At 38.1% G+C, this 133,674-nt stretch overlaps 17 protein-coding genes across 18 annotated transcripts; 9 read left to right on the plus strand and 8 right to left on the minus strand.

Moving 5' to 3' along the window:
* Positions 1 to 5,183: 5,183 nt before the first annotated feature.
* On the plus strand, positions 5,184 to 8,029 carry LOC121755888 (septum-promoting GTP-binding protein 1-like). Of its 2 annotated transcripts, none has more exons than XM_042151313.1 (6): positions 5,184 to 5,599; positions 5,676 to 5,796; positions 5,877 to 5,973; positions 6,068 to 6,107; positions 6,431 to 6,517; positions 7,651 to 8,029. In XM_042151313.1, the coding sequence occupies exons 1-6, from the start codon at positions 5,249 to 5,251 to the stop codon at positions 7,813 to 7,815; spliced, it is 861 nt and encodes a 286-aa protein (XP_042007247.1). In that variant the 5' UTR covers positions 5,184 to 5,248; the 3' UTR covers positions 7,816 to 8,029. The 2 variants fall into 2 exon arrangements, with proteins under 2 accessions (XP_042007247.1, XP_042007249.1); XM_042151315.1 differs by having other exon boundaries at positions 6,434 to 6,517.
* Positions 8,030 to 15,325: 7,296 nt separating this feature from the next.
* On the minus strand, positions 15,326 to 17,251 carry LOC121753757 (zinc transporter 1-like). The gene is made up of 2 exons (XM_042149008.1): positions 16,160 to 17,251; positions 15,326 to 15,902 (listed from the first exon to the last, which is right to left on the minus strand). The coding sequence occupies exons 1-2, from the start codon at positions 17,090 to 17,092 to the stop codon at positions 15,597 to 15,599; spliced, it is 1,239 nt and encodes a 412-aa protein (XP_042004942.1). The 5' UTR covers positions 17,093 to 17,251; the 3' UTR covers positions 15,326 to 15,596.
* Positions 17,252 to 20,588: 3,337 nt separating this feature from the next.
* LOC121756516 (2-dehydro-3-deoxyphosphooctonate aldolase 1-like) lies at positions 20,589 to 24,506 on the plus strand. Its single transcript, XM_042152079.1, has 13 exons — positions 20,589 to 20,894; positions 20,999 to 21,096; positions 21,191 to 21,287; positions 21,535 to 21,600; positions 22,130 to 22,189; positions 22,330 to 22,404; positions 22,495 to 22,579; positions 22,779 to 22,837; positions 23,008 to 23,052; positions 23,375 to 23,473; positions 23,697 to 23,744; positions 23,984 to 24,031; positions 24,202 to 24,506. Exons 1-13 carry the CDS (start codon positions 20,859 to 20,861, stop codon positions 24,256 to 24,258), a joined length of 873 nt encoding a protein of 290 aa, XP_042008013.1. The 5' UTR covers positions 20,589 to 20,858; the 3' UTR covers positions 24,259 to 24,506.
* A 5-nt stretch (positions 24,507 to 24,511) lies between these two features.
* LOC121756517 lies at positions 24,512 to 25,643 on the minus strand. Its single transcript, XM_042152080.1, has 2 exons — positions 25,222 to 25,643; positions 24,512 to 25,145 (listed from the first exon to the last, which is right to left on the minus strand). The coding sequence occupies exons 1-2, from the start codon at positions 25,512 to 25,514 to the stop codon at positions 24,665 to 24,667; spliced, it is 774 nt and encodes a 257-aa protein (XP_042008014.1). The 5' UTR covers positions 25,515 to 25,643; the 3' UTR covers positions 24,512 to 24,664.
* Positions 25,644 to 34,929: 9,286 nt separating this feature from the next.
* Positions 34,930 to 38,312, minus strand: LOC121755858 (metal tolerance protein 10-like). The gene is made up of 6 exons (XM_042151274.1): positions 38,022 to 38,312; positions 36,779 to 36,891; positions 36,214 to 36,459; positions 36,021 to 36,101; positions 35,658 to 35,888; positions 34,930 to 35,483 (listed from the first exon to the last, which is right to left on the minus strand). The coding sequence occupies exons 1-6, from the start codon at positions 38,203 to 38,205 to the stop codon at positions 35,139 to 35,141; spliced, it is 1,200 nt and encodes a 399-aa protein (XP_042007208.1). The 5' UTR covers positions 38,206 to 38,312; the 3' UTR covers positions 34,930 to 35,138.
* A 9,754-nt stretch (positions 38,313 to 48,066) lies between these two features.
* LOC121753668 (glyceraldehyde-3-phosphate dehydrogenase GAPCP2, chloroplastic-like) lies at positions 48,067 to 51,735 on the minus strand. The gene is made up of 14 exons (XM_042148907.1): positions 51,437 to 51,735; positions 50,785 to 50,870; positions 50,631 to 50,698; positions 50,494 to 50,532; positions 50,187 to 50,287; positions 49,928 to 50,040; positions 49,748 to 49,847; positions 49,521 to 49,667; positions 49,321 to 49,381; positions 49,111 to 49,208; positions 48,890 to 49,032; positions 48,711 to 48,794; positions 48,531 to 48,620; positions 48,067 to 48,423 (listed from the first exon to the last, which is right to left on the minus strand). Exons 1-14 carry the CDS (start codon positions 51,482 to 51,484, stop codon positions 48,369 to 48,371), a joined length of 1,233 nt encoding a protein of 410 aa, XP_042004841.1. The 5' UTR covers positions 51,485 to 51,735; the 3' UTR covers positions 48,067 to 48,368.
* Positions 51,736 to 55,402: 3,667 nt separating this feature from the next.
* Positions 55,403 to 61,276, plus strand: LOC121756100. Its single transcript, XM_042151558.1, has 13 exons — positions 55,403 to 55,552; positions 56,528 to 56,732; positions 57,038 to 57,088; positions 57,988 to 58,118; positions 58,186 to 58,302; positions 58,470 to 58,589; positions 58,917 to 58,987; positions 59,256 to 59,425; positions 59,941 to 60,001; positions 60,236 to 60,368; positions 60,605 to 60,718; positions 60,886 to 61,011; positions 61,094 to 61,276. The coding sequence occupies exons 2-13, from the start codon at positions 56,541 to 56,543 to the stop codon at positions 61,122 to 61,124; spliced, it is 1,317 nt and encodes a 438-aa protein (XP_042007492.1). The 5' UTR covers positions 55,403 to 55,552; positions 56,528 to 56,540; the 3' UTR covers positions 61,125 to 61,276.
* A 1,571-nt stretch (positions 61,277 to 62,847) lies between these two features.
* Positions 62,848 to 69,430, plus strand: LOC121755745. Its single transcript, XM_042151114.1, has 9 exons — positions 62,848 to 62,990; positions 63,427 to 66,337; positions 66,420 to 66,491; positions 66,652 to 66,804; positions 67,321 to 67,484; positions 67,712 to 67,859; positions 67,988 to 68,110; positions 68,397 to 68,484; positions 68,998 to 69,430. Exons 2-9 carry the CDS (start codon positions 63,515 to 63,517, stop codon positions 69,183 to 69,185), a joined length of 3,759 nt encoding a protein of 1,252 aa, XP_042007048.1. The 5' UTR covers positions 62,848 to 62,990; positions 63,427 to 63,514; the 3' UTR covers positions 69,186 to 69,430.
* A 6,636-nt stretch (positions 69,431 to 76,066) lies between these two features.
* LOC121756194 (nuclear transcription factor Y subunit C-2-like) lies at positions 76,067 to 78,321 on the plus strand. The gene is made up of 2 exons (XM_042151679.1): positions 76,067 to 76,217; positions 77,270 to 78,321. Exon 2 carries the CDS (start codon positions 77,324 to 77,326, stop codon positions 78,107 to 78,109), a length of 786 nt encoding a protein of 261 aa, XP_042007613.1. The 5' UTR covers positions 76,067 to 76,217; positions 77,270 to 77,323; the 3' UTR covers positions 78,110 to 78,321.
* A 3,058-nt stretch (positions 78,322 to 81,379) lies between these two features.
* On the plus strand, positions 81,380 to 83,716 carry LOC121756101. The gene is made up of 3 exons (XM_042151559.1): positions 81,380 to 81,897; positions 82,641 to 83,635; positions 83,700 to 83,716. The coding sequence occupies exons 1-3, from the start codon at positions 81,380 to 81,382 to the stop codon at positions 83,714 to 83,716; spliced, it is 1,530 nt and encodes a 509-aa protein (XP_042007493.1).
* Positions 83,717 to 83,718: 2 nt separating this feature from the next.
* Positions 83,719 to 85,124, plus strand: LOC121754247. The gene is made up of 3 exons (XM_042149622.1): positions 83,719 to 84,367; positions 84,446 to 84,564; positions 84,631 to 85,124. Exons 1-3 carry the CDS (start codon positions 83,719 to 83,721, stop codon positions 85,048 to 85,050), a joined length of 1,188 nt encoding a protein of 395 aa, XP_042005556.1. The 3' UTR covers positions 85,051 to 85,124.
* A 2,193-nt stretch (positions 85,125 to 87,317) lies between these two features.
* On the minus strand, positions 87,318 to 91,188 carry LOC121756258 (DEAD-box ATP-dependent RNA helicase 36-like). The gene is made up of 6 exons (XM_042151756.1): positions 90,540 to 91,188; positions 89,514 to 89,836; positions 89,055 to 89,258; positions 88,893 to 88,974; positions 87,867 to 87,965; positions 87,318 to 87,684 (listed from the first exon to the last, which is right to left on the minus strand). Exons 1-6 carry the CDS (start codon positions 91,134 to 91,136, stop codon positions 87,523 to 87,525), a joined length of 1,467 nt encoding a protein of 488 aa, XP_042007690.1. The 5' UTR covers positions 91,137 to 91,188; the 3' UTR covers positions 87,318 to 87,522.
* Positions 91,189 to 93,448: 2,260 nt separating this feature from the next.
* On the plus strand, positions 93,449 to 95,433 carry LOC121755463 (peroxisomal 2,4-dienoyl-CoA reductase [(3E)-enoyl-CoA-producing]-like). Its single transcript, XM_042150751.1, has 5 exons — positions 93,449 to 93,833; positions 93,928 to 94,087; positions 94,318 to 94,487; positions 94,570 to 94,792; positions 95,160 to 95,433. Exons 1-5 carry the CDS (start codon positions 93,648 to 93,650, stop codon positions 95,312 to 95,314), a joined length of 894 nt encoding a protein of 297 aa, XP_042006685.1. The 5' UTR covers positions 93,449 to 93,647; the 3' UTR covers positions 95,315 to 95,433.
* LOC121755462 (ATP-dependent zinc metalloprotease FTSH 12, chloroplastic-like) lies at positions 95,404 to 103,685 on the minus strand. The gene is made up of 19 exons (XM_042150750.1): positions 103,168 to 103,685; positions 102,867 to 103,051; positions 101,943 to 102,169; positions 101,357 to 101,634; positions 100,843 to 100,920; positions 100,516 to 100,758; positions 100,286 to 100,426; positions 100,031 to 100,198; positions 99,297 to 99,409; positions 98,156 to 98,372; positions 97,943 to 98,014; positions 97,398 to 97,517; positions 97,199 to 97,315; positions 96,942 to 97,118; positions 96,671 to 96,790; positions 96,491 to 96,565; positions 96,200 to 96,307; positions 95,999 to 96,079; positions 95,404 to 95,837 (listed from the first exon to the last, which is right to left on the minus strand). Exons 1-19 carry the CDS (start codon positions 103,540 to 103,542, stop codon positions 95,760 to 95,762), a joined length of 2,973 nt encoding a protein of 990 aa, XP_042006684.1. The 5' UTR covers positions 103,543 to 103,685; the 3' UTR covers positions 95,404 to 95,759.
* Positions 103,686 to 104,238: 553 nt separating this feature from the next.
* LOC121755245 (nuclear cap-binding protein subunit 1-like) lies at positions 104,239 to 115,000 on the minus strand. Its single transcript, XM_042150524.1, has 19 exons — positions 114,777 to 115,000; positions 114,520 to 114,579; positions 114,216 to 114,272; positions 113,449 to 113,520; positions 113,278 to 113,340; positions 112,937 to 113,113; positions 112,638 to 112,769; positions 112,426 to 112,492; positions 111,403 to 111,602; positions 110,668 to 110,738; positions 110,127 to 110,211; positions 108,245 to 108,313; positions 107,995 to 108,113; positions 107,044 to 107,182; positions 106,088 to 106,582; positions 105,634 to 105,939; positions 105,324 to 105,493; positions 105,097 to 105,208; positions 104,239 to 104,668 (listed from the first exon to the last, which is right to left on the minus strand). Exons 1-19 carry the CDS (start codon positions 114,858 to 114,860, stop codon positions 104,561 to 104,563), a joined length of 2,586 nt encoding a protein of 861 aa, XP_042006458.1. The 5' UTR covers positions 114,861 to 115,000; the 3' UTR covers positions 104,239 to 104,560.
* A 580-nt stretch (positions 115,001 to 115,580) lies between these two features.
* On the minus strand, positions 115,581 to 119,240 carry LOC121755171. The gene is made up of 7 exons (XM_042150459.1): positions 118,746 to 119,240; positions 118,439 to 118,498; positions 118,013 to 118,261; positions 117,742 to 117,818; positions 117,088 to 117,164; positions 116,777 to 116,909; positions 115,581 to 116,171 (listed from the first exon to the last, which is right to left on the minus strand). Exons 1-7 carry the CDS (start codon positions 119,146 to 119,148, stop codon positions 116,019 to 116,021), a joined length of 1,152 nt encoding a protein of 383 aa, XP_042006393.1. The 5' UTR covers positions 119,149 to 119,240; the 3' UTR covers positions 115,581 to 116,018.
* Positions 119,241 to 119,891: 651 nt separating this feature from the next.
* On the plus strand, positions 119,892 to 123,304 carry LOC121755170 (phosphoglycerate kinase, chloroplastic). The gene is made up of 6 exons (XM_042150458.1): positions 119,892 to 120,460; positions 121,680 to 121,757; positions 121,888 to 122,148; positions 122,242 to 122,559; positions 122,637 to 122,795; positions 122,930 to 123,304. The coding sequence occupies exons 1-6, from the start codon at positions 120,068 to 120,070 to the stop codon at positions 123,137 to 123,139; spliced, it is 1,419 nt and encodes a 472-aa protein (XP_042006392.1). The 5' UTR covers positions 119,892 to 120,067; the 3' UTR covers positions 123,140 to 123,304.
* Positions 123,305 to 133,674: the final 10,370 nt, after the last annotated feature.

Here is a 133,674-nt window from a genome sequence, read left to right on the forward strand (position 1 = left end):
TGAGATATACAATAATACTATCAATGTGTGTCAAAATGCATATAGAACTAAATATACTCCTACACTACCTGTAGAATCTATACAAATTCTTAATACGATTGTTTTTCCATAAATCAATACATATTGAGTCATATAGGTTGCAGATTCAGTGTTAAATTTCATTTTTATGCATTTATCTAATGTACATTTTTCTTGAGCTTATATTTTGTAAGAAGTCCAAAATGTCTTAGCCACACATAGTTAAATAAATAATTAGTACCCATAAATAATTAGTACCCTCGGATTCCTTTCATGATATAAAAATCACGCTATCTTATTCCCTATCTCTTTTACTATAATTTCTAGGAAAAAACAAAACGCCTCAGAGAATTTTTATGTAGATCAAGATTTATAAAACATTTGTAACGAACTAGTTCTTCGTCTTAATCTACCATTTCTTTTGGACTGGTTTGGTGCTGGCCGGAAAGAGAAAGTTGACAAAATGTCATTTTAAAATTAGATAAAAAGTGGTTTCGGTGCTTCAAATTTTGCTTTTATCTTCATTCTCCATAAAAATATTAGTAAAATTAATTTGGTGGATCTAGATCCCCCAATAGAGTTTAATAATTAGTTGTTCTCTGTTGGGATGCAGGTCGCCTATAGCGCCATCTTCAGCATCATCTTATTCATTTTTCAGAGGTCACTCGGCATGATCTTAGGTCTAATTAGTGTTGGCGTAATTAAACTTGTGACAAAGTGTGACACATGTGTGATAAAAAAAGGAAAAAACTTTATGAACTGACGACAGCGGACAATGTGGCTTCGATCGAAAGTGTTTGTCCCCACTAATTCTATTTTTTCCCTCTATTACTATACATGTGTATATTTGACGTGGCAATTGTGCTAATTGCAGGACTATCATATATAAGTACAAGTTTGTAATTAAGTTGGATGAGTTTACGGTGGCTGTTATCCAGAATGATAACTAAGGAGGAAATGGTTTTTAGTAGTATTAATTATCAACTTAAATATAGCTTAAGTAATTACTTTTAATAAAATATTACCTAATCATCCTATTAATTTCATTATCACCCAATTATAAATTCTCACGAGATTAGAGCATCCCCAACAGTGCTCTTGGGGAAGGACGTCGTCCGTGCCGACAGCGCGGCACCCTGTTGTCCGCCGATGTGCTCTTGCCGACGGCACGGCGCTGCTCGATGTATCGAGCACGTCCGTGCAGCTGAGCAGGGCGACATGGCGCGTTTCTATTCGCCAACGGCTTAGCTGTGGGTAATTTCTTTTCTTTTTTTAAATAAAAAATAATATTAAAAAATTAAAAAAAAAAAATCAGATTCGCAAAAATATAGTCGTTTTATTACAGTTTTTTTTTATTTTTTTTTGAATTTTTTAAATCCCAAAATCATCTATAAATACACACATCCATCATCTATTTTTCACATCAAATCATCTTTCATTCATAATTTTTCATACAACTCACCTACATCTTCTTCTTTCACTCAAACACTCTAAATTCAAATATGGATATGTGTGATATCATTGAGGAAGCGGAGCGCGAAGAACAAGAATACTATGAACAATATCGTGCCGCCTATGAAATCTATGTCGCCGCCGCTACTCCCGCCCCACCTCCTCAACCAACTATACGACGGTGCGCGAGAGGATCCAAACAAGACACACAATACCCAATACCAAAACCCACACTAAGCTACAAGAAGACCTAATCAAACATATTTGGACGAAATTCGGCAACGAGTAGTGGGTTTTTTATAAATTTAATTATGTAATTTTTAATTTTTAGGATTTAAATTATGTAATTTTTAGACTTTAATTATGAAATTTTTAATTTTTAAGCTTTTAATTATGTAATTTTTAATTTTTTAGTAATTAGTAATAGTATTTTGGATATTTTTAATTCATTTTAATATTGTGGAAATATTTTTATTTAAATTGAATAATATAATGGTGGGACCCTTGAGCATATCCTTGCGGAAGAGCATGGATGTGTGTGTTGTGCTCTTGGGGAAGAGCAGGGAGTAAAAAATTAATAAATGTGTGTCCGGGAGCATGGATGGGGATGCTTAAGAGCATCCCCAACCATGCTCTTGCTAAAGAGCATGGATGTGGCCCGACCCCACATTTATTAATTTTTTACCCCATGCTCTTTCCCAAGAGCACAACACCCCAATCCATGCTTTTCCGCAAGGACATGCTCAAGGATCTCACCATTCTATTATTCAATTTAAATAAAAACATTTCACAATATTAAAATGCATTAAAAATATCCAAAATTCTATTACTAATTACTAAAAAATTTAAAATTACATAATTAAAAGCTTAAAACTAAAAATTTCATAATAAAGTCTAAAAAATAAAAATTACATAATTTAAATCCTAAAAATTAAAAATTACATAATTAAATTGATAAAAATTAAAAAAACCACTACTCGTTGCCGAATTTCACCCAAATGTGTTTGATTAAGTCATCTTGTAGCTTAGTGCGGATTTGGGTATCGCGTATTGTGTGTCTTGTTTAGATCCCCTCGCGCACCGTCGTATGCGTACCTCGGCGTGGGGGAGACCTTGCGGTTGAGCTTCCGGCTTCATCCTCGTCATTAAAGTTAGCCGTCATCGGTCCTTCGTCAGCTATAATCATGTTGTGCAAGATAATACACGTGTACATGATGTCGGCAATATTCTTAACGTATCACAGCCGAGACGGGGCCCTCACAATGTTGAATCGGCCTTGAAGGACCCCAAAAGCTCTTTCGACGTCTTTCCAAGCAGACTCTTGACGATGCGCATAAAGAACCCGTCTCGGGTCTTGTGGATTGTTGAGCGTCTTTATGAAAGTCGACCACCTTGGGTAGATACCATCGGTGAGATAGTAACCCACGTGGTATGGATTTCCGTTGACGGTGAAGTCGATCACCGGTGCTACACCATTCAAAACATCATTGAAAAGTGGTGAAGAATAGAGCATGTTCAAGTCGTTGTTGGATCCGGCAACACCAAAATATGCATGCCAAATCCATAGGCGGTAGTCGGCGACCGCTTCAAGGATAAGCGTTGGGCCGCCGCCTTTGTGGCCGCTTAAGTGTTGCCTCCTCCAAGCATTCAGGCAATTCTTCCACTTCCAGTGCATGCAGTCAATGCTGCCAAGCATACCGTGAAATCCATGAACTGTTTCGTGAAGATGAAGCAACCGTTGACAATCTTCGGCGGTAGGTGCCCGAAGGAATTCCTCACCGAAAGCAGAACGAACGTCGTCGCAAAAAATTTTGAGGCATTCGATTCCAGTTGACTCACCCACATGCAAATACTCATCGAAGATGTCAGCCGTTTGCCCAATAGCAAGTTGTCGGATGGCACAAGTACACTTATGTAACGCCGAGAGGCTTTGCCGACCGGTTGCGTCTCTACGTGATTGAAAGTATTCAACACGGGCGGAAAATTATTGACAATACGCATAAACAACCGTTTTGACATGCGAAAACGGCGCCGGAAGTAATCTTTCGGAAACCGCGGCTCGTCGGAAAAATAGTCGGCAACAAGCCTTTCGTGGGCTCCCTCCCCGGTCACGAGAAATGTAGAAGCGAATTGATCTAGTTGGTCGAGGATGAGGAGCGAGGGTAGCGGCGGCGACATAGGCTTCATAGGCAACACGATATTGGTCATAATATTCTTGTTCTTCGCGCTCCGCTTCCACAATGATATCGCTGAAATCCAGTTTTGAATTTAGAGAGGGTATGAGTGAGAGAGAAAGATGTAGGTGAGTTGTATGAAAAAATATGAATGAGAGATAATTTGATGTGAAAAATGGATGATGAATGTGTGTATTTATAGATGATTTTGGGATTAAAAAAATAAAAAAAAAACAAAAAAACGGTAATATAACTGCTATATTTTTGGGAATCGGATTTTTTTTTTAAATTTTTTAATATTATTTTCAATTTTTTTTAAAAAAAAAAGAAATAGAAATTGCAACGGCTAAGCCGTTGGCCAATTCTGTGCTGCCACGTCGCCCTGCTCAACGGCACGGACGTGCTCGATGTATCGAGCACGTCCGTGCCGTCGGCAAGAGTGCAGCGGCGGATAGCAAGGTGCCGCGCTTTCTGTACGAACTCGGTCCTTCAGCAAGAGCACCGTTGAGGATGCCCTAAACACTAACGAGGATGTCTGCATGATCCCACCAGCATTAATTAACGATCATATTTTTCGATTGCAAATCATATTATTGTAAAAAGCAAAAATTATAGCAATTATATGTTAAAAAACAACATTATAAATGACGACACATATTCAACTATATACAAGAGAACAAAATTAGGTGGACTAATTTGAGCAATAAACTAAGTAAAGACCAAAAAAGCCGGCAGTTTGGACTGTTGTATATGGTCAAATAAACCGTCCCCCAACCCAATACCATAAACAAATCCACCCCATTATCGCTACTTATCCAAATACATTTTCGTTGTTGTATAATAAATTGATATGGTAGATAAAATTTTATATTATGGATTTTTTTCCATCACTCTAATCTACTAGAATATACCACATAGACTATGGTAGGTGATTCGAATTAGTCTACTTATAATTACTCCGTCTAGTCTTCCTATGAAGTTCACTATTTTTTGTGAAATATTATTGAAGTTGTTGGGTAATTTAATGTACTTTAAAAATGGATGAATTTTAACTTAATCCTGCAGGTAACATTTTTTATTTCGGGAAGACTTGCTTAACCGAAATGAATTTCTAGACTTGTGGATTTATCATAACAAAGTTTGTAAAAAGAAGAGTTTTTTAGATAAAAATTATGATATTTAATTAAGATATTAGAGTTAGTTCGTATTTCCTTTATCAAGTGTTGCCTTAGTACTTAAAATTTTAATTTAATTACACTAATTACTCATGTTCAAATTTATATTGTCAAAGTGAGAAATGCGAATAGCATGAGATGGAGGGAGGGAGTGCTAGTTGTGAAATAAAATACTATTACTTAGATGAATAAGATGACTTGTGCACCCTTTATGGAGTAGTTTTTTCTTCCTCCAAAGATCCAAAAAGTACAAACCTCATTTTCCATATATCGATAATTACATAATTAAATTATAAAAATTTAAAATAAATAAAAAAGAGCCCATTTCCACATCTTTTATTATCTCGACGCACCACGTCAACTAACAAAACCCCCAAAAATTCCTCACGCTTAGATTTATATATCCACACACACACACACACATTACCCATGGCTATACAGAAATTCCACGACGCCACCGGAAAAATGACTCAGCTCTACCGGAAAATCATCCACGTCAACCTCCGGTGGAGCATCGCCGAGAAAGTCACCATCCTCCGCCGCTTCTTCCGCTTCGTCTGGGAGAGAGTCCTCGTCTGCTCCGTCAGGATGCCTAATTCTCGATACCGCCGCCTCTCCACCAGAAGAGTCCCCTCCTCTTCTTCTCCTACTCCGGCGAATCCTCTCGATTCCGCCGCTACGACGTCGTCTAGCGGCGGATACGACAGCGACGATTCCGATTTAGTCTCGTTGAAGATCAGTATATTGGGGGATTGCGAGATTGGGAAAACTAGTTTTGTGGTGAATACTCAATTAGTTAAGCTCTCGTTTCTATCGATTTGTTAGCTGTTTATCGTTAAAATTGATTTGGAATTAGGTGAAATATGTTGGAGATGAGGAGGAGAGGAAGAGTTTGCAGATGAAGGGGCTGAATTTGATGGATAAAACACTGCAAATTAGAGGTGCAAGGATTGCTTTCAGAATTTGGGATGTTGGAGGTACGGATTCAGTTAATTTCAAATAAATTAATTAATTAAGAGATTAACATTTTTAATCTGATTAATCTCCACAATTTCAGGTGACAACAAGTCATTACACCAAGTTCCAATTGCTTGCAAAGATGCTGTAGCTATTCTTCTCATGTTTGATCTCACCAGTAGATGCACTCTAAACAGGTACTGTAATTATGTAAAATCTCAATTTCATCATTAAATCAATGAGATCAATTTCATTTTAATCATTCATTTGTTCATTTTTATGTAATTGCAGTATAATTGGATGGTACAGTGAAGCAAGAAAGTGGAATCAGGTACCAAAATTTCGCACTTTTAGAAAAGAATTTAAATTCTGCTTTCTCAAAAGTAACGAACACGCTTTGACGACACGGAAATTAGAACCCTTTTTGTTAACAATGATTCTTGCTTCATCAAAAGTTATTACTACTAAATGGTAACAATTCTAAAAACTTAAAACTTCGTTGATATTCTATTTCCAAACACCAATATTTTACATTTTAAAACCTTTTGGGATTTATTGGGCTAGTTTGTGCAATAATGTCATGAAGAAAATTTCAAAGATAATCCAAATTTTGCATTGTAATTGATGATGGTATGTTTGTTTTTTTGTTATAAGCAGACTGCAATTCCAATATTGATTGGGACTAAGTTTGATGATTTTGTGCAACTTCCGCCTGATATTCAATGGGCTGTCATAACTCAGGTAATTTTTCTACTCTTTCCCAAGAATTATAATATCATGGCGACACATATTAATGCACGTAAATTGATTAAACTATGCACCATATAAATTAATTAAGTACCTAATCATTCACCACGTAATATGTAACTGCCATTTGTAACCGTATAATATATATTTTTTTTGTATATATGTATTTTATAGTCATGAGTCATTTTCTACAAACATGTGATGAATAAGCTAAGTTAAAAATGACGTCTAGTCATGCATTCGATGGCTTTATCGTACCAAATTTATTGTGTGCTTTATTAAACCTATCTTGATTTTTAGCAATTTTTAGAAATTTTATCATATATAATATTACTTATTTGTTATTATAATTATATATCTCATTCACAATTTTATAAATTCTTTTTTGGTAATTATTTTTACAAACTAAAAAAACGTACCACTTACTTTTAAAATGATATATAGTTGATCTTTAACCTTTTATTTTTTTTCGAAAATTGATCAATCTTTGTCTAAATAGATAAAAATAAGGAAATTATTGACGCGTAGCATTTTCTTGTCACAATAAAACAATTTTCTATTAAAGGAAGAAAACAACGACTTGGAGTCGTCGTTGGCTCGTCAAAAATAGCGACACACGAAGGAAACGTGTTGGAAATATTGGCCTAATCTATCTTTGCCTTTGCGTGCTACACTGCAATTCTTGCCACCATACTGAATAAAATAGGCTTGTTTTTTTTTATAGAGATTTAGTGGAATTTCTAAAACTATTTAAGTCACGAAATTTAGTGGAATCTTATTAGGTTTGTAAGATTTGATAACTGAATATTAAATCTTGCTGCAATGAGCGTAGCGCAGTTGGCAACGTAGGGGCAGATTTTGCTACAATGAGTCTGGGTTCGAATCCACTGCTGTCGTGTAGTTGCTTCTATCTCTCAGTCACAAGTGTGAGGCCTTGGGAGATGGGCTTCTGGCAGCCAGTGGGTTAAGGTCTCCCCCTTAACGGGCTACTGCGTACCCTGATTGAACCATCTCACATGATGTTGGGCCGGAGTGTGGGGAAGCCAAGGCGACGGAATCGCCTTTTTTACTGCAATGAATATTAAATTATGAAGTTTTAATTTTTTTTTCTTGCTTACCGATGGCAGGCACGGGCATATGCGAAGGTGATGAAAGCAACGTTGTTCTTTTCGAGCTCAACACATAACATCAATGTAAACAAGATCTTCAAGTTCATAATGGCGAAGCTCTTCAATTTGCCATGGGATATTCAGAGAAACTTGACTGTTGGTGAACCCATTATTGACTTTTAATTCTTTTTTTTTATTGGAAGAGAAGTATGACTTTGTATACGGAACAATTTTTGTTAGCAAAATAGAGTAGCTGCTAACAGCCCAATTAACCATAGCTGTTTTTGATGGGCCAGATCTGTCCTGGATTAGCGAAGCCCATTTGTAAAACTATTACTCAACTATTGTATTTTCTGTACCTAAATGAAAATCGGATTCTAATAGTATCTTCTTTCAATTGATGTACAATGGCCCATGGTCATCTTCTATTAATTATAGCATCATAATCTAAAATCAAGACCAAATCTCTACTAATAGATTTCAAAACGAATGGATGAGATTAAATCTTACGAATTTCAATAAATAGTCGACAAAATATCAACAAATGGGTAAGATCGTCATTCTATTATCATATCATAATTTTTGTGTTTTTTATATCAACATAGTGTATTACAAATATCAACATAATGACATGAGTATTTCAACACAAGTACACAAAAATATCAACACAGTTTTATTGAGATTTTACATGCATTATGTTGAGAGTTTACATGCATTATATTGAGATTTTGATGCATTATATTGAGATTTTACATACATTATATTGAGATTTTTTTATATATTTGTTGATAAAAATATGCTTATCAACATATACGAAAATTGAAATAAAAATCATCAAATTCCATCATCCGAATGTTGTCGGAACATATGCAATTGAGATCTCGTTAGAATCCTTACAAAATTACCTTGAAATTGATATATTTTTTGCGGAAAAATAATTTAAATCGAGTGAATTACGTAAATTTAAAATTCTGGGTTAATTTTAATAAGAGAGAATTGAAATTAATACCCTTTAATTTTATTTAATAATTATTTAAATTTAAAATATAATCTATTTGGCATTATATCAACCACGAGATCTCCTAATCTAATGGTTAAGAATTGGTCTTAATTTTGGATTGCTAATTAGTTATCAATTGATCACATCCCCAATGGCTCAATATTCAAAACTGAGTACAAAACAAAATTAATTACAAGATAAATATAAACTTACTTTAGAATTCCAGAACTCATGCATGGAACCGGACACTTTAAAAGCTTGTTAATGCCATAAAATCTATAGAATATATACAATTTATACTCCCTTCGAAGATTGTCCCAGTTTACCATTTTGGCCTGTCCCACAAAGTTTGTCCCACTTCAAATTTACCAAAAATAGACATTGCATAGACCCCTCCATTTTACAAAAATTACACCACCTGCCATCCCACATTCATTTCGGTCATCACACATTTGACCAACAATCCAATTTTTCTCTCCATTTATCTTCCTCCACCACCGCCCACCTTCACCCACCGAAACCCTATTTTCCCATGCAACTCCTTGAATTCGGCCATTACTCATCTCCACCTACCATCCACTCTTCAAATTCGGCCATTACTCTTCTTCACCCCCTCTCTCTTCATAAATCTCCCCCCACCGCCACCCACTCTCACCCACCAAAACCCTAATTCCCGATGCCATTACTCATCTTCACCTACCATCCAACCCACTCTCCATAAATCTCACCCCTGTGCCCACAATTTCCCCACCGAAACCCTAATTTCCTACAGCGGCGCTTGCGATGGGTTCAAATCCCGACTCATCCCCTTCGTTTTCATCGGTGGATCTGGACGACCTCTTCGTCCCAGACATGCCTAAACATCTACGGCCGTCTTACTCCTCCATTGACGGCTCATACGTCGGCGGAACCCTGACCGACACCGTTGTCCCTGAAATAGAGCTTTAGTCTTTCGTCCCCGATAAGATTTTCGAGTACTTTGGATTTGAAACCCACTATTACGGTCCACTACCACCGGCCACCCCTACTACGGTCCACCACCACCAGCCACCCCTATCGATCCACCCAAATCCACCCCTATCGTGTATTCTGAAAGTGAGAGGCAGATGCTTGCGATTTTGCTACCTTTTGGATCTAATCTAAGTATGTTTCCCTCAAATTCTTTTCTTTCGGTGGTTGACGATTGGTTTGGAGGCTGTGGTTGTAGGTTGGGTTGGAGGCTGTGTTTGATGGTTGGGTTGGTTGGGTTTGGAGGCTGTGGGCTTTGATGGGATTGGATGGCGCGGTTGTTGGTTGGGTTTGGAGGGTGTGGTTGTTGGTTGGGTTTGGAGGCTGTGAGCTTTGATGTTTAGTTCTTCCCTATTCTGATTGTGTATATGTTGAGCTAATTTTTTATGTGTTACCCATGTTGTAATGATTTATGTCCTACTGAAATTGAGGTGATGACAATTGTGTTGCATCAACTGATATGTTCCCTGTGATGATTTTGGATGTGTTGTTGATATTGATCTCTTCCCTATGATGATTTTGTATGTGTTGCTTGTATTGATCTGGTGTGATTACTAAGCCACCCCTACTGTTAGGTTAGGAGGCTTATTTGTGAGTGATATAATCATGTTATCTGAGGGATTGGGATTAAAACAACAATTCACATTACAAGTCACCCCTTTACACAGGTTTGGAGACTGTTTTGTGACTTACGAAGCCTTAGAAGCCACCCCTTACACAGGTTTGGAGGCTGCCCTATGATGAAATTGTTATGAGGGATTAGGATTTTACAAAAGATGCCAAAAAAAAACAGTTGATAGTATAAGCCACGCCTAATTCTGAAGCTTACACACCCAACTGCCAAAAAATGATTTCTAGTTACTGAACTAGAAGCCTACAACTTCAGTGATACCTGAGATGTCATATGCTTTACTGACATCATTTTCGGGCTGTTGGAGATATGCCACAGCAGCCTTCACAATCTCTTCTTCAATCTCCAAAGTGATTGGCAATGTCCCCAGCCTTGATAGCCTTTCTTTGTTCATGTGTGAAGTTTTATAGCCATTTCCCCCCTCTACCTTCATCATCTCAGTGAGACAACCTTGAAGAGTAAGGAAAACATTGTTAAGTGTCTGTGCACTAAGTTCTTCAAAAGAGGTATACACATTCCTCAATAAGTCATCCACTCCCTTAGCTACTTTGTCATCATGTAGAGATTGGATTGCTCTGAAAAATCCCAAATCCAACACATTACAATCTGCGGAATTAGGTGGTTGGAAAATGATATGGAATGTGAATCCATCTGAGTTTGCACCTGACTGGAAATGTGCATCATTGTGTTTTATATGAGGCTTGGCATTGTCTTGTTGAATGAAGATCTTCTTGCTTATATTCTCTGGCCATTTGGCTTTGATTGCTGGTATGATCTACACATGTGTTAATGTGTGATAGATAAAATAAGGACATAAAAACAATGTACCTTTTTAATTAGGCATGCTCTCATCACTGACTTGGTCACTGATTGAATGGGCTTTGTCTTTATGGTGCCTTTTGGTCTATTCTTGGACTTTCTCTTTGCTGATTCCATAGTTGTGAATGGAAAAATGCCTATTTTTCCATCTAAAATGACCTCTCAATCTTCTGAAAATATTGGTCTACACACAACACACATAAACATCACCTTTGTGATAAACCGCTTTGACTTAGATGATCTATATGGCTCTTCCTCATCTGGCAGCAGGTAGTATCTATTCGCACTCTTAGTCATGTAAAACCATTTTTCATCTATGTGCACTACATTGTGCATTGTGGCATATTTTAGCTTACCATTGATTATGAGTGGTTGAACATGGCTAAGACCCCATCTCATCCTTGCAATCTTGTTTGAGGCAGTAAGAACATGCTTCACTGCACTTGTGTGTGGCATGAGATGTTTTTCTTTCACCATCCTGCCTAGTGTAGTCTTGCTTAAATCAAGCTTGGAAGCCATCTTACGGGTGGTAGATCTTTCAAGGACTGAAAGATCTCTTACCTTGGTAACATCAAGCTGAATTTTATCTTTGTGCTTAATGTCTCTAACATGATCTCTTACATTGATAGGCAATTCCTTCTCAATTTGGAGTTTCGCTTCTGCCCAGATTCTGTGCACAGTCTTCCTGCTCACTCCATAATCCTTGGCTGCCTTTTCAATACCTCCATATGGTACCTTACCTGAAGTGCTCGATTTTAGAAGACTTTGAGCTATCAGATTTTTGGTGGTGCCTCCTAACATGCGTGAATCTCTGACAGCAAGCTCCATAGTCTAGTGATGAAATTTTTCTGAGGGAAAATTTTCTAAAAATCTGATTTTGTTGGTGTAGTTGCTGCTTTTATAGGTTGTGGTACTTTAAATTTCCCTCCTAAATTATGTGTAAGGATGTTGTACTGAAAACCAAGTTCCCTCCAATAGTTTGCACTAATTTCCCTCCTAAGTTTGTGGGTTTAGGGATTTCCCTCCCAAAAAATTCCCAAATGTAAAGGATATATTGGCAGCTGCCTTATTTGAAAATGAATGGGTCGAAATTTGTGGAGTGTAAATCATGTGCTTTGCCTTATTTTTCTTCAGATTATTAGTGCCTAAAAAAATGGGTTTAATTCAATTGTGAAAACACTAATCACACAAACAAAGTAGAAGAAAAAACATTAAGTATACACATCTTCACCACATTGAATAACCAACAATAAAACATAAAAAATCAAGTGGGACCCTTATTCCACTACACACCTTCATTTAATACAAAGTCAAACGATTTCTTAAAACCCGTGCCGGGTCAAACTAGGACTATCTTTGTGGGACGGAGGGAGTAGTATACTACACAGGGTCCTGTTAGGTTGAGATTTTTGGGCCTAATTGAGAACTAAGATGCATTTTCAGCCACTCATTTACAATTTTCACGCGATGTCAATTACGGAGACATTATGTCAACTAGGGGGCATAATTGTCATTTTCGAGCGATGTCAACTACAGAGACATTATGTCAACTATGATGTCAACAACAAACGTTATTTATGTCAACTATTATGTCAACAACAATATTTTACAAATAATTAATGTCAACAACAAATATCTTCATGTCAACGACCTATATTATTTATGTCAACAACAACGTTTTACGTATAATATATGTAGGTATATGTAGCTGACATTATATGTATGTAGTTGACATGGATTATATATGTAATTGACATGGATTGTACACATAGTTGACATTATATGTGTATAGTTGATATGAATTGTATATGTAGTTGACATTATATGTGTGTAGTTGACATGGATAGTACACATAGTTGACATTATATGTGTGTAGTTTACATGAATTGTATATGTAGTTGACATTATATGTGTGTAGTTGACATAGATTATATACGTAGTTGACATTATATGTGCGTAGTTGACATTAAAAAAAGGAGATAGCTAAATCTTGAATCTAACTCTTAGCAACTAATTCCCAACTGAGGAATATCTACAAACACCTAGAGTGCATTATGATTAAGCTTGATTCCCCAATCCAACTCACATCCAACACTATTCATAATCCAAACCCTAAAACTTCCAATTCCATAAACGAATCAATAATTAAGCTTGCAAAAAGTTCAAATGCCACTGCCGCCACCGACAAATACCCCAATGTTTCCTTCAGCATCTGGCCATCGACCGACCGCACGGGCGAGGCAGTGAAGAACCGCCTAATTGATAACTCGCCTCCGCTCCTCGCCCTCGGCACTGTGGTGACGCCCGAGCCCCCCGACGATCCATCCTGATCGTCCATCAAATACTCATCTTCTTCTTCCTCCTCCTCCGCCTGATTCATCTCACAAGCCGCATTAACCAACCCGAACTCATCATGCCCCGCCGCCGCCTCAAAATCGAACATCCCCACATTCAGCATCGGCGGCGCCGACGGCGTTAATGCTCTGATGATAATCGTAATCTTGATTGAACATAGGTTAGATGAAAATTGTCGTGAGTTTTAGCATTTTTGCCGCGAATTAGATCGAAGAATTGGTGGAGATTGGATTCATCCATGAAATCGATCAAGCCAAGATCGTTTGTGTAGTATTGGGGAAATGGGATCATTCAATTTTCATCACCGGGTAGTGATTTTTATAGGGGATGAGTAACTGAAATTACCATTCTACTCTTTCATAATTAATTAATCTTAAAATATTTTCCATGTGGCAAATTCTGGACCACTCATTTAATAAAAATGAGTGGCTGATAATGATCTCAATTCTTAATTAGGCTAAAAAATCTCAATTGATCACAATCCATACTACATATTTGTATATAATATATTAATTTGTTATACAATGTGTGAGAGTCAAATCAATAACTCAATATACTCCTGTATAAAGATCTCGCTTTATATATCTGTATGTCACTTTGATATTTGATGGAGTATATAATAGGTGAGCGTCAAATCAATAACTTAATATACACCTTATTTTGGATGGCAAGAAAGATTTGGTAATATGATCAGGTTTGTTAAGGATGATAACAACCCCTTGAACCTATACCTCAAAAAAGTTTATTGTACTGAACCAATTAGAGTAGTTAATTAAGTCCAAGTAAAATGATAAGGTTGAGTGGTACACTACTCTACTTTAATATTAATAAGCAATTAATTAATCTAAAACTTTCAAAACATTTGAAGGGTATATACACCAGTTATAACTTTTTCATTAGCTCGTTGTAGATAAGTCTCGGATAACTAAGACAAGATGTGCATGATATTCAACTATTTGTCAGGAAGGGGCTATCTTCATACTCTGCATTCATCACATTGAGTGGCCCTGGACAAGATATCATCGTGAAGTTCTTGCATAATTGCATCAGGACACGTCTCGAGCAATCGGCACAACCACTATACTTACCGAGCCTATTCAAGTCCCTTTAGAATAATGACTTAGATGGCCTATTACATAAACTGAAAAAACAATACTATTACATCTTCATCCCAAGTTTGTAAATGTTACCATACTACTTTAGTTATAATATGGGTAAATTGCTAGAAAAATAATGAATTTGGTCAAATTTTTATTCATCCCACTATGCTGAAAATCATTCATGAGACACATGAATTTTAATGTTTTCTCAAATTTTCAGTGATGAAATATTATGATTTTCTATTTGTACGGGGTAATATTTTACTATATTAATTTGGCACACACATGTCATATTGATAACTACCAATTTGTTTCTAAGTGGGTTGAGAAATACTCCATCCGTTTCATCATAGTTGAGGCAAAACTTTTCGTCACGGAGTTTAAAAAAAAGGTGTTGAGTGTGTTGAATAAATAGATAAAATAAGTAAGAGAGAGAAAAAGATGGAGAGAATAAAGTAGAAAGTGAATAAAGTAGAGAGAAAAAAGTAAGAAAGAGAAAATAATTACTATATATGGAAATGACTCAACGATGAAGAAACTTCTCAAAATGGAAAAATGACTCAACTATGAAGAAACGGGGGAGTAGTAAAATTCATGGACTGTCTTCTCCTCACATAAATTTTCAAATGCCACAATAGATATATAACTCATCCAAAATAGACTACGGGAGAAAATTTGAGAAAAATGTTTAAATTTATAGTTTTAGAACTGATTTTTAAAAAATCATAGGACACATGACGAATATAGATTCTACCAATATTCATGTTTTTTTAATAATTTCACCTAACAACTAGTACATGCAATCCTTTTAGTTTCAGTGAGTCAGTATTCATGTTTTCTAGATTTATTACAGGAAATGAAAGCACTAGGATATGGTGATGATCAAAATTTCATATTTTTTGGAAGTGTTTTTTCTTAGTTTCACACACACACACACTCATATATGTACGTATAGTTCATCGTCAAAACTAGCCAAATTTTAGAATTTTGAGAGAGAGAGAGTAGAGGGAAGTAGTAGAATCATGGTGTTATGAAATCAAATCAAATCAAATCAAACCCATCTAGCCAAAAAAGACATACAACCAGCACCAAGCAGAAGCGAAATGTGTGATCCCAATTGCAGCCTAACATTACTATGCATCCTAGGGTTCATAAAATCCGCCGCTAACAAATCCACCAGCGCCATGTACACCAGTATCCCCGCCGACGCCGAATTCAATATCCCCTCCACAATCACAGCGCTTTGGCTGTTCTCTTCATAAACACTCGCTATCCCAATCCCCGCTCCGATCCCTATCGGCGTCGTCACCGAGAAGAACATCATCATAATCGCCGTCGTCGCCCACTTGAATTTCGCCTAATCAATCGCGACAAAACTCAATTACCAGGAGCACCAAATTTTTTTTTTCTTGTTGAATGTTGAGAAATTGTTAAAATCGAGGTGAGAGAAAAGGTAATTGCGGTGGGGCCAGGGAATAGTATTCAGTTAGAAGTAACTGTGACTGGCAATGGCGACATTATGGCAACATAATGGCAACATCTCCATTCTGAAAAGCGAATAATGACAGCATTTTTGCGATTCCGTGAGGATTTGCTATATAAAAAATTACTCACCTGAGAAATGCAACCGCCGAGGCCTATCCCTTCGAAGAACTGGTGGAACGACAGCGCCGCCAGCAGCGGCTTTATCGTCGCCGCGCTCTCCGACGCCCCCAGCGACACTCCGATTATCACCGAGTGCACCACCACCCCTACCTCCAAAACCTGTGATATTATGCGCTGCCGGACTAGATCTGACGCGTTCGATCCGTGCGCGTGGCAGTGCGTCGAATGCGTGTGCACGTGGACATCGCCGGAATTCGCCGCCTCCTCGTCGTCGTCGACGACGACAACGCTCGCGAGCTTCGATTTCTGCGAGCGATTGTAGAAGCTGGTTGCGAGGGTGTCGATGGCGAGCGTGCCGATCGCGGCCATCATCGCGACGAATCCGGCGAAGGGGAACTCTCCCCACGGGTTGAGGGCGAGGCAGGGGGAGGAGAGCTTGCGGAATGCGTCAGGGAGGATGTGGACGAAGCCGGTGGCGAGGATCACGCCGGCCGCGAAGGCCTTGATCATGAAGAAGACGTCGTTTTCCGGGCGGAGGACGGCGAATCGGCGGCCGAGGATCGGGAGGCTGACGCCGATCGCGCCGGCGCAGAGGATTGAAGCGATTGCGGCGAGCTTGTAGCTGAGCGCGGCGACCTGGTCGTGGCGGGCTGATTGGTCGTCGTCCTGGCGGCTGCAGTCGCCGGAAACTTGTTGAAGGAGGAGAGCGAGGAGAAGGAAGGATGATAGGGTTATGGATTGGTGGGAGCTCATGGCGGAGGAGGAGATATTTTTGTGAAGTTGAGAGAAGCGAAGCAGTTGCTTTATTTTAGTAGTAGTATAGTTGTGGAAAAAGGTTGGCTCTTTTGATAATGCCCGGCTGTGCAGAATATATATATGGTTGGTAATGACAAAATACTGAAATTGAGCACGTAATATCAATAAGGAAACATTTTGAAACATACAATAAAAATTAGTTATATTTATAGAATATAAAATATTTAATTATGAGAATTTTGCTATACATGCTTAAAATCGAATATGAATAAATACTACAGTGATAATGTAAAAATATAGTACTCCATGTAGGATAAGAATGTCGTTTAATAAACCTTGAGTTGTTGCATGATTTAGTAACACATTTCATGAAATTTAAATGTATATGTTTCGATTCTAAAATGTTTATTAAACTGAATTTGAATTTTCTAATCCATTTATATATGTTTATTAAATACTTAGTACTCTAAAATTAAATGTTAATTTTTTTATAATGACTTATATTAAAAAATCATAAAGTGTCAAATCAGTTGTCAAATAGTAGTATTTAAAATGGAAGAATAAACCATAATGCACTTAAATCCAACCCATTGATTATCGAATAAGTCTACTCGAATTGCGGACTAATTGAATTAGATAATTTTATGCGTCAAATTTTTTTTGTATCCTAACCATCTTAATTTAACGAACTCGGACAAGTTCACTGGTTTCAGGCTACAGTGACATGTCTATATATTATCATAATACATACTTCATCCGCCCCTCAAGAATATGCACTATATACTTTATAGTCCGTCTCATAAGAATATACATTTTTTAATTTTGGAAAGATTTTTTTTCTAATGAGGTGAGACTCATTCTCCACTAATAATACTTTATTTACTTTTTTTTCTCTACTTCTTTCTTACTTTTTCATATTTTACATTAAAACTTGTGGCGATCCAAAGTGCATATTCTTTGGGGATGAAGGGAGTATTATTTCACTTATTTAATGATCTACTCTTATAATTCTTTGCTAATTAGTGCCTCGTACTCATAAATTTCATTCTATTTTGAACAAATGCTTTTTAAATTTTGTTTAACTCTTTGTGCCAGCATACGGACTCCATATTTGATATAGCAATAGGCTAGTCAAAAACTCCTCCTGCCACATTATCAAAGACTTCCAACAGGCTGCTACATCATCAAGGACTTCCTACAGACCAACAATAGGTTAGCCAGCGCCCTAGCCAAGCTAAAAAATTCACAAATACGATCAATTCTTTTTAATTGTTGGTGTTTATCAAATATTTAAAAACATTTGCAATAGCGGACGTTAGCACGGACTAGCCATAGGCTAGTGGGAAGGGCGTGGGGGACGCCCGCTATTGCGTTAGGTTAACGCGACGGACGTTCCGAAGACGGACGAGCTCTCATCCGCGGACAATAGTCGTTAGCCTATCGCTGTCTGCCTATTGCGCGGCGAGCGATATGCTAACCGATTATTTTTTTAATTTTTTTTATTTATACTCTATATTTCATTGCACTTTATTTTTTAAATTTTGATAAACACCAACATAAAAATGAATTAATCATATTTGTGAATTTATTTGCTTGGTTAGGGCGCTGGCTAGCCTATTGTTGGTATGTGGGAAGTCCTTGATGATGTGACAACATGTGGGAAGTCCTTGATGATATGGCAGGAGGAGTTTTTGACTAGCCTATTGCTCTCCTATGGGAAGTTCGTGCTTATTGTGGATGTTCTAAAAATGAAGTGCAATGAAATATAGTGTATAAAAAAATATATCGGTTAGCCTATCGCTCGTCGCGCAATAGGCGGACAACGATAGGCTAGCAATCGGCTAACGCCTATTGTCCGGGGATGAGAGCTCGTCCGTCTTCGGGATGTCAATCGCGTTAGCCTAACTCGGACGTCCCCCATGCCCACTAGCCTATAGATAGTCCGTGCTAACGTCCACTATCGTGGATGCTAAAAAAAGAGGGAAAAATTGGAAAGAGGGAAATTTCACTAGCTTAGTTGCCTGAATTCTATTAACATTAACTTCAATGCCCTCAGCAGCAGTGGTGCTCTCGCAGCAAGCACAGTGGGACACTTGTTGCGCCACGTCGTTTACTTTCCTAACTCATATTTTCATCCCAACAATACTTTCTAAAAATTCATTATTATGAAATGACCTTCGCTCTTAAATGATTAAATCACGCTACCACTTACATAATTAAATCATGTTTCGCGATTAAATAATTGATTAAATCAAATGTTATAATAATATAAATTGTTTTAATTTGTGAGATTAATCTCATTGGTTCGATGCACTTTAGAGTGTCCACTATAGTATAGGCCGCCCCGACGAGGGCGAAGGCGAGGCAGTATATAGTGGGCGGGACGTCTGCCCCGAAGCGGACAAAAAAAAGGTGGCAGAAGGCCTTCCGCCGAGAAATGTGTGAGGACGCGCCGGTCGCCGGACGGCGGGGTGGCCGAAGCGCTGGCCTATAGTGGGGCGGTTTGCGGCGGGGTGGACGATTTTTAATTTTTTATTTTTTTTTTAAATTCAATTTAATTTACCTATAAATACACCCCATTTCACTCATTAATTTCACACAATTCCAATTCTTCACTCATACTTTCTCTCACTAAAATTTGTATATTCCATTGGTATTTAAAATGGACGATTTGTGGAACGAGGCGTGGAATTCTCTGATTCAAGAGGTGCATATCGACGCCAACGCGGAGGATGCAGAGCGCGGGGCGGAGATCGCGGAGGCCGCGATCCCTCGTGCGATTACTCATCGTCGGACCATCCAACGAGACCATAGCAGAGCGCACCAGCGTCTAATGGCGGACTACTTTGTGGATAACCCCCGTTATCCACCCGTGATTTTCCGTCGGCGATTCAGAATGTCGCAACGACTCTTCAACCATATAGCGACGAATTTGGCGGAGCGGTACCGGTGCTTCACCCTCCGAAGTGATTGCACTGGCCGGATCAAGCTGTCTACTCTTCAGAAGTGCACCGCTGCAATCCGGCAGCTTGCCTACGCCGGACCGGCTGATATGTTCAACGAATACCTACAGGTGGGTGAGACGACTAGCCTAACGGTGCTCAGGCAGTTTTGTAAGGGGATCCGAGAAATATTTGGTGGGGAGTTCCTACGAAAGCCCACCCCTGGTGAGTGCCAGAGACTGCTAGATATGTACGGTGCGGTTCACGGTTTCCCAGGAATGTTAGGAAGCATCGATTGCATTCATTGGGAGTGGAGAAACTGCCCGGTGGCGTGGAAAGGCCAATTCACTACTGGTTTCAAAGGCAGACATCCCTCGATGATCCTGGAAGTCGTTGCTGACTACCGTTTGCGGATCTGGCATGCGTATTTCGGTGTTGCAGGTTCGAACAACGACATCAATGTTCTTCAGTCATCGCCTCTATTCAATGATGAGTGCCGGGGGAAGGGTCCCGAAATCAGCTTCGTAGCCAACGGCACTCAGTACAGTAGGGGATACTATTTGGCAGATGAGATATATCATCGGTGGCCCGTATTCGTCAAGACAGTTCGCCGATCGGTTGGACCGAAGAAACAATATTTTGCGCGAAAACAAGAGGCTGCTATGAAGGACGTTGAGCGAGCCCGACCCGTTTTAAGCCCACTCGAACCCGACCCGCTTTTATCATACTCACTCCCACCCTCCTCTCTCACTAACAAGAACAACTGAACCGAGATTATCAGCAGGAAAATATAGCGTCTCTTTCACTGACAGACTCTGTTGATTCATTGCATTGAATTTCAGATCCAAATAATTCCGAGATGATCGTTACGTATGTCTCACTGACAGACTGTGGCGGAGCATTGAATTAGTATATCATCAGATCCGGTGGATTTCGACTCCGCTTTCTGAGCTGCGCGTCTCATTTCCATTTGAATTTCATCTACTGGCTGCAAATTTTCGACCGGAGATATGGATTCCTCAACTCTGCTTTACAATCAGCTCAAGGTTTCTGAATTAGCTCTATCAATTCTTCCGGCATTTTAATATTTTTTGAACCCTAATTGTAAGAAGATTTCGACTGATTTACATTGTTCAATTGCGATGTATAGGCTGCGGATCCATTTTTCCTGCTGGCGGGCCCCAATGTGATTGAATCGGAGGAGCACATTATCTACATGGCCAAAAACCTTAAATCCATCGCTTCTAAGTAATGATATATCTCGGAGTTTTCGTGTTTTATTAGTTTCGTTCTGCTCTGTTTAATTAATTAGCTGAATTCCTTGGCATTTTCTCCCTTCTAGGCTTGGTTTGCCGCTGGTTTTTAAGTCGAGCTTCGACAAAGCTAATCGGACGTCGTCTAAGTCGTTTCGTGGCCCGGGTTTGGCTGAAGGATTGAAGGTAGTTCTTAGATGGGATTGTTTCTATAGTTCAGTTGGAAAAAATGTTGAGACTAATATGTGTAGCAATTCCATATTACTGATTGGTTTTGTGAGGCCGAAGCTTTGATTTTTTTTCTTCTTTTTTTAGTTTCGTCTTTCCACTTGTAACAGTACTTTAACTTTGGAGCTTGTATTGGAATCCGTTGATGTTAGAGTTCAACTTGATGCATTGTTAAATTGTCTGTCATTGCTTTTTTTCTTTGCAGATCCTTGAGAAGGTGAAAACAACTTATGACATTCCAATAGTTACTGATGTGCACGAAACAATACAGGTTGGCTATGACACATGTTTTAATTTTTGGCCAGTGAAAATTTGTTTCCAAGATAGTTGTTTATTTGATCAATGTAATGCGATTTAGTGTAGGGGACTTTTAGCAATTTTATGATAATAAAAAAAATTCTACAAGAGAAGGGAGACAAGGTTGTCTCATAAGATGTTGAATTAATGTGTTCAAGTTTGGAGATGGAATTGTGCTTCTTTTTTATCACAAGCTAATTATTTTTGAATAGTGATGTAACCCACTTACCACTACAATTTTCTGTGGACATTCAGCTCCTATATATCCCTGTGCTATGTACCATTTATTGGATTGTGTTAGTTTCTTATTCCTGTGAAATGAATGCATTGAACATGTTTCTTCAGTTTTCAGTTACATATTTGAAGTTGTCATTAATAAGTATAATTTTTTATTGTTTTTTTAACCTGCTTACTGGTGAAATTGCCATATTGTAATAGTAATAGGTAACTGTTTTTTACAGTGTAAGTGCGTGCTGATGCAAAACTCTTTGTCACCTTTGTAGTGTGAAGCTGTTGGCAAGGTTGCAGACATAATTCAGATTCCTGCTTTTTTGTGCCGACAGGTTAGATTGCATTCCTAGTATATTGGGGGTTGGGGACGGGGGTTGCTTCCCCGACCATATGATTTTGGTTTCGAGAATGTATTTGAGTCCACCCTTTTCTGTAACTGGAAAGCTAATATAATTTCTTCTTGTCATGACAGACAGATCTGCTTGTAGCAGCTGCAAAGACTGGGAAAATTATCAATATTAAGAAAGGCCAATTCTGTGCGCCTTCAGTAATGCTCGCTCCCCTTCTTTTCATATGATTCAGCATCCACCAATTACCCAAGCAACTCCAGGATTCCATACTTGTTTACATTGTGTAGGTCATGGAAAATTCTGCTGAAAAGATAAGATTGGCTGGAAATGAAAATGTTATGGTTTGTGAGAGAGGCACTATGTTTGGTTACAGTAAGTGCTCCCAGCTATCTTATGATCTGTACTAATTTGACAATTTTATATCTAGAAGAGAAAAACAAAAGTATAGCTGTGTCCACAAAAGTTCCAAATGTGGTGCACTTTATATTACCATGACTGCCAATGATATTCTGAAAGCTGGCCGGTTAATTTTTATCATACCTTTTTTTAACTCTATTGCCGTGTTATGCAGATGACCTGATTGTTGATCCACGCAATTTTGAGTGGTTGAGGGAGGCCAATTGTCCTGTTGTAAGTTTCTTTTTTGGCTGCATGTGTTGTGTTGATGCTGGTATTTTCCATTTGGCACATCCAGAACATAAAACCTGTCTAAATATGTTTCATGTTGTACATTTGCATTTTGATTTTAACATACTGTGGAGTGGTTTCCTATATTTCTAAATTGGAGAATTATCCTTCAGGTTGCTGATATAACACACTCTCTTCAACAACCGGCTGGTAGAAAGGTACACGTTTACTGTATGATTCATTTAAATGCACATACTCTTTAAATATTGATAAAATCATCTGTGTTCTTCAAAACTGGTCACCTTTGACACCAAGTTTTTGCAACTTTTCCAATTGTTACTAAAAAACTTGTAATCCAGAGAAGATTTAACAACCCCAGATTTCCAGTAAGATGACTGACAATTGTAGGTACATCGTAGATACTTTAACTGCAATAATGTAATCTCTTTATGCCACGTCCTAAACTAAGTATTCTTTACTTTTCCATTTCTATGATTGTATCTTAATGTGGAGAAGTGAAATTTACCATTACTTGGACAGCTTGAAGGTGGTGGTGTTGCCAGTGGTGGTCTACGTGAACTGATACCCTGCATAGCCCGGACTGCAGTTGCTGTTGGGGTTGACGGAATCTTTATGGAGGTGTGCCACTGAATCTTGTCTAGTTAATAGTAGTATAAATCAATTTCTTTTCTCGTTTCAATTACTTCTGCATTGCTGTGTAATACATAAAAAATGCCTGCAGCTATACGTCTATACATAATAAACGTGTTAATAAATGATAACTCAAATATGAATTTGTTGGATGGCATTTGTTGCAGTCTTGCATTCCGAACTTTTTACTAAATTTGCTTCCCATTGTTAGGTGCATGATGACCCTCTAAAGGCACCAGTTGATGGTCCAACACAGTGGGTAAGTTAATTTGAACTTGAATTGTAGTAGAGAAGCTCCTTCTTTACCCTTCATGAGGAAGGCTCTCTCACTTTTCACATGTGCAACAAACTCAACCTAGAAAGTGTTGCTGGACTTTGACCTGTGGCTTTTCAGGCACGAGCTCACCAATTAGGCCGCCCCAAGGGGGTAGAAGGATCTATTATCATTGATATAACATGTCATTCATTGATTTACCGCCTTTCATTTTTGTTGTACAGCCTCTACGTCATCTGGAGGAACTCTTGGAAGAGCTCATTGCAATTGCTGTAAGTAATTTCTACACTTCCTGCCTAAATAGTAACATGCTTATAAAACTGAATTCATGATATCTAAAGGAAGAAAATCTAGCAAAATGTTCGCATCATTTCATAAACCTACCAATTTTTCTGATGAAGTAGGAAGCCATTTCCTCTGATAAACATGCTTTTATCTGTAGCGGGTTAGCAAGGGGAAGAAACAGTATGAAATCGACCTCACTCCATTTCGGCCGTGAGAACCAGAGCAGATTCCACTGCGTGCTCTACCTCCATGGGCAGGACAGGCGTTGGGGAAAGACTTCTTTGGCTTTGTGATGTATTCAATTCGATCGTATTATTTTTTCGTTAATGATTTGTATCAGCAGCCCTGCTTGTATCTGTAGTCAAACTAAAATTTCTATATTTTCTGTCATCTGTATTTGGTACAAGCGCTGTTTCGTATATTTTGAACGTGCAATAAGAATTCATAATAGAATTAAGAATGTGCAATTTTGTTTTGAAATCAATAATTCACATTGATTAGGTAATTGAATGGCTGCCTTATACTACATCAAATTGAGTATGAATTGAACATTATGTTTATATATATAATATGATTGTGATTTTTGGGCTATGGCTAGTACACATATAGGCTCTATCTATCTACGTATACCATCCGTAAATCAAGCAATCTTGAGGGATCACCACCTCCTCTTGATCAAGTGTATCCCTCACAGCCTTGTAAAACTCGAGCCACGAGCACGACTCGTACGAGAAGGTCGGGTTAGGGGTGGCAGGGCACGAGGCCGCAACGAGGTCCAAAACAGAGGCAGCAGGCCTCAACGTCTGCGGCAGATTGAACGCCAGATTGTCAACCTTGTGCTCGTATATCTTCCCGTTTCGATCCAATTTATACCGCGAAGTCCCCTGAAACTCGCCCTTCGCCTCCCACGGCACGCGGGGGATTCCACGGAGATTCCATCTGATCAGAATCATATTCTCCGACGGCTGCCAGATTCTCAACACGTCGAGTGAAATCTCCCTGAACAGAATCCTGCCGTGAAACCTCAGCGCCAAAAATATCAACCGGTATTTCTCGATTCCGCTGAAGGTGTTGAGCGGATCGATGAACGTCACATCATCTCTGCAAAATTAATCGAACAATCAATCAATTGATCAGTTCATCAATCAATTGGAGGAATCGGTGATTCGAATTGCACCTGTAAATGTCGTAATTGAGGTCTTTGGTGAAGATCGAGGGCATGTCTTCGCGGAGAGTACGGACGGCGAGACCTAAATTGACATAGAAATCGTTGCGGTGGTCGTGCTGCTGCTTGTTATCGTTTGCGCCGGTGGTGCGGTTGACCTGCGCGAGGGCGTGCGGCGGAGGAGGCTCGAGCTTTGTGTGAGGCGGCGGCGCGTGGGAGGAGAGGGGGGCGGCAATGGTGGAAAGGGGTCTATCTTTGGGCGGCTGGAGAAGAGTTGGGGAAAGATTTGGCAGAATATACGCCATTTTTTTTCTCCTTTCTTCTGCTGCTGCTTTTTATGTTGATAATAATGACTTTTTTTTAGTTTGAATTTGTTTTGTGGAAGAGAAAGTGAGGAAGTGGGGTTGTACGCTGCTTCATATTTGAGTGGTTTTGAATATGGCCAAGCTTTCTTCTAACTCAATTATTCTAATTTTATTGTTTTTGTTGTTTTTCCAAATCCAAACAACTGTTTTGAACATAACTTTTTCAAGGAATATGCCACATGACATGACTTGCGAGTATAAAAAGACACATTTCATTACATAAATTCATCAATTGTCTAGTCTTACATAGAGAGTATTTTCTCTTACAAAGTATGGTTCCTAAAACCATCATATAAACATTTCCTTCTTATTTGATTTGAAATAAAATACTACTCCTACTAATAAATTCATTTCGCAAGAGTTAGTTTTGGATAAGATCAAAGTTCAGAAAATTTACCAAATGATATTTGAACGTGATTACTCATTCATACCAGTTCAAAACTTAAGCATATCACCAATCCTTCATTTTATATACTACTACTATATATATGGACTATTGTGATTCCATGACTTTGTAAATATATTACAATTAATACATGTAGTAGTTTTTTTAAGGATATTGACATCTGATATCATGAAACTTTCAAAAAATTGAGTTTTTCCTACGAACTTTGAAATTGGCAAATAAAATCACGAACTTTACCTCGGGTTTGTTATTTCCCATCAATGAAAAAAAGAAGGCTATATTAATAGATTGAAGAACAATTTTGGAGGGTGTGCTTCAAGAAATTTATCTTCAAAGATTGAAAAACTTGAAGCTCTTGAAGATGTTGTCGAGAAATGACGAAAAAAAATATGTATCATAATATTATTTGCCGGAATTTTTCCATTGGTGAGAAATAACAAACTCGGTGTAAAGTTTGTGATATTATTTGCCAATTTCAAAGTTCGTGGAAAAAACCCAACTTTTTAAAAGTTCCATGATATTGGATGCCAATATCCCTTTCTTATCAATAACTACAATAAATAATCCTTATTTTATCACTTTTCTAAATATCAATAAGCAAGCGAGAAATAATCCACAAACAGTTATCGACATTTAACAAATTGATTTCAAACATTTATAAAAGAAAATGATGCATTTAACAAATTGATTTCAATCTAATTGATGTTTTAGTAATAGGAATCACACTACTTCACCTTAACATAGTTATTATACAAAATCTATAGTCTTTTACGTAGGCTTTGCAAGTTGCAAATTGTTTATAATCTGATTAAGTTATTTTAGTACGATAAAGCCAATACTAGAAAGTGTAACATTTTTTATTAGGACACACATGGTGCTGATACACTATAACTAAAGTCAACTCGATCAGGATATTCTTTCGGCAAAAGTAGTCGAAAGTAGAGTATTAATTATAACATCAACATACAAAAGTTATTCTAAAATACTACTATAATTTTTTCAAAGGAAAATTGATAGAAAAATCACGTTTTTCTTGTATTTTACACAATCTTAAAAATAGTCTTAAAATTTGGTATTTTGAATTGTAAAATTTCCTACACTAAAGTTTTCAGCATAGATTTAGCCCAAATGGAATGCCAATACAAAATTTAATACTAATGGAATGTAGCTCTAAGAGCATTCACGATGGAGGCCTATCTACGGAGCCCATTTCAAAACCTATCTCCATTTTTTTCTGTCACATCAGCAGACCCATCTCAGAGTCTATCTCCCTGCAATGAGAGTCCATCCCAGAGCCCATCTCATTTCCACATCATCATTTTTATTTTTATATATTTCATTTTTTAAGACAAGATAATAAAAAAAGAGCAAAATTTTATTAAAAAAACATACTACATTAAAAAAAATTAAGATAGATAAAAACAACAAGCACACATCAATCGAACTCGGGTTCCGGCTCGTCATCCTCGTCAAGACCCATCTTCTTCTTCAACCCTTGGATGGTGTTCCAGATGGACTTCTTCACAGATCGGGAATTGGATTCACCATCGATTGTGCGAAGGCGACGTGACCCAATGCAGTGTCAGCCTGGACCGGTGCGGATTGGCCATCCGTCCCACTGGACTATGCCTTCCCCTTCCCCTTCTTCGCTTTTGCCTTCACTGCTTTCACGTCCATTGGGCAATGAGAAGTAGGCTCAATGGGCGATTGGTCCTATGTTTTCCACAGAAAGTTGGCCGCCTCCGAGAAATTGGTTTCCCGCTAGCAGGTTCGTAAACTGACCTCCGTGGCCAGTGAACTGATTATCGCCGTAATTATTGGCATCATTGGGATTCATTTTGCTAGAGAGATGAATGTGTGAAATGATGAGGGATGAATTATTGGATATAATGATGAGAATTGAATGTTTGAAATGGAGGAAGGAAGTATATATAGAAGTAATAAAATTTTAAAAAAAATTAATTGAAAATCGGCTCTGCCATCAGCCCTAGCCTCCGCAATGGAGGCCCATGCATGGCCGATGGGGCCATCGGCTGAGGCCATTGATCAGCGATGGGGCAGAGGCGATGGGGAAGGGGAATCGGCCCTCCCTCCTCAATGGTGACCGATGGGAGGCGATGGGTCGCGATCGGCCTCCATTGTGAATGCGCTAATCAATTTAATCATCTATCATAATCTAAAGTGCCAGTTTGGTGAAAAGACAATGATACCCTTTTTGGAGGGAAAATGGAGAGATGAAGTGGCTTTTATTTCTTTATTTTATTTTGAGTATTGTTCAATAAAATTTTAGTTTCTTGAGAAAGTTTTGAAACACTTTTAAATAGAGTCTGCCATTAGTTGAATCTACATTTATGTATCATGGACTAATTTTCTAATTTTCTGATTGCAAAATATGGGGTGGTTCTGCTTGGAATCCGGTGATGGCTCCGGCGAGAACTCCGGCAATGGCTTTGGCAAAGGAACAAACATATCAAATTAGCAAAAATCTATGTAGAATCTTTCAATTTATACATTTCTGAAACTTTGAATAACTTAATATTGGTTTCAAATTCTATATTCTGAAACATGAAAAAGATACTTCATCGGGGATGAGGCCAGCGCCGGAGATGCATGACCGGAAAGTAAAGGCAGCGGCGGCAGAAGGGACGGAGGCAGCGGCGACGACGGAAGGGAGGTAGGTAGCAGTGGCGGGTAGAAGAGAACCATCCGGCGGAAGAGACGGAGGTAGCGGCGGCGGTGCAGAAACTCCAACTCTGTAAGAGCCATCTGGCGACACCATGGCCGACCAAACAGACAGTTCAGCTGGATTGAAGGAACCCGGCGAGCACGGCGGTGGGCGTAGCGGCGTCGATTGGCAGAGAGGGGGAGGTGGCGAGGCCGATTGAGAGAGAGTGTGGAGGCGCAGGAGAGGAAGAGAGAGGCGTGATTGGGAAAGAGATGGAGAATAGGGAGGCGCAACTTTTATCGTCGGGTTGGTAGGGTTTATTTAGGTTTTTATTGAGTTGGATTTTTGGAAAATTTTATACTCCATTGATTGATTTTCTTTTTAATTGAATATAGTCCTAAATTAGGTATTATTTGTCTTAAAAGTTAAATTTAATTTGGACTATTAATTTATTGAATTTAGTATATACTTCATATATATTTTTCATTTTTTTTACAATTTAGTTATAAAAGTTGTAGTATGTGTTAATTAGCCTTATATTTGGATTAAAATTGGAATTGTGCTATAGAGTTTAGTTTGCCCTCCATTTATTTAGGTTAAAATTGCAATTTAATCTTCTATTGTAATTTTTTTTTCTGAAGTAATTCACAAGCTAAACGCAACACAAATATGTAATGTTTACAATTTTCATCCTATAATTACTCAATTAAAGTTTTCAATTCATATATTTTAATTAGTCTCTAATTAATTAAATAATTCTACTAAAGAGTTGTATAAATTATGGAATAAGATCAAATTATATATATGTAAAATTAAATCTAACTTATAAAGTTTGTATAACTTCTAAATATAAGAGTAGTGTAAATTTCATATTATTCAAAACAAATAAGATGCATAAAATATTATCGTTATTTTAAATGGCAATTTACTTTTTATACGTGTATGTGGTGGGAAGTAAGAAATTTATTCTTTCCAATATTAACAACTCATTTAGTCTTTGGCCATATATATCAAGTTATGCTACGGTCTGAAATTAAATGGAAGAAATAAATAGTCAACTAAAATGTGATTATCGGATAATACAAAATTTAGTATACATAATTCTACAGTTAATTCTACAGTTAAATTTAGTATACATAATTCTAATTGAGTTGATTTTGTTTTATCTATTATAAATAATTACTATGTATTTAGTCTTTGGTCATACATCATAAGTTATGCTAAGTCATTAAAACCTATAGTGTTAAAGATCCATTTGGTACTTACTATTATAATATTTGTTGCGATTTAAGTATTTTTTATTGAGACATTTAGTTTTTATAAGTTATTATTAAGATAGTATAACTATATAAAATTTTATTATAATTTTATTTTAGATGAAAGAAAAATAAATTCTCTAAACTTGCATAGTACATATATTCAACAAATGTTAAAATATTAATTAAGTAAAATGATAGTGTTTGGTGATGATATTCATAGGATGAGATTGTGACAAAATAACTTGCGTCATGAGATAAGAGTGTGGACACTAAAGGTAGTATGCAAAGGTACAATTTATTTGATTTTGATTTCTTTTATGAGATAAGATTTTGTTCTTTATAACTTTGATTCCTATTTCTCTTTTATGCTTCTTAAAATATTATATTTATGTACATTACTCTCTTCGTTCAATAAAAATATATGCATATAATATGCTGTGGAAATTAAGATAAAATTTGTAAAGTATGAGAGGGGGAAGGGAAGAGTAGTTGAAGTAATGTTTTAATGGTGGTATAAGTTATAAATAACTTGGTGTATATGGGTAATAAATTGAGATAATTTTCCATAAATGTAAATGACCATATTTTTGTGCGTACTGATGTAATATTTGGTTGAAAGATATAGTCATACATGGTTTATGGTTGAAAGATATATATTCATTTATTTTGTATTTATAATTTGAAACTTTTATGTCCCGTGCATAGCACGGGTGTTAATACTAGTTATTCCGATAAAATGCAATGTAGCTGACTAAGTATTACATATAATTTTTTTTGGAATTTCACTTGGGGCAAAATTCATGCCAGAAATTTCAGGGTGGTAAATATGCACAATTCAAAAAATTGTTGAAATTTAATTTCACTTTTAAAGGTGATCACTTGCAGTGTAAGAAATAACAAATTTTTGAAAAGGTTGGTTTTTCTGATCAATATCTCCTTTTTTTCAAATTATGAACATTCAAAAATTGATCGATTGCAGCATTAAATTTAGTTTTATATTTCTTAAACATTGTTGAGACGATATGTTTACCACAATTTACAATTTTGATTCGTTTATCATTAAAAGTCACATTTAATTTATGTAATATAAATATATACCACTAAATAGATCACATATTACATTAATTCATTTTATCATAAATTAATACTAATGCTAGATTTTATCATAAATTAATAAGTGAGATTTAAAGTACTAAATCTAAGTCACAATTTTTTATATATTTAACAAAATTCAAGCCAGAAAAAATTAATACTAACGGATGAAAAACAGTATAACATCATAAAAAATAAAGTATGATGTTATTTTACCATTTTGGTGGAGATAATAATCAAATTTCTAATTTTCAAATTATTGCAAAGCCATAACCGTATTGGCTAAATCCTCTTTATGATGCATTATTAGTTCAGTTAAGAAAATTTAAGAAATTAATATTTATTCTTAATATTTTCAGAAGGGACCAAATTTGGCGACAGCCTACAAATTTAGTAAGGGCCCAGTAACAATATATTGGGCTTCGAAGCCCAAAAACATCAAGGCCGTTGCTTAGGAGAAGTAATTTGAATGTAGATGCATCTGAATGCATAAGCTTCATCACAAAGAAGCCGATGCCAGAATCTCAGCATCACCGTTAAGTTTGTATCGGCAACGTAAAGCGCTGTAAACACCATTAATTCTTTAGTGCATCAGTGACTCTAATGAGTTGCCTTTCTACAAACAACAAATTCTAAACACAAAGAAAGAAAACTACCATAGAAGATCTCAGATCCAGATATCAGAGTTGCGTATAAAAAACATCTGAACAAATTTCAATCGATTTAGTATAGATCTTATAATCCTTAGATCGATTCACCTACACGCCTATTTTACTTCGATTTATTGAGCATCAAAATGTGAAGAAACGTCGAAATTGAGGGGAATTAGTTTAAAATGTAGGCACATCTGAATGCAGCAGCTCCATCGGAAAGAAGCCGTTGCCAGAATCTCAGCACCACCGCTAGCTTTCTATCGGCAACGTAAAGCGCTGTAAACACCATAGATTCTTTGGTGCTTCAGTGACTCTAATGAGTTGCCTCTCAAAAACAATAGATTCGTTGAAAAATTATATGGATAGAAGGGGGAAAATGTATTGAATGAGAAACAGATTCAGAAAGCGAAAACGCCTGAAATGAAAACAATTTTCAGATTGAAGAAAAACCTCTCAAAACAGAGCCAGCTCCGATTTAAGACCGTTTATTATCCTCGAAATGAAAACTCGGCTAAATTTAAGCGGGGACACTAATTTAGTTGCTAATGAAAAGAACGAGTAAAGATGTTGAAATCCAAGCTTGTGTTTCTCACTATATAAAGTAGTGAGAAAAACCCTAGAGAGGGTCGAATGCGCCGCAATCTACCACTTTGATTAATTCAGCGAATGTATAGGAAAATCTCGAATTCGTATTTGTTATTTTTAATACTCCTGCGATTTAGTATAATTATTTAAATTTTCATCTTGTTTTTCATTTATTTTATTTTTTATTATAGTTTTTAAAAGTACTTTTAAATTATTGTTTATTATTAAATTGCGATTTTATCAATTATATTTCTTATTAAATATTTAAAAATGAAATTGGGATAAAGTTATACTTAAGGTAGTATTGTGGCTAAATGGCGCCCGTCCCGGCGGAATTCCGCGGCGGGCGTCCGCCATTGTGCATGGTATGCACGGATACGGAATTCCGCCGAGGACACCGCAGTTCCGCGGCGTTACGCGGAATTCCGTCGCGACGGGCGTACAGACGTCCGCCATTGCGTTGACTCCCACGGACGTCCGCGCGGAATTTTCGTTTATTGCATTAATTTTTTTTAATTTCTATATATACGGCTCGTTGAACTGCATTTCATTCGCACCACTTGTTTTAACAAGTTTCTCTCTCTACATTTCTTTTATATATCCGGAATGGCTAGTAGTGGTAGTGGTAGTGGTAGTGGTAGTGGTAGTAGTAGTGGGCATTATGAACACATGATGCGTCTGATTCATGCACGTGTGCGGGAATCAACGGAGAGGGAGGAACAAGCGGTCTTGGCGCCAGCGGTACCTCGACCCATCCATCGTCGAACTATAATACCCCGGGACCACCTCGCTGCCCACGCTCGGTTGTATCAGGATTACTTTGCGCTGGAGCCACGGTTTGGAGAGAACCTGTTCCGGCGACGATTTAGGATGCATCGTCCGCTCTTTCTGCGTATCGTGGGCGCTTTGGAGCGTCGATACGGGTATTTCAGGGTGCGGGAGGATGCGGCCGGTAAACCCGGTCACACGCCGATTCAGAAGTGCACTGTCGCAATCAGGCAACTGGCATACGGAGGCGCGACCAACATGTTCGATGAGTACCTCCACATCGGCGAGACGACTGCCCGCGATTGCCTGAAGTATTTTTGTCAGGGCGTTAGGGAGATATTCGGGGATAGGTATCTTCGGAGGCCTACCCCCGAAGATTGTCAGGCTCTGCTGGATATGCACGGGAATCAACACGGGTTTCCGGGGATGTTAGGCAGCATAGATTGTATGCACTGGGAATGGAAGAACTGCCCCGCTGCTTGGAAAGGGATGTACACTACTGGTTTCAAGGTCAAGAATCCCACGATGATCCTTGAAGCGGTAGCTGACTACCGGCTGTGGATTTGGCATGCCTATTTTGGAGTAGCCGGGTCTAACAACAACATCAACGTCCTCCAGTCGTCGCCCCTTTTCAACGAGCAGAGCATGGGCGTTGGTCCGCCCGTCGACTTCGTCGCCAACGACAACCGGCACAATATGGGCTATTATTTGGCGGATGGGATATACCTTATGTGGCCTGTCTTTGTGAAGACGATCAGGTGCCCAACAGATGAAAAGAAGAAATATTTTGCGGGTCGCCAGAAGGCAGCGCGCAAAGATGTGGAGTGGGCATTTGGTGTGCTCCAGGCTCGATGGGCGGCAGTGAAGGGTCCAACACGGCTGTGGTATGTTGACAGCATCGCCGACATCATGTACGCATGTATTATCATGCACAACATGATTGTCGAAGATGAAGGTTCAGCACTGGCTGATTGGACCAATGATGATGCTGGTGCTGCGGGTCCAAGCCACGGCGTGGCCACTAGCAATGTACGCATGGGGATACCCCATGACGATGTCGATCGAGTCCGTGCATTTGTCGACATGCGCCAAAGACAAGCCCATGTTCGGCTCCATAATGATATTATTGAAGAAGTATGGCATCGGAGGGGTCATCGTTGATGTAGTTTTTAATTATTGAAATATTTTTTTTTTAATTTGGTGAAATGTACTTTTCTTTTTTTATTATTTAATGGAATTTGTTTCCCTATTTGTGTCAAAATTTTAATTCCGTAAATTGTTTTATTCCGGAAATTGTTTAATTTGTGAATTTGTATTTTTTTTAATTGTGCGAAGTCCTTTGGGAAGTCCTTGGGGATGTCCGCCACTGTGAAGTGGGAAGTCCTTATGACGTGGCAGTGAAGTGGAAAGTCCGTATGACGTGGCAGGAGGTGTTTTTGGAAATTCCGTCAGGAATTCCGCGCCACTGCTGATGCTCTAAAATAAAATTTGCTGACATGGCAGAGAGGAAAAATAGTGTTGTAGTGTAGGTGTCCTTAATAAGAAACTTTGTTATTTTAAACAAATATTGTGCTTAGTGCTCTTGGATGATTCCAAACTTAGGATGATTCTAAACTTAAACATTTCTTGCTGTGGATTGAAAGTTGGTTGGTTAATTTGTTGTTGTAATTGGCTGACAGCAGATTTTTGTTTCCAAATACTAAAAATTTAGTGAAAAAGTATGAAACAAATTACTAGCACTATGTAAGCAACAAATTTCTTAACTTTAAGCCATATCCCTCCATCCAGTGGGACAGCATTAGCAATTTAGCATCATCAATAAAGAAATTACTATTCTGTTCATTATTTACATCAAATTCTAAAGCCAAGAAGAGATCATCTAAAACACAACATGTAGATTATGAATATCACGAGAAGGGGAAGAAAATGTAAAAGGCATTTCAAAAAGCCACCCATGAAATAATGCACAAGTCTGCAAATACAGATCAGTTTATAGGAAAAACAACTCCTTAAACTAGAGCCTAAAAGAATAATTGCAAAAACTAAAGTTACTATACACCTCACAAGTCTATCCTAATGGATAAGAATAAGCCAGAGGATTTAAGATTATTAGCTGGTGTTGGTAAAGAATGCTGCTCAGACTTTGCTCTTGTGCTCCGGTCTATGAGTGTACTCGAAGTCAATGTGCACAAATGCTCGCTCCACCTCAGACAGTTGCTCCAGCTTTTCTTGCAGCGTTTCGCCGATGTTATGCGCTTCGCCCAACATCATGGTTTGTGGCAACACAATGTCAACCTCCACGAAGTAATGAGTACCAAATGTGTATGCCCTAACTGTGTCAATGTGCTGAATTTCCTCGTGATGATTCCATATCAGATAAGTCAGTTTTGTGAGGAAATCTGGAGGTGCTGTTCTTCCAATTAGCGACCTCACGTTTTCGAAAACAGTCCTACTCCATGTGTTGATTGTGTAAATTGCAATCTGCAACATGGGAGATATATTAAGCCTGATAACGATCAATCTGACAGCAAATGAATGCTAATCCAACTACAATTTTTTTTGTGACTACTACTTAAGATATGGTGTCATGTGAAGATGTGACTTCATAACTGAAATATAAATGCAAGAAGAAACACTAAGTGAGAGTGTACTCACGATCATGGCTCCAGTAGGATCTATCCACCAGTAGAAACGGACAGCCAAAACAGCAGTGGCTAATCCGACAGAGTTGGTGATGACATCAAAAAAATGATCTTGGGCATAGGCTCTGACAATTTCATTCTTGAATCGGCGGCAATAAACCATTAGCACGAACTTCACTACGGTTACAGATACCATGATCCCTATCATCCACATCTCTTGGTTATGGTTCATCTCAGGTCCAGTCTGTTCCACAAGGATAAAAATTATTTGTGTAAACCAATGTAGAAAACAAGAGCTGAACATTTTGCAATGAGATAACTGAATCCATCAGCCAGCACACTTCTCAGGGTATACAGTTATTTAAAGATGGAATACCTTAGCTATCAGTTGCCGAACAGACTCCAGTATAATTTGTAATCCCAGTGTTGCCATAACAGAAGCAAAAACAATGATGCCCTGTCAAAGACTTATTCAGTTAAAAGGAGCCATATGGTTATAAAACAGCACATCTTGTTAACTAATATGCCCTATAACAAGTGTATTGTTTTGAAGAAGATGTCAAACTTACCACTGGCTGCATCCTTTTCTTTCCAATTGGATAATGATACTGGTTAGGATTTTTCATAGCATAGGCCGTAAACCACAAGATCAGCCCAGATAATAGGTCAAGGAAAGAGTCCATAGTTGATGCAATGACAGCTAAAGATCTGCTCTCAAGTGAAGCATACACTTTTGCAATAAAAAGGACCAGATTGGCAGCATTAGATATGTGAACAGCTAGCCTCTCACTCTTTGCAAGTTGTTTCAGTTGATCCTGGAAAGATATAAGAGAAAAACAAGCATGATTTTACACAACCTTTCTGAACTTCAAGTAGAGTATAGAGATGAAACACTCGCCAATCAAAGAAGACATGTTATAAAAAGAAAAAGATTAAAAGGGAAAAGTTTTAATTGTAAATATGATTGATACAAGGATGAGATCACTTAGAAAAGACTCACTGAAGCAAATTAAGGTGAATGATCCGGAAACAAGTGAATTTTAATTTTCAGGTACCATCTTTGGTTTTCTTGTGAGTATAACAGAGCATAACAGCTATTTTGTTTTTGTTAAAGGGAATGAAACCAAAGTCTACCTCAGTCAGAGCATCTGCTAAAGCACCGGATTCATGGATTGTCTCCATTTCATTGAATCCTTCCAGGAGTCTCTCCTGGTTTTTGTAATACTCAGCAATTTTTCGTTGTTTCTCTGGAAGAAAAAAAATTACATATTGATATTAAAACTCACAGTAAAAACCTTATGAGGAAATGAATTAAACACAGAGAAGCTCGTACCATTTCAATGCAAAATTAGGTACTCATAAAACATGTTACTTTGTATGCAAATCATTTTTCACAATAAAAAAATAGGTTACAGAATTTGGATAGAACATATGGTTCAATGGCTGTTCCAAGTTGAATTTAATAAAATATTGCCATTGAATGTACCATTTCAAGGACAAACTGCTTAAAGGAACAAAGATAGCTCGTTCCTTTATAACTGATGATTTAACAGCCAACTTTCAATAGTTTAACTATGATAGTTAATCACAAGTTACTTGTAATTAGTCAGGCAAGAGGCTCATTTTTTAATAGTATAATTAGACATAAATATATATTAGTCCATAGACTTATAATTTCTTGGGATTGCCACCACTACCATCTAACGATTCTAAGCTCACAAATCATCATCACCACCACCCCTCCTCCAAACCTTCTAAACCGCCGCCACCATGACATGAAAATAACAGAAACATCAAGCATGTACAATTGAGTTTTATGGAGAATTTTGATATCCTAGGCTGTCAATTAAGTAATTCAGAATGACAGGTGTCATTCAACAACAGGGTGGTATTACTAGTGGGAAGGATTATGGCTGCCAAATTATAACCAGAGAATTATTTCTGCAAAAGACAAACTAGGACTGGTCAGCATGCATTGGAAACTTCCGCAGGGAAATCATATCAAGTAGTATCTCAAATTTTCATCTGAATCAAACATCAAAAATTTGTCGTCTAAACAAACCGGAAAACAATAAAATAAATAGGAACACATCATGTTTAAATCTCCATTAAAAAAATTGAAAGGAGATAGGACTGGAAAGCAAAAAACCAAAAAAAGAAGAATTAGATCCAGAATTATTCCTATTCTTTAACATATTTGTATCAGCCGCGCGCATCAAGGAAAAAGGAGTGTTTCTATACATGATTCACACGACTTATTTACTAATACTAGCTTTTTGACACAGTTCCCCTAATATTCTCCACAGAAAATTCGGTGAATCGGGGATAAATTATAAATATACACCAAAACAGAGCGTGAGAAGGATGTACTACATACTTTTATTCCGGAGGAGGCGCGGGATGTTGAAAGTGGAGCGGCGGTTGTCGGACTCGCGCTCCGGCAATCGGAACTCGTCCAAGTTGAGCCTCCACGAAGGCTGGCGGACGCTGTCGATCATATCGGCGCCCAGCAACTCTCTGCGGCTTTCGCCGACGACGGCGGCGCCGCTGCCACTCTCCATTGAGTGAGGTTTTTTCTAGGTTTTTGAATTTGGACGGATTTTGTGAAGGTGTGATGTAATGTAGTTGAAGAAATGGAAAAATCTCCTTTACCCTGGAAATAAGCATGGGAAATTGGGGAATGAACTTCATTCATATATACGTACTACATCATACGTGTTCGCCGATAATTGGCCTTTTCTATTACTTTGGCACTTACTTATTTTATAATTATATTAACGGATAATAGTCGATTAAATCAAAAAATCTATTTCGTATAAATTCAGATAAAATTGATGATGATGTAATAATAGTCGAAATTGCCAATAACCAGACGTCCAGACAAGCATAAGAGGGGGGGGGGGGGGGGGGGGGGGGGGGGGGGGGTCATGAGTCATGATGATGATAAGGAAAAAACTCAGCACATATAGCTGGACAATTTAAATTACTATATCATCATCAATTTTATCTTAATTTGTAATGTAGATAGTTGATAAAAAAAAATTAAAAAAATCATAATTTAATTTATATCAAAAAAATTATTTTGTACTCAAATAAAATCAATGATGATATAATAGCCAAAATTGCCTAGACCTAGACCATCATAAAAAGGAAAGGTTGGCACATATGGTTGGATGTTCTAAGTTACTAGTACTCCTACATCGTAATTGATTTTATCTTAATTTGTACTATGTACTATAGATAGTTCACAAGAAAATTATAATTTCATAATATAACGGAACTAGGCAAAATTTGATCAAAATTCATGATATAAATTTAATTATCTCCTATACTTATCAAAAATGCATTCGTCAACTAAACGAAGCAACAAAAATGAATTTTTAGGGTTATTTTCAAGAGACATTGCAAGTCGGGAAAATCACTGATCAAATTTATTTGGTTTGTGATTGTGGTTGTTTAATTTAACTAGAGTAATTAATAGTATAGTTTGAATTGGTTTTGGGAAATGGATAAAATAATAGAATAAAAAGGCCTCTACCTAATCCCCTTTACTCTTTGTGCAGAATCATGAGGTTTTATGCACTACTTTAGTACTATTTCATAAAAGTGACCATTTCAAGGTTATAAAGTAGCGCCACTTGTTAGAGCATTCGATGGAATAGATTCTTTTCACTAATTTACAGTGATTTATATTGTAGTCTCCTAATTTTGTTTCAAAATTAAATTCAAGGATTATCTAATTTAATTAATTATTTGTTCAAATCAAGGAAAAAAACATTGATTTGTTGCCCTTTTTGACTAGTTTGAAAACTAGCGATTCAGTTTAACACGATACCGACCAATATTATGTGTACACACTAAAATTGCAAAGCTAACTGCGCTAAATAAAAAGGTGCAAACTTAAGTATCTACGCTAAATTAAGTAACGAATATTGACTGAATAAATAAAATAAGTACATAAAAAAGTGAAGAAGAAATTTATTACCTTCAAACAGTCGAATGGAATTAAATTAAATTAAATATGATACAGAATATAACTATAGACTAAAAAGCCTTTCTTAGTCCAAAAAGGAAACAAAGAAATCTGGTTATACTATGACCATTAAAATATGATACATTATTTTAAGTGATTGTTTTTGGGGTCAGGATTGGATATTTCTTGCTAATTCTTGAAAACTTTCACAAACCAATGTTTGAAAATTTGAGATAGTATTATATTATGCTGGAAATATATTCTATATTCCAAACAAATACTATATGCTTGCTGTGTGTGAATATTGTTGGATGACAACCACAAGTTTTTTATGATAATATTGTACAGGACAATTTGTGGTACAAGCAAGATATATAGGACTATTTGATTGTTAATAACATAAATAATTCTCACACCACCTAAAAACCTCCATTTTGCTCACGTTCCCAAAAAATAGTTTCTTTCTATTTATAGACACTAGTAATAAACAATAATTAATCTTAATATGTCAACTTATTTATCCATTCAATGAAATGATCGATCACTTTCTTCAACTACATACAATTATTAATAATTGGAAAGTATTTTATAGCATAAGTATTAATTTTGATAATATAACACCATATAAACGTATTTCGTTTTCAAATATCAATTGAGCCGTATTTTTTTGGGACCTTAAGCTACTTATTTATAAAGTTTAGACGAATATCATTTGACATTACATTTGATAAAATACAACAATTAATGGGGATTGAAGGAAGTATATGAAATATAATTAAATATGTGAGTAATAATTAATGATATTCTAAAAAAACAGGCCAAGATAGTTGAGATGATAAAAAAAGATAACAAATCATGAATATTCACACTGAGAACTTTTTTAGTGTTAATTAAGTATTTGACACTACACTAGTAATTAGTACTACTATAAGTCTATAAGGCCCAACCTTCAAAAGCTTTAGATGCATTTTCTATCCAAAAGTTGATTGTTTAATAAAATCCCCACTCTATCTAACAAATTGTCAGGATAAATCACATTCCAATAATTATTTATATATACAAAATTTATGGTCATATCAAATAATTTAAGCGTGACATATTCTCATATATATTCTCCCGGCATACGTAACTCCCTTCACAACTTTGTTACTTTTTGTAACAGAGAAATGCTTCCACTTACTAAAAGTTCCAAAAATTACAAAATACTATGTCACTTTTCTGAATGGATGAACCATATCATAAAATATACTCCATTAATTATGATTTTATTATTAAAAGTAAAGATTATTGTGGAGTAGGTGCAATTTTTGGCGTGTGCGACAGATTGAATATATATATTAGCCCACGATGGAAGATAAGGACATTATCTCTAAAATATCAATGGAAATATGTCACCAAATTGAGTTCCAATTGTTGCATGAAGCATGGGATATTTGGACAGTGAAATCAATTTCCAAGTGTGTAATTAGATTCCAAAACCTAACATATTAGAGATGTTAGGTTTGAATAGTTAATTAGATATGTGGAGTATAATTTTATAGTTCTGTAAATAGTTATTTTTCGAAAGATAATTTACTTTATAGCCATATTTAATAATTTAAATTTGCATGAAAAGAAGACATATTTGACGACCATGAATCAATCTCCTTTAAGAGTAAACACCAATATATAGCTCATCATTATATTAAAGTTGATTAATTACCATGGAGTAACCGTGTCTTACCACGAGTCCAACTCGATTCGTGGCTCATTCTTTAAGAAAGGCTTAATAGAGAACTTGAGGAAATACATCTATTTATGTTTTGTTTAATATTCTCATTTTATTTGTACCTTTTGGTTTAATATTTTATTTTATTTCCTATTATTTTAAACTTTAAAATTCTAATTATGATATTACAAATCATTTCTAGGAATCAAATAATTAGCCTTGGACTCTAAAAATAATAATACTGTAACTATTTAGGTAAATAAAAATGAAAAAGTGTAATATACTAATAAAATTATGATTTCATGCGTTTCAATCTTTGTGAGCCGTGTTGTGTTCTAAACACAACATCATTTGCGTTTTTCATGAAATTAAGAATCCCCTCCATTCACAATTCTTTTATTTTCTGAATTTATAGAAAGCAATAATTTATTACTTTTTTCGTTAACGATTTAAAGCTCCATTTTTATTTAGTGAAATTTTTAAGTAATAAACTGGATGGACTTGAAATGAAAAATATAGAAATTATGTCGTGATGAATAAGTACCAGTGAAGCGGTCGAGACAGATTTTTGGGCCCCTTTTGCCGGGAGATATTTCAATTTTCAATCATATACATTATACTGTAGATAAAGTAATGTCAAATCTCAACTTTATACTATTGAGAAAATCAGAATGTCTGAATTTGTTGTTCAGAAGGAGTAATTGATTTTATATTCTCACATTAAAGAACAACGAATCAAAAACATAAGGAAATGGGAGAGTACAAAGTGCAAGTTGCTGGGTTTGGTGCCCCTTCACCGCGAAAGATTTATACATAATAAATAAATCAGATAATGATCTATTTGATCGATTATGCGATTAATCAGTTCAGATGTTAAACAGATAATTGCGTGCTAGAACGCAAATAATTCATGCTTAAAGAAAGTAAATCCTAAACATGAATATTACGGTTTATAGTTACCGATTTGATTCTCTAAAGAATCGACGATTGCTTGCGTCTTCTCCATGAGATGATCTTCAATACTAGACCACGGATCTTCTGACTGGTTCACGAACTATATTCCGATATCAGGGTGGGCTGATCTTATCAAAATATTATGACTCGACTAAAGAAGACAGAAAATTCCTCACGGAGGTGAGAGCTGAAAAATTTCGTATCCTACTATCTTAGGGAGAGGGACGAAAATTTCATAAAAATAAAAGTGTCTTATCTGTCTCATTTATACAAGCTTATATTGGAATATTACGAGGACCCACTACAGAAGTAATATTGCACGGCCCATCCAAATCCGAAATTATAAGTAATCCGAGCTTCCGTTTGTTTGTCGTTTATTTCCCGCGCTTAAAATAGAAATGTTCATTAATTAATTAATGTTTGCTATGGACTTAATTAATTGACATCTTATTAATTCTAAGAGTGGACTTAGCAAGAAACACTTATTTATTATTCATAGAATAATTAAATTCCAACTGGTCAGTTTCCGAATAATAAAACCTTGTTCAAGCTCCTCTTGAGAACATTATCAAACGAGACTCACCTCGCGCACGATTCAACATAATAGCAATCCTAGCACCACTAGATATTAATCACCACTACCCAATATATAATGATTATTGGGTTGCGAAAAACCCGCACCATTTGATAAGTCAAAGTAGTGCATAACCAATACCGTATGCTCAATCCTAACGTATGTAGATTAAGAAATAGTTATTCATCAAGAACTAGTCTTTTAGTAGATAGCATAAAGACATGTCTTGCTGTTAGATCCGTTTAGTGCTATACCACACCAATGTCATCTTATTTCAGTAAGGCTTAGAAATAATCGGACTGACATTGCAACCTTTCGCGATAGGTAGCCAAAGTTTATCTAGGTTGTGAAATTCTTCTTTCTCTTTTGCAAAGCATTGCATAGAACCGACAGTGTTACCTTAACGTGGACGACGCCCACAACCGGTCTACTAAGCAAAAGACTTAGACTTTGTTTACTTCTTATGCATTTAAATGTTCATAAAACATCTTATAAATGCACAAGCAAACACAATGCAATAATGATGGTGATTCTATTCGTGCGTAACTGCTCGAATAATACCGAATCGGGTTAAAAGTAGATTGTAGAATTTTTCGGGTATACAAGCAAGATTCTATTCGTGCTCATTCGTGCTCGAAACATGCTTTTCAGTATACCAAACATAACACAAGTTACATTCAAATCTATTTTTTAATACACACCAATTTAAGTTTAGATATAAAAACTTCAAAATTAGTAAATTTCAACAAATAATATTATAAAATCTAGAAAATATTTTATAAATAACAGTAACAACGTAATCACAAAAATACCATCAATAAATATGAGTAGTGATTTTTTATTGTTTAAATGATTATATCTATAGATGTGTATAAGTTTATAACAACAATTTAAATATACCACAATAAATTTGATTTATAAAGTACCAACAAAATGATAAACTAGACCTTTAAAGTATAAATCATAAATATTTATTATAATTAATACTCCCTCCGTCCCGTGCTACTCGCACGTTTACTTTTCGGCTCGTCACAAAGTCCTTACACTATTTATAATTTAAGTTAGAATTAATGCATTTAATTAATATGTTAGTTTAAGTTAAGAACTCTTTTATTAAGTGATGTCTCATTACACCTAAAATTCTTTTTTAATTACACAAAAAAATCAATCCCAAATTTACGGCCTAAAATGAAAAGTGCGAGTAGCATGGGACGGAGGGAGTATTTTTCACATTTCTTTTAATAAAGGATTACCAAATACTTTAATCTCTCTACTTTAACTATTTATTATTTTTTTGCAAAACGAGTGTAAAAAAAGGAAATGGGACTATCGTTCTGGGACGGAGGGCGTATTTTATTTCCATTAGTTATCTTTTGCTTTTCACTCCATATAATAGTTCTTTTTACATATAACAGATTCCCAGCTACTTCACTGATAAATATCTTAACTACTTGTAAATTAGAGCACAACCAGAATAAAAATGTTTGTATATACTTAGTATTTTATATTATCATTCATTATCTAATTTGCTAAATTGCCAATATTTATATATTTTCTATAGATTTGATAGGAATGTAGAGTTTGATGTGTGTGCACAACCTTAATAAAAAGTTATATTAGTCTTAGTTTTCATTATCTTAGGTATTTTACAAGTAGTTAAATCTCTCTCTGTTGCAGCTGCTGGTATCCTTCTCCACACCTCTCTCCATTTGAGTCCGAAAGACATTCAATCTCGTTGTTCGCGTGCGCTCTCTTTCGGGTGAAGGGACGTCGCGCCATTGTTGTTCTTTGCCTTCTATTTCACAGGTCCGCATCCCATCGTTCTCTTGTCTTGAATCATAAAAAAGATTACCTATCCTACTAATTAATTTAGGCTTTTGTAGTTTTTTCTATTGCACAAAGTTTCCTTGCTAGTTAATGTTCTATGTATATTTGAATCTAGAACTTCAATCTGAAATCAACCATAATCCTTTTGCGTTATAGTCTGAATTTTCCTCTCTATAATTTTTTTTAGAGCCACTAGAATTTTTGTTCAAGCAAAATAGAGAAATTTGAGTACACAAAATTATTAGAACTATACATGAAACACGTCCTAACATACATTGCTTTTGTGGTCCTCATATGTTGAAAAATAAATAGGCACACCAAACAATGTCTATTGTACTTAATGGAGATGATAATTAGATCATTTTAGTGTTTTGTTATAGAATGCAGACAAGTGGATTTTGTGCACTTAGTTTGCTAATGAATTTCATATGTGTTGGTTGATTTGAACATGACTAATCTTACAACATGATTACATATTTTTTTTGGTTATTTTACAATCTATTTTCTAATTTACTAAGTTTTCTATATTTAATATATTATATATAGGCTTGGTGGAATTTATTAAAACAATATGGATAGAAGTTGGATGACAAAGTTAAGAATAACAGCATAATACCAAAATGGACTTGAATAATTTTTGGACTATGCTTTTCGCAATGCAAGCATAAATGATAAGATATTATGTCCATGCAAACGTTGTGGGATCGGTATATCCGTGAGTGAGTAGAGATGAAGCATTTGTACATTTGACGGTCGATGGATTTATTCCAAGGTACACCCAATGGATAGCTCATGGAGAACTTCCTAGTAGTCGCTCATCTAGGTTTGACAACCAACATAATACTTTGGGTGATGATGATATGCAAGGTTTAGTTCATGATGCCTTTGAAGTTCCAAACGAAGGTGGATATACAGAAGAACATACAAGATATCATATAGATGCAGAAATTGCTAATGGACAAGCAAGAGAATTTTTTAAGTTGATTGATGGTTCACAACAAACCATTGTTTGAAGGATGTGTTAAATTCTCAAAACTCTCATTCATAATCCGTTTGTTGCACTTAAAGTGTATTGGGAGTTTGAACAATAAAGTATTTGATATGCTTTTGGAATTATAAAGAGAAGCTTTTCCAGATGCCATCGTTGATCTACCAAAGTCTTACTATGAAGCTGAAAAATTGATGAAAGAACTAGGACTTGGTCATGAAAAAATAGATGCGTGTCAAAATGACTGTACTTTGTATTGGGGGGCAAATGAAAGGCGAACCTCATGTGACACATTTCATCTTGGCACGTATTTTTGAAAAATGATAATAAATAGTTAAAGTGTAGAGAATGTAAAGTAAGAGAAAGAATAATGTAAATAAGACTCTCTTCTACATTATTCTCTCTCTAACTTTACTCTCTGTATACTTTAATTAGTACTCTCTTTGTCCCATTAAAGATGACACATTTCGTTTTGCTCACTTGTTTAGTAAAAATCATAATAAATAGTTAAAGTTGAGGAAAAGTAAAGTAGCTGAGAGATTAATGTAGAAGAGAGTCTCTTCCATATTATTTTCTCTCTTAATTTACTTTCCCTCCATTTTAACAATTTATTATAATTTTTACAAAAACATGCGAAAAACGAAAGGGGTCATCTTAACTGGGACAGAGGGAGTATCATTTTTTCAAAACATGTGCGGAAATGAAACGTCTCACTTAAGCTGGGACAGAAGGAATATAAATTACCTTAGAAGATAATTACTAATTGTTGTGAATGAAATAATATTACTAGAATAATGTTAATTCAGGAAGTAAGATAATGTTATAATAACAATATTAATTAAGAAAAAAATCATATCTTATCTACCAAAATTTAGGCAAAATCAATAATTAATGATAGAACTAACTTATCTAATGAGAAAACGTAATTTATTGTCGAGAATATAATAATCAAACATTTATGTAAATACTTTTATGATTAGTTTTAATCATTAATTGGCTTAATTTTTTTTTATTACGGATGTATGCTATTTTAAAATTATGAATGATTTGGTTATGGCACTAAATTTCTTTCGCAACGTCAAATTACCAATCCAATATAGTTTTATGGCAAACGAAACAATACTTATTTAACAAATCAGATATTTGAGGTGCCTCTTAAAACATGATCATGAATTTCCTGTTAAACTGCAGCGGGCTGCTCACCGCCGCCCTGCTCCGGTGGCCCCTGACCTGCATCTCCCCCGTCACCGCCACCGCCACCGCCCTGTTCCGGTGGCCCCTGAGCATCACTGCCGCCATTTCCGTTGCAATCTTTTAGGCAGATACACCTGCGCCTGAGGCCATCGCATTCGCCAGATGTGAAACCCTCTTTCTCACAAACGGAGGAGCAGTTACTGTCGCTGAAGCAGATCCCCCGAAACAACTTGCTCGGCGCCGAGCATACGGCTGCTTCACTCACCATCATCTCTTCTACAATCACAAACATTATTTATCGATTAATGTATAGTAGTTTACAAGTTGATTATATATTCATGTATATTTAGATTTCATCATGGTGTGGTGTCTACTTAATATACTACATATATATTTAGTCATAGATTTAATTGATTACAAAAGCTATAGAGTATAGATGATGGGGAAATTGTAGACTTACGAAAAATCAAGAGGCAGAGAAGAAAGAGCGAGATAGTTGAGAATTGCTTAGCCATTATTTGTAGTTTGAGGTTATATTTGAATCACGTACATGCATTGCCTTTTTATAGAGTCCAAACGTGGACAAATTCAAGAAAAAAAGGTATTAAGCTTGTTTTAATTCCATTGATAATCACTTCCCATGATTTTATATTAAAAGATAATGGACTCATTTTTCGGTTATTCTTTTTAAATGCAGCCACCTCATATAAGCATCCGTGCATAGATCTGATGGAATTAGCTTGCACTGCATATTTGCATACACAATAATGAGGAAATTGTCATTAAACTATGATAAGAGAAACTTATTTAAAAGAAAATGCAATAGATGATACTCCATTTGTTTTTAAAAATTGTCATTTTGTGCATCAATCAAAATTAATCCACTTATGTTTTAAAAAATTCATGTTATATTATTAATCTTCTAAAATTACTTTAACTACTTTTTCTCTCTCTTTTTTTTCTATTTAGTAATTTTTGCAAACCATTTTGTAATCGTGTAGTATTATTTGAATTTTTTTGTCATACAATAACTCCACTTTATAAAAAATTAAGAACCCGAGGCTTGTCCCAATTTCCCTCGTATCTAGAAAAATAGAAATTAAAATCGTAGGATAACTCGTGCACCTTCCAATACCCAAAATCCTACGATATAAAATCACATTTATTTGACAATCTGTAATAGTACTAGAACTCGTTGTAGGCGTTAAGAAAAAATGGAGTTATGGCACGAGAAGTCCATTCTCTAACCATTGTAAATAAATAAACTCATATAGCTTATGTCTGTTGCGTCCCAAGACACAACATAACATCAAAAAAACAATCCATGTGCATCCACAACAGTTCACATACATTATTTCAAAGCCATCTCAAGAGGCTACAATTGATTTAATTAGACAATTCCATTTTCAAGCAACCTAAAATTCATAATGTCGCTTCTACGGCCTTGTATAAAACTCGTTTTCCCAGCAAAAAACAAAAACAAAGAAACCCGCAAGCTGCTGCTTCTTACTTTGTTGCTGCCACCAAGGCCATATGCTCAATCAGGTCCAACACTCGGTTACTGCAACAGAAACATGCCATATCATGCACCGGAATACACAGCCTTGTACACACATCATGTGAGTGAGAGTGTGTGCGTGCGCGCGCCTGAGAGAAGGAGAGACATACCTGTAACCCCACTCGTTGTCATACCAGGAGACTAGCTTCATGAAGGATTTGCTAAGACCCATTCCAGCATTGGCATCGAATATGCTTGACCTACAATTAAGGTTTAACAATTATGTGCTGTTCCAGTACAAGTAGTAGTCAAGCGTCTGGAAGGATGGAGATAAGAGGGGAAAATCATACCTCGAGTCACCAACAAAATCATTGGAGACAACATTTTCATCAGTGTATCCTAGAATGCCTTTCAGCGGACCCTCTGCAGCATATCTGAATATTAAGAGACATAAATTCTCTTGAGTACCACAAATACACAAATGAAACAAAGACAGAAAAATCTGAAAGCAGAGATGAGGTTATCCTACTTTATTGCCGCTTTAACATCTTCATATGAAGCACTTTTGTCAATACGACAAGTTAAGTCTACAACGGAAACATTGGGTGTGGGGACACGGAAGGCCATTCCAGTGAGCTTACCGTTAAGCTCTGGAAGAACTTTTCCAACAGCCTGAAATTATATTTTTAGATTAGAACAAATGGAAGAATTGCTGGACTAAATGTGTCAAAACTGATAGCTGTCTAATACCTTAGCAGCCCCAGTTGAACTAGGGATGATGTTCTGCCCTGCTCCTCGGCCACCCCTCCAGTCCTTCATTGAAGGACCATCAACAGTCTTCTGTGTGGCTGGACATAAACAAAGAGAAGTAAGATTTCGCAGGACTATCGATAAGGATAATTATGAGTAAAAGTGAAATTTCAAAATCTGCAGGGAAGCAACTACTGGCATAACATGTACCTGTTGTTGCATGGACAGTTGTCATCAGACCCTCTACAATACCAAACTCTTCGTGCACTACCTGCAAAATTAGCAAATTGTAAGAGAATAGTAGATGATGAATGATTGCATGCCACGAGATTGAAAAGACGCTGCTCTTGAAAACTCATACAAACTAAAGGATAATCTACAATAGAAAAGAACTTGGATTTCTTAAGAACCTTGGCAAGAGGAGCAAGGCAATTGGTGGTGCAGCTAGCATTGGAAACAACATCCATGTTTGGTTTGTAACTATTTTCATTTACACCAACGACAAACATAGGAGCATCAGCTGAAGGAGCTGAGATCACAACTTTCTTAGCACCACCCTACACAACAACTTTTAATTAGAAGTGCATCATACGAAAAGGGGCATGTTAAGAATCTTACTGGACCTAGTGGTACTAACCTTCTTGTGTGCTGAAGCCTTTTCAACAGTTGTAAAGACTCCAGAAGACTCAATAACATACTCAGCTCCATGATCACCCCAGGGAATATCCGCTGGGTCCCTTCAGTCGGAGTATTGGAAGTTAGTACACCTTAGTGTGCTGGTTCTAGGGTAGTAACTAATTGTAATATATGGTAATACCTTTTGTTGGTTACTTTGATCTGTTTTCCATTGATTTCCAAAGTGGATTCATCAATAACACGGATGGTCCCCTTGAAAGGTCCATGAGTAGAATCATACTTGAACATGTATGCCTGTAACATATTGCTAAGATCACACTCCAGAAGTAATCAACCATAATGAGAATAGTTCAGCCATTTGAATGCAGAATCAGAATTTGGGTTTAGCTAATCTAACAATCAGGTCAAGAATGGAGATGAAGCTGAGCAAGGAAACTGACCATGTATTTCACATCAATGAAAGGATCATTAACAGCTACCACCTCGATATCATCCCTGAAAGATGCTATCCTTAAAAGTATTCTTCCAATACGCCCAAAACCTGCATTACACCAAGCAGTTCAGTCTTACTCATATGCAAACAGAAAGAACCCTGAAAATAGCCTGTGACATGACGAACTTCTTGTAGACGGCTAAAGGATAGGAAAACATGATTCAACAAATATTAAAAAATTGAGAGCAACGATAAGAAAGAGCAGTTATATATGAAATTGAATAGAAGCAGAATCATATTAAAGCTAAGCTTACCATTGATGCCAACCTTGGTCTTCCCACTGCTTCGTGACTCTGAATCAGTAAAGCATAGGAAGCAGCTTATCAAACAGATAAAACAAAACATGAACTGAAATCTAGAAAAAGAAAAGAAGAAAGTGTATAGGGCTTACTAAGGGTGGTGGGAGGTACTTCTGTCGCTGTTGCTTTAATAGGACAAACAGTGTGGGCACAGATTTTCCTACAAGTTCCAAATTAAGTGTCATTTGGGATATAACCCAAATAATGATAACATTAATGAGTTAGCAATGAAAACATTCACTGAACTGTAGTGGGAAAGACTCCACTGGCAAATTAACCCCGAATATACTTGACTGAAGGTTGACAACATTAGCATTAAGGCCGAAGGATGCCTGAAAATGATGCAATTAGACATTAGAGATTGTATAAATGAACCTCCCGCTACACATCAAATACAAACAGAGCGATCAAGACATAAAGTAACAAGTACTACTACTTAAGCAGAACACAACAAAATCCAACTTACGAAGCTACAAACTATACCATGCATGGACATCAAGTGTACAAAGCAGTTATAAATCTTAGGCTGCATAAACACGAGGAGGTTTACAGGAACGAAATCATTAACCATCACTTCCTCCAAGTGCTACAAATCGCAAATCCAACCACCCTAATCTTTACATTTCTCAATACTTGAACATTCAAAACACAACCAACTCCAAATCGGGCAAAAATTACTGAAACGAAAAATCCAGAAAATTGTCCAATTTGTACACTTGTACTGCCAGAACCAATTTGTCAACGAAAACATAATAAATCAATCAATTCGATATAATCAAAGAGCAAAAAAAGCATCTTGGGGCTCAAAACAACTAGAAAAAAATTCGAAACAGCTGATCTGAGCTCGATCTCACAGAGATCAAAAAAAGCAAACAAAAGAAGAAAACAAACACCGAACCTTGGATCGGTCGCAGGGACGGATAAGGAGCGAAGAAGACAAGGCCATTTCTCCAGCAACCAACTCTTCACTGCGAAAACCTAACAAAAAGAAATGCTTCTGTATTCTATGTTCTTCTATATACAGCAGAACCCTAGAAAAAAGAGAAGAGGCTTTGGCTTTTGAGGAGAAGAGGTGGCCCAACTACTTAAATATGCTTAAAGAAATGGAAGAGGCGGAGTTTATTAAGCTCGTGTCGAAATTGAGGAAAATTCAATAAAACGACGCCGTATCACCCGTCGTCATCACTGTTTATTTTTCATTGGGTCAAGCTAGGAGATGGATCGTCTACTATGCTCCCACCACAGCAGGTAGTAGTGCTGTGCTTTCACAGCCCAATTAAAAAAGCAAAATTTAATTAATATTTTATTTTATTAATAAAAAATTGTGATGTAAAGCACTTTCTGCTGTGATGGGAGAGGATTCATTCCGGTCAAGCTAACCGCAATGGAGCCCACCCTCAAGGCCCATAATGAGCCTGAAACTGTTGCTTTTTCTTCCGTTGGTGGCGTTGTCGTTTTGAGCGCCTTCTTGGTTGCCACGTCAGAATCATCTGGGCCCCACTGGATCTTTTCCCATTTTCTTTTGGTCTCATTTTAGAAGACAAATATTTCTAACGGTGCTAACTAAAATAAACCTAGGGCGATTAATCAGAGAAATTTCGGAAAAAAGGGTCTAATTTCGCAAGCCTTTCGAAATTTAGGATTAAATTCACTGACCTTTTAATATATGGGATTGTGGCATGCGAATTTTTCGGAAAAAGGAATTTTCGATTTTTTTTATCTATTTATTCTTCTTTTTTCTTATTTTTGCTCTTATAACATTTATAAATAGACTAAATTACCCCTAATATTTTACTTCAATTTTATTTTGGATTTCTGTACACCTCCATTTCTCCATTTTGCGTCAAATTGCAGCTCAGCAACTCCAATTTTGTTTTAACAAAATCAGGCCATCCATAACATCTTGAAAAAGAGGAGCTGATAGGCAAATCACAAATCCAATTAGAGATTCAGTATAATCCTACTTTCACACAATCTTCATCACATTCCACATTCAACCAACAAAGGAGAAGAGTAGGCGATGGCAACAACTCGAGAGAAATTGATGGGACTGTTGAAGGAGGAACTGGCGGCTCGAAGCACGCACAGCAGCAGCTAGGCTGGGACAGTGCAAGCTCGGCAAGAGCCTTGAGCGCGACCAACGGCGGCCTTGGGCGAGCTCATCTCAACCTCGATTTGGTCGGCGCCACAGTATATGTAGCCAGTCGGAAGATTCACGAGTCTGAAATGTTGAACGAAGGTTGCATCGCAGTTAGGGATTTAAGGGACAGAGGCGGAAATTGATGGCTGGTGAATACAGAGAGGACGACGACGCTCGCAGTAGCATGCCGCAGCAGCGGCGAACCATCGGTATTTCAGGCGGACTGGCGACGGCGAAGATGAGTATAATCTAGGAGGAGGGTGGAGGCAGAAGTGGAGGAAGAGGATGAGGGTGGACTAGCGGTAATTAGCCATGATTTTTAAGAATTTGGTGGGAATAAAATTATTGGAGCAAAAAATATAAAAATGGGGGTAAAAATATAATGGGTAATTTAGTCTATTTATAAATATTATAAGAGCAAAAATAAGAAAAAAGAAGAAAAAATAGATTAAAAATCTAAAATCCCTTATTCCGAAAAATTCGCATGCCACGATCTCATATATCGAAAGGTTAGCGAATTTAATCCTAAATTTCGAAAGGCTTGCGAATTGAGACCTTTTTTCCGAAATCTCTCGATTAATCAATCGTTTGCTATAACACAATATTTTGATTTATAATCGATTGATTCGATTCAACTAATATATTATAAGCTGACGAAAAAATTGTAAGGATTTGTATTCAAATTTAGAGAGATTAACCAATTACTCAATAATTAACTGCAACACGAAAAAGTTACTACCACTAGTTAATACACACTCTATATTTGATGTAGAAATGATTCGGATCTCTTAATCAATTGACTGGGAAAAACATCTTGCCCATTAAGTTGGTTGTCTTCATCACCATAGGCCATGGAAGCTTATAAGGTGGACTGAAGTATAGTTGATTTCAAACTATAGCTTATAAATTTGTTTTTCTTGTTTTATTTCTATTATTTTTGTTTACAACAAAAGGATATAGTATTCGTAAATATAGTTGAGGGCATGGACGTCAGTATACCAATTGTAATTGTAATTGTAATTGTAATTGTAATGCTGACATTGAACAAATGTGACCTACCTAAGGAGCGTAACAAATTTTTATTATTATACTTTATTTATTATTTATCATAAATGGAAAGGGTTAGTTTAGAGGTGATGTAGTTGATTTCATATTTAGGTAGACTCACCAAACTCCTCACGTGGTCCAACAACCATATAATAGCAAAATCAAAGTCACAATGCTGTTTGCTCGTAAACATACTATCTAGTTAATTTATTAAATAAAAACAAGACATATGCCTACTATTTAAATAAAACAAAGAGATGCCCACTTATTAACGCCGGATTACTTTCGATATTACAGCACTTCTGCAACTATTGGGCCTCAATTAAATTATAGTACTAGTATATTGTTAGTGCTAGTGATACTATACTTCCATGTTCCCACTTTTTACAACATTATACACGATCACTATTTAGAATGCAAAATTGGAAAATTATATGATAATAATTGAAATATTGTTATTGAAAATTTAATTTTATAGAAAAGTAAACTTATCAAATGTAGAAAGTGGCTAGGTTTTTAAATCATCCAAAATATAAAAATATAACTTTTGATTATAGAAGAATCACTACAACAACAAAAAACGATTAATGCATATAAAAATGTTAATTTGTGTTTCTAGGTATACCATCAATGCTTCAAAAGGCGTCATTGTTATTAGTGTTCCAATCAAAGTTAGAGAACGTAAATGGAAGCGTCACAAAAAAAGATTAAGTTAATTTGTCCTTAATTTATGAACGCTTTATTTTGCGTCATAAATTTGTCCTTAATTGACCAACGCAAATGAATGCTTTTCAATTTTTATGTTCTTAAAAGATAGGTATTTTGCAGGGAATGTAATTTATATAAAAGCAATAATGTTAGGGAGTACTACGTATTAGGTGGATAATACTATATATCTTTAATGTCGAGTTCAATGAAATGATTATAATAATCAATTAGCATAGGTTTTAGTGTAGGCTTTCTAGGATAAATTAAAACATGTAGTACAAAATAGTCCTACATGCTCCATTGGCTATTTCCTCGTTACATTGAGAAATTAGGACTTACTTCATTTCTTATTAATTGGGTTGTTTATTATTGTTTGGGATATTTTGGGATCAATAAGTTATTTATTCTGGTCATTGCTTAATTTTATTCTATTTATATAGTATTATATTTTTCTTTTCATTGATCTACTTTACTTTTTAATTTGTTATATATTCACTTAATTAATCCATTACGTGTGCCCAATCACCTAATCTTATCGATGATGGGCCGATTTTAGGATCATTTTGGATTTACCTGACCATATTTTATGGGTTATACTTATACTCCAACTAGCAATGTCTGGGCCGATTAATTTAGCAACCTCAGGGCCCATCTCAAACTAAATCAATTTAAGCAAATCCGATTTATTTCGAATTAGTAACTTTTAAAAAGTAAAATTAAGGCCTAAATATTAAATTGGTCGGAGTCCATATTATTAAAAAAATTTAAATAAGTGATTGTATGGAATTTATTTAAATATACTCCATAAAACATAATTAATATTTTAAATAGAGAATAGTATGGAGTAGTATTAATTAGTATCGCATTTCTGCAGATTTTATATCTCCCACAATCTTGGTATGAAAAGAATATAATTAAATAACATTGATGCACATATTTTACTTGTAAACCAACTAATTCATTTTAATTAAAACCGTTTCTTCATTTGTGTTTGTTCATTTTGCCTTAAATTCTCCGATTTATTCGCTAAAAGTTTCTTATTTATTGTTTCAAAAAACAGAAGTGAAATTGAGGCCCCTTCCCTTTTTTCCTCCAACAAGAGCTGCAAATCCATCTCCGGTAAAAACATTTTTCTTATTATTTCCATTTTTTCGTAAATTGTTTTGCAGAATTTGTTGTGTGATTTTCATGTTAGAGGTGATCATTCATTGTGTTTAATGCGGCACTGAAGGAAATCGTGCATTTCTCGAATATTGGCCGACATATATGCTATGGCGGGAAATGCACAAGTTTTATTGATTGCTGGAAGTTATATTATATTGGCATTGTTGGATCTAGTGGTTTTGTATGCTTATTTTATGTATTTTTGGCGATTGGATGACTTGGAGACCGTGCTCTCTGTGTTGTCGGGCTTGATTCGATCACATTCATGTCTTCTTCCTTGATATTTATTGCCTGATCTGATGTTTTTTATGTTACTGCTTTGCTTTGCCTTCGTAGTATGTGGTAAAATATTGGTGGATTTAGTCATTAATTTTTAGGAAGTTTAGAGCTAACTGGACTTCAATGTCTAATATTTTTTTTACCATTTTAGGAGCATCACAGTTAGAATTAGGTAAGATTTTTAAATATGCTGAGGAATAAACTCTTTGTGATGATACATATTTTTTATGTCCCACGGTGTGGTGAAGGATGTCTTAAGTTCAAGGATGAAAGAAGATATCTATAAAAGTTCATTATTGTATTGAATGGTGAATCATCTGAAGTACTGCATACATGAATGAGAAGAACAAAATGTATAAAGAAGGGAAACTTTAATGATTGAACAACTTAACTCTCCGACTGTTACTTATTGTCCACTTTCCAGTCTTCTATAACATGCCTCAGTATTCAGTTATCAGTATTATATAATCTGACGATATCAACACTTAGTTACAGTTAGCAAACACGATATGTGATTATGTGCTTTTACGTTGTAGAAATTTTTATATATTAAATATGAAATATAATTCATTCTTGTATAAAATCATAGAATGTCGCCCTTGTTTTCTTTATTCAATGCTACGCTGACCCTTCTGCCAATGCCATGTGTAGAACATATTTAGAGATGCCTTTTAAGATGGAAGCTGTCAGTTTCGGATACTGGAATGACTGCGTGGATCCTGATGACTTGGAGGCAATGTGGACGGAATCTGATGTAAAATCGGAGTGGATTAGTGTTGGAGAAACTAAGGGATCCAGGGTCCACCTCTCACGGGATTCTGATAATCAGCCTTGTCTAACACAGACAGAAATGAGGGTAAGATTGAACCACATTTAGTTGTAAAGTCACTAATATTTTCACCTGATTCAGTTTATATGTTTGATTTTTTATTGTTACATCCTCATAAAATTGAAGTACCTAGAGAACCTTAAATATTGATCAAGATCTGTCAGATTGCATTCTACTATGCTTGTTGAACACGTAGCAGTATCTTATCAAATCCTGTTATACTTCTGAAACTTAAGCTTTGAAAACGATAGTTTGATCCAGTTCTATTTTTGAAGTTCACTTCCATATGAGAATTGAGAAATCAGTGTAAGTTCTGACTCCTTTTTTAACAGGCTGTAGCAGGAATTGTTGTCCAAAGGCATTTTGTCTCACAAATAGATATGGTATGATGATTCGTTTCTCAATTACCCATGTTATAGCAGTATATATCATGAATGATGTAGAAAAGATTAATTTCTAAATTTGGTTGTTGATTCTGGCAATCTTTACCTTTTTCTCCCTTTTTATGTACTACTATTATTTTCTGGTTATTCATATTATATCGTACAAATACATAACATTCTTATTCTAGTATAATAACTTTAAACTCATTACTCAGTTTGTCATCTACTATATTGTATGTTTCTGAAGTGTAACCTTTTCAATTCTACTTGCCAAATATTATGGAGTTTTCTTTCTCCTTTCAGACTAAATTAACTAATCCATTTACTTTACCTTCATATATATTTGGTTTTGTACTTGAATTTGAAAATGAACTCAAGCAAATAAGAATGTTTAATGCATACTCCTACTTACTAGTACAAGTACAATATTTCTAAGTTTTTCAACTCTCTAATTCTCCAACTTATTACCCGATAAATTAAATATTACTCACTTAACCAAATTTTGGGCAATTGTAAATGTTGCTCATGAAAAAAACCCAACATTTAGTGATATCTAATTTTAGCATTTTGGCATAATGTTTTGAGAAATAGAGAACCTTAAAATTTCTCCCTTATATAGAGTTCAATCGGCGGAGTAGAAAGTTATCTTTGTTTTAATTCAATCATGTCTTTGCCCTATATTTCATGTCTTTGACTGCTAAATTTTGCATAATGATGAATGACCATAATAAACAAAATGTGTCAGTCAAAATTGTCAGACATATGTGAAATATATGAGCAGAAAACATGTACTAGTATTCTTGAAAGATCACACTTCAGTCTCAGTTCAACAAAAGAACAATTTAAAACGGCCACAGTGTTCAGAGTTTCTGGTCTAACCACTCTTTGGCGTTCCATAGGACATGCTTTGCACCATTGCTGAGATTGAAAGTGGAAGACAGATACTGGCTAAAAGCTACAACAAAAAACCTGATGAGGTCAATATGGGGATAATGCAGATATCACCAAAAATAGCCGAGTGGTTCATCAGGTAACAATTAATTCAGTTTGATTATTTAAAACTAGTGCACATGAGTGAAAGTTTGACTTTCCTGCAGGGAGTCAGGTTACAGGTCATATAACGTGGCTGAGGATTCCAAATCCTTATATAAGCCTTTTCTCAATGTTTACATTGCAGCTGCATATCTTAAATGGTTATCAAACTTTGACAACAAGTAAGTGGGTGGAATGTGGAACTCCTTGTCTGAACTTATTCCTTCTAATTTCTCACCCCATTTCCATGCAAGTGTCCCACTCTAGAGATATGTCTGATGGAATTAAGCCTTCACAGGATTTGTTTTGGAAAATAACAAATCACATATCTCCCAAAATGTTTATGCAGAGAAAGAAGTGAAGAATTCATGATTAGAGCTTATAAAGGTGGACCGAAAAAAGCAACTCACAAATCAACTTTGTCATACTGGAAAAAATATCTCTCCATTAAGGAAAGTCTTCCATCCAGGTAATTAGTTCACTAGAGACTCTACAGCAATGAAATTTCTAAGTACATTCTGCCATCTCATACAAAACTCTTTTGGTTGTCTTCACTTCTCTTTAGGGAAGTAATGCTTTAAGATTACAAGTGGTCTTAATCATTCTTATTCCACGATGTTGTTCATGCATTATGCATATAAATGAGATTTGCCATGGAAATTATTTAGCAGCTTTATATATCTGATTTTAGTAATTTATCAAATCTTAGAGTTTTGAAGAGTCTTGATTTGACTGCTCTAATAATGTCTATTGGTAGCAAAATTAAGATTAAATGAACACATTTCTGAAAATGCAGAAATTTTTTTGGAGTTGGTCCTGCACCTGATGCTCAGTCACGCCACGGTGGTGGAGTTCCACAAAGCAAAGGTAATGCTTACAATATATATTCGTTATAACATTTCAAAATTTTTTTAATTATTACAAATGCTAACGTTGATATTCGACTTATTTTAATGTCATATTGTTTTTTATATTTAGAATTAACTGTACTTCATCCACAACATTTGTGAAAATGCTTTAAAAAATTTCAATCTGAAAAGAGGGTTATTGCGCTCGAGAACTTAAGATTTTAAAAGTCAAATTTGCTTCTATAAAATATAGCCTGCTTACATGCTTTCAATTTGTATTGGATCAGGTCCAATCCATGCAACTTGGGATTCAAGGACTTCACCTGAAGACATGGCATTGATGTGGAATAATCCCAATGTAAAAAAAGAATGGAAAAAATCCGGTGAGAAAAAGGGGAAAGTGCGATTCTCTCATGACGTAGAAAAACATCCTTATCTTTCTCGGGTAGAACTAAGGGTGAGTGAGAAACACATAGTTTGACTGGTGACTCTTTGCTCTTACAAGTAATACATTTCTCATTTAATTTTTCTGGAGGTGCAACTTTTGACCCACAATGATACATTTTCTGATAATGATGCTTCATGCAACTATAGAGCTTTCATCTCTAATGTTTGCTAAGAATTTGTTATGGTGGCCATTGGCTTTGGCAGTGATGATGATGTTGGTGAGTTTGTTAATGAATAAGATTCAAGATTCAGAAGTTAGTTCAACAAATAAAAAGGCAAAATTTTCAGCACACATAACATAAATAGATAAATGTTTATTTTAGTTCTATAAGGAAGAGTTGTATTTCACTTGAGGTGCTCTAGTCATGCTTGTGTATATGTTTCTAAAGCGTATTTATTCATGGCCTTGTTGAATTTTCTGCTAGTGATTATTCTACCTATTTGATGAGTAGTTTTCCAAAGGTGATGTGAAGCCTTATGTTATAAAGTTTATGGACTGACTATATATATTTGTTTTTCTTGCAGGCAGTTGCAGAGATCATTTGGACTAAACACTTTAGCAAGAAAGGAGGAGATAAATCTCTTAGTAGTTTACTTCTTATTTCAATAACTTGATGTTTCATATTTTAAATTAACAAGTTAGAAGTTTTTTTATATTGAGAGAACAGTGTTCAACTATTGAGCAAACTTTTAGACTTTTGACACATTCACGGCTGTTCATAACTTCATAGGTTTCAGTTTTGGGGACTATATTGATAACCCTCCCCCTTTCTTTTTTGTATCTTTTTGAGGTACCACAGTAGATAAAATATCAAATGATGACGTGTCCTTTTTTTTGGACAGGCTATATTATGTGCTCTTTGTGAGATGATTAGTATGCGGTTCATAAATGGAGTCGGACAACACACAGGGCTAATGGGAGTCGACTATCCCACAGCACGCTGGCTATACGAGTATGTCTACTGAACATTTTGAAATCACTAGTGAAATACACTTTCATCTCTCCTTCCATTTATCATTCATCTCATTACTCATAACTACTATAAAACTTGCATGACTTGATTGAGGTAGCAACACAATAATCGTCTCTTGACTTGAAGAATACTAGAATAGGAATATCACCTCGATTCGTGTTGTCTATTGTTGATCCTAAATTCCTAACACTCCAATCTACTTGATTGATAACTAGTGGCATGGGCTACAAGGCTTACTCCGTTGAGGCTGTCGAAGATCTCACCAAGCCTTTTGTATCCATGTACTTTGGTGCAGCATACATGGCGTGGTTATCGGAATATGAAGGAAGGTACATTCTCATTATACAAACTGCACATCTCCATCATCACCTCATTAGTGTTTCTTGGCGTCATGCATATTCGACCGAGTAAATCCACTATTCGTTAAGGTTCTTGCACTTTAAATTTCCCGCATTCACATTTGTCTTCCTCTCACGAAGAAGTTCTGTTGTTGTAGGGAAAGAAGTCTCGCATTTGTGGCTCAGGCCTATCTGTGTGGACCTCGTAACGTGAGCTTGCAAGAGACTGGCCCTTTACGCGATAAGTTCGAAGAAATACTTAGCCGCTACGAAAAATATAGCAGGTGATCAATGTTGCTTTCTTCATTTTCCTCACATTTCATTTCTTTCTGTTGTTGTGCTAATGAGTAATAATTTTGTTTGCAGAGACTCTAGCAGCGGTTGCACTATCATGTGAACTTCCATTTCATGCACATTTGTATCTATATATATCACATAATTTTTCTCTCCTTAAAAAAAGCAAATATGTATGTTGTGTATATCTGTCCAAATGTAATTGCGTGAATATATGTAACCATTTTTGTGTAAATGCTATTGTGTCGAGTTGCATCGCCCCGTTTTGGTATTGCTACACATCGATACTTGACAAAGGTAAATACAAACACATTCAATACCACATAATCTTTAAAAAAGTAAATACTCGTACTTTATTGAAAACAGCACTATCTGTTAAAACAGTTCGGATAACTTACAAAAAAAAGGATGTTAGTTTGGGAGACTATGATATCATAGTTAAAATGATAATTTAGGCAAATACTATGTGATACATAGGTAAGCAACTAAATATATTTTTTCAAGCAATATGCGATACTAACTCAGAATACTATAGTAACACTATAATTAAAATGACTACTTAGGCAAACAATCTGTGGTACATAGACAAACAACTCGGCATATGGTTCCAACCAATCTGCGATACGAAATCAGAGATAATCAAGCAATCTGCGATACATAGGCAAGCCTGCCACGTGGCAGTCTAAGGTTGAATTTGCTCCTAAATCTAAGGGAGGAGTTCATTGGTTGTAGGTTGTCATTTTAATTTGAGTTGTCATTTTTGTATAACCCTATTTGTTTGTAAACTTCTAAACTATCACTAGACTTTGGTTTTATATATCTGCCTTAACATTTAAATTGTCTAAAAATTACCAAATTACCGATTTGTTTTGATTTTGCAATCAATGAAGAATTTTGTGTTAACATGACTAAGTGACTTGCTAACGTGTAATATTGCATGCCAATCAAAACGATATCATATTGTATGTAGCGAAACGACATCATAATATACTAGTACATGAAATTATTTCAATTGTTGGACCCACTCCCCTCTTGTTTCTCAACATATGGAATTATTCAATTTAGTATAACTCAATATCGTTTCACTACCTAACGTGCGATATCTTTTTTCTGAATGTACAATCACGCTGCATAAATAATCATTAAATTATTTTGGCAATGAAATCTTAATTAATTGAACATAATTAAATTACAAAATAGTACAAATCAATAGCTAGTAAAAAGAATTCAATGCCAAAACTAGAATTTATCAAAAATACAAATCCATGATAGAAGAAACCTAAAATGTTGTCCAAAAATGTCGACTTCGTGCGGCAAAAAGAAAGGTGTTAAAAATTGGAATATGCAAGCATCTTCCACCGTCCACCAATAGCAAAACAAAAATCCAGCCGTCCAAGACCAATTGATCTCAATACAACACCGATTTCTTCGTGATTAATTCATTACATTAAAATAATAATTTTCATAGTACAATAAAATTTTATACAGTCATTTTATAATACGAGGGTTGCTTTGCTTGCATGGGCCCACTTCAATTTTTATACTACTATAATAATTAAACTTCAATTTGTAGTTTCGATGGGAAGCAATAATTAATGCCAAGATCTGATCGAGTCAAACTAAATTCCTAAATCTGACGAATCAGAATCTGATTGTAAAAAACTTATTAAATTTATATTCTTTACAGTACAACATTATTAGATTAATTAATTAATTAATTAATTGTTTATCAAATACATTTTGCAGTCAACTGTCAAATCAACTAACTTTTAGCTGCAAAAACGTAGCATTGAAACTTTCATTACTACAAACAGCATTATTTTATTCATTATTATGAAATAAGACACCTTCCAAAATTTCAATTTTCACTACCTCATTTATATACTCAGATTTATCGCTTCCCTCTGCAAATGGAGTAGCAACAATGGCGGATTTGGTCAACAGCTCTACTTCTCATATTGCATTGGGGGTACATAACTTACTCATTCAGTTACTGATTCTGTTCTCCTTTCACAGCCTTTTCTGTTTTATTGGTTTGCGTTGCTGTTTTTGCAAAGTTAGGGTTTTAACTTCTTAGTGCGAAGCGATAATTGATTTTTGATGTGTGGGAAATGTATATTCGTACGGTAATTTCTCGCACCGGGCTGAGAATTTAGTGATTTCTTAGTTAAAACTGGTTGACCTTTGCATGGGGTAGGGTTGATGGACTATTGGATTGATTGGGGAGATCTCATCTTTTCCTATTTAACTGGACAAAAGTGTGTTATATTTCTGGAGCAAACTCTCTTATTTCCATTATTTTTAGCTGTGTAACAAGGAAACCCTTTTTCCATGTGTTTTAATTGAAGTCTAGAAAATGTGATGCATGATTCAGCATTAATATGGGATGTTTCTTTCTTTTCCAGTTTTTTTGGTTTAAGGTGCTCGTTGATGATGTTGGAGCTCTTACATCATGTATTGAGTAAGAGAAGTTCCTCCTAGGCTTATGTGCTTATGTATCTTCTGCGTGCCCCTCAACTTGCGTTAAAGCGACGTATTTCCATAGCTGTGAGGATTGTGGTGCTTCTGTGTGTCTATTGGAGGTTATTTACAGAGTTGTGGTGTCACATCTTGTCTCCATTTGGTGTTTATTTGAAAGAGGGAAAATACAGCTATTTCAGTATGGAGCCATTGAAAAATCACAATAGCATGCTGTATTCATCAGAACGAGGAAACGAAGATCATGGCCCTGTATCACTAGTTCATAGGACTGGTGCTTCAGGTTACGAAAATCCCATTTTGCAGCACCCAGAGAGTGACTTGTCAGAACCTAAGCCCGTACGCAACTTCTCTATACAGACTGGTGAGGAGTTCGCTCTTGAATTTATGCGTGACCGGGTCAATCCAAAGATTCCGTTTATCCCAAATGAATATGGGGATCCCAGTTATGTGCCTGGTTATTTGGACCTGAAAGGAATATTAGGCATTAGTCATGCTGGATCTGAAACTGGCTCAGATATACCTATGGTTGCCTCGATGGTAAAAGCTTCTACAGAAGTTGAACAGAGGAATATGTCTTTAAATGGAAGCAGGGCTAACCATGGCTCCATGCAAGTAAGATGTCTCGCTTCTGATTACAACAATCAGTCCGTGCTACTGCACTCCTCATCTGGGGCATCTGATAGTTCATCACAGAAGCTTAAAGCTCTCTGCAGTTTTGGTGGTAAAATACTGCCTCGCCCCAGTGATGGAAAGCTCAGATATGTTGGTGGTGAAACACGCATTATCCGGATCGTCAAGGATATTACATGGCAAGAGTTATGGTTGAAGACTACTGCAATTTATGATGAGACGCATACCATAAAATATCAGCTCCCTGGGGAGGATCTTGATGCTTTAGTCTCTGTATCAAGTGATGAGGATCTGTTGAACATGATGGAGGAGTGCAAATTACTCAATGAGACAGAAGAATCAAGAAAGCTTCGTATGTTTCTATTCTCTCTTGAAGATCTGGAAGATGCTCATTTCAGTTTAGCCAACACAGATGGTGATTCTGAGATTAAATATGTTGTTGCAGTCAATAGCACGGACATTGTGTCTAGGAAAAGCTCTACCTTTCGTGGGTTAGCAAGCTCTTCCGGAAACAGTTTAAATAAATTGGACACTCTCAATGTCGAAAGGGACACAAGTAGGGCTTCTAGTGAATTTGTTGGGATTAATACCTCAGATATGACTGGCTTCATTGTCTCGTCAACAGTTGGACAATCTTCTAAATATATTCAACCAAATTCCATCAATGTTTATGAAAATGCACACTTCGATCATGGTCAGATCGTGTACCATCATGAAGTCAAGCATCAACCTCCACATTTTGACTATAATCTGCATCCTCCCTATAATGCCCCTTCTGAAAGTGCTGTGCCTCAATCTTCTTATGGGGTTGTTTCTCAACAAAAAGGTCTTGAAGGGAAGCCTCCAGGTTCCTCAGACGCTCAAGGCACTCAAGTACAAGAAAATGAGGCAAAACGGAAAGTTGATGGTTCAATGCAACCGGAAAGTAGAAGCAATGGCGACAGAGAACTTAATTTTCCAGTTGAGGAGTCAACAGTTGTGATCCCTAAACTGGGCAAGGAGTTATCTTCAAAAAAGACAGAAGGGAGGACCCAGGAATCTGTTCCTGCCCCTAAACCTTTTGATGTTGTTAAAACATCCCTAATTTCTAATGGAAATGAGCATTCTGCATCTGGTAATGCTCCAGCTCCTGAATCTGTTAACTCAGAAAGTAATCGTACTGATCTGGGCCACCCCGAGTCTTCTATGCCTCCTCAAAGGGTCTATTATTCTGAGCGAATTCCTAGAGAGGAGGGTGGGCCTCTTAACAGAATATCAAAGTCAGATGATTCTCGGAATTCCCAATTTCTTGTCAATCAGTCTCATGCTGATAGTGCCCAGAAAGATTTGCAAGATTTAGTTTCAGGATTTTCTGAAAAATTGCAAAATGGAAATGTAGATATTCCTTCCAAGCAGTCAAATTCTACTTATCATGTTGAGCCTGAAACCTTTGATGACAGGAATCAAAGAACTCAAATGGTAGATGCACGTGATGTTAAAGAATCCTTGCATGAAAATCAAGATCTGACAGGGGTGGAAGCTGGTTTGAAGCTTCACACTGAGAGCCACGAGGATTCAACAAAACATTCTGAAGATCCTACAGCTCATAGGGTTGATGGGGTTGGGTGTCAGGACATTCCTGATGATGCTCATGGGCATTCTCAACTTACGAGAATGGCAGGAACTCACGGAGAATCCAAGGCTGTTTTACCCAGAACTGAGCAAGGAGACATACTTATTGATATCAATGATCGGTTCCCTCGTAATCTCCTTTCCGATATATTTTCACAAGCTATTCTTTCAGATAACTCATCTGATATCAGTCCCGTACCTAAAGATGGAGCTGGTTTGAGCATGAATATGGAAAATCATGAACCACAGCACTGGTCCTTCTTCCAGAGGCTGGCAGGGGATGAGTTTTTGAGAAGGGATGTTTCTCTTATTGATCAAGACCATGTTGTACTTTCCTCTGCAATTACAAAAGTTGAAGAGCATGCACCTTTAGCATATGACTTTGTGCCACTGAAAAAAGAAGGAACTCCTCCTAGTCACCCAGAATTCCAGGAGAATTACAGCGATCGTGATCAGAAAAATGTACCAGCTGGAGATCAGCCTCACTCTATGGATCTTCGTTCCAATTTTGGTGCGCCACAAGCGAAAGTGAATGAGGGTATTCAGTATAGTGATTTAACTGATAATATGGGAAATCCAGATTCAGACTATGGGGTACTTTTTCTTTTGAATAAACAGAATTAGTTAACTTATGCTGAATATTGCTTTAACTGAACATTTGCAACTTTATCTTCAGGCTGGGATAGGAAGTATTGGCTTACCTCCTCTAGAACCGTCCTTGGAAGATTTTGATATCAACTCTCTGCAGGTTAGTCTTAATTGTTATACAATCTGTTTTGGTATTGAACCTTGAAAATCTGCTAATTTAACATTTCCTGAATCGTGAATTTGTTGCATATTAACCTTTTGACTATGTTGCCAGTAATCACCAATTATGCATCTGTAACTCTCTGATGGACGACTTGCAGATTATACAAGATGTGGATCTTGAAGAATTGAGGGAACTTGGTTCTGGCACATTTGGAACTGTATATCATGGAAAGTGGAGAGGCTCGGATGTAGCAATCAAGCGCATAAAGAAAAGCTGCTTCACGGGGCGACAATCAGAGCAAGAGCGTCTGGTACATGACCTATACTTCATGTAGCACAAAGTTCTTTTTTCCTGCCAATATAGTCTTGATGGTGTGTTCCATTATTGGTAAAGCCTTATGTTTACATGCTTTACAATTTAAGCTATCGTTGAATTTGCTAATAACCAAACTGAAGAAATTGGCAGCAGTGTTTTTCTTGTACTGTTCTATTTCATCATCATCATCATCATCATCATCATCATCATCATCATCATCATCATCATCATCATCATCATCATCATCATCATCATCATCATCATCATCATCATCATCATCATCATCATCATCATCATCATCATCATCATCATCATCATCATCATCATCATCATCATCATCATCATCATCATCATCATCATCATCATCATCATCATCATCATCATCATCATCATCATCATCATCATCATCATCATCATCATCATCATCATCATCATCATCATCATCATCATCATCATCATCATGTATATTAGGCCTTGTTAACGTGGTTATTAAATAACTCAACACTTTCAGACCAATGAGTTTTGGAGGGAAGCGGATATTCTCTCAAAGCTTCACCACCCGAATGTGGTAGCATTTTATGGCGTTGTACAAGATGGACCAGGGGGTACATTGGCTACTGTAGCAGAATTCATGGTTGATGGATCTTTGCGACATGTTTTACTTCGAAAAGATAGGTATTGTTTTCAACTGAGTTGTTACTGACTTCTAATAAGGTCGTAGATAGCAATTATTCGAGTCAAATCAGGAGCGTATTATGATGTTAACTGACTTCTAATAAGGTCCCATTTCTGATGCTTTGTTTATGTTATGATGTTAAACATGGTCATCAAAAGTTTAACATGGAACTATGCCTTTGTTCTTAAGTTTTAATTGACTCAATTTTTATTGTACAACTTGTCAGACACCTTGATCGCCGGAAGCGGCTTATAATTGCCATGGACGCAGCTTTTGGGATGGAATATTTGCATTCAAAGAATATAGTGCACTTTGATTTGAAGTGCGACAATTTGCTTGTCAACTTAAAAGATCCTTCAAGACCTATATGCAAGGTGGTGTACTTGGGAACCTATTCCTCTTTCAACTAGATTACTTGATATCTTTTCTGTCTTTCATCATCATTGTTATGATGTTACCATTTGATATTCTGAATCTCTGATATTGCTATGCAATTTATCAGGTAGGTGATTTTGGTCTGTCAAAAATTAAGCGGAATACGTTGGTTTCTGGTGGAGTAAGGGGAACTCTGCCTTGGATGGCTCCGGAGCTATTAAATGGTAGCAGCAGTAAAGTATCTGAGAAGGTAACACCTTTAATAGTTTCTCATTCAGATCGGGTTGAGAAACATATTCTTTGCATAAGATTGTTCATCGGCATTAGAATTACATAAGCTAGTTTCATAAGTTTATGCGTACAAAACCAGCACTTTTCAACTGTTCAAAAATTCTCTGCGAAGTAAAGCAAACTTTTCTAATTTAGATATCTAATAGTAGTATATTTGATCTGTTCCACTAGCTAACTTCAAGCATCTCAATCTTTTCGGTGTTACCAGTTCATATAGTTATTGGATTTGGTTGTTTGCTTGGCAGGTTGATGTCTTTTCATTTGGTATTGTCCTGTGGGAGATACTTACCGGAGAGGAACCTTATGCAAACATGCATTATGGCGCAATCATAGGTTTGTAATACCAACTCATAAACATTTCTTTTTGTGGTTGTGATATGCAGCAGTTAATGGCTGTCCTGAAATATTTATTTCGAGAAGTATTGAGAACGACGTATTGGAAAATGTATGTATCATGAGAAAGTGCGAAATTTGCCTGTGCTGTGTTTTAGGAGAAATACTAGAAGGATGTAGTAGTCTTCCATCAATGAGAAACACACCCTCCCTTCTTGGTATGATGGAATGGAATGAAGATAGAATGAAACCACAATTTCTTTGCATTTTCATTCGAATCATTCCATCCCTTCTTCATTCTTCGTACCAAACAAATGAATAGAACGGAGGTAGGAATCACATTCCATTCCACCATTCCATTCTATCGTACCAAGAAAGGCCTTAGTAACTACTTCGTGTCTTTGTAATATCCCTAAATCATGCATCCTCTCTTCTGGGACATCAGCCAAAGGAAGAATATAGTAGCCGTTTTTTATTTTGCACACATTTAAAACTCAGCATTTCCATATGCAGGAGGCATTGTGAACAACACACTGAGGCCGACAATCCCGAGCTACTGTGATTCAGAATGGAGACAGTTAATGGAGCAGTGTTGGGCCCCGAATCCAGTGATGAGGCCGTCGTTTACAGAGATCGCTAGCCGCTTGCGTGTCATGTCGGCCGCAGCCCAGCCCCAGCCACGAAAGGCAGGAGCTTCATAGGGTTTTGGTATGTTCCTTACTTATCAAAGCAATTAGTTGATTCAATTGTACACACTAGGGACCACTACAACAGGTTGATCAACATATACAGATGCTGAGGTTATGAAGCATATATTATTATGAACAGAGGTTTTGTTTGCCTCTTTATTTTCTTTAATGTGGGTTTCTTATTTAATCTTTAACTGAAAGACAGGAAAAAGATTGAATTGGAAAAAGTAGTGGAAAGGAAATGGCTTTACGATTTATTTACTTTTATTATGATCTGTTTCTACGTGAAAGGATCTATTGGATTTGTAGGCTTTCAGCTTTTTGCTACTCCTTCTGTCCCGCATTAACTGTCACGCTTGCATTTCTGTACTCGTTTTATAAAAATAATACTCCTAATAAATAGTTAAAGTCGAAAATAGTAAAATAAGAGAGAAAATAAGGTAGAGAAGAGTCTTTTTAAAATTATTCTCTTTTACATTACTATTTTTCTACTTTAACTATTTATTACTCTCTTCGTTCCATAATAATAGAGTCATAGAGTCATTTCTTTTTTTAGTAAAAGTAAACACATTTTTTCACACCTATTTTACTCTCTATTACTTTTTTCTCTCTTCATCTCTCTGTCTTTTTCATTTTCCACTTTATTCTCCCTTTATTTAACTAACCTAATATAATTTTTCTTAATCTCCGTACCGAAAAGAAACGTTTCTATTACTATGGAACGGAGTGAGTATCATTTTTACAAAACAAGTGCAGAAATGCAAGTGTGAGAGTTAATGTGGGACGGATAGAGTATGTTTTAGTAGAAAAATCAAACCTGACTTTACAAATCATTGAACATGAAAAGCTAGCAATATTTTTAGCCACCTCATTTAAAATACGATTTGATTTTTTTTGTAAACTAAGTGTTGGGATTCAATACGCACAAGACTTTCACACACTCAGGTGAATCACACACACACTCACAGTTGTATGATAACTCACAATGCAGAAGAACACACACTCACACTTAGAGTATCGAAGATGGTAATCTTGGAGAGAAAACTTGAAAACTCTTTATTGATTTTCACTACTAACTACGTACATGGTTTTGAGCTATTTAAAGCTCTACAATCAAGTAGCAACTGCTACTAACTAACTACAAGAAGAATCAAGAAAGCAAGAAGAATAACTGCTACATCTCGGCTAACTAACTGCTGCACCAACGGCTAGTTTCTCTAGGCCGAACTTCCTTCTCGGTTCAAGACCGAACTGTTGCTTCTTCTTTTTCGGCTCAAGACGAACTCTATTCTTGACTCAAGACCGAACTTTCTTTTCGGCTCACAACCGAGCACTCTCTTCGGCTCACAACCGAGCTCCCTTCTCGGTTCACAAACCGAACTCCTTTCTCGGTACACAAACCGAACTCCTTTGCTTCTCGGCTCAAGACCAACTGTCTTCTCGGCTCAAAGCCGAACTCAAAGCCGAGCTCAAAGCCGAGCTTCCTTCTTCTTCTCTTCTTCTTCCAACTGAAATGAGCACTCCATTATTACAATTCTCCACCTGAGGGCTCATCTCAGTTCTCGCACAAACATTGATCAACTTCTTGCAATGATCAAACTTGTCTCTACTTAGAGATTTAGTTAGCATATCTGCCGGATTGTGCAAGGTGTTAATCTTAACCACCTTCACCCTTCCCCTTTCAATCTCATCTCTAATAAAGTGCAACTTTATGTCTATATGCTTGCTCCTTTCATGGAAACCCGGATGTTTCGCCAAGCATATAGCTGAGCTGCTGTCACAATGAATCACCATTGTTTCTTGGTCAAAACCAAAATCAGAAATTACTCCCTGGATCCAAAAGCTCTCCTGTACAGCTGCAGTGAGAGCTATATACTCTGATTCTGTAGTTGAGAGAGCAACTACACTCTGCAGACCTGATTTCCAACTGATCACAGTTCCAAACATGGTGAACAAATAACCTGTTTGAGACTTTCTGGTGTCCAGATTTGCAGCATAGTCTGCATCACAATACCCCTGCACAACCTCCTCAGATCCACCTTCCCAGCCATTGAACACAATCCCCCAGTCCTTAGTTGACTTCATGTACCTCAATATCCATTTAAGAGCATTCCAATGCTCCCTCCCCGGGTCTGCCATGTATCTGCTAGTCACTGAGATAGCATGAGCAAGATCTGGTCTTGTACAAATCATAGTGTACATGATACTCCCAACAACACTAGCATAAGGGATAGCCTCCATCTCATCAGCCTCTTGCTTAGTTTTAGGAGCTTGTTCCTTTGATAATCTGAAACTCTGGGACAAGGGTGTTGAGGCAGGTTTAGCATTCTCCATTCTGAATCTCTGCATAACTTTGTCAATATAATCAGTTTGCAGCATCCACAGCTTCTTGCAGCCTCTATCTCTCTGAATATGTATGCCTAGGATCTTCCTTGACTCTCCTAGATCCTTCATTTCAAAGCTCGACTTCAGATCTTGTTTAACTTTCTGAATTTCTGTCATAGAAGGGCCTGCAAGTAGCATATCATCCACATAGAGTAATAGGTAGGCAATGGGAGTCCTGCCTGCCTTCTTGATGTAAATACAATCATCATATTCTGACTTGGAGAAGCCAATCTTCTTCATCTGTGCATCAAACTTCTTATTCCACTGTCTAGGACTTTGCTTAAGTCCATAAAGACTTTTCTGTAGCAGGCACACCTTGCCTTCTTCTCCAGTCTTCACATAGCCCTCTGGCTGTTCCATAAAGATAGTCTCCTCTAGATCCCCATTGAGGAAGGCTGTCTTCACATCAAGCTGTTGTAGCTCCCAGTCTAGCTGGTTCACAACTGCCAACAAGATCCTAATCGAAGTGTGCTTAACAACTGGAGCAAATACTTCATTGAAATCAATTCCTTCTTGCTGTGTGAAGCCCCTAGCCACCAGCCTTGCCTTGAATCTGATTCTATCTTTATCAGTGGTCTCAATCTTTTTCTTAAACAACCACTTACAACTGATCAGCCTCCTTTCTTTTCCATCTGTAGTCAGTCTGGATTTATCCACCAAAATCCATGTTTTGTTCTTGAGTAAAGATTCCATTTCCTCATTCATGGCTTCAATCCACCTTTCTCTGTCTTTACTCTTCATGGCTTCTTTATATGTGAGAGGATCTGCAATATCAATGCCCTCAGCAGCACAAAGTGCATAGTAGACCACATCAGAAAACCTTTCAGGTGGTCTTGTATTTCTTCTGCCTCTATCTCTTGCTATCTGGTATTCTCTGGCAGAATCTGCTGTAGGCTCATCAATTTTTCTACCTCGAGCTAGAGCACCATCATCCTCTGGTTCAGACTCACTTTCTGAGTCAGAGGCTCCACCTGCTCCTTGGCAAAGTCCCACTGGCTCCACCTTGAGGAAATCACTCTCAACTTCATTGGAGTCCAGCTTCCTTTTTAAGTATGGCATCTGATCCTCCAAGAACACAACATCCCTACTCACCACCACCTTCTGCCTACCAGGCTCAATGCACCAGAGCCTATACCCCTTAACACCCCTCTGATACCCCAGCAATATGCATTTTAGAGCCCTAGCCTCAAGCTTACTTTGCCTAGCATGAGCATAGGCTGCACACCCAAACACCTTGTATTTTGAGTAGTCACTATGGGCTCCATACCACATGTAATCAGGAGTCTCAGACTTAAGGGCAGTAGATGGACACTTATTTATGAGATAGGCTGCTGTATACACAGCCTCTCCCCAAAATCTGTTGCTCAGACCAGAACTGAGTAACAAGCACCTTACTCTCTCTAGGATAGTCCTATTCATCCTCTCCACAACACCATTTTGCTGGGGGTTACCAGGAACAGTGCGGTGCCTCTTCATACCCTTCTCTTTGCAAAACAGATCAAACTCAGTAGACAAGAATTCCAAGCCATTGTCAGTTCTTAGGCATTTAACACTCCTTCCCTTCTCTAGCTCCACCTCTTTACACCATATCTTGAATTTTGTGAATGTCTCTGATTTTTCTTTCAGTATATACACCCACAGTTTCCTAGTGTAGTCATCAATAATAGCAAGGTAGTATTTCCCACCACCAATTGAGCTTACAGGTGAAGGGCCCCAGAGATCACTATGTATGTAGTCTAATGGGGCTGTAGAAGAGTGAATACCTGTAGGATAGGGTGCCTTCTTTGCTTTTCCAAGTATACACTGCTCACAGGGGTCCATCTTGTTGAAATCTCCAGAGATCAGGCCCTTCTTGATGAGTTCTTTCAAGCTTCCTTCTGCTGGATGGCCCAATCTCTTGTGCCATAGCATTATGGAATCATCTGACACTGCATTGCTTTCTCCATCAACAGCCTTAGCCTTCAGATAATAGAGAATGTGCTCTCTGTCAGCCTCCATCATCACTGCATTCCCAGATTTCACAAGCATCTTTCCCTGACTCATCAATATGGTGAACCCTTTCTCTTCCAGCATTCCCAATGAGATGAGATTTCTTTTCACTTCCGGAATATACCTCACCCCAGTTAGGATCTTTATAGAGCCATCTTGCAAACTTAGCTTCACTTTCCCTATCCCTTTGATCTGACACACATGGTTATTTCCAAGAACTACAGTCCCTGATGCTTCCTGAAGATCATGAAACCAAGATTTGTTGGGGCACATATGGAAGCTGCACCCTGAGTCCATTATCCACCTGTGACTGATCCCATTATCACTTACATTCATGAGTTGAGCAGGGGGATCAGTACTCTCTACACAATCAGAAGTGTTGTGGCCCTCAGAGGCTAGTTTTCTCTTCCAGGCATGGCAGTCCTTCTTCAAGTGCCCTGGTTTCTTGCACCAAAAACATGCTCTGGTTTCCTTCTGAGCATCAGAACTTGAGGGTTTAGAGCCCTCAAACTTTTTCTTGAAGTTCTGCTTTTTGAACTTCTTCACATTCAAGGCCTCTGCAGCTTGAACATTGGAGCTTGCAGAGCTTCTGCTGGTAGTCTTCTGGAGTTCCTTAGCCATCAAGGCCGAGTAGACTTCTGCATAGGTGATAGGCTTATCTCTGCCATAGATAATTGCATCACTCAACTGGTCATACGAGCTAGGCAAGGCATTCAATGTAAGAATGGCCTTGTCTTCATCTGAAATTTTAACATCCACAGAGCCCAGATCATCAATGATCTTATTGAACTCCTCCAACTGCTCTATGATAGATTTTTCACCAGAAAAACTATAGGCATAGAGCCTCTTCTTGAGATACAGCCGGTTAGCCAAAGATTTTGCCAGGTAAACTTCATCTAACCTGTTCAAGATCTCCACCGCAGTCTTGGCTTCTTGAACTTCCCTCAAGACCTTATCTCCAAGGCACAGAATCACTGCAGAATGTGCCTTGAGCTGCATCTCCTCCATCTTTGCCTGAGCTTTATCATCAAGCATTGGAGCCTTTCCTTTCTCTTCTGTATTTGCAAGAACTGCGGCCAAGCCTTGTTGAATCAAGACCGCCTTCATCTTCATCTTCCACAGGCTATAATCATTCTTGCCTGTGAACTTTTCTGCATCAAGCCTTGCTGCCATCTCTGAAACCGTTTGATCCTCTGCAAATCAGCTTCAATATCCCCTTCCCACAGACGGCGCCACTTGTTGGGATTCAATACGCACAAGACTTTCACACACTCAGGTGAATCACACACACACTCACAGTTGTATGATAACTCACAATGCAGAAGAACACACACTCACACTTAGAGTATCGAAGATGGTAATCTTGGAGAGAAAACTTGAAAACTCTTTATTGATTTTCACTACTAACTACGTACATGGTTTTGAGCTATTTAAAGCTCTACAATCAAGTAGCAACTGCTACTAACTAACTACAAGAAGAATCAAGAAAGCAAGAAGAATAACTGCTACATCTCGGCTAACTAACTGCTGCACCAACGGCTAGTTTCTCTAGGCCGAACTTCCTTCTCGGTTCAAGACCGAACTGTTGCTTCTTCTTTTTCGGCTCAAGACGAACTCTATTCTTGACTCAAGACCGAACTTTCTTTTCGGCTCACAACCGAGCACTCTCTTCGGCTCACAACCGAGCTCCCTTCTCGGTTCACAAACCGAACTCCTTTCTCGGTACACAAACCGAACTCCTTTGCTTCTCGGCTCAAGACCAACTGTCTTCTCGGCTCAAAGCCGAACTCAAAGCCGAGCTCAAAGCCGAGCTTCCTTCTTCTTCTCTTCTTCTTCCAACTGAAATGAGCACTCCATTATTACACTAAGTTAATCTATATTAGTATTTTATCATAATAGAATCAAATCAATCTATATTGATGCGGTTTACTCATATTTTTTCATATTTCATGACTAAATAGAGCCCAATATGTAATGCATTAAAAAAGGTACGTATGATATTGTTCTAAATTAAACTAAAATGATAAAACATTATTCGATTACACGAATGATATAACATAAATTGTCTCTGAAAATTTGGTAACATTACTATTACACCAATATCAAGGTAGCATTTTCTATCCAAAAAAAATCTTTATTTTTTGCCACGAAAACCTCAGCTTAAATATGCAATATAAAGATGAAAATAAAAGGTTAACTTGCTATTTGCTAAAATATGTGCAAGTCTCCGGTTGAGAAATACAATTAAATTAAGTGATTTGAAATATGAAAAGTAGTATAGTATTCATGTAATTTCATTAAGTGATTAAACTAATTTGTAATTCAAAAATTAATTCAAAGATCCTGTGTGTAGGGGTGTTTTTGTCAATTGATATAATCGCTTTTGTCCACGAATTACAGTCATGGGAAATTCGTAAAACTAAAATAGGGAGATCGCATACTTATGTCACAGTAAGCGCCAACCATTAATTGACACGTGGCTACGCACTATGAATATAGTGCTCTAGAGCATACGACACGCGTCTCAGGTGTCGATTTCCCCAGAAGCCCCTCTCTCTCTCTCTCTAATTCAAAACCCTCTCTTCTTTTTCTCATTCCCTCTCTACGTGTACCCTCCATTCTCTCTCTCTTAGGGTTTTCGCCACCGAGGACAGCTCAAGCTAAATTCCCGTACGTATTTCTCACTTTTTCATCTCCGTTTCTCTGTTTGACTTTGCTATGCCGCTAAAATGTTTCTACGCTGCGCAATTGAAGAGGCTTTTTTTCTTTTTTTTAAATTCTCAATTTTCTATTTTGCGTGTTATGCCTCTATTTTTTGGTCACCAAAAAAGTGCCAGCATGATGTACAATAGGAAAATTGGGGAATAATTTAATATGTATGTTAACTCGCAGTTGGTTTTGTTCCTTTCTCTCATTTTCAACACTTTAGCATTAGATTTGGGGAAGAGGATAATCGTCAGATTTAAGTGTTATGAATTATCGACAAATTTGTCAACAGATAATTAATCTACAAATAGCATAATCTTCATGTTCATACTATACAGAATGGGATTTGGTGATATTGAGGATGAGATTTGGATACAGAACAAGATTATAAGATTTTGATATGATATCGCATACATTTCCTTTGTTTTAGCTCGTTAGGATTTGATTAGATTTTAATTGTTGATTTGCTTTTATAATTAGTTAGGATTTGATTTGATTTGATTTGATTTGATTTATTTCCAAGGTTAGGGATATACGATTATAATTATTATTATAAATAAGACTGCATATCTTTGGAGAGATCGGGACGGCTGCAGTCGTAGGGGAGGATTCATATTAATAGTTAATAGTGAGATAAAGCCGTGAGTTTCCCGGTCAATTCTTTTAATCGTTCTTGGCTGTGAAATTTCTCCGAGCATTTCTCATGCTCAATTTATGCTAGTTCTTGTGTGCCCGGATTTTACTCCTATCATCTTAATAAGAGATTCCGTAACTATGCTTTACTCGTGGATTTTTCGCATTCATCTCCTTTGCTGCTTTTATATTGCTCACCTGCTTTTATAGTTAGTGCACAGAGTTGTCATGAACTTTTCATCCGTCTTATTGTTTACACTAGTGAATTTCCTGTGTATTTTTATACATTATGCTATCCCATGCGTCTATAATGGTTGTTGACAGATTTTCTGTGGACCTTGGATCATCGATTAGCTGAGTTCTTATTTTCTTATCTGTTGCAGTGTCGGGGTGAGAATATAGTAAGTGAAAAAGTTAACTTAGCATTTTGAGTAGACATGGACCATTCAGATCAAAGGCAGCAGCATCTAGCACACCCGAACCAGCAACAACAGGCAGGTGGTGGCTCGATGGCATATGCCACTCCCCCATATCAAACTGCACCCATGGTGGCTACTGGCACTCCCGCTGGCACGGTTTCCTCTCCCACTAGTTTCACTCCTCAGCAACAGCTCGCCTACCACCAGGCCCAGCAATTTCTGAGCCAGCAGCAACAGCAGCAGCTTCAAGCGTTCTGGGCTAGTCAGATGCAAGAGATCGATCAAACTACTGATTTCAAGAACCACAGCCTTCCCCTCGCCCGGATAAAAAAGATCATGAAAGCCGACGAGGATGTTAGAATGATCTCTGCTGAAGCTCCTGTCATATTCGCAAAGGCATGCGAAATGTTCATCTTGGAACTCACGCTGCGATCCTGGATCCACACTGAAGAGAACAAAAGGCGGACTCTGCAGAAGAATGACATTGCTGCTGCCATCTCAAGAACTGATGTTTTCGACTTCTTGGTTGATATAATTCCTAGAGACGAGTTGAAAGAAGAGGGGCTTGGCATTACCAAGGCTGCTATTCCGTTAGTTGGATCAGCTCCGGATCAGCTCCCGTACTACTATGTTCACCCACAGGCCCCTGTGGGAGCTCCCCCAGGAATGATCATGGGAAAGCCGATTGATCAGGCTGCACTCTACGGAGCTCAGCAGCACCAACCTCCACCCCCCTACATGCAGTGGCCGCAGTCTCATCCTTCGCAGCAGCCATCATCGCAGGAGCAACAGAGTGACTCGTAGGGCTGTCGTTTTGATCTTGGGTTTATGTATTCTACAATTATGTAGGCGTTATTTTCTTGGTCGTTTTGGCGTGCTGTGCTACACTCCCGAACTTAGTAGTGAGATGAATTTGATGTATGAAGTCTTGTTTTTTAACATTTATTCATTTCAATGGTTGGGAATTGGAAACTGTATTCCACTTATCTATGGTAATTAAAGCTGATTTCATGGTCTCTGCTGTTAAACTGTCTGTTTTTGTAGCATGTTTCCTTTATTGTACCAATTCTTGTAATTGAATTTAAGAAAAGGTCTAGCAATGATTAATTTTAGCATTTCTAAAGAAAAATGCTATGGTGCACCGAATGCACAACTATTCTATTTCTAGTTGGATTGATAAATTTTAGTTAGGAATTAACTAAAGTGTTTTCTACTCAGCCATTTCTCGGTTAAAATTTAAAGAGATTGAAATTGAGTTCTATAAAATTAAGGAATATTCAAACTACAAAGTTGGCATAACACTTGAAGAATGTTTGTTTAAAAATGAACTCGTATAAAGAAATTGTGCATGTGTTGGTTACAACATACATGTTCTTCTCGATCAAAACTTTCCTATTGCCTACTGTAAGAAGTAGAGTGCTCACTCAGTTGCAAGAAGAGAAGAAAGAAGAGAATCTAAAGGCTGATCAGGGAAAGAAGCAGCCTAGAAGAAACTAGCCAGCAGTTAGTTAGTTAAGATGTAGCAGTTATTCTTCTTGCTTTCTTGATTCTTGGGGTAGTTAGTTAGTAGCAGTTGCTGCCTTATTTGTAGAGCTTTAAATAGCTCAGATTCGTTTTGTATGTAGTTAGATGAATTCATTCAATAAAGAGATTCCAGTTTCTCCAAGAAATCACCTACTTTCAATACTAAAGTGTTAGTGTGAGTTTTCTGCATAAGTGTGTGAGTACTTCACATTACAGTGAGTGTGTATGATCTATTCAAGAGTGTGTAAGCCTTGTGTATTAATCCTAACAAGTGGCGCCGTCTGTGGGAAGATTGAAGCTGATTTGCAGAAGATCAAACGGTTTCAGAGATGGCAGCAAGGCTTGATGCAGAAAAATTCACAGGCAAGAATGACTATGGCGTGTGGAAGATGAAGATGAAGGCGGTTTTGATTCAACAAGGCTTGGCTGCAGTGCTTTCAAAACCTGAGGAAAAGGGAACGGCTCCAGACTCCAGTGCTTGATGATAAAGCACAAATGAAGATGGAGGAGATGCAGCTCAAGGCACACTCTGCAGTGATTCTGTGCCTTGGAGATAAAGTCTTGAGGGAAGTTCAAGAAGCCAAGACTGCAGTGCAGATCTTGGACAGGCTGGATGAAGTTTATTTGGCCAAATCTTTGGCTAACCGGCTGTACCTCAAGAAAAGGCCCTATTCCTGTAGTTTTTCTGGAGAGAAATCCATCATGGAGCAGTTAGAGGAGTTTAACAAGATCATTGATGATCTGGGATCTGTGGATGTCAAGATTTCAGATGAAGACAAGGCAATTCTCACATTGAATGCCTTGCCTAGCACCTATGACCAATTGAGTGATGCAATCATCTATGGGAGAGATAAGCCTATTACCTATGCAGAAGTCTATTCAGCCTTGATGGCCAAAGAACTCCAGAAGATTACCACCAGAGGTTCTGCAAGCTCCAATGTTCAAGCTGCAGAGGCATTGAATGTGAAGAAGTTCAAAAAGCAAAATTTCAAGAAGAAATTTGAGGGCTCAAAACCCTCAAGCATTGATGCTTATAAGGAAACCAAGGCATGTTTTTGGTGTAAGAAACCTGGGCACTTGAAGAAAGATTGTCATGCATGGAAGAGAAAGCTAGCCTCTGAGGGCCACAACCAATCTGATTGTGTGGAGGGTGCTGACCCCCTGCTCAACTTATGAATATTAGTGACAATGGGGTCAGTCACAGGTGGATTATGGACTCGGGGTGTAGCTTCCATACGTGCCCCAATAGAAGCTGGTTTCATGATCTTCAAGAAGCATCAGGTACTGTGGTGCTAGGTAATAACCATATTTGCCAGATTAAAGGGATAGGGAAAGTAAAGTTAAGCCTACAAGATGGCTCTGTGAAGATCCTGACTGGAGTGAGGTATATTCCAGAAGTGAAGAGAAACCTCATTTCATTGGGAATGCTAGAGCAGAAGGGGTTCACTATATTAATGAGTCAAGGAAAATTGTTTGTAAAATCTGGAGATGCAGTGATGATAGAGGCTGACAGAGAGCACATCCTCTATTATTTAAAGGCTAAGGCTGTTGATGGAGAGAGCAATGCAATGTCAGAGGACTCCCTAATGCTATGGCACAAGAGGCTAGGCCATCCAACTGAAGAGAGCTTAAAAGAACTCATCAAGAAAGGCCTAATCTCTGGAGATCTCAGCAAAATGGACCCCTGTGAGAAGTGTATACTTGGAAAAGCAAAGAAGACACCCTATCCTACAGGTATTCAATCATCTACAACCCCTTTAGAATATATACACAGTGATCTTTGGGGCCCTTCACCTGTGTGTTCAATTGGTGGAGGAAAGTATTATCTAGCTATCATTGATGACTATACTAGAAAGCTGTGGGTGCATATCCTTAAAGAAAAGTCAGAAACACTCACAAAGTTCAAGATATGGTGTAAGGAGGTGGAGCTAGAGAAGGGAAGGAGTGTGAAATGCTTAAGAACTGACAATGGCCTAGAGTTCTTGTCTGCTGAATTTGATATGTTTTGCAAAGAAAAGGGTATGAAGAGGCACAAGACTGTTCCTAATAATCCTCAACAAAATGGTGTTGTAGAGAGGATGAATAGGACTATCCTAGAGAGGGTAAGGTGCTTATTACTTGACTCTGGTCTGAGCAGCAGGTTTTGGGGTGAGGCTGTGTATACAGCAGCCTATCTCATCAATAAATGTCCATCTACTGCCCTTAATTCTGAGACTCCTGATTACATGTGGTATGGAGCCCATAGTGACTATTCAAAATACAAGGTGTTTGGGTGTGCAGCCTATGCTCATGCTAGGCAAAGTAAACTTGAATCTAGGGCTCTGAAATGTATATTGCTGGGGTATCAGAGGGGAGTTAAGGGGTATAGGCTCTGGTGTATTGAGCATGGCAAGCAGAAGGTGTTGATGAGCAGGGATGTGGTGTTCTTGGAGGATCAGATGCCATACTTGAAAGAAAGGCTGGACTCCAGTGAAACTGAGGGTGATTTCTTCAAGGTGGAGCCTATGAGGCTTGGCCTAGGAGCAGGTGGAGCTACTGACTCAGAGAAAGATGAGGCTCCAGCTCAGGGCAGACAGAAGGATGGTGAGTCTACATCTGACTCCACCAGGGAGTATCAAATTACAAGGGATAGGGCAGAAGAAATGCAAGGCCACCCAGTGTTGTGAAAATCGCGCTCGGGGCGCGCTCGGGGCGCGGGGCGCTCAAAGCGAGCCTATAATCGCCCCGATGCGGCGGGGTCGTGCGAGATCCGTGGAGCGACGGTGGGGCGCGCTTGGGTCGCCTGGGTCGCGGTGGAGCGCTTGGGTAGCCTGGGTCGCGGGCCGATTTGGGTTGAATATTGATGACTCTTCATCTTCTTCCATGAATAAATCAAAAAACGGTACTTACCAACTTCCCATACTTTTATTTAAGGAAAACCTACACCAACCCTTCTATTCAGCCGCATTCTCCTCTCCTATTTATTCTCCTTTTTCTTCTCCTTTCTTCTTCATCAGCCACCACTCCGAATCACTTTATTCTCCAGCCACCACTCCTTCGACGTCCAGATTCGCAAGATTTATCTACAGGTACGAGCATCAATTGTAATGGGGATTCACGAGCATCAATTGTATCTGGAGTTTATGTATGTTTTTTTTTTTGTAAAGAATTGTTTTTAGATATATTGGGTACATTTGGATTTGTATAACTATTTTGTAAAGTCTCTCTCATTTAATTTGCTGCAACTCCACAAGTAAGAAACATACAAACAATTACGTGTCAGAAGCATACAAACAACTAACTTGGTACGTGTCAAAAAAAATGAAATGAGTGATTTAACTTGGTACAAGTCAAAAGCATATAAACAATTAACTTGGGATTGAGATGAATGAAACAAAATTGACTAATTTATTGTGCTATACTGCTATTTATTTTAGCTTGAGATGAAATCGCTTGAAATGAGGTTTCACAATTGGGTTTAGTGTGTTGAATTGTGAGAGAATAAAGAATTAAAAAAATAAAAATTAATTTTACTAAAAAAATGAAATGATTGATTTAACTTGGTACAGTGTAAAAAGCATATAAACAATTAATTTGGGATGAATGAAACAAAATTGACTAATTTTTCATGGTATTTATTTGAGCTAATATGCATTGTTTATTTCTTACGTAACATGCAGGGGTTGGTGTGTTGTTGGCTCCATAAGTACTCAATAGTTTTGAAAACTACTTGTAATTCTATGACATTCTCATTCCTGCATTTATTTGAGCTAATATGCATTGTTTTATTTTTTTTACTGTTGAACTTATAAATGATTGTTTCTTTCTACAGATCATTTTTATACCCAGCTAGAAAATATGCAAGAGCTGATCCGGATACCAGATATAAACTTACATGCAACTTTTGCGACAAAGTGATTACATTGGGAGTTCGAAGGCTCAAAGAACATTTCGTTGGCGGTTTTAGAAACGTCACCAAATGTACTAAATGCCCCCCACATGTGAGAGAGGAGATGATCGACTATATGAAGAAAAAAGAGGATGCTAAAATACAACAAGTTTTTACAGCGCCAGCATCACAAAGCAGGCAAGAGTTTGAAGATTTGGGTTACGGGGAAGACGAAGAAGACAACATTATTGGCAGTAGCTCGACCAAACAGAAAAGGCCTCGGACTAAAGGCGCCCTTGATATGTACTTCAACCCTGATCCAGCAAAGGCCGTCCAAGCACAGAAGTTGAGCAAGGAAAAGCAACAGACATTAAATGATGCATACAAAAAAGATTTGCGTGAATTGGTTTGCAGCAACTGGGCTAAATGGTTTTATGATGCGGGTATACCATTTAATGCTGCACAGTATGATAGTTTCAAGATTGCTATCGAATCTACCGGGCAATTTGGTCCGGGCATGAAGCCTCCAAGCTATCATGAGTTAAGAGTTCCTTTGCTTAACAAAGAAGTCAATGCTGCGAAGGATATTCTAAAAGACCATAGAGAAGAGTGGGCTATTTCTGGGTGCTCGATCATATCTGATGGGTGGCGAGATTCGGTTTCTCAGAGAGACATTATCAACTTCTTGGTGAACTCTCCTAAAGGTTCAGTTTTTATCAAGTCTGTTGATGTGTCTAATATAGTGAAGGACGCAAATGCATTGCTGCCAATGTTTGAGGAGATTGTTGATTACGTCGGAGAGCAAAATGTGATTCAGATTGTGACAGATAATGCCTCAAATTATAAGAAAGCTGGGCTAATGCTGCAAGTTAAGAAGCCCAATTTGTTTTGGACTCCTTGTGCTGCACACTGCATCGATTTGATGCTTGAGGATGTTGGTAAAATACCAATGGTCAAGGAAGCTATCAAAAAATCAATATCTTTGACTGGTTTTATTTACAGTAAAACCGGTGTGCTAAATATGATGAGAAAGTATACAAGCAAGAGGGAATTGCTTAGGCCGGCCGCCACTAGATTTGCCACTTCCTTCATCACCCTGCGGTCCATCCATAACCAACGGCAAAACCTCAGAAAGATGTTCACTAGTGATGAATGGAGAAATAGCCAATGGTATAAAGAGATACCCAGCAAAAATGCAACAGCTACTGTCCTCAATGACAATTACTGGAGGCATGTTGTCTACGCTCTCAAATTGACCGGTCCTCTTGTTAGAGTGTTGAGGATGGTTGATGCCGAGCGTAAGCCTGCAATGGGTTACATTTACGAGGCTATGGATCGGTGCAAAGAAGCCATTTCCAATGCATTCAATGGAAGAGAAGAGAAGTTTAAGAGAGTATTTGAGATCATTGATGCCCGATGGAATGATCAATTGCACAGACCATTACATGCTGCTGGCCATTACTTGAACCCGAAAGTTTTTTATGCCAATGTGAAAGGTGTTTATGAATGTTCGGAGGTCATGGATGGTATGATTGCATGTATTGAGAAGTTGGTCCCCGACCAAAGCATTCAAGACAAAATCATAAAGGAAGAAATGCCCAAATATAAGAAGGCCGTCTCCTGTTTTTCACGTCCTTTGGCTATTCGAAACAGAACTCAAATGGCACCAGGTAATTATTCATTATCTTTTCATCATATTATTTATTTAAATGGTAATAATAATTATGTATGTTTTTTATTTACTTCAGCTGAATGGTGGAATACTTTTGGATCTGACGCACCAAATTTGCGAAGTTTTGCAATTAGAGTATTGAGCTTAACTTGCAGTGCTACCGGCTGTGAAAGAAATTGGAGTGTTTTTTCACATGTAAGTAATTAGAATTTGAATGAGTTACATTCTTATATTTTAACATATTTTTCTTTTTATTTCCAGATCCATAGTAAAAAGAGGAATCGTCTAGCACAACAACGATTGAACGATTTGGTATTTGTGAAATATAATAGAGCGCTCGAACGAAGATTCAAGATTAGTGACACCACCGATCCTATTCTATTGAGTGATATTGATGAAAGTAACGAATGGTTACTTGGTAGGATGGAGGATGAGGACAATGATCTTGATGATTTGGTGTTTGATGATGGTGATCTTCGTTGGATGGACGTTGGTAGAGCTTCTGGAGCGTCGGAAGCAGTGTACCATACTAGAGGTAGCACAAGCACAAGAGAACAAGCCTCAAGCTCTATGCGTACTTATACTCTTGTGGATAATGAAGATGACAGTGAAGATATTAATTTGGTTGTATCCGATGAAGGAGAAGAGGACTTACCTCTCAGTGATGATGATATTATTTAGTTAATTATTTTATGTTTTGCAACTTTTTTTGGAACTATTATGATTTTTGATAATAAAATTCAGTTATTTAGTTATATTATGTTGTTTAAAAATTTATATTTTTCGTCTAATCTTCTTTTTTTAATATGGAGTAATGATGTATGTAGATTTATTTGATGTGATAAACATTCAAGCAACAAACTTATAAAAAAGACACAAATATAATCATCATTCGGCTATTCTGGCGCCCCGATTCAGGGGTCTCTCGACCCGTCGCCCCATCGCCCCGCGACCCGGGGTCCCCCCTCATCGCCCCGGGGCGCCCCGCGACCCTAACAACACTGAGGCCACCTGAAAAGTTCTCTGATGTGGTCTACTATGCCCTATGTGCTGCAGAAAGCATTGATGGTGCAGACCCTCTCACTTATAAAGAAGCCATGAAGAGTAAAGACAGAGAAAGGTGGATTGAAGCCATGAATGAGGTGATAGAGTCTTTACTCAAGAACAAAACATGGATTTTGGTGGACAAATCCAAGTTGATTACAGATGGTAAGGAAAGGAGGCTGGTAAGTTGTAAGTGGTTGTTTAAAAGAAAGATTGAGACCACTGACAAAGATAGAGTCAGATTCAAGGCAAGGCTGGTGGCTAGGGGCTTCACACAGCAAGAAGGAATTGATTTCAATGAAGTGTTTGCTCCAGTTGTTAAGCACACTTCAATTAGGATCTTGTTGGCAGTTGTGAACCAGCTAAATTGGGAACTACAACAGCTTGATGTGAAGACTGATTTCCTAAATGGAGACCTAGAAGAGACTATCTTCATGGAACAGCCAGAGGGCTATGTGAAGATTGGAGAAGAAAGCAAGGTGTGCCTGTTACAGAAAAGCCTCTATGGGCTTAAGCAAAGCCCCAGACAATGGAATAAAAAGTTTGATGCACAGATGAAGAGAATTGGCTTCACCAAGTCAGAGTATGATGATTACATTTACATAAAGAAAGCAGGCAAAACTCCTATTGCCTATCTATTACTCTATGTGGATGATATGCTACTTGCAGGACCTTCTATGGCTGAAATTCAGAAAATTAAGGAAGATCTTAAGTCCAGTTTTGAAATGAAGGATCTAGGAGAAGCAAGAAAGATCCTAGGCATAAGTATTCTGAGAGACAGAGGCTGCAAGAAGCTGTGGATGCTGCAAACTGACTATATTAAAAAGGTTTTGCATAGATTCAAAATGGAGAATGCCAAATCTGCATCAACACCATTGTCCCAGAGCTTTAGACTTTCAAAAGAGCAGGCTCCTAAAACTAAACAAGAGGCTGAGGAGATGGAGTCTATCCCCTATGCTAGTATGGTGGGGAGTGTCATGTACACTATGATCTGTACTAGACCAGATCTTGCACATGCTATATTAGTAACTAGCAGATTCATGGCTGACCCGGGGAAGGAACATTGGAATGCTCTGAGGTGGATTTTAAGGTACATGAAACACACCAGTGACTGGGGATTGTGTTTCACTAGCTGGGAAGGTGAATCTGAAGAGGTTGTGCAGGGTTATTGTGATGCAGACTATGCTGCAAACCTAGATACCAAGAAGTCCCAAACAGGCTACTTGTTTACCATGTTTGGAACTGTGATCAGTTGGAAATCAGGTCTACAAAGTGTTGTTGCTCTTTCAACAACAGAATCTGAATATATAGCTCTCACTACAGCTGTACAGGAGAGCTTTTGGATCCAGGGAGTTATTTCATATTTTGGTTTTGACCAAAGGACAATGGTGATTCATTGTGACAGCAGCTCAGCTATGTGCTTGGCTAAACATCAGTTTTTCCATGAAAGGAGCAAGCACATAGACATAAGGCTGCATTTTATTAGAGATGAGATTGAAGGGGGAGAGTGAAGGTGATAAAGATTAACACCCTGCACAATCCAGCAGATATGCTCACTAAATCTCTGTGTAGAGATAAGTTTGATCATTGTAAGAATTTGATCAATGTTTGCTGTAAGAACTGAGGTGAGCCCTCAGGTGGAGAATTGTAAGAAGTAGAGTGCTCACTCAGTTGGAAGAAGAGAAGAAAGAAGAGAATTTAAAGGCTGATCAAGGAAAGAAGCAGCCTAGAAGAAACTGGCCGTTGGAGCAACAGTTAGTTAAGATGTAGCAGTTATTCTTCTTGCTTTCTTGATTCTTGGGATAGTTAGTTAGTAGCAGTTGATGCCTGATTTGTAGAGCTTTAAATAGCTCAGATTCGTTTTGTATGTAGTTAGATGAATTCATTCAATAAAGAGATTCCAGTTTCTTCAAGAAATCACCTACTTTCAATACTAAACTGTTAGTGTGAGTTTTCTGCATAAGTGTGTGAGTACTTCACATTACAGTGAGTGTGTGTGATCTATTCAAGAGTGTGTAAGCCTTGTGTGTTAATCCTAACACGTACAATACATAGAATGAGAATATAAGAGAATATAAGATAAACACAAGGGCGTTGGACAGCTATCCCTTAGGAGTCTTGAGATACTTCAATAGCTTTGCCCCTCTTCCGTTTCTTACTCTTTCTTCGAATTTCTTTTGTTCTCGACTTCTGCTCCTTTCGTGACAAGGCCTTCTCCTCAAACCCGCTGTCCATCATTTTCATCACTATCACGCGCCTAGCCTTGTATACCTGATGCAATTACAGCACATACATCATATAAGCAATATGGTACTATATCTGATACACAACCACACACACATCTTTATCTAGCTTTGCTCCCTTGGCCGGTAAGAGAAGGCATAAAAAACTTAAATGTGATGTAAAGAACTCAATAAATTTTTGTGAAATCGCCATAGCTCATAAGCATTTACCTTTGTGATATCCTCAAGTACATCCTTCTCCTTACACTCGAACTCATCAAATTTTTTCCCTATAAGATCTTCTATTTTATGCACAAGGTCCACATCATTCTGCATAAACAATATTAACTGGTTAGCAGAGAATGTCTTTAAGCATCAAACCACAAAAACATCGTATAACCAAGAAAAAAATATAAACGATGGGCAAGACTTCATCTCAAAGTCTCTTTAAGCGTATCACCACAATACCTTCATTGACATTTTCTTCATGCTGGGAGTTCATTGGCAGAAACAATCCACAATTGACAATAAACAAATATGCAGCAGAAAAAGGAAGGACCAATGCTCTATAGAGATATTTATCTAGAAACTTCAGTGTGTTGCAGTAGTTGAGTTTTTGAAGATTTTCTACACTTCAACTTTAGTGCAAGCAGTATATTAGCAAAGGCCTTAGTAGCATATAACTAACTTGTTGATGGTCTGATAATTTGAGTAACATAATTCAGGTAATACCTCAAAGCCTTGTTTACTTTAATTGATACAATTGGATAGACAAAATGAACCCCACCTAATCCTTGGTAAACTTTAAAATCGGGATTTGCTACTTGAGTAGGGTGCAAATTACTATGATATCCTCAAAATTATTAACTCAAAAATTGCCATTAGGTAATTGTACTATATATGCTTCTATGCAAACAAAACGTTCAATAAGAGTAGACATATCTCTCATCTAGTCAAACAGTGAAGCAAAATAATTATCATTGATTTATACTCAGTATTATGCATCTTGTCTATCTTAACATACAAATATTGCCTATTCAGATATCAAATGCAATATCCCGTCCCGTATACCCCAGAAGAAGGAAGCATCATGGAACAAAAGCGTGCACACGAACAAGTATATTCATTAGGCAACGTAATGTGATCAGACTTCAGTGGCAGCTATTACACAAATAACTCGGTGCCACCAAAAGCAGGAGCAGGTTACAAGTCTATGAAGAATTTTGGAATTTAAACACACCAAATCTCGGATTTTACCTTGGTGATGAAGCTAAGGGCAAGGCCTCCTCTTCCTACCCTAGCAGTACGACCAACTCGATGAATATAATCCTCTGGATACCTATAAAGAACAGGCACTTCAGTTCTGTTCATGAGTGTGAAAGATGAAGCAGTATCTTTGACACCCTTGTACGTCATTACCTTGGAATGTCATAGTTTATGACCAAATCTACTGTTGGTATGTCTAAACCACGGTTAGCAACATCAGTTGCAATTAGTATAGGGACCTGCCCGGACTTGAATTTATGTAATGCCGAGAGCCTCAACGACTGGGATTTATAAGAGTGCAATGCTGCTACTTCAAGATCAAGCTGTTCTAGCAACAAACTCAGAAGTTCACAACTCCTGCCAAAGGCAGCACTGGGTCAGTCAAAGGCTTATATTTACAGATCAAAATGTTTTGAAGATGCAACTTTACTATGTGTTTGTAACATAAACTCAATAATCTAGTTGGAAATTTGCATGATATTAGAGATCAAGATTTGATACTTCCATCTTACAAATGTTCTGTTGATATAAATATAATTAGTACATTTGCAACAAAAATGGGAAAAGAGTTAGAAGTGAACAAACTAGGTAATGATTAAGAAAAAATTGAACCTGCAGGTGGAAACAAATATCATGGCAGATCGAACACCCATTTCCTTCATTTTGTTCAATATGTGGAGAAGGTACACATCCCTCACATTCTTGGGAATAAAAATATACTGTTGTTTCAGAGATTCCACTGTTTTAAAACCTTCATATGCTGCATAGAAATATGTTTTATTTGCTGAGAGTTCAAGTAACGTCTGTAAGTTGCTGCTCATGGTGGCGGTAAATAGTAAAGTTTGCCGTTTCTTTGGTAAGCACTGAAAAATAACTCTCAACTCTGCTTCAAAATTAATGTCCATGACTCTGTCAGCTTCATCCAACACAAGAAACTGCCAAACAAGATTCCGTGTAAGGAGTAAGGACTACATTTGAGAGCATAAGCAGGAAAGAACATAACTACCACCTAGTAGCAGACCATATTACATTCATTGACTCATTGCATGCCGAATTTCTTAAGGAAAAAAAGGTTCAGCTAATAATGTAATAAAATCATGGAGTTAGTAAGGTTACAATAATCTTAATGCCAGATTGTCAGAGGTACACTAATGAAGTGTATATGTTGGTGACTATGTGTGTACAAATGAGAACTCCCTAATAATTTGAAGTTGATTTAAACTATCACTGTCTTTGCTGGCACCAACTTTGGACCAAGATGATCAGGAAACATTATACAATAATATACAACCAAATACTTCCAAACTATTCTCACTCTTAGAGTTCATAAAGCAAAACCCTGTGAAGAATACAAATAGTCCTAACAGAAAACTGTCCTTTCAAAAGGAAAATTCGATATGGAACCCAACTGACCATGATAAGGCTGGTTCTAAGAGTTGGAACATAAAAGCTTCAAGAATTTCCTTGATAATGCTTTTAATGAAATCCACATAACCGAGAACTAACATTTTGAGAACTCAACAAAGTATGCCTCTTTAAAAATATTGCCAACTATAATTCCTATCAAGAAAAAGAAGATAAACTTCAACTTCTAATAAAATTAATCACTGATTAAGCAGAAAAATGAAGATAAATCACCTTAGTTCTAGAAAAAATAGCAGGCAAATCAGGATTCTGTTCAAGCAGAAATTTAATCCTTCCCGGAGTAGCAACCACCACATGCGGCCTCTGCATCAAACTCCGCGACTGCGTAATCATATCCATACCGCCGACAATCTCCACACACCGCAGCCCCAATCCAGACCCGAGCGCCTTAAACTGATCCGCCAATTGGTGTGCCAGCTCCCGCGTCGGAGTCACCACCAGCGCAAACACCCCATACGGATCCTCGGCGAGGCGCTGGAGGATGGGGAGGACGAACGCCGCCGTCTTTCCGCTCCCGGTCTGCGCGAGGCCAAGCACGTCCCGGCCGGCCAGGATTTTGGGAATGCAATGGTACTGCACTGGAGTGGGGTGCTTCATCTTGAGCTCCTTGCAGGTGTTGACAGCCCATTCCGCCAGCCCTAGGTCGGAGAAGGTGACGTGCGCCGGTGTAGGGTTAGGGTTTAGTACTTTCTCCAATTCCTTCACGGTGGCGGTTGCTGGTGGCGGCGGATTGTTGATCTTTGTGGTTGATTTCTTCTTTTTGCGAGAGAACAATTGGAAACTTGGTTCAAGTTGGATTTCTTCCTCCATTGTTGCTACTTGTGTAAAACCCTCTGATGAATTTGGAGACGAAGAAAGGTTAGTTTCTTCGCTGTATTGAAGGATGGGCTTTTTTATTTATTGATTAATTTTTTGGTTTTTAACCAGAAATTGGGCTTTGTTCACAGGCCCATATTCAACTTGTATAAGACTAATTGTTAAAAATCAGAAACGTTGAAATAATTTAAATTTCAAACGTTTTTATAAATTATTGAAAGGAAAAGTCACTTTTTATGTGTAGTAAATCAAAATAATACATATGCGTATAATTAAGATATGAGTAAATTGGGTAAATGAGTAATTGTGTGCAAAAAGAATCGGAAAAAAGATTTAAAAAGTAATTTTCTAATTTAATAGTTAATTTCCACTTAATTAATACGATGCTTGAAACTCAACCCGAATTTCAGTTTGTTTCGAATTTTAATCTAAAGTATCTAATTTTTGTATTTTGGTGTTGTCGCAAATTACAGATAAAGTTGTATACTATAAAATTTGCATCAAACCCTAAGCCTTAATAGATAAATTGGTTGAAGGGCAGATTGCAGAATCCATAAGCAAATAATGTTAAAACAAAGTCTCTCACGTCCTAGTTTTAATGTTAATTTCATCTCTACTATGTATGCAAATGCAATGCAAGCAACTCCACCTCTTTTTAAGATTTATCAAAAAATTAATTAATTTATCTTTCACTAATTTACCATGGCTGTTTATTTGAGGTGGGTGCATTAAAAATGAAGAACAAAATTATAAGTCCATTACCTTTTAACATAAAATCATGGGAAATGGTTATCAATGGAATTGAAATAAGCTTAATACATTTTTCCTTGAATTTATGCAAGTTTGGACTCTATAAAAAGGCAATGCATGTACGTGATTAAAATATCAAACTCAAAATACAAATAGTAATGGCAAAGCAATTCTCAACTCTCTCGCTCTTTCTTCTCTGCCTCTTGGCTTTTCGTAAGTCTACAAAATTCCCCATAATCTATACTCTATATTTTTTTCTAATCAATTAAATCTATGACTAAATATATATGTAGTACTATTTGATTAAACACCATGATGATAACTAAATATACATGAATATAATAAACTTGTACACTAAAAATTAATCGATAAGTAATGTTTGTGATTGTAGAAGAGATGATGGTGAGTGAAGCAGCTGTATGCTCGGCGCCGAGCAAGTTGTTTCGGGGGATCTGCTTCAGCGATAGTAACTGCTCCTCCGTTTGTGAGAAAGAGGGTTTCTTATCTGGCGAATGCGATGGCCTCAGGCGCAGGTGTATCTGCCAAAAAGATTGTAACGGAAATGGCGGCAGTGATGCTCAGGGGCCACCGGAACAGGGCGGTGGCGGTGACAGTGACGGGGGAGATGCAGGTCAGGGGCCACCGGAGCAGTCCGCTGCTGTTAACAGGAAATTCATGATCATGTCTTAAGAAGCACCTCAAATATCTGATTTGTTAATTATAGTAATGTTTCGTTTGTGATAAAACTATATTGGATTGGTAATTTGATGTTGCAAAAAAAAAAACTATACTTGTGGCCGCTATGACATATTAAAATTTACTCCCATATAATTAATCATGTGTTTGAGTCATTATATATGAGTTACACATAGGATATAAGTTCAATTTTTTTATTTTGAACTTTGGTGGGTGAGTAAATTTCTTGAAAATATGGATACTAGTATGAATTACTCCATAATGCTTCTTTCTTATAACCATATCATACAACCACCATTACAACTTTTGTTGTCATAAATACACTCTCGCAACACTAATTTTCCATCACCATATTCACTATATCCACTAGATTATTATGGCCATTTAATAAAAGTTAATGTTAATCTATTGCTAGTGTCGGATTAATTCTGAAAAGATTTGTCTTTAGCCATGAACAATCATAGCATGTTGTTATGTCTAGACTCTAGAATCACGAGCCACGAAAGCTTGAAGATTTTAGTTGATGATGAGATTGATAATATTGTTTATTCTAATATTAATATTGTTTACAAATAAGTTTTTCAAAACTCATCAATTACTAATATTTTATATTTTTGTGCAATATTTTATTTATATTTTCTTATTTCTTGCTGATGGTATTTCATTACTGGACTATATATATGTTCTTAATTATATGTTGTTGATGTGTGGCAATTTTGTACATATTCAAAAGATTTTAATTCACATTTATGGATTAATTTTCATAATATTTTTTTATTTTTTGTTTTTGATGCATGATAATTTAATATTATACTCCTTCTGAAGTTTGGTATTTCCCATTTAGTCTGTCCACGAATAATAGCCCTGAAGTAAAATCAGTCGTTTATTATGATTTCCCACTATTAATCGAATCGAAGCATTGATTACCAACATCATCATCGAAAGATCCTAATTTGATCATATAGAAGGAGGGCCCAGATTGAACATAGGCCGGTAGATCAATCTTCTCTCCCGATTGACCCAACTTTACTGTCTCTGCTTCCCACACTCGCCTCAGAAATGGAGTCTCCGTTCAACTCCAACGCCCTCAGAGGCAAGGTAGCTCTGCTCACCGGCGGCGGCTCCGGCATCGGCTTCGAGATCTCCACCCAATTCGGAAAGCACGGCGCCTCCGTCGCCATCATGGGCCGCCGCATGAATGTTCTTGACGGCGCCGTTTCCGCCCTCACCGCCCTCGGCATCCCCGTGTTCTTCTAAATCCCTAATTGTGTTTATCATGATCAGCTGCTTTTTCGATTCTGTTCTGTTTATCAATTTTGGTGTGTGATTTTGCTGCTAGGCGATTGGATTTGAAGGGGATGTGAGGAAACTGGAAGATGCAAAGAGAGTGGTGGAGGCAACGGTGAGGCATTTTGGGAGGCTTGACATTTTGGTCAATGCAGCTGCTGGAAATTTTCTAGCTGCTGCTGAAGATCTCTCTCCCAATGGCTTTAAAACAGGTTACTTTTCTATTATAATCAGCCATGTTTAGAATTAGATGTTATCTGAAATTGATTGAAACAAGGTCATGAACACTAACTAGAGGACGAGATTCAAATTTTAATGCGTGCGTGTGTTGACTTAGTGGTAGTGTGGTTAATGTCCGGGGGCCAAAGGTCTCGGGTTTGAGTCCACCTTTTTGTCTATTTTGGCCATAAAAAGACTTGATCTTTACTTGTAAAATGAACAGTTATGGATATTGATACTGTTGGGACATTCACAATGTGTCATGAAGCGCTCAAATATCTCAAGAAAGACGGGCCTGGGAAGGCCGTGCCTACTGGAGGCCTGATTTTGAACATCAGCGCCACTCTGCACTACACGGCAGCCTGGTATCAGATCCATGTGTCTGCAGCCAAGGTTTGTGGATTGATGCTTGTGGTGAAGATGATTGGATCGTTGTAGTTTTGAGTTAATTTGTTGTCTTTGTTGTTGTGGCCAGGCTGGTGTTGATGCATTGACGAGAAATTTGGCACTGGAATGGGGCACCGATTACGATATAAGGGTTAATGGGATTGCACCGGGTCCTATAGGAGATACGGCTGGCATGAGTAAACTTCAGCCTGATGAAATTAGTAACAATACAAGGGAATCTATTCCTCTCTACAAACTTGGTGAGAAATGGGATATTGCCATGGCTGCTGTCTACCTTGCCTCAGATGCTGGTAACCTTTTGTCTAATTCTCATATTGCTGTGAGCTATAATGATGCTGCTAACCTTTTGTCTAATTCTCATGTTTCGCATGCATTATTTCTGCTGTAGTTTCTTGCCCAAAGTCTCATGAGTCTCATTTCAGCGCTTCGTTTAATAAATCAATAGCAGAACTTAGTTATCTTGCCTTGACTATACTGTTTCCATAGTTCACGCTAGTTTGAGTTTTGAAAAGCTTTGGTTTAGCACATTTGATGAAGCGATGTGTCGATACTCGAATAACCCTCATGATTCAGCAGCTAGTGTCTTTAGGTTTAGGGTAAAACACCATTAATTCCTGCATTTGTTCCTTATCTTATGACAACTGTTGTTTTGTCAAGGTAAATACATCAATGGGAGCATCCTGCCTGTAGACGGAGGATTGTGGTTGAGCAGGCCTCGTTATCTGGCTAAAGATGACGTGAAGAAGGTTTCTCGATCTGTGGAGAAAAGATCCCGTGCTGCCCCAACCGGCCTCCCAACGAGCAAGCTGTAGCTCTAGTCTTCATATCAAATTGTCAAATTCCACATGTTACATTAACAACTTCATCCCCTTATATTGAAAGAGAGGATCGCATTATCATCTATGCAAGCAAATTGATGTTTTTCTATTTATTTATGTTTGCACATAATACAAGGCAGCTCTGTTCTGGTGCAAAAAAATGGATACATTTTCAGATTTAATCAAAAAAATTATGTGAACTGAAATGGCATAGCTGCATCAGCTGAAATCACATCTACACAACACCCAAATCGAGAAACTGGAGGTGCAAAATATTCGTAAAATTACAGTTTCTGTGTTGTGCCCTGCCAGGGCTGGCTGCTATCAACTATCTACTCTATATCGTGTGTCAACATTTTTCAGCCGTCTGATTTCATCAGAGAGCAAGTATGATCGAGCGCCCGTTTACTTGAAAGAAGCGTGCTGTTCCTACAAGAGTTCAGCATCTGTGCAGCGGAGCAGGATATATATCCAGGGGTTGATACCTAAGGCGGTCATTATGCGGCAATGGCCCATCCTGTACAACACCAACGAGATTCAGATTAAAATGCAGCAAATTATCAGCTGTCAAATTTAAAAGTACTGCAAGAAACATAATTCGAGAGATTATAGAAAGGCAGCAATGGCTGCAGTTAGCATCTAATTAACTCAGAATAACGTTGTAGTAGAAAGGCACACCTCGTCCAAGTTAATCTGGTATGGTTTCACAAAATCTTCAAACATAACTGGTGACAATCCTTTTATTCTTTCTTCCACTTCCTGTGAAAGAAACAGTGGGAATTAGAGCAGATAGTGATATGCAGAGGAGAACTGAGGCACTCGAGTAGTCAAGGGAAATAGTTTTGAAATTATTATCCGTGAAAAAGGACCATATCTTACCAATCCAGTTATCCTTGAACGTTCGACCAGTTCTTGGGTTATGATATCTAATATGTGTCGGTTCTCCCTCAGGCCCTTCATAGCAAGTTCTTCGGTCTCATCAACGTACTGTTGTAACAATGAATCCATTATCACATTACTACTATAATTAGGTCGAACAATTTTCTAACTTATCTGTGAGCTAAATAACAATAGTACGACAACTATTGTATAGGCAGCAGTCGTAAAGCTACATATTGCACATTGTTTTCATACGACCAAAATAAATATTCCAAGGCTTAGTGAAGTTACCCTTGTTAACTCCCTTGTGAAAAGCTCAGAAACTTCAACTGTCATTTTTGCAGGGACTACATGAGGGTCATCCCACTAACACGAACAAAGTTAAAGAAAATTATTGTTAGAGAATAAACATTTAAAATAAAAGAGCCACAACATCTACTTCGTATTTCACCACACTTAAGTAAATTATACCCTGTATCTTATAATATCACCATCTGGGTTATCTGGTTGATCAACGAGCCCAATTCTTCTTGTCAAGGCAGTGAGTCCTAGCCTGGGATTTCTTGGGCTAATTACCATTTCTCGAGCAATCTGAAAGAGACGCAGTAACAATACATCAGCAATGCAATCACCATATACAACACTTAAAATGGTGAAGACAATAATGAATTTCCCATTTCTCCTTTCCACTACAGAGTTGGGTAAATAGTTGCTGGTAAGTTTCAGCACTCATTCATGTTACCTTGGTAATTTTCTCAAGATCATCTCTTCCTCCATCGGTAATGTCATCACCATATACAATGCGCTCAGCACAACGCCCGCCATGAGCAACCACCATTTGCATTTGCAGGTACCCAAAGGTGGTATAACCCTGATCTACCGTGTCTTCCCTAGGATAAAAGACAGACACAGCAGTCTCCTGCTCAAGCAGACAAACAGTTGAAATCCATTACATATGTATCCACATAAAAAAAGTTATGTCCACATATTACACAATACCTTTCCACCAGGTAGCAGCTGAGAAAAAGCATGCCAGTCGAATCGAGGAAATAAGTGAGCTAACAGTATGTGACCAGCTTCATGCACTGCCAAAAGTCTTCTCTTTTCAAGAGATACCTATAGAAGTGTTTGGCTAATATCACACATATGAAAGAAAATATATAAAATAGCAGTCTTCAATACTCTAAAGAAGCCGTACACTTTGTTCACATTTCTGCTGCTCTTCCTCTGTGAGTAGCACACCCATCCCCTCAAGCAGCTGCTTGTCCAAGACATCAACAATATCCTGTTGATAGATCTTCAAGTTTCCTTTCCTGACCTGTTTACACATATAACTTAGTAATAAGGAAAAAACTTACATCAAGGATAGACTAACTGCTATTAAAGCCTACAAAGCCAGTGGGCACACTTGACATTAAATTGTGACGTGATCTGGACAAACATGGAAAAAGTATAAACTATAAAGAAAATCATCTTTGGCGAGTAGCATTTCAAACATAAAGAAGACTAAAGATAGATAAATAGAAAGAATATATATAGAAGTAGATTAATAACCTTTCTGCACAACCCCCTAACTGAAAAAGGACAAAAGTCAAATTCAAAGAACAGTGCTTTGTTTTTATTTCCATGATTCATTTCAAGGTTCATTGTTCGTGCGCCGTATGAGTGGTGGCCACTCGCAAGAAAACAGACAAAAACACAGAATACATGTGTACTAGTAAATATCATAAGAAATAAACTTACAGACATTATTCCTGCTTCATTGACTAGATTTCGTATATCTGCTCCAGAGTAACCGACAGTGCGAAAGACGACCTATAGAGATGGTGAAAGAGCAACAAGAATTACATTTAAGCATGAATAGTATACTTGATTGGGAAGTTCCTTCTAACCAATCAGTGATAAGAAAAAAGAAGAATCATACTTAAAAATGAGAATGCATTAAGCAGAAGCAACCTTTTCGAAATCAACATCTTCAGCAAGTTTTTTCCCAGCACTGTGAACACCAAAGATTTGCACTCGTTGCTTTGCATCAGGTAGCCCAATATATACACGGCGGTCAATACGTCCAGCACGAACAAATTCTAAATCCAATTCATCTGGTCTATTAGTAGCACATATGAAAATAACAGCTTGCCGCAATGAAAATCTATCAACACCAGTTCTTTCTTTCCTGCAAACAATTTACTTATTCGTCATGCTTAAGAAACAGTAAAACTATGCCAATAAGAATAAAACAAGAGTGAATGAGACTGACAAAAATAAAATAAACATAAAATATGAGCAGCAGTTTTAGATTCATATTAGACAAAAATCATTGGCCATATATGTCCTTCGAGATTAGGGAGTAATAATGAAGGAAGATCATGATTTAGTAGAGACCTCTTGATTTTCTTTTAAGGAACAGGTTCAAGCTTCACATTGTTTTGCCCCAGATCATTAACCATTTGAACAGTTTACATTTTATATGGAAGGCTTACTGAAAATAGTGCTTGAAAGGAAATTAAATATTTGGATTTATCATGCATTCGTTGCCATGTCACACCGGGATCATGCATTACATATCTACATTCAACAAGAGGATTGAAATTGTCATATAAATATCACTACAAAAACCATGAATTATCCAATTGCTTCCCATAACATCGAACATCAAAACAATCTAACCAATAGCCATCAACATTTTGCCCTTCCATTTTCCTTCCACAGGCTCTCCAAACTAGCCTAGGGCACGCATGTTTCAGAACAAAGACCAATTGTGGCAAAATCTAAGCATATTGCATAATTTATGACAACATGTTACCCCCTCCATTTTGTTCTTTTATTGTAGCTATCTTGACTGAAAAAGAAATTTTTTATAGTCTTTGAAGGAGACATAAGAATCATTCTTTGTTGGGCAGCCAGACAAATTGTAGCATGAAATACTTGCTATTCAACTAACTCTTCCATTATTAACAGAAAATACATTAATAAGATGCAGAGAGAGTGGCGAGTGAGATTGATTCACTAGAATCCAAGGACTAGACCATATACCAACAGTTACCATGCCAATGAACTTTATGTACTTAAACAGTGTATGCACATATTTATCACTTACTCTCCATCAAGCTGAGCAATTAGTGCTTCAAATGTTGCTCTTCTTCGTGGATCCTTCTTAGCATGTCTTCCGGCAATAGCATCTATCTCATCCACAAATACAAAAGAAGGAGCCTACAAAAAGGAGAGTGTCATATTGCAATATGTCTTCCAACAACCAGCATGAGCTATTGAATATTCTGTTAGCATGCCAGACCAGGCCCTAAAAGTTTTTCAAGGTAGTGCAAGATAACATGATTTAGTGATTGAAGACAGACACAGATTTCGAAGAGTAGTTCCAAGTGAAGATGTGGTTCCCTTCATGATTTAGTTGGAGATTCTCAGCTCCTCGAGGAATTCCGCAGAAGTAGCGCACAAAAGTAACGTGACATAAAGTAAATTACAAAACTGAAAGAAAATTTCAAACAAGACTAGACCTGATCCTTTAGTTTTCATCTCTGGAAACTATAGAACAATATGCATTCATCATATACAATCTAATATTTTTCTTGTTAAAAATGTACAATATGCCCCATCTAATTATCGGAATACATACAGAACACTCAACCCATCTGTTATTCCTTTTAATTTATGGAAAGCTCAAACATTTAAATTTTGAATCCTGTAGCAATGATAGCAAAGCCAACCAAAAAACTTGTTGAGCAGGTGTTCAGTGAAACTTATCTTGATACTGATACTACTCACGGTTAGTGTCTCACAATATACAACAGAATGAGAGGATAAGCAGACACTTACATTTCTTCTTGCTATTGAGAACAGCTGATTGATTCTTGTAGCACCACTCTTCTCACTATCAGTAAATTCTGCGCCAGAAGCAAAAACAAAGGGAAGTCCACTTTCCTTAGCCAGGGTCCTTGCAAAGAGCGTTTTCCCTGTTCCTGGGGGTCCAGATAGAAGCACACCCTGCATGACAGCATAAACTACACCTTTAGTGTCTAATTCATGTTTCAGATATACTGTTTAATCATCTTTGAGATATTGTTAACTTACTCGAACAAATGCCACATCCTTTTCATAATATTGCATGGGATTTCCCATATATACCATCAATTCGTCCAGAAGATCCCAGACATCTCCTCCTAATACTACACTTTTATACATGGATTTAGCTTCGCCAACTTCACCAACTGGCTGAGTAAAATGAAAAATATATCACACATTACTCCGAAACTGGAAAAACAAAAAAATTCACAAAATTTAAAAGAAGAATGAGCTCTCACCAACATGAAGTTTTCAGCATATGCCATATCAAAAAGCTGATTATATTTCTTATAAAGAAATCTATTTGTTGTAATATGAAGAAGCATCAGAGATTCCCTGATGAACCATAAGATTAGTATTCCAGGCAACAGTGCGAATACAACTTTCATAAAATAATGGATCTGTCGTTTCTGCAGAAGATCTACTTCAACTCCAGAACCTGATATCGCCTCAAACAAAAAGGGATCAAGCGGGATATCAACCTAAGACACATGACCAATAAATAAGTAAGAGTCCAGCCGAAGGAGAAAACCACTGTCAGAACATAAAGATGACACTATACTCACAATATATTCTAAAGGAAACCCTTCTTTCATGGTCACATACAACCGTTTTAGATCTTCTGTAAAGACAACAGCATCAACCTGAAAAAATGAGGAAATGAATAAGTGTGTGTGTATATATATATGTTGCACTAAGAATAATATGGCATATTTTGAACATTTTGAATCTTAGAATAGTGCCTTCTGAAATTTATGATTTTGATTTCTATCATTCTATGTGATCAAGAACCATGGAAAATATGGTTCAGTGACCGTGCCTCCATTTTCCTACAACTATGTAAGGGACTTCCAATTAAAGGAATATATTGAAACATATGTGCTTGCTGGCAGCATTATGCAAGGGATTTCACACTGAGACTTTCAAAGCCACAATTAATGACCAGCCTAATCACAATGCCTGCACTCGGGATCTTACAGAATAATATTATCAGTCTGAATGAGGGCACCATATTTACATATTGGGAAAGTCCAACAAATCATGCATTAACGAGAAGGAAAAACAAAGGTATAATTGTACCTCAGAGGAATCAAGTTTTTGTAGGAAATAAGTATAAGGAAGTTTAGGACGGTAGCGCCACCATCTTTTGGAGATCCACAAAGCCCTTGTTCCTTGTTGGTTTTGGGCCTTCTCAACTACATCCTTGCGAAGACTGTTCTCAACCTCCTTCATGTCAAATTCCACCACATACTTGGAGTTTAATGAATTCAGTTGCTCAGCTAACTTCTCCTTCTGAAGAATTTCTTTCCACACTGCAAGCCTATCACGCCATGTTCCTCCAGTTACTTGATTCCCACCTGTCAGATACTCCAATTAGAAAGATCATGGAAAAACACAGGTAACAAAACACTTGTATGCATAGCAGTCAGATTATACAGCATAACTCGAATTCATGCAAAAAGTAATTCTCCTACAAACAGCAATACAAGCTCAACAATATTCCTGGGGCTGGCAATCTTTGAGTCTTAAACTGGAAAGCTAAAAATTGTTCTGCTGATGGTAAAATTGATTATCAAATCCTGGAACCTAGAGTAGAGGAAAATTTCAAACTATACCATATGAAACCCAATCTCCATGAAACTAAAGAAAATCACAAGAAACAAACCTGATAGACCCAAATCTGCCTGAAGAACCTCTTTCTCCTCACTCTTCAATGTTGAGTCCTGTTCTATTACTTTTTTTATGCTTTCTTGGGCCTTTTCTGCATCATCCTCCCATGCATTCTCCCCAACAAAAGAAGTATCATGTACAAGTGTCCCATCAATTCCTTCAACAAACCTTTTGAGTTTCATACCTCTGGGAGTAGCTTTCCTCCATAAACCTTGCTTAAATCTACATGATCAAGATAAGGTATTATTGAGCAAGAAGAAAACGGACCACCAATTTCATCCAGACCCAAGCAAAATTTTTGAAACTTATGTAGCTGTCCAAAGAAACAATGTTTCTTTTCTTTTCCTTGTTATAAGTAAGATTCATCTCATAGTGTGTGATTCAGGCAATAAAACAAAAGTTACTGTGAAATGGATTTCAGGGTTCGGAAATTCCTCAAATCTAGCCATCACTTGCAACAGCTTCATTCGTAACCCACATGCATGCCAAGAACTTCTGCTATTAGCTTAAATTCTTAATACATAAACCTCTTGGAACTGTAGCACACTGCCGATTTCAAGCCACCCTTAGAAGCTTAGAAAACTTGTGCAATGTTCCTTGTGATACAATCAACAACCAAGGAATGAAGGAATAGTTCAGGAAAAAAATTAAAAAATATAATCAAATCATTTGATCACCTAGTGAATCCTTATAACTAAAAAAAGATGGCATTGCCTCATTCGTTCTATGTCACATTTCAAACTGTCATTCAAGTAAACTATCGAATCCAACTATGCCAAGAAATGTCACCACTTTGACTTTCTAGCATCAAGTATCCAACATTACATGCTGATATGATTTTACTAATTTCCCACCGATTAAGAATAACACGGAGAATAACACAAGAAGCAACAAAAAGTTAGATGAGAACACCACTTACTTTTTCAAATTAGTGGGTGTAGGCTCAGGAACTAATGCGTCCATGTACGCCTCAGCCAACTCCCTCTTCTCACGCTCAATAATAGGAGCTCGGACCGCCTTAAATATGCTTCGAAAGGAAAAAACAGCCACAAATATGTATAACAGTAAAGCACCCAATCTTCTTGAATCCCAGTTCTTTACATCCTGAAAAACATAAAATCACTCGAATACTGAAACACATACACATGCCCAAGAAAGACTGGGATTGCAAAATACTACTTAAGCTAATCTTAATAGCTTTTAGGATTAAAAAATCATACCTTCCAACTTTCCATATTATTCCAAGCAATAAACTGAGGCAGCAGCTCAGAGTTCACGCGCTCGGCCTTTTCCTGCGTCTTCTGCGCCAAGTCCTTCGCCAAACCCGAATACTCATCTACTCGAACCTTCAAATCAAACCCGATTTCCCTCTTCACCGACTCCCCCAAATTCTCAAAAAACCGCTGAGAACCGCGGCGAATGGACTGAGAAAGCCGAAGCCAGGAGAAACCATCTGGATCACTTGAAGAAGACGAAGAGGCCGAAATTATAAACCTCTTCCGCCGTGAGATTTTGAGCCTGTAATTTCCGTAAGGGGCGGAAAATGGGGCGGAGTGAAGAGCTGTTGATCTCCATTGAACTGTCGCTATTTCCATAGCAAGAGAAAATCTCTCTTACAACTTAAGATATGTTTGATTTTGGAGTTGCAGCTTGAATTTCTTCTTGTTTGCAGCAGTTCTCAGCTGCATTGAGCAATTGGCATATCGATATCGACACAAGGGAGAAGAAGCAGCTTGGGTTTTGCAAGGTTTTCTGATTTTATCTGAATTTTAAAAGCGCCAATTTAGTTTATTATTGTAATACCTCTCATTTTTCATTTAATTATAAATAATCCCCCTCTATTTCATTTTGTTAACATATTTGGCATCGTTAAATTTATAAGTGTGGAGGATTTCAACGAATTTTCAACTAGTTATTCTCTCAACTTCAATTTAATTTTTTGTACAGCCCAAATTTTTATCAACGTATTTAACTACTAACAAACAATAACAATAGAATAAAATCTAAGGTAATTGTAGTTATTACATGCGTATATGTCCATATGATGCATTGAAGATTTCGAGTGAATAACAAGGATGATTATTGCCGAAACTACGATAGTAATCGTTCTTTAACTCTTGTGTGACAAAATTAGCCTTCATTTCTTAGCTAAAACTGCGAGTAACACAGAATTTGTCTTGAAATTACTAACAAAGCATATGCATCAAACTAACTTCTTTTTTCTTGGCATTGATATGACTATTATTTGCTATAGATAAACCACTTCTCGAAATTGACTATAGAAAAATAAATTAAAACTGAAGCTATAAACTTTGAAAATTCAGAAAAAGGTTGCAAACATTTTACAAAAAAAGTAATGTTTTGACAGATGTATTGAACACTACAAGACATGTGTTAATTAGTAGAATGTCTGGATTCGAGACACTTTCTCCCAGTTAGTTGCAAGAAAAAAGAACAGCCCGATCTGTAATGCTAAGATAAGCTATGAATCAAGTATCATATCTAATCAAAACTACATAAATTACCGAGAGTCGTTCATATCTGCTGTCTAAAGATTGTGTTTTTGCACACCGATGAGAACAAAACTCATAACTAGAACAAAAAGAGCACACACTAAAACTCATCCAGCCGACGCAAACCATAATATACAGCTTTCCTTAGAAGAGGATGAACATCTTGTGTGAAAACCTCAGCGTCTAATTTCTCAGCAAGTGGCCAAATCTGGGTACACGACAATAAGAAATATGAACTCGCTTAAAGACACAATAGTACATGCATGAACCAAGAGCTTACAGCAATCCTGAAACCTAATTACACCCAGCATTAATTTTATAAAACATTCTTATTTTTCCTGAAATTTATTAACATGCTTATTTTGTACGATTATTTACATTATGCACCGAATATAAGTGAAGAAAATCCATGAAATAGTTAAAACTGTAACTCGGCATTACCATTTCGTGTAAAGTTCATATCCATATCATGTCATGCTATTATCAGATTTAAAACAAAACTGACATCTTTTACAGTAATCAACTTTAGATAGCAATGATAATTATGATATACTACTTTTAAATCAAGAAAAAAAATCATATAAACACCAAAGAAACTCAGTGGCAGTGCTACTTGGAGAAAGTATAGGAACTTACTTCTGAAGCAAATTGACGTGTAAAAGCCTTCACATAACCCAAGGTTGATAAACACCACTGTTCCTTTTCACCAACATTATAACCATTAACAGTCCTTCCTCCGTTGGAATCACTGCAAACATGATGGAACAACAATGCACCCAAAACCAATAATGAGTAGAAGTCCAAGTTAAAATACCCAATCATGCCCATACAATAGGACCTTGGAAAGTTTAAATACAACACACCTTTTTTCAGATTTACCACCCTCTTTATCTAATTCCATTGCCGTAGTGTCTTCATTTTCAATAGCCATTTCATCTGCCTCAACAGAAGATGGGTGCAAGGAACCATCCGTATCTTGAAGTGGTTCAGCCAATACCTCAGAGAAGCTTTTATACAAACATAGAAACAATCCCTGCAGGGTCCAAAGCAATTATGAACCAATTGAAGGTTGATGTTCTTCATTATAGACCATAATCAAGACAACTTCCAGACATGGCATATCATGAAAATTTTAAAGAACACCCTCCACCTGTATTTACTACTACTATATACCTCAATTTCATCCACAGCTCGTGCAAGAAGGGATTCTTTTGCTTCTAATGATTCCTGAGTAGAAAGCTCCTCCTGTTTTGTTCTTTCAACATTTGCATTCAATCGCTTCATTTTCACAGGATTTTCAGCAAGAACTGGTTCACCATCCACAAGAGTAAGAATAAGCTTTGACTTAGCATCCTCTAATTCAGCTTGAGCTTTAGATGCAGCTTCAGCAGCCAATACAACACTCTTCTTGAGGGATGATACCTCTTTTCTTAAATCAGAAATACGATTGAATGTCTTCGTAAGAGCATTTCTTAGTATCTGTAGATGAAAAGAAGGTAAAACAGAAAATGTAATCAAGAGATCAAGGCAACAAAACTGATTCCCTTCTATATTTGATTTGCTGCATAAACTAAGAACAAAGGATGTGATTCACAAAGGATCTCATTATGCGTGTTAGTAGTGTTACCTCCCACAGACGATCAGAAACGTGAAACTGATCAACATTTGATGGCAAGAAAACCCATCTCACAATAGCCACATTAGATACAAGACGATAACCCATCATTCTGTCGATCGCCACAGCAGTCATTTGAGCATTGTTCTTCCAGAATGAACTCACTTCAGATATCAACATAACTTGCCTATCTTGATCCGGACAAATCTTTGAAATAATTTGGCCATACCTCTCCAATACAGTAATCAAATGGGTAAAACTTTTTGAACCAATATTAAGAAGGGTCTGAACAACCACCCTGAGAGTGACATCCAGCCCGTGAGTTGCAAGCACATGATTATCAATCCATGAAATAATTTCGCGGGTAGTCACTCGTTCTTTAACCATGCCGCTGAGTTCTGAAGAGAGGCCGCGCTCGGTTTGATCTCCATCGTCAGCACTGTATATGAAATTTGTCGTACCTTTCGGGGGAAGCAGGTCCTCCAGAGCAGGGGCACTCTCTATGCTCTATATGAATGCAGATACACACAAAGTATGTGAATAAATATTGTAAAATTATAGAATTATAGTTCAAAAGTTGTATTCACATGTATTTCCTACTAGTTTAGTTTCAAAGCATTTGGTTGTAGCAACATCAAATTTACAACAAAGAAAACCATTTAAAAGTGAAGGAGCAGGATGGAGGAAACACTATCTAACTTCCACTGTGGAGATCCAGTAGCAAGTAGCAACAAGCTAACTGGTTCTGGCCAAAGTTACACCATCACAAGAAAGGCAGGTGTATCATCTGACATGCAATAAGGGGTGTTGCCTAATATCTACTGATATTATAGAAAATTTTCAGAATATTTCTTTCATGAAAACATACACACGTTCACAAATGATCTGTCACATAAGATTCAGTGACTATATTATGGAGGCTGGTAAAAAGTGCCAACCAGAATGTAATTTATGAAAAACAAACATACCTGCTTGATTTTGTCCCAATATGATAGACGCACTTCCCTTTCCAAAACCTCCTGGACACACACTCGCTGTGGGGCCCATTTTGGAAGGTCCAAGACATAAGCCCATTCTTCCCATGGCCATATGAATTGAAAATTTGATCTGAAACACAACAATTAAGCCAGAAGAAAAGTACTCCAGGCTGATGTCCAAATACAAATTGGTCCTTAAATGTGAAAAATGAGTTGGGATTCATAAACAGCTTATTCAAGAGACATCTTACTGCTTAGAAACTTATATGGGGGTGTTCGGTTTGCAAGATTGTATCAGGGATTAAATTTGTAGGGAGTTTGGTTCATGAGATTCAATCCCTCAACTCAATCCTAGATGGATAATCATGGGATAATTAGTCATAGCTAACCCCCTATGACTAAAATAATCTCACTACTTAATCCTAGATTATATCTTGGTATTATTTTATCTTGGAAACCGAACACCACCTACGTGTACTATATATAACAAACTGATACTATGGATATTACAAGTGGAAAGGTCAATAGAAGTGCATAAATCAGAACCAGGAAAATTGAGGTGTAAAATATTACTCCATGTAACAAATGAAACAAAAAAACGACAGTTCCTCTAAGATATCAGAGATTTCACATTGGGAGCGCACTTAGAAAAAGGCAAACAATCAATTAATCTGCCAAAATAATTCCCGAAGATGCTAACAATGAGCAAGTTAAAGATTCAAATTGAATTCCAATAAACAAAACAATTAGCCATTTGGGTCACAAATATATCCATCAGTGGAATCCAGATGCTTTCAGAACCAATAAATAATGTCAATACTTGTCTATGATGCCTAATTGAAGATATCAGTGTGAGGTCCACAAGAATGTGTAAAGTAAGCAATTATGATAAATGTGGACTCTATAAGGTGGAGATCCGAGATATTGTGAATATCAACTTACAGGTGGTGTGAGAACCAAAGAATCAGACGAGTCCGGCACTCCATGTCTAGTTCAGCAATTTTATCAAAAAGTGAACGAACAGCCCCGGCCACAACAGCTGGAAAGGCACCAGGAAGAGCCTGGAATAAAATCTTGCACTAAGAACTGAGATATCCTTGATAGCTTAGTAGTATGACTATAGTTGCAAATTATGCTTTACAAGACAAAGTGGGCTGTCATGGGCAATAGAAGCAGAAGTAGATAACCATACCTTGCATAGGTCCATAATGACCAATGTATAATAAATTGGCCTAAAAGGAGGTTGGGGCAGTAAGAGAATCTGCAAGTAAGAGAGAGACATTAAAGCAACACCCTATCTAGATGGAAAGTTGATACTGGTTAAGGTAAGGCACGCTCCATCAAACCATACCTAAAATTACTGCTAGTAAAAGGTACTTTCCAACTGTTTACACTAGTTACAGACAATGTTGTCAAAGCAGTATAGCGGTTCATGGCGGTTCGCCCGAAAAATGCCACAGGGATATAGCGTATCGGTATGGCGGGATATAGCGGTCATTAATTAAATATATAAAATAATATTTATATATTCATATATAATTTAAAAAATTAGAAAATAATAAAAATATAACATTAAAAACTCTAAAAACATGTAATAAAGCATAAAATAGAAAACAATTATATAAAAGTCTAGCAATTAAAGTCTTTAGTTCAAGTGTTCAACAAAAAATAAAACCATGATAAGCTCAATAGACATCAATCATCAAGCTCAACATAGTCTTCTAGCTCATCATCATCACTATCATCGGCATCCATTTCATCTTCATCCTCCATTGCTTCATCCTCTTGATCTCCACTTACACTATCCTCAAATTCTTCCTCTTCCGATTCTTCATCTACAAGCGCAAGCCTTTTCCTTTTCCCTTTCCCTTTTCTAGGTATGATAGGTTCTTTTTTCTTAGAAACTCTAAGACAACTTGAACTAGATGTAGAAGATTCTTTCCTCTTCTTTGACCTAGTATATGTCCTAGGCTCTCCAACACCCGAAGCCTTATACACCATGTTCCAATCAAGTGTATCATCGTCATCATGAACCAAATGATTACCACCATCAATATCATCATCATCATCATCCAACTCCCCAACTAGCCACTCATTGCACTCATCAATATCATCGAGAATAATAGGATCAAATTCATCGGTTGCACTAAGCTTGTTCCTATCATGCAATTTTTGGTTATATTTCACATAAACCAAATCTTGCATCCTCTTATGCTCGAGCCTATTTCTCTTTTTTGTATGAATCTACAAAATAAATATAATTAATCGGCAGATTGGGGTGCAGATTGTGAATAGAAGGGGCCGTATGGCTGGGCGGTGGCTGAGTCACTGAGTGGGGCTGGAGGGTGCTGGCGGGTGCTGGCTAGGCTGCAACAGGCGGCGGCGGCGGCGGCGCGACGGTGGGTGGCAGATTGTGGAAGGACTGAAGGAGTAGAGATGAAAAGCGGCAGATTGGGGTTGTGGAATTAGGGTTTAGAATTATTGGGGTTAGAATTATTGGGGTGGGCTGATTGGGCCTATGCAAAATTAAATTAAAAAATAAAAAGCCCAATAAAAGTCAAAATTAGCACCAAAAAGTCAAAATTGGGCTAAAATACCGCTATTGCGGGATATGGTAGCGCTATGGCGCCACGACCGCCACGGGTATGGCGGCCGCCACAGAAAAATGCTACGTATCGGTGTGGCGATAGCGTTTTCATTAAAAACTGATATGCTATAGCGCAATATCCCCGCTATAGCCGCTATTTGACAACATTGGTTACAGAGCTATTACAAATTTACAAAAAACATGGAGTCACTGATTTTCTTCTCTGAAGAGATGGTAACCTCAAGACAATCTTTAATTTTATAACAAATCTACGAGCCTCCAGCTTTGTGATATTTGAGACCAACAAAAGAAAATGACAGAGCCTGAACTCCCAAAAAATATCCTCTGCAGTCATGATGACATTCACATAGCTACAACTCAACACCCAAGGTTTACAAATTCCCTACCAGGTTTGGCAGGATTCCAACATCAAATTCAACATAGAGAAACGCAAAAGTAAATCAAATGATGCACCATTAATTTGTACCTGAGAGAATATTGTCTCAGCCATAAGGTACTCGTACCGGAAGGGAACGGGCAGGCCAACCATGGATGAAGCACACTCCTTTCGACTAGCTTTGCAGAAACAAGGAAATAAATTAAAATAAAAGGATAAGGATACTTAAACGAGCACATTCGACCATAATGTGTAGAAGTGTTCAGCCAGAAAGATTTCACTCTGTTGTTTTTCTAACAAACTGATCAATACTAAATGAGTAGATGAAATCAAAAGAAAATATGACCTACTATCTATCTTGTATATACTGACAAACTTATTCTCATAGAACATGCTCCTAGCTTCTGCAACACACACAGCTAGTCCAAAGCCATTATACTGACTTCCAGAACTGCAGAAAAATGAAGGTATTTTCCAAATAAATGTGTTGAATGTGATCCTAAGTTTCCATCCTAATTCGCTAAATCAGCACTCAGCAGCCAAAGCCTAAAACTTTTAACCTCTATTGCCAGAATTAAATACAGTACAATTACAAATACTATACACAATGAGTTCAAAACAAGCTACTAACCATCCATTTAAGAAATACAGAACGTCCAGTAAATACTCTTCTACGACAAACCGATCTATCGGTTGCAAGTCCTGCAAAGAAAACAAAAACAAGGGTACAAACCGCTTAGAAGGTAACAGAGAGGTGAAGAAAGTAAATAGAGCTAAAAAATCAACTTTTCATTCTATTTTGAATATAGCACAAAAAACAGACATGATCTATGCTCATAAATACAGCTCAAGAAATTACTTCTCGTTCTACAACCAAAATAGATTGTAGAGACGAAGAACTACATTAAGCATCAGGTCCAAACATCGTTAAGTTGTCAATTTGCCATTGAAAGGTAAACGAGAAAATGAAGAATATAAGTCCACATGGCAGCAAATTGGCAATTGGAGATGAGGTATTTGAACTCATCATTTAGCAATTACTATGTTGAAGTTTCCTGAAATTCAGTTTTCTACACCATATTTCATGAATAAGCTAAGTGTGCTAAATTCTTCTGCATTTGGTGAAGGATTTTAGCCCAAGAAGAAGGGAAATGTTGATTTTTAAGGAAAAGGGGGTACTCTTCAAGGTAAAGGAATGGTATGCGAAAGAATAAATCGAATCTTAAAAGAGTAGCATGACGTAGAAAGTTTCATGGATAAATAGCAAAACTATACCAACCACAGTATAATGCGCACACAGAAAAGGGTAACACATGCAAAATAAGTGGGGAACTCAAACGTCAGTATGTTAATCCAGTAAAATTACCTCAAATTTACTAGCAGGAAAGATATTAAGTCTCCTAATGCGCTGAGGATACTTCAATTCAGCTTCATGCTTTTGTTTTCCATATGTGATGCTCGTATCTGAAGCCGGAGGTTCAGGAAGCTCAGGGCAGTTCAAGGAACCAAAGTCATGAGACTTCCCAGCTACTAGTTGTGGTTCAAATGGTAGATGTGGTCTAGGAACTAAAAAGGAATATCATTCAGAATCCGTGTGTTTGTATGCACACACTCAATCAAAGAAGAAAATTTATGGCTTAAGACTAACTCTATAATGCTCATCGGATAAAACATGTATGAAACAAACCAAAGCTACAGTCATGCTTGAAAGAATAATTTGAATTGAAGCCCACTTGCTTCTTAGATTTCAGTGCTTCCTCATAGACACAATCACATGAATCTACTCTACACAACTATCAAGAATCCAAGAAGGAAAAAGGAGGTTATACAGTTGCTTAGAGAAGCATATACGACCAAAGGAAAGCCATGTCAGCATGCCTAACAGAAGTTGAATTGAAGACCACTTGCCACTTACATTTCAGTTACTGGCTGTGCTTCCTGATGGACACAAGAAAACCTCACATTTTGCAAAAGAAGTTGTCTTGTGTAAATTGTGTTCATGTATACATTACAAAAGGCAACTATATGAAAGTTGAGGTCTTTAATTCTTTAAAATGGGATTGTCCTTGCAATTTTAATTACACTTACAAGAGATCAAGCAAACCAGGTTGAAAGACACATCATACTAACAATCTCAACTTATTAATGAACCAAGGAGAAATGGATATTTCATAGTTGTACGAATAGAAAAAAATAACTTATATTAAATGCTCTACATTTGTGAAGATGTTCTATCAAGATAATGGAATCAAGACCAGACATAAGTTACCAAAACAAATAAGTAGATCTGAATACAGAAATAAAATTGTTGCATCATGTGTGCATCCCAAATAGAGCACAACAAGAAGCATGATGACATAAAGAAAGCAATTAGATTCAAAAACAGTACCACTATCCAGCTTCCAGGCCTTGCTAGAGAGATCCTGAATCCGGCTCCAAAGATCCTCCAGGAAATCCTGAAAGACTCTCAGATTAACAACTGGAAAATCAACAGTGCGTAATATAAAGAGTGTCCACATCATGTTATAGGTTACATGTAAAATTCACCAAAAAGAGAAAGAACACATCATGTTATACAAAACAAAGAGATAGGTGGCATACTTTTCCACCATCATCCTGACTTCTATCATCAATATGCTCGAATGCAGAGCAGCCAGCATCAGAAACATGCCTTCTTATACTCATGTAGGCTTGTATCCCTACCATGACCCTGTCGATCTCCTCAGGGACTTGCTGGCAATAAAAAAAGGTGTATGATCATCTCGAAAAGGTCAGTCGAACTAGGGCACCTTAGCCTTATATTATTTTTATCATTTTCACTAATGGAGTTGAAGATGTTGAAATAATTGAAACCAAATAACTGAAGAATCATCATCAAAAGGGATACACTTTAAAGTTACCTCAACAAGTTCTGCTCCACCCCAAGGGAGACAAGACAAGATACAAATTATATAGAAGTCTGCACAAGCTTGGCAAGAAGGATTTCCCTTATCTTCATCTACAGTAGTAGCAGCTGAAGACAGCAGTGTTTCAAACAAAACAACTAAGGAACTCGGTTGGAGAACTTTGCTGCACATCTGTACCACAGATCACTTCATAATCACAATAGCATAAACTTTATAACTACATGAAGTGCTGAGACATGTGTCTTTTATACAAAGTGTGGAAGTGAGTCTTTTCATTAGCTTCTTAGTTAGAAACAGATAAGTGAAGATCAAATAATCTTGCGACTAGCACATACCAAGGCAGTCAAAAAGCGCATGAGTATTCGGATCCTGTTACAACTTCCGCTATCTAAAGCGGCCTGCCAGAAAACAATGATGGTATATCAGTATACTGTACAAACAATCAACAGATTTTGGTCTATGTGAACATATGTCCCACAAGATGCAGTCAATAATTTGGTTGTTACCTGTAAATTTCCATGTGTATCCTCCAAAATTATCTTGACGGAATCTTCATCTTCCAAATTTAGCAGACCAACCTACAATAGTAGGAGAATCTATATGTAAGCATACTGAAAAGGTTCTTATCAATGAGAAAGATCACAAAAACATTGTGCTACATCAGTAGCGATTCTACATCCAGACAAAGAAAATATTCACTGAGATCAGAAACATACTACAGAGTACAGTCTAATGAGAACGAGAATTCAGAAATAACCCAAGAATCCCTATGGAGAATCAGGTAAGTGCATATTTCAAATTTTAGCATACAATGAATTGCTTCTGGAAAAGAAATGTGTGGCAGACAGTGATCCTGATTTTCATCGAATATCTGCCTTTGAGCTCTATGCCTCTATGGTGTAATGGTGGATTGGTATTTTATTCTATTCAAGTGTACAAAAAAGATAAAACAGTGAATCCATATGAAATGGTTTCAAAAACATGTATCTTCACGATTTCCATGAAATATTGTTGAAATAGATTACTTAAATTCATCAAAAGGGATTTGATTTGACCACAATAAGTACTCCATTTATCATGAAAAGAGAAAACAGTTGATAGATTCATGAATCCATCCATACACTCAATTTTCTAGGAGCATCACAGAGATGCCTTCAAGATCCATTCAAAAAACGTAAAATTGATATATGCAGACTATCGACAAGTGTATATTAGTACATATCAAAATTACAAGTATAAGACAATGAATAGGTAAACAAAACTTCAATCATACCAGTGTCCCATAGAGAGGTATCTTGTGAGGCAACTGTTCTGCACACTGGAGAAGGAACTGCCACAATACCATACAAAAGTAAGAAGCTTGAGCATTCAGAACAATAAAAACTAACCATGACATCTAAGCATGTTAGTACTTGATAACTTAGAAAAAATTCGTCAAGACCCTTTCTTCCACTTAACATAGTTTAAAATTCAAAACCAAACTCCCTAGACCCAAAAGTAGTATTGATGGAGACAAAATTTACACATAGTCAAAAGGAAAGAACATTGAGCAATAGGAATGGAAGCAAGCTCCTTACAGATAAAATATCATCTTGCGAATGCGGCAGCTCACGGCGAACCACACCAAAGCAAGTTTCCTGTGGGGACATATATGAAGATGAGCAAGTAGCAATTCTCGGCGAGATATATTGAAATTTTTGAGAACGGGAGCATTGATACAAATGCAAGTATTGGCAGGCAACGAATAGCATAGTTCTAGGGTTACACCCCTGCAGACGTTAAAAATTGAGCAAAAAAACAAAATTAGGGTTTAAGAGAAGAAATTAAAACTGACGAGTTGGTCTCTGTAATCCGTATTCCCGCCGTATTCGGCGCATTTCTCTCCGAGTCGAAGCACCAGGCTTCTCCAACTACTCATTCCGGCGGTGGAAGAAGGTCGGAAGAAAAGGCAGTGGCGCGAGCTCAGTGGAGCTGGAGAAGGGTTTTTTTTAAGTTAGCGCACCGTTAAATTATATGGAATGGAGCGGCCGATATATTTGGGGACAAATTGAGCGTGTGATTTAGTGCTGTGAGAATAATTTGGACACCATTAAAAGAATAATGAAAATAAGGTATACAATATATTGGCCCATAAAAATATTATTGAGATCATTTACTATAATTGTTCCTATACTTACATCGACCAACAAATCATAAAATAAAATAAAAATTTTAATATAGCGCGACTCTCCCAAATCAACCTCAATTGAAAAAAATACTATATGTTGTTATATTTTGTACTATCTGATCAAATGTGAAAAAATTAAAGTGTTTTTTATACTAATACATATTTAATTTATCAATACACATGTTTTTTGCAAAATTTGTACTCCATTTTAATAAGCACTATATGCATTCAACTTTTTTTTAATTAGCAAATAAATATAAATTTACTCAAATTCGTGACCTTTGGTCCGAGCATTACTAGACGACCACGTTTACTACTTTTAACTTTTATTAATAACTAGTGAGATGTACTGTTAATTCAGTTTTTTCGTAGCAGTCTACTACAATGCACTAGCAGGTTTATGGGTACAAACTACAAATTACAATGCAATCAACGATTTAATTTGCTCTATTACTCTATATAGGATCATAGTAATTCAAGACGTGTGAAACGGATTCCAAATACCAAAAAAGTGTATGAACAATAAGACCAACATACAAAAAATATCTATCATCTCTGATTGCAAGAAATTGAGGCAAAGCAAACTACTGTTTGTTGAACCGATCTCTTTTACCCTGTATTCATCACTCTGCCTTATTTACAGCATTTCTCCTATTCCCACCGAAACAATCTTCTGCAGTGAAATGCTTCGAAATGAAAGTTCTTGAAGCCTCCCGAGCAGTAGAGTTGTTGAAGAACCCACAGCAGAACCATATGCTGCCATGTCTATGAACTCATGGAGCCGAAACAGATTGTGCTTCTACTGCATTTTCGTCCATCTGGTGTACTTCAAGAGGCAAACAGCACAAGCCAGAGAATTGTGCATATCATTAACTCTATTCATAATCAAACGATTCGCATTGATTTCATCTATGTGGAAGACATAGCCTCTTCAATTCTCCTTATAACTAGACTCAGTTCACCTCCACTTTCCAAAGCTATGAAAGCTGCTCTATGGGCAGCTTTATGCAACTTGAGCAGATTGTACGCTTGCAGCACGGACCAACGGGCTTGATTTGACATCTGTGAACCACATTGATGATACACATTATCATGAAAGCCAATATTCTTATTAGTAACTGCATTTAAATTGGCAAGGAATCTAGTTTGAATGAAGTACTGAGATAGCTAATTTTGTATCAGGTTCATAGTAGCGTGGACATTCACAACCTATGCCAATTTTTAATTGCTCATCTTAGAGTTCCACATTTTTGCAAATCACTAAGCTGAGTCTGCAGACAAAGCTGGTGGACGATAACATTTGCAGACACAGCACTCGGCCATCCTCTCTTCCCACGTTGATGGTATACTGATATATTGAGCTCCAACTATAACTAAAATATAGTAAATTTTTATCTCAGCCCAAAACTGCAGCCCCAATTCTACTTACTTACATAGGAATATAGGATGGTGATAGTGCCCTGTCGATGAGATCAAATATAAACCTGAGATTATTGGTCACTGAAGCTAGTACTATGTGCATGGATTAATGAGGATCAATGAAACCCTAAGAGAAGAATTCTTGGTGCCAACATTCATCACTTGACGGAAGAATTTAATTGTCAATACTCGAGCAAAGTGAATAGCTCAGACTACACATAAACAGACATTTTTGAGGAAAGGAAGACCTGTGCAATGGTGAATGGGGGTTCTAGAAGCCCACAGATACTCCTGAAGAGGTTCTCGTCATTTTCTCCACCCTCAGCCTCTCCATATATGAGAGCTTCAGCTGCAATCCCAGCAAAAAGCACCATGCAGTACCTAAACATGACGAACTTAGATTTTGATAAAAACTTACAACCCATAAGACACTTTCAACATCACAATTTACATCCATATTACGACATACACATTTTTCCCAACCAACTTATATTAAATGCATAAAGCATTATGAGGATACTATAAAGAGTCCCTCTGACTGAATTTTAACACCACCAACCTGTCAAAGGCGGACCCACTGAGACGACCCTCAGAAAGCTCATTTTGAAGTTTCTCATCCCAAAACTGTGTTCCTGCCTGCAAGAGATCATAATGAAAGCATAAAATGTGTTCGTGGAGAAGCTTCATAAAGAAACAAGGTTTTGGTAGTTGTCTGAAGTCAAGAGGAGGAATAAAAACAACAGAAAGTATTGGAAGTAAAAACAGTGGTGAGGAATATATAGAGAGATCTGAGATATAAATTAGGAACTGGACAGTGCTCTGTCATCATGGATGACCAAGTTGGGAGAAACAGTAGGGCATCAGCCCCTATATGTTTTTAAAATTCAATACTGAAAGATGGTCAAAGAAATAGAATCCAGATTATCCAGTACAGAAGATGAGCGGTGAATCAACAGACACACCACAGAATAGGGTTTGCATCACCTAGTCACTCTGTTTGGAAATATTTAATTAAATTCCAAATTTCTCGACAATAAACTGATCATCAACATTTATTCTAATAATTATTGAATCCTTTAAAGCACGGCCACTCGGAAATTATGGTTAGAGACCAAGAAGCTATGGAGGATTAAGCTCAGCTAAGTGATATGCTAATAACTGATCTATCACTTTTGACCGAGGATAATGACGTACTTATGCAGTATCAAAGTACCTGCCCTTGAATGCCCATTTGCATTGCTCTGATAGGATCTAAAATTACACCACGTATTGGACACCCCATTAGATATGCTGCAAGTTCACATAGCTACAGCATTATTGTAACAGACAAAGTAAATCCAAACGCCAGGCTAAGGTTTTTTCATCCAGACAGAATAGCGTAGTAGGAAAAAAGTAGCCATGCATAATTAAACATAAATATAGTGATAATTTTATTTATTGTGCTGTTGCACAAGGAGAAAACATATTTTCCTGAGATGGCTTACCCACGAGAAGATGACCAGCTTCGTGAACTAAGATACGGCGCCTATATGGAGGCCAATAACTAGAGATTTGAGCTAAGCATGCGCCACCAAGAAGAATAGCATCCAGTATAGACAACGCTAAAATTGCTACTAGGTTCGGCCGGATGTCTATTCCTTGATTTATCAGTATAGATGTTCCAGCAAGTACAGCTATTAAAACAACACTAGAGCTTCCGGAAACTCCCCACTTTTTGGGAGAGAGCTTTGACACTGGAACAGCAACAGAAATGTAAGGGAAATTATTGATCATATATGAATAAAAATTGCAACCATAATATTTTCATAGCTTCAAGTTGAAATAGCAAGTTCACTAGAAATATAGCAAGATATGCTATACATATTTTGCTGTATTAATAAAAAAAAGTACTTACTTAGATGATCGTATACCTTCTAAACCAGTAGAAGACTTCAACACAGATGGTGTAACTTCTCTTGATTCCCCTAAAACTGCATCAGAGCATGAATACAACATTATTCATAACACCTTAAACCTCAAATTGTATTTGAATATTCTATCCATTTGCAAAATGACAGGCAATGTGTTAAACATGTTCCTTGTATTTCTACTAATTCCATCCCTTAATGTTTTAATTATTCATCTCCTTCCCCCTTTTTCCCATCCTTCCACACGTTCTCCTCCACATTCACCTATACAGAATAAAACATCGAAATCAAACTAACAGGTGTGAATTACCTATGTTCCTATACTTCCCGAAATTGGCCAACAGTCCTCGATCCTTTAGAAAAGCGTAGGCGGTGCCGACAAGCCGCATATCATCGGCGTTCAGGCACGTGTTCAGCACCTGAAAATCCCGCTCAATTTCAAACAAGCGTAAATCCTCAGTCAGCTGAGGAGTCGACTCAATTGAAGAGGTCGGAAGCTCGTCTTTGAGCCTGAGGAAGCGAAGCGCTCCTGCGAGGTCCTTCTTCTTCACCGCTTCTTCGTAGTCCTGCCACTCCCCGACCGCTCTGAGTCTGGCGCGGCGTCCGTGGATTCTACTGCGCATGAATCGCGTGGAGAAAATGAATGGAGACGGTCGGCATAGCAACGGTGCGGGTTCGAGGGAGAGCAGAAAAACCGGTGATGATTTCGCCATTGGAGAGTAGAGTGGTTTGGTTGAGAAGATGGATTCCTGAATTGATCTGCGTTTGGGCTTTGTTTGGTGTTGGAGTGGGTAAGATTAATGGGCTCGATTTAGGAGCTGGACTCTGTTATACTTGGCCTCGGTTAGAAGCCGGGTCATGTTGACATGATCATGCAACTACAACAGTAACTTTTAAACCTGCAAAGTAAGCCCCATAACTTTATACCTCTATTGTCTCGTGCGAATTAAAATTTTACTGAAATTATCATTTATAGTATTCTAATTTTTGAAAAGAGGTTAAAGAAAAAGTGAATAAAGTAAAGAGATAAATGAAAATTTATCTTCTCTCTTGTTTTTCATCTCTTTTTTGCTCTCATGTTTTATCTTTTTTTATTTATTTTTTATTTCTTACTCTACCAATTTGGATAAAGTGACAGTTATCTTCTCTCTTATTTTTCATCCTTTTTTGCTCTCATGTGTTATCTTTTTTTTTCATTCATTTCTTACTTTATCAATTTCTAACTAAACCAAAGTATCGTCTACAAGATCTACTATGTGTTTTTATTTTTCAAATAATATAATGCCTTTATTAATTTTTCTTCGTTAATTTACTTTTGCACATTTTGCTTTTGGCATAGAAACGTATTGAAGTAGTAATTTTTTGACTGAGAAAAGCAATGCAAAATCGTTTTACTGCCGAAGGAAAAATCAAGAAAAAAGTTGGAAGGCAAAAAAGCAACCACGGGAGAAGAAGACACTGAACAGTGAAGCAGAAAATCATCGAAACCTCAACCTCTATTCAACGATAAGAGAAATCTCAATCCCTTACCACAAACAAAAAACCCCCTTTCTATCTCCCTCAAATACACACCCCACTTTCTCACTCTCCATCTTTCCATCCCACCATACAAAACACTCCCCGATAGCAGCAATGGCCTTCACCGCCGCCTCTCCGGCCTTCTGCGCCATCCCCAAGTCCTCCGCCTCTCTCAACCCCCCCACCACCCGCTTCCTCGCCAAGACCTCCCTCCGCCGCCTGGGATTCGCCGCCGCCGACCCCCTCCTCGCCCACCACGTCGCCACCAAGCTGCGATCTTTCTCCGCCGCCAAGCCCGTCAGGGGCGCCGCCACCATGGCCAAGAAGAGCGTCGGCGACCTCTCCGCCGCCGAGCTGAAGGGGAAGAAGGTGTTTGTCAGGGCCGACCTCAATGTGCCCCTCGACGACAATCAGAACATCACTGATGATACTAGGATTAGGGCTGCTATTCCCACGATTAAGCATCTGATTAACAATGGGGCTAAAGTCATTCTCTCCAGTCACTTGGTGAGTCCAATTAAGGGTCTGATTTCGTTTCTGTGTGTTGTTTTGATCTGCATTGTTGCTATGAATCTTGACTGTTTGGCTTTGATTTGCTTGGTTCAGTTTGGATTCTTATTTTTCCGCTTAGTTTATGTATGATTCATGCGATGTTTGGGGCTCAAGATCTGATTTTTAAACTATAGCCATAGGCCTCATGATCCAATAATAGAAGAGTTTGTGAATTCATATATGGACTCATTAGATGCTATTGTTTGGCTCACCAGCCACTTGGTGAGTCCACCTTTCTCCAAATTAAAGCTCTCGATTCTATGGAATGCTGGTTTTGTTCTTCAGTTTCCATAATTGGGGTATTGCTTTGATCTGCATTGTTCATATGAATCTTGACTGTTTTACTTTGATTTTATTGGTTCAGTTTGGATTCTTGTTTTCGCTCAGTTTATGTATAGTTCGTATGACGTTTGAGGCTCAATATCTGATTTTTAAATTATGTTTTGTTTCTGATATAGCCATAGGCCTCATGATACAATACTAGAAGAGTTTGTGAATAAGTTCATACTTCATGATTGCTTGTAAGTTGTAACTGAGAATTAAAGAAATGGACGAATTAGATGCTATCATTTGGCTCTCCAGCCACTTGGTGAGTCCACTTTCTCCAAATTAAAGCTCTCCACTGTGTGGAATGCTAATTTTGTTCTTCAGTTTCCATCTTTGGGGTATTGTTTTGATCCTCATTTTTCTTATGAATCTTGACTGTTTGACTTTGATTTGCTTGGTTCAGTTTGGATTCTTGTTTTCGCTAGGTTTATGTATAGTTCGTGCGATGTTTGAGGCACAAGATCTGATTTTTAAACTATGTTTTGTTTCTGATACAGCCATATGCCTCATGAACCAATACTAGAAAACTCATACCAACTTTGTGAATAAGTTCATACCTCATGATTGCATGTAATTGAGAATTAAAGAAATGTAGTACTACTAATTAGATGCTAGCATTTGGCTGTTGGAAATTGGAATTCAAAATTTCTGTTTCAGTGTAGTTTTCTGTTTAAAATAGTAGTTTTAATTTGGATGTATCTATTTCTGTTATTGCATTGGTGCCTTCGGTTTCATCAGGACAGTATCAGTCATTCTTCACAAGGTCATAGATGTCAGATTGAAAAAATTGCCTGCATAATGACACTGTGGGCTCACACCTATTGTTCCAATGCTTGATATTTTTCAGGGTCGGCCAAAGGGTGTCACTCCGAAATTCAGTCTTGCACCTCTTGTTCCCAGGCTATCTGAACTGCTCGGTATTCAGGTAACAATTATAGAAATTAAATTTCAGGCGAAGATGAAAAAATTGGAGAGATCATGTTTTTCTGCTTTTGCAAAGGGCTATCAGAAGTAAATAAAGATTAGCTTTCTTCTGATAATTCATACTTAAACAGGTTGTGAAGGCCGATGACTGCATTGGTCCAGAGGTCGAGAAACTGGTTTCCGGATTACCTGATGGTAGCGTCCTTTTGCTCGAGAATGTGAGGTTCTACAAAGAGGAAGAGAAAAATGAACCTGAGTTTGCACAGAAGCTCGCCTCATTGGCTGATCTTTTTGTCAACGATGCATTCGGTACTGCCCACAGAGCACATGCCTCTACTGAGGGAGTGACGAAGTTCCTTAAACCCTCAGTTGCTGGTTTCCTTTTACAAAAGGTTACACTTTCTTAACTCTATTGCTCTGACGATACATCACTGTGGTAGATTTATCTTTGGAAATTGATGGTCTGTGCCTATATGCTGCTTCAGGAGCTGGACTATCTCGATGGAGCAGTTAAAAACCCGAAGAGACCATTCGCAGCCATTGTTGGTGGCTCGAAGGTCTCCTCCAAGATTGGAGTGATCGAATCTCTTCTAGAGAAGTGTGATATATTGCTATTGGGCGGAGGAATGATCTTTACATTCTACAAAGCACAAGGCCTCTCGGTTGGGTCTTCCCTGGTAGAAGAAGACAAGCTTGACTTAGCCACATCACTTCTTGCCAAGGCAAAGGCCAAGGGAGTGTCTCTCTTGCTACCAACCGATGTTGTTATAGCCGACAAGTTTGCTCCAGATGCAAACAGCAAGGTCTGGCTTCTTTTAACCCTTCTCGACCCCCAAATATGGTTTCGACAGTTAAGTTTCTCAAACATAATATGATGCAGATTGTGCCAGCATCGGCAATCCCTGATGGCTGGATGGGATTGGATATTGGACCCGACTCTGTCAAGACGTTCAATGCTGCCTTGGACACCACACAAACTATTATTTGGAACGGACCGATGGGAGTGTTTGAGTTCGACAAGTTTGCTGCTGGCACAGAGGTAAATAAATTCTTGATAAAATTGCTCTTTTATTTACTTGAGTGATGAATCAGTCCCATAAACCTGTCCAAGAAAGTGAAATCTGGTCCTGACATGTCTTTAACGAGTTTTTGTAATCTCTCGTCCTTTTGCAGGCGGTTGCAAAGAAGCTAGCGGAGCTGAGCGGGAAGGGAGTGACCACGATTATCGGTGGTGGAGATTCCGTTGCAGCTGTGGAGAAGGTGGGAGTCGCGGGAGTGATGAGCCACATATCGACGGGTGGTGGTGCGAGTTTGGAGCTTCTAGAAGGGAAGGCGCTCCCGGGCGTGGTTGCCCTTGATGAAGCCACGCCGGTTGCTGTTTAAGGCCATGAAGCAGCTGCCAGCATTCTTCTAGATTCTTTCTAACCTATCTTCCTTTGTAAACGAGAAGTGTAATAGAGTGCGAGTTGGTGCTATAGATCTCTTCTTGCCATTGTTCAGATCACATAATAAGCAATCAATGAATTCAATCATCATCTTTATATTTCATCTTCATACAGTAAAACTCTTTTTTTCCATTTTCACACTGCACCAGTTCTTCATTTTCTTGTGTTCTATCTACATCTCATATTTCTCTTCAAAAATTTGGATCTTTCTTTTACCCTAATTTCCCCCAAAATTTGGATACAAACTACCATATCACGAATTTAATAGTATTCGCTCCGTCGCATAAAAATATGTGCACACTTCATTTTCATCCGTTCCATAAAATATGGACATTTTCATTTATAGAAAAATATTCCAATTTATTATCCTTATAAAGTTATTTATAACTTGTACCACCATTAAAACACTAATATAATAGGATGATATCACTATCCACTAACACTACTTTACCTAAACTTCCCCTTCTCTTATTCACCTTACCAATTTTGTCTTAATTCTTGTGTCATATCCTATGCTCATATTGTTATAAGACCTCTTATTCACCTTACCAATTTTGTCTTAATTCTTGTGTCATATCCTATGCTCATATTGTTATAAGACGGAGTGAATATTACATATACTTCCTAATAGGCCATAATTTGTACAATAATGGAACCAATAAAAAATCGGATAAAATCCAAATAAAAGATGACTTAAATAAAATACATGATTTGACTAAAAATATAAAATAATAAATTACAATTTACTCGTATATAACTGAGATTGCCTATGTTAGATTCCGAATAATTAGTTGCGAGATGACGTCGGAAGTCACGATTCACGCTTTGTTGGCAAGAAACTAATTTTAACGATTTTATAGTACATGTTATAATAATGTGCAAGAATCTTTAACTTATGTTATATGAATGACACTCAATTCAATAAAAATGTGTATACATCATATATGTGTTGATTTTAATTGATAGTAGACAAGGTACTATAGCTGGTAATATTTATGTAAATTGTTCCTGTTATTTATTGTAAGCTTATTTATCTTTATTTTGCCGAAAGTGCAAATAGGAAACTAGGTTAACTATTTTTGCCCACAATTTTATTGTAATTAAGATTAATTGATTTTCATTAGATACCGTGTTCACCAAGCCAAAAAAACTATATACTAAATTCATATTAATAAATAGCAAGTCAAGATCCCATAAAAACACAAGTATAATATCTCATTAAATGAAAATAAATTATGCTACAAGTCAAGAATTAGAGGGAAAAGAGAGAGAGAATATGCTCGTGGATTCCTATTTCCAAGTACAAGCCAACTGGTAAAGAACCAAAAACGCTGCGCCAACAGAAAATTTACGATTCTAAATGCGATGTATAAATAGTACTTGATGGATCCGCGAATTTCTGATGTTAGTAAATGCTGGTAGAGAATAAAGACTACGACACAGAGAATTTACGTGGTTCGATTTACTGAAGTAAATCTACGTCCACGGGAAGAAGGGAGGGCAAGATTGTATTGCTTGATCTGGGATTACAGCTTACAACACAGACTTGCTATATGCTATTTTATCTCTAGAGAGCTTAACCCTGTCTTTCTGATCTAAGTCCTATTTATACATTGAACTAGGATCGTGGTTTGCAGCCCCACTAACAAGATCGTGGGTGAGCAATAAATGCTCAATAACTGCTTCGTACCACTAAATAGATCGTGGGTATAGTGGAGGTCGTGGAGGCCTTTCATGAGTCCACTAACTCCTAGTTCGGTCGAATGCTGAGACCGAACTGCTGGACTTTACCGATCAGCTCTTGCCGATCTGAGAGGAGAGCTTGACTGGTCGGCTTTTACCGAGCTGTAGGCTGAGTCCGAACTCTTTGGTCGTGCCGAACTCTTTGGTGCCGAACAGATACTCTTTCTTGGGCTCTGGGCTGATGGGCCGTCACTGTTATTGGGCTTGCCATTAGGGTTTAGTTCGTACCCCATCAGATGGGCCGTCACTGTTATTGGGCTTGCCATTAGGGTTTAGTTCGTACCCCGTCACTACCCCCCCCGAAAAGCGAAGTGAATCACTTCGGCGAGGTGAGTCACTTCGGCATTCTGGATAATGGTAAGGGGGAGGCTGACGTCAGGGGACGTGCCTTGCGCGTGCCTGCATTAAATGCGACAGTAAAATCCGGCCGTTGAATCCTGAAAAGGTGGGATTCGAAACGGCGCAACGATCTCGAAATCTTTCCCGAATCTGATAAATATGCTCTTTCTTCCTCATTTGAACACCTTTGCTGTTGCGTCTTCTATACTCTCTCTTTCTCGAGAAATTTTCTTCCGCTTTCAAGAGCTTCTTCAGACTTTCTTCACCTTCAAAAAGTAAGAAAAAATGTCTTCTTCTTCTTCGGAGTCGGGTAGCGGTAGGAAAGGGGATAAGGGGTCTTCTGGCCGGAAAGAGTCCGAGGAGAAGACCGTAGAGTATTTCCATAGTATTTTGAGTAAGGATACTGTGATATCCCTACCCGAAAAATACTTTTTTCCTGGGGGGAAGGCGGTGGTACCTGACGGTGATCATAGGGCTGACTCCCCGCCGGAGGGGTACGCCACCGTGTACGAGGCCTGCTTAGAATGCGGGCTTCGTTTTCCCCTCCCTTCTGCCTTTATAGATTTACTAGATTTTTTTCAGCTTCCTTTAGGCCAAGTGACTCCGAACTCTTGGAGGCACTTGTCGGCCTTCGCTGCCGAACTCCGTAGGTTAGGAAGGGATTTGTCTTTGAAGGCGATCCTTAAATTCTTTCAATTTAAGAGGAAGGGGTCTTGGTTTTACTTGATCCCTTTACAGCCCTTTAGGGCCTTTTGTAAAACGAAGTGGCCGAAGTGGCAAAATCGCTTCTTCTACTATGATAGGACCGCGGCTCCTAGTTTTCCCTGGAGAGGGCCGGAGTCCGTTATCCGTCATCCTCGGCCTGAACCGTTGGACGAGCTCGATGGCGAGCTCAACAAGATTCCCATAGTTAGGAAACAATACACGGAGTCTGAGCTCGTCAAGGGCGACGTCGTGTTCGACATCTCGTCTTCGGACGAAGAGGCCGAGGGTGAAGATTTCTCTTTATCTTTATGCTCTACTGCTTTAACGAAGAAAATCTGACTTTGCTTTCTTGCTTTTTGGCAGTGTACATGCTGAATAAGGCTAGCCGCAAATCTTCGGAGTCCAAGGAGCCGGAGAGGCCGAAAACCACCAGCTCGGCGTCTGATGCCGAGAGGACTCCGAAAAGGCAAAAAACCTCTTCGGATCCGAAGAAGCCGGAGTCTTCGGCAAAGGGGAAGGGGAAGGCCCAGAAGCCCCCGAGAGCGCCAGAGAAAGATGTGGTCTTGGCGCCTCCTTCGGAACATATCTGTGAGCCGTTTTTATGGCCCACGGACTTCGCCGAGGTGAATTCTCTTCTTGATTTTCTGGCCTTGCTTTTTTCCTGTATTTTTTGTGGCCCCTTTGTTGACTTTTTTCTTTATCCATTTTCAGAGGAACGATATGCTCTCCAAGCTCGTCGCCGTCGAACTCTCCAAAGCGTCCAATGACTATGCTGAGATGCAGAGGAAGTTGGCGGCTGCTTGTCATCGGGCCGAACAGGCTGAGGCTAACTTTGAGAAAGCCAGAGCTGCTAGGATTTCGGCCCAGGATGAAGCTCAGTTTGCCAAAAACCAGCTCGTCATCCAGCGAGAGCAGACGAAACGGAGGGATGCTGCCGCCGTGGCTGCCCAGGGGGAGGCTCTCCGTGTTTACACGGAGAAACTCTTTTTGAGCAGCCAGTTCTCGGCCTTTGTCGGTAGTCTGGTAAGGCTAATTACCGATAAGGGCGAGCAGGGGGCCGACGTCGTGCTGCCTCTGTACAGCCGAGAGATAGCAGCTCGGCTTCAGAATCTGCCGCTCCTTGAGGAGCTCGCTTCATCCTCGGTCCTGCTTTCTGCAGACCGAGTCCGGAGTTGTCGAGCTGATCGGGACGAGAACCTGGAGGCTATCTTTGCCTCCGTGGGACCCGTTTCACCCGCTTCGACTTACAACGGAGAGGGTGAGGCCGAGCCGCTGGAGCTGGAGGCCGAAGTCGAGCGGGCCGGGCATCCGGAGAAGGAAGCCGATCAGGAGGCGGAGGCGAGGCCGGCAGGAGGCGAGGCCGAGGCTGAGGTAGCTCAGGAGAAAGAAGCTGAACCAGACCAAGGAGCCGGAGACGAAGCTGGTGGAGTATGATTTCGTCTCCCTTCTCTTAGTCTAGTTTCTTCCTTGTAAAATGGCCTTGAAGCCCTCCTAGTGTAAAAATTTTCCTTGTGAATGAAAAATTCTCTACACTTGTCTTCGTATAGCTTTTCGTACTCGCCTTTATTCCTGTTGTATTTTACTATCTGCTCGGTACAGCTGCCAAACTAATATAGCTGCTTTGTACTCAAGGAGATGGAGATACTTCACTGGAAACGGCTGTACTCTTCGGCTTTAGACGAAGCTGAGAAAAGAGCTATAGCCGATCAGACGAAGAATGACGAGCTTCTGGCTCGTTTAGTGAAGCTGGAGGCCGATAATAAGGACTTAGAGTCCGATAAGAAGGATCTGGAGGCCGAGCTGAATACGACCATTGCTGAGAGGACTGCGTACGAGGATTACATCCGTGTGCGCGGGGGGAGTGACCATATCAGATGTTCAGAGTCGAGTTGACGAACTGTGGGAGGAATATCATGTACTCCGGAGGAACAATGCGCTGGAGAGCTCGGCTTGCCAACAAGTTGTGAAATCATTGCGGCGCTGGGCTTCTCGGTACAACATTGTTCTTTCTCGGCGCCCCTCCATAGAAAGATTCCTTCGGCATATCGTGCCAACAGATGCTCGCACTCCAGATCAAACCTCTGGTTCCCTTGTTCAAAATCCTACTCCCAGTCAACAACGAACTCCGGAACAGCCGGAAACGTCAAGACGAGAACGGGCTCAGGAGCAACCGGAATCGTCAAGACAGGGACGGACTGAAATTCGCCGAGGAGTTGTGACTATGAGCGAGCAAGATCAGCAGATGCTTATTGCAGAGACTCTTCATCGCCGAGGTGTTAGGACTTCTCGGGCTCGGGGAAGAGGCGTTGGGTCGAGGATAGCATCTCGTCGACCTGCTTATTCTTCATCTGCTCGGAACAACCGAACTCGGCTTCCAGAGGATTTTGCAGATAGGTGGCTTAACTTCAGTAACCCTGGACAGTAGAATAGTCCTTTGTAATAGCGTAACGCCATTTTGTAGGGTAGCGGAGTTGTATGCCGAACAAGATTTGAAAAATGAAATTTTGTTTTCGCTTCTAACACTGTATTTACAGCTTAGCGAAAAAATTTCATCGTACTTGTCCTCGGTCTTATGAGGTAAACTTCTTTGACCGGACTCGTCTTTGGTCTGATGAAATAAACATCTTTGACCGGACTCGTCTTTGGTCTGATGAAATAAACATCTTTGACCGGACTCGTCTTTAGTCTGATGAAATAAACATCTTTGACCGGACTCGTCTTTGGTCTGATGAAATAAACATCTTTGACCGGACTCGTCTTTGGTCCGATGAAATAAACATCTTTGACCGGACTCGTCTTTGGTCTGATGAAATAAACATCTTTGACCGGACTCGTCTTTGGTCTGATGAAATAAACATCTTTGACCGGACTCGTCTTTGGTCTGATGAAATAAACATCTTTGACCGGACTCGTCTTTGGTCTGATGAAATAAACATCTTTGACCGGACTCGTCTTTGTGTTCTAATTTGGCGATTTTTGTCGCCGGGATCGAACTTTCCCTTGTCCTAATTCGGCGAGTTTTATCGCGTGGATCGGACTTTCCCAGTTAACCGAAGTGGTCTTATGCAGTAAACCTCTTTGACTAGACGTGGTCGTCCCCGGTCTTATGAGGTAAACTTCTTTGACCGAACTTGGTCGTCCTAATTCGGCGAGGTTTATCGCGTGGATCGGACTTTCCCTTATTGCAGTTCGTTTCAGACGAAGTGCTTATTTCTTAAGCCGAATTGTGGTCTTGTATCTTCCTGAGAAGCTTGGACTCACAATCGTTGGCTTATTGCAGTTCGTTTCAGACGAAGTGCTTGTTAAGCTGAATTGCGGTCTTGTATCCTCCTTGGAAGCTTGGACTCACAATCGTTGGCTTATTGCAGTTCGTTTCAGACGGACTGCTTGTTAAGCTGAATTGTGGTCTTATATCCTCCTTAGAAGCTTGGACTCACAATAGTCTTTAATAATCGATCTAAAAAGGGGATCAGTCTTTAAAGAACGATATACCTTGGTACCATTTGTAAGAGACGACAAGCACATAGAGACAAAACACATAGAGAAAAAATGAAAAAGATGAAAGAAAAAACTTTAAACTTTTTATAAAACGACAAGTAAAAGGTACAAGTAAAAACAAACAAATAAAAACATGTACCCCTATGACCGAACTAGACACAAGACAGACTGACCGGACTTTGTCTCTTACAAGTGGAACTTCTTGAGGTTGGAGACGTGCCATGTTCGGGGTACTTGTTCTCCTGACATGTGAGTCAATTTATAAGACCCTTTGCCGAGGACTTCTGACACCCGATATGGACCCTCCCATGTGGGTTCGAGTTTGCCCAGCTTTTCTGCTCGGCTTACTTCGTTGTTTCTCAAGACGAGATCTCCCACTTGAAATTGAAGCTTTTTCACCCTTTGGTTATAATACCGGGCTACTTGCTCCTTATACTTGGCTGCTTTTATGCACGCCAATTCTCTTCTTTCTTCGGCGAGATCTAGTTCTGCTCTCAGTCCGTCGTCATTCATTTCTGAGGAGAAATTTAGAGTTCGGGGACTGGGTACGCCGATCTCCACCGGAATTACGGCTTCAGTGCCGTACACCAGACTATACGGAGTTTCACCGTTGGAGGTTTTGGGTGTAGTTCGGTAGGACCATAGGACTTGAGGGAGATTTTCTACCCATTGTCCTTTGGCTTGTTCTAACCGAGCTTTTAACCCTTTCACCAGAATCCGGTTCGTTACTTCCGTTTGTCCGTTTGCTTGGGGATGGGAGACCGAAGTGAACCGCTGTTGAATGTTCAGCTCTTGGCACCAATTCTTGAACGTCTTGTCGGTGAACTGAGTCCCATTATCCGAGATGAGGATGTGGGGTATGCCAAATCGGCACACTATGTTCTTCCAGACGAAGTCCAATGCCTTTGAGCTCGTTATCGTAGCTAATGGTTCAGCCTCCACCCACTTCGTGAAGTAGTCCACGGCAACGATAAGGAATTTCATTTGCCGAGGAGCTTGAGGAAGTGGTCCCACTATGTCTATGCCCCATTGCATGAAAGGCCAAGGGCTTTGCATAGTGTGTAGATCGGTCTGCGGCATCCTTGGGACATTTGCATGAATTTGGCACTTCGTACACTTCTTGACGAGCTGCACTGCCTCTTGTACCATGGTTGGCCAATAATATCCCCATCTCAGAACTTTTTTAGCTAAAGCTCTGGCTCCGATGTGGCTACCGCACGATCCTTCATGAACTTCTCTGAGTATGTAGTCCGTCTCTTCTGGTCCTACGCACCGCAATAACGGCTGGAGGTAAGACTTTCTAAAGAGGACTCATTCATGAAGTTCGTACCGAAGTGCTCGGCACGTGATCTTCCGAGCTTCTCTCTTATCCTCGGGCAATTGTCCTTGATCCAGATACTGCAAGATCGGCGTCATCCAGTTCGGCGAGCTGGATACTGAATGTACCTCGGCTTCATCAATGCTTCGATGCATTAATTCTTCCGCCTTTGAGCTCGGATCTGAGGCCAACTTACTTAAGGTATCTGCTCGGCTATTTTCCGCTCTGGGAATGCGGATTATCCGAAAATAGGAGAAATTTCGGCTGATGCTTCGCGCTTTGTCCAAATACTTCTTCATTCTCTCGTCACGAGCTTCACTTGTACCCAACATGTGATTTACTATGACTTGTGAATCACAATGGACTTTGAGAGATTTGACGAGCAGACTTTGCGCTAACTGGAGTCCGGCCAGGAGGGCTTCGTACTCGGCTTCATTATTAGTAGTGGGGAATAGGAACCGAAGTGAGTAGGTTACCTCGTGTCCGTCGGGAGCGACAAGTAAAATACCAGCTCCACTTCCCATCTTGTTTGAAGCTCCATCTACGAATCCGCTCCAGCAGTCCGGCGGCTCTACTTCGGATTCCAAGGGCTGTGCTAGTTCGGCATTGGCAGAATTCTTATGTTCGGCAATAACAGGAATTGCTTGATCGAACTTTGCTTCTGCAAGAAAATCTGCCAAGGCTTGTCCCTTGATGGCTTTCCGAGGTAGATATTCAATTGTGTGCTCTCCCAGCTCTATGGCCCACTTGGCGATTCTGCCTGATGCTTCTGGCTTGGTCAAAACTTGCCGAAGAGGCAGATCGGTTAAGACGCATACCTTGTGAGCATAGAAGTATGGCCGCAGTCTCCTTGCTGCATTTACTAATGCCAGAGCAATCTTTTCCAGAGGTTGATACCTGGTTTCTGGACCTCTTAATGCTCGGCTTGTAAAATAGATGGGAAGCTGCTTTAGGCCTTCTTCTCGTACAAGCACCGCGCTGATGGTTTGATCCGATGCCGCTAAGTATAAGAATATTACTTCGGCTTCGGTTGGAGCAGAGAGAATAGGAAGCTCGGCTAGATAACTTTTGAGCTCGTCAAAGGCCTTTTTCTGCTCGGCTCCCCACTCGAACTTTGGTGCCTTTTTCAACACCTTGAAGAACGGCAGTTGCTTTTCGGCTGCTTGGGAAAGGAATCGATTCAGTGCGGCTAGACATCCGGTTAGCCTTTGCACGTCATGTATGGACTTCGGCATTGCCATGTTCTGAACGACTTGAACTTTTGAGGGGTTTGCCTTGAGTCCGTCCTTTGAAACCCAACAACCCAGAAACTTTCCCGAATCTACCAAAAAGGTACACTTTTGGGGATTAAGTTTGAGGTTGGCTTTCTTGAGCACGTTGAGAGTGGACTTGAGGTTGTGCTCGTACTCCGAAGTGCTTTTGCTTTTGACGACTATATCGTCAACATACACTTCGACCTCCTTTCCAATCAGGTGCCGAAAAAGCTTGTCTACCATCCTTTGATAAGTGGCTCCGGCATTCTTTAAACCGAATGGCATCTTTTTATAAGCGAAAATGCCGAAATCAGTAATGAAGGCCGTTTTTGAAGCGTCAATCTCATCCATTAAAACTTGATGGTATCCTTTGTACAGATCAAGAAAACAAAAAATTTCAAAGCCTATCAAAGCTTCTACTTTTTTATCTATGTTCGGAAGGGGATAGCAATCTTTGGGACAGTGCTTATTTAGATCGGTGAAATCTATGCACATCCGCCATCCTCCTTCCTTTTTCTTGATCATGACAGGATTGGCCACCCACGAAGGATACTTCACTTCGAATAACACATCCGCCTTCAATAATTGACGGACTTCGTCATGGATGACTTGACTTCGTTCTGCCGCAAAGAGTCTTTGCTTCTGTTTTATCGGCCGGACTGAAGGATCAATATTTAACCGATGAGTGATTACCTCGGGGGGTACTCCGGTCATGTCCAACGGAGACCATGCAAAGACGTCTTTATACTCCTTGAGGAGCTGGATGGTTTTTTCCCGAAGTAGGGGCGTTCCCGCGAAGCCGATCTTAACCGTTCTGGATGGATCGTCTTCGTACAGCTGAACTGTCATCGAGTTCGGCTCCGGTATGACTTCGGTCATCGCCTCAGACTCCGGCTGCTGTGATTGCTATGCTTGGTGGTGCCGATCTGACTGCTCAGCACTTCTAAGCGCAATTTGCAGACATTCCTTTGCTCTCTTTTGGTCACCTCGGATGACCGCTATCCCTCCTTTAGTAGGGATCTTGATGGTGAGGTGATAGGTGGAGCAAACGGCCCGAACTGTGTTGAGCCAGTCTCTTCCCAGGATGACGTTGTACGGGGACCGAGCTTTCACCACGAAAAACTCAATCATCGTACTGGAGCTAGTAGGCGCTTTCCCCACCGTGATCGGAAGGCTGATAATACCTTCAGGGCGGGTGTCCTCCTGGGTGAAGCTCTTCAGGGGAAGCGGAGCCGGACTGAGCCGAGCTGGGTCCACTTCTAGTTTGTCGAAGCACTCTTTAAAAAGAATGCTAACCGACGCTCCTGTATCCACAAACACCCTGTGGATCAGTTTGTTTGCCACTCCGGCTTGGATGACAATGGCGTCTTGGTGAGGAGAGATGGCCGGGACGGGATCAGCAGCCGAGAACGTAATCACTTCGTCCTGCTTCAGCCTTTTATGCGTTGGCTCCTCTCGATTGGAGCCTCTGCGTTCTGACTTTAGGGACGACTTGGTCTTCCCGGCAGGGAGCGCGTCAATAGTCTGGATTACTCCATCATATTGCGGCTCGTCATCGTCTTCGGGATCCGGCTGCCTTTTCGGATCCTGAGGAGCGCAGTTCGCACCACTCTGCTT

This window comes from Salvia splendens, chromosome 11, assembly GCF_004379255.2.
Source record: "Salvia splendens isolate huo1 chromosome 11, SspV2, whole genome shotgun sequence".
Classification (NCBI taxonomy): domain Eukaryota; kingdom Viridiplantae; phylum Streptophyta; class Magnoliopsida; order Lamiales; family Lamiaceae; genus Salvia; species Salvia splendens.

Coding starts and splice junctions, on each gene's coding strand:
- LOC121756194 (XM_042151679.1), top strand. CDS start 77,324: ATGGACCATTCAGATCAAAGGCAGCAGCATCTAGCACACCCGAACCAG.
- LOC121755463 (XM_042150751.1), top strand. CDS start 93,648: ATGGAGTCTCCGTTCAACTCCAACGCCCTCAGAGGCAAGGTAGCTCTG. Junction 94,088..94,317: donor TCCCAATGGCTTTAAAACAG/GTTACTTTTCTA, acceptor TAAAATGAACAG/TTATGGATATTGATACTGTT. Junction 94,488..94,569: donor TCCATGTGTCTGCAGCCAAG/GTTTGTGGATTG, acceptor TGTTGTGGCCAG/GCTGGTGTTGATGCATTGAC.
- LOC121755888 (XM_042151313.1), top strand. CDS start 5,249: ATGGCTATACAGAAATTCCACGACGCCACCGGAAAAATGACTCAGCTC. Junction 5,974..6,067: donor AGTAGATGCACTCTAAACAG/GTACTGTAATTA, acceptor ATGTAATTGCAG/TATAATTGGATGGTACAGTG. Junction 6,518..7,650: donor AATGGGCTGTCATAACTCAG/GTAATTTTTCTA, acceptor TACCGATGGCAG/GCACGGGCATATGCGAAGGT.
- LOC121755745 (XM_042151114.1), top strand. CDS start 63,515: ATGTATCTTCTGCGTGCCCCTCAACTTGCGTTAAAGCGACGTATTTCC. Junction 66,492..66,651: donor TTGATATCAACTCTCTGCAG/GTTAGTCTTAAT, acceptor GACGACTTGCAG/ATTATACAAGATGTGGATCT. Junction 68,111..68,396: donor GCAGTAAAGTATCTGAGAAG/GTAACACCTTTA, acceptor TTTGCTTGGCAG/GTTGATGTCTTTTCATTTGG.
- LOC121755462 (XM_042150750.1), bottom strand. CDS start 103,542: ATGGAAATAGCGACAGTTCAATGGAGATCAACAGCTCTTCACTCCGCC. Junction 98,373..99,296: donor ATTGCTCAGCTTGATGGAGA/GTAAGTGATAAA, acceptor AATTGTTTGCAG/GAAAGAAAGAACTGGTGTTG. Junction 96,308..96,490: donor TCACAAGGGAGTTAACAAGG/GTAACTTCACTA, acceptor TTGTTACAACAG/TACGTTGATGAGACCGAAGA.
- LOC121754247 (XM_042149622.1), top strand. CDS start 83,719: ATGATGAGAAAGTATACAAGCAAGAGGGAATTGCTTAGGCCGGCCGCC. Junction 84,368..84,445: donor CAGAACTCAAATGGCACCAG/GTAATTATTCAT, acceptor TATTTACTTCAG/CTGAATGGTGGAATACTTTT. Junction 84,565..84,630: donor ATTGGAGTGTTTTTTCACAT/GTAAGTAATTAG, acceptor TTTTATTTCCAG/ATCCATAGTAAAAAGAGGAA.
- LOC121756101 (XM_042151559.1), top strand. CDS start 81,380: ATGAGGCTCCAGCTCAGGGCAGACAGAAGGATGGTGAGTCTACATCTG. Junction 81,898..82,640: donor TTCGCAAGATTTATCTACAG/GTACGAGCATCA, acceptor TTCTTTCTACAG/ATCATTTTTATACCCAGCTA.
- LOC121753668 (XM_042148907.1), bottom strand. CDS start 51,484: ATGGCCTTGTCTTCTTCGCTCCTTATCCGTCCCTGCGACCGATCCAAG. Junction 50,699..50,784: donor GTGGAGTCTTTCCCACTACA/GTTCAGTGAATG, acceptor TGGAACTTGTAG/GAAAATCTGTGCCCACACTG. Junction 48,795..48,889: donor GATGTTAAAGCGGCAATAAA/GTAGGATAACCT, acceptor CTTAATATTCAG/ATATGCTGCAGAGGGTCCGC.
- LOC121756100 (XM_042151558.1), top strand. CDS start 56,541: ATGCCTTTTAAGATGGAAGCTGTCAGTTTCGGATACTGGAATGACTGC. Junction 57,089..57,987: donor TTGTCTCACAAATAGATATG/GTATGATGATTC, acceptor GGCGTTCCATAG/GACATGCTTTGCACCATTGC. Junction 60,002..60,235: donor AGGAGGAGATAAATCTCTTA/GTAGTTTACTTC, acceptor ATATCAAATGAT/GACGTGTCCTTTTTTTTGGA.
- LOC121755171 (XM_042150459.1), bottom strand. CDS start 119,148: ATGGCGAAATCATCACCGGTTTTTCTGCTCTCCCTCGAACCCGCACCG. Junction 118,499..118,745: donor CGGGAAGTATAGGAACATAG/GTAATTCACACC, acceptor GCTCTGATGCAG/TTTTAGGGGAATCAAGAGAA. Junction 116,910..117,087: donor AGTGGGTCCGCCTTTGACAG/GTTGGTGGTGTT, acceptor CGTCATGTTTAG/GTACTGCATGGTGCTTTTTG.
- LOC121755170 (XM_042150458.1), top strand. CDS start 120,068: ATGGCCTTCACCGCCGCCTCTCCGGCCTTCTGCGCCATCCCCAAGTCC. Junction 122,149..122,241: donor CTGGTTTCCTTTTACAAAAG/GTTACACTTTCT, acceptor ATGCTGCTTCAG/GAGCTGGACTATCTCGATGG. Junction 122,560..122,636: donor CTCCAGATGCAAACAGCAAG/GTCTGGCTTCTT, acceptor AATATGATGCAG/ATTGTGCCAGCATCGGCAAT.
- LOC121756258 (XM_042151756.1), bottom strand. CDS start 91,136: ATGGAGGAAGAAATCCAACTTGAACCAAGTTTCCAATTGTTCTCTCGC. Junction 89,837..90,539: donor CTATTTTTTCTAGAACTAAG/GTGATTTATCTT, acceptor CTTGTTTGGCAG/TTTCTTGTGTTGGATGAAGC. Junction 87,966..88,892: donor CCCTTAGCTTCATCACCAAG/GTAAAATCCGAG, acceptor TTGTTTATGCAG/AATGATGTGGACCTTGTGCA.
- LOC121755858 (XM_042151274.1), bottom strand. CDS start 38,205: ATGGAGAGTGGCAGCGGCGCCGCCGTCGTCGGCGAAAGCCGCAGAGAG. Junction 36,102..36,213: donor AGAAAAGGATGCAGCCAGTG/GTAAGTTTGACA, acceptor AGTCTTTGACAG/GGCATCATTGTTTTTGCTTC. Junction 35,484..35,657: donor ATCCTACTGGAGCCATGATC/GTGAGTACACTC, acceptor CCCATGTTGCAG/ATTGCAATTTACACAATCAA.
- LOC121756516 (XM_042152079.1), top strand. CDS start 20,859: ATGGATTCCTCAACTCTGCTTTACAATCAGCTCAAG. Junction 20,895..20,998: donor TGCTTTACAATCAGCTCAAG/GTTTCTGAATTA, acceptor TGCGATGTATAG/GCTGCGGATCCATTTTTCCT. Junction 21,601..22,129: donor ATGTGCACGAAACAATACAG/GTTGGCTATGAC, acceptor TCACCTTTGTAG/TGTGAAGCTGTTGGCAAGGT.
- LOC121755245 (XM_042150524.1), bottom strand. CDS start 114,860: ATGAGTAGTTGGAGAAGCCTGGTGCTTCGACTCGGAGAGAAATGCGCC. Junction 106,583..107,043: donor ATTGGGACAAAATCAAGCAG/GTATGTTTGTTT, acceptor GCATTCATATAG/AGCATAGAGAGTGCCCCTGC. Junction 105,209..105,323: donor GGTGGTAAATCTGAAAAAAG/GTGTGTTGTATT, acceptor TCATGTTTGCAG/TGATTCCAACGGAGGAAGGA.
- LOC121753757 (XM_042149008.1), bottom strand. CDS start 17,092: ATGTTTCAAAATGTTTCCTTATTGATATTACGTGCTCAATTTCAGTAT. Junction 15,903..16,159: donor TCGGCGGTTGCATTTCTCAG/GTGAGTAATTTT, acceptor GCGATTGATTAG/GCGAAATTCAAGTGGGCGAC.
- LOC121756517 (XM_042152080.1), bottom strand. CDS start 25,514: ATGGCGTATATTCTGCCAAATCTTTCCCCAACTCTTCTCCAGCCGCCC. Junction 25,146..25,221: donor CTCAATTACGACATTTACAG/GTGCAATTCGAA, acceptor TTAATTTTGCAG/AGATGATGTGACGTTCATCG.